This window comes from Clupea harengus, chromosome 21, assembly GCF_900700415.2.
Source record: "Clupea harengus chromosome 21, Ch_v2.0.2, whole genome shotgun sequence".
Classification (NCBI taxonomy): Eukaryota; Metazoa; Chordata; class Actinopteri; order Clupeiformes; family Clupeidae; genus Clupea; species Clupea harengus.
In genome coordinates this window covers 17,279,514-17,405,608 of record NC_045172.1, presented here as the reverse complement: position 1 = coordinate 17,405,608, position 126,095 = coordinate 17,279,514, and the positions used below count along the sequence as shown (strand labels likewise).

General features: G+C 43.2%; 5 protein-coding genes and 1 long non-coding RNA gene across 9 annotated transcripts; 4 read left to right on the top strand and 2 right to left on the bottom strand.

The window, feature by feature from the left end:
• The first annotated feature begins 13,180 nt into the window (after window positions 1–13,180).
• On the top strand, window positions 13,181–22,700 carry npffr1l3 (neuropeptide FF receptor 1 like 3). Its single transcript, XM_012840562.3, has 3 exons — window positions 13,181–13,439; window positions 19,213–19,312; window positions 21,193–22,700. The coding sequence occupies exons 1-3, from the start codon at window positions 13,196–13,198 to the stop codon at window positions 22,136–22,138; spliced, it is 1,290 nt and encodes a 429-aa protein (XP_012696016.2). The 5' UTR covers window positions 13,181–13,195; the 3' UTR covers window positions 22,139–22,700.
• Window positions 22,701–35,262: 12,562 nt separating this feature from the next.
• LOC116218211 lies at window positions 35,263–36,952 on the top strand. The gene is made up of 3 exons (XR_004162737.2): window positions 35,263–35,407; window positions 35,508–36,203; window positions 36,296–36,952. It is a non-coding gene; the product is annotated as an uncharacterized LOC116218211 (long non-coding RNA).
• Window positions 36,953–43,191: 6,239 nt separating this feature from the next.
• On the top strand, window positions 43,192–45,876 carry LOC105911731 (bone morphogenetic protein 10-like). Its single transcript, XM_031559047.2, has 2 exons — window positions 43,192–43,799; window positions 44,381–45,876. The coding sequence occupies exons 1-2, from the start codon at window positions 43,436–43,438 to the stop codon at window positions 45,403–45,405; spliced, it is 1,389 nt and encodes a 462-aa protein (XP_031414907.1). The 5' UTR covers window positions 43,192–43,435; the 3' UTR covers window positions 45,406–45,876.
• Window positions 45,877–47,156: 1,280 nt separating this feature from the next.
• On the top strand, window positions 47,157–56,686 carry smad4a (SMAD family member 4a). The gene is made up of 11 exons (XM_012840821.3): window positions 47,157–47,516; window positions 48,250–48,532; window positions 48,964–49,138; window positions 49,652–49,678; window positions 50,031–50,243; window positions 51,150–51,260; window positions 52,615–52,665; window positions 52,799–52,982; window positions 53,073–53,241; window positions 54,296–54,434; window positions 56,423–56,686. Exons 2-11 carry the CDS (start codon window positions 48,293–48,295, stop codon window positions 56,632–56,634), a joined length of 1,521 nt encoding a protein of 506 aa, XP_012696275.1. The 5' UTR covers window positions 47,157–47,516; window positions 48,250–48,292; the 3' UTR covers window positions 56,635–56,686.
• Window positions 56,687–62,778: 6,092 nt separating this feature from the next.
• rfx3 (regulatory factor X, 3 (influences HLA class II expression)) lies at window positions 62,779–85,260 on the bottom strand. Of its 4 annotated transcripts, none has more exons than XM_031558368.2 (17): window positions 84,871–85,260; window positions 77,418–77,533; window positions 76,932–77,020; window positions 75,391–75,679; window positions 74,092–74,166; window positions 72,660–72,841; window positions 72,020–72,130; window positions 70,712–70,839; window positions 70,455–70,570; window positions 69,820–69,935; window positions 69,419–69,573; window positions 68,829–68,926; window positions 68,277–68,426; window positions 67,355–67,563; window positions 66,765–66,918; window positions 66,025–66,064; window positions 62,779–65,544 (listed from the first exon to the last, which is right to left on the bottom strand). In XM_031558368.2, exons 2-17 carry the CDS (start codon window positions 77,526–77,528, stop codon window positions 65,138–65,140), a joined length of 2,430 nt encoding a protein of 809 aa, XP_031414228.1. In that variant the 5' UTR covers window positions 77,529–77,533; window positions 84,871–85,260; the 3' UTR covers window positions 62,779–65,137. The 4 variants fall into 4 exon arrangements, with proteins under 4 accessions (XP_031414228.1, XP_031414229.1, XP_042558762.1 ...); XM_031558369.2 differs by having other exon boundaries at window positions 75,397–75,679; XM_042702828.1 differs by lacking the exon at window positions 84,871–85,260 and adding an exon at window positions 84,058–84,738.
• A 1,164-nt stretch (window positions 85,261–86,424) lies between these two features.
• glis3 (GLIS family zinc finger 3) lies at window positions 86,425–101,058 on the bottom strand. The gene is made up of 9 exons (XM_031558371.1): window positions 100,783–101,058; window positions 99,118–100,258; window positions 92,911–93,072; window positions 92,575–92,685; window positions 91,106–91,247; window positions 90,707–90,815; window positions 88,264–88,394; window positions 87,680–87,859; window positions 86,425–86,885 (listed from the first exon to the last, which is right to left on the bottom strand). Exons 1-9 carry the CDS (start codon window positions 100,980–100,982, stop codon window positions 86,752–86,754), a joined length of 2,310 nt encoding a protein of 769 aa, XP_031414231.1. The 5' UTR covers window positions 100,983–101,058; the 3' UTR covers window positions 86,425–86,751.
• Between the last annotated feature and the right edge of the window lie 25,037 nt (window positions 101,059–126,095).

Here is a 126,095-nt window from a genome sequence, read left to right as displayed (position 1 = left end):
ACAGTAACTGGACTATTCGGTCAACTTTAACCAAATCTGTTAAGTTTCTGTAGACTAATGAAAAAATGAAACGAAAACAGCCTGAAGAGACAAAAAGAAAAAGGTTGGGTATTCTGCTATTTTAATGACTATGTTTTACGTGTTTTAACGTTCTTTAGATATTAGGCTAGATTACGGATAGAGTTAAAGGCAACATGCCAAATATTTTAATTTGTGAGTCTTTCGTACATTAATGTGCAGTCGACAATCACAGAGAACATCACATTATTAACATATTTTTCAGAGAGCAAGACGACAGTGATGAGTCACAGAGGTCAGAAAGACATGGTGAGCAACCTTGGCACGTTAATTAAACAGTTGGTTTAACAATGGTTATTTAACTTTAATGTAATGTTTTCTTTAAACTAAAAACCAATGAAAAAGTAATAGCTAGATAGTATTGTCCAACTCTCCAACTGTTCATAATGTAGGTGAAGGTCACACTTCAGCAGATAACCCCAGCACTTCTCAACCATCCCAGAGTGCTGAGATCAGAAGGGATAGGCCCCTATCCATGAACCTAGCTCTAGCGGTAAAAGCCTTGTCTAGCCACATGGTACCCAGGTGGAATGGAGAGCTGTGGAAACCTCAGAAAAAATGCCCAAACCCTGCACAACGAAGACCACCTGCTTCTCAACTGAAAAGGGTTTGCACCAAGCCACCATCAAGGATGACTGCTGCTAAAAGGCAACCCACCTTTTTCCAGATCCCCCTCAGACCAGATTTGGCACAAATCAAACATTTGTTAAAACATGATGTGGCTTGGAAGGAAGGTAGACCAGCGAGACCCACAACATCCAGACCAGTGACACCACGGCCAGCACCAGGCCCCTCCTCATCGGCCCGGGAGCCATACAGGACACAAGCAGGGCTCTCAGACACCAACAACACCAGCAAGTCGGTGGCTCACTCTGTGAGATCTCTGCAGCTGTGCAGCTCTAGTTCAGACTCTTCGCCTTCTCCTCCCTCTGGCACTTTACCATATCAACGTTCTACTCCCACGTTCCGCACACGCCGTTATCAGAACCAGCTGGAGTGGTACAAGACCCTACGTAGCGAGATGAGACTGAGGCAGCACAAGAAGATGCTGGACCAACTCTGCCAGAAGGTAAGCTAGGGTCAGGTAAGGTCAAATTGATATATATCTGAATTGGTTTGAATAGGCTAGATCAGATGCTGTCAGGATGAATAGGGGTCACAGGGTCAGATCAGTTCATGAAGGCGAGCTATCACTATAAGCAAGTCGGTTGAAGATGGATGTTTCAGCCCTATGTAATAAAAGCAACACAACATGAGAGACACCTTTTGGACGACTTCAGCTTCATAATTGTTTCATTCATTTCCCCCTCAGAACAGAAAGTCTGCAGGAGGAACACCACCTTCAGGAGCAGCTCAAGCAGATGGTAGGGTTAAAATTATCGTATCTAATTAGCATATTACATTATATTGAATATATATTTTCTACAGCTGATGTAATGCAGTACATTATAAAATGTTATCTTAAAGATATACATTATTTAAAAAAAAAAAATCTCAGGCCCCTCTGGAAGGCAGGACCTGGACCTGACGTCTCGGAGGGCCAAGAGGAAGCGGAGCCTGCGCTCAGAGCAAGCCCTGGCGGAAGTGAGCCGTGTCCCACACAAGATGACCCGCCGCTCCTGGCGTCGCCAGCTGGATAGCAGCAGCTCGGACTCCCCTTCCCCTCCCTCCCTAAGTGCCACTGCCATCCTAGACCACAGACGGCCCGCTGTTCCCCCTGCTGCCCCTGGGCCCTCAGGACTCTCGCACTGTGTTGACTTAGACCTATTTCATGGAGATAATATTTCTCCATTAACAAAGACTACGCCATGCAAGGGCATGCATTGTCAAAGAGAAGGTCAAACTCCGGGCTTCTCCAACTCTGTTAAAGCAAGCACTGATGTTAAAGCTACAAGAACTAATGGAAATGTTGGTTCACCATTAACAAAGACTACACCACGCAAGGGTATTCAGCGTCAAAGAGAAAGTCAAACCCCCGCCATGACCAGGTCTGTGAAATCAGAGGCTAGAGCTATGAGAACTAATGGAGATTTTAGGTCATCAGGTACACCACGTAAGGGCACGCACAATGATGGAGCAAGTCAGACCTTGGGCATTACCAACTTTGTGAAAGCTACAAGATGTGTGGTAAAAGCCACGGGATTTGATGGTTCATACTTAATGAAGACCACTCCACGCAAAGGCTTGCCTAGTGAAAGGAAAAGTCAAACTCCTGGCACCTCCAGCTCTGGCACCAAGGCTGCAAGTAGCACAGAGGTTCGAGCTTCGATAACTGAGGCGAAAACTAAAAACTCTGGTACAAGCAGCTGTTCAAAGCAGTTGAAGCTCAAGACGATAGGAGCATCTTACATCACCAAAAGCTCAGCACCACCAGGGGCAAAACTCAAAACACCCATGACAAAACAAAACCCCCTACCCGACACTCCTAGACCAAAAAGGGGAAAAGATCAAGCCTCTTTTTGTAGGGCGCTGCTTCGTCCAGGGAGATGCTGCACTACCTCAGCCCGTGAGTCACAGTCTACCTCGTCCTCCTCTTCCTCCCTCCGACACCCAGAAACACAACGAAAAACTCCTGTCAAGAAAAAGGACAAGAGCTCTGCGTCATGCAGTCACAAAAAGCCCTCTGCTCTAAGGGCTGATTATGTGAAAAATCACAAATTAAAAAAGCCCAACCCTTCTTCCGGTAATGATGACTCTAAGAGTTTAATTGTGAAAAGCAAGTGTTCGAGTGAAACATCAATTGAGGGTCAAGTCACGCAAGCCAGTGATGAAAAAGGGCCAAAGGTTGAACAAACACAATTAGTAGCTAATGCTGTCAAGGCACAGGCCTCAGACAGACCTTTCACAAGTTCTGCTCAGCAGGAAGAACCCTCCTCGGGAGCTGGAGGTGCTCCTGAACCCAAAAAGGAGCCTTGGAGCAAGAAGAAGTATCTACTTGAGAAGTCTGCCATGGACATGTCAGAGCAAAGCCCTTCGCACAATGCCAGCAGAGGCACAATGCTCCCTGGTGCAGACAGCGCATCCGGATCCTCAGGCGACGCAACTGTGAATCAGACCCAAAGCAGTCCTTTTCTAGCTGCCGACCCTTTGACCCTGAGCGAGAGCACAATTCCTGCCCCTGTCTCCCTCTTAAACCAAGAAGCTACCAACCCTGGGCCGAGCAGTGCCTCCAAGCCTGAATGCTGTTTCCTGAAGCTGAGCCCGCTTGAGCCAAAGAGTTGCAGTTCAAAGCCTCCGGATTGTTTCCTGAAGCCAGACCCACCTGGGCCGAAGAGCTGCATCTCATGCAAGAATCATGCAGGAGTTTTCACTACTACCACCACCACCACCACCAGCAGCAACAGCATCAGTAGTAGCAGCAACAGCAGTGTGGCTGAATTTAGAAGAGACTGTGCAGAGATTCCAGGTTCCCAGGCCTCTGTAGAGACATCAGTCACCCTCCTGGGTGCACCATCAAAGGAAGCTCCCCAGGGATGCGCTTCTGGTCATGATTATGCAGCTCCCCTTAGTTCTGCTTCGAGGAGAGAAGCAGCCGCGTCTCAAGACTCTGCGGTGCAGGGCGCCTCTGATGGCCACCAAGGACAGCCTCCGGAGGGTCTGTCGAACCAGGGTGCTAATGAGAGGGAGAGAGATGGGGAAGGAGATACAGGAGGGAACGCATTGAATTTTCCAGGTGCCAGAATGCATGTTTTTAAGAGAGATGTGTATGCCATTTGGTGTTGGCATATGTGTGTATGAAAGTGAGAGAGTTGGCTGGTATGTATGGGTGATGTGGAGTGGGAGAAATGTGTGAATTGTCTGTCTTTTCTGTGTATCAGAGAGAGAGTATGCCCGCGTGTGTGCGTTTGTGTGTGTGCGTGTGTGCGTGCGTGCATGTGCCTGTGTGTGCGTCTTTGATGAATAGCCACTGATTTGGCATTCTGTCCTGTATTCTCCATCAGGCTTGATTCTCGATCATCAGTCTGGGATGAGCAGCCGTATGGGTGGTCGAACACCCTGCCCCGCACCTTTGCTCGCCTCTGAGCGCCGGTGGGTAATCACCAACCTTGTGAGGGCCATGAGCTCCCTGCTGGGCCTCCAGATGCGCCCAGCTGCCCCCACAGCCACCCGTCAACACCAGCAGCCTATGCTGCTCCACCCACCCAACATCCGTACCAGCCAGAGCCAGCAGCCTATGCTGGTCCACCCACCCAACATCCGTAGCAGCCAGAGCCAGCAGCCTATGCTGGTCCACCCACCCAACATCCGTAGCAGCCAGAGCCAGCCACCTCAAGTGTACTACCACGTCCAGGCACCCCCTCTGCCCAGCAGGCAGAACTCCCTCCTCCCTGGGCTCAGGCCTTCTACTTCCAGGGCTGAGCTAACTTCAGTTCCCACTCCGCGCCGCACAGTATTCCCACAGCCACCGGCTCGCCGCAGTGAGGTAAGAGAAGATGATTAAAAATACACAGCCAAATAGACAACTTGCCTTCGCAGAAATAGTGCCACTGTATGTCTAATACTCACACTATTGGGTTGTATTCTTGTGTTTGCTAGAAATGCATTCACATCTAAAACCTACGATCATCAAATCAATACTGGTAGCAGAGAGAGAGAGATAAGAGAGAGATAATCTTGGCTATTGTTAAGATCACCTCTACTTGTTATAGTCTATTGACTTTTTGAAATGATGATCTATAAAATTGTGAAATGGCACAAATTATTGGTTAGAGTTTTTATAAGTGTTGTATTATGCGTCTGTCTTTATCAAGAAATGTTAGACAACACATTACTCATTTTATACCCCACATTATATTATATGTATATGTAACAAAATAATATGTAATTCTGTTGAAATATGTCCCTGACAGATGCCAGATGGAAGAGAGCATGCTGCAGATTTAACTGATTTTACATTAGATATTCCATAGAGGAAATGTAGTGCCAGCACTACAAAGGATTCAAGATATTACTTCAATATATTACTGTATTTTTGTTAACATTATTCAACCCCCTGTAAAATACACTATTTCAATTGTGTAGCACTATTTTATATGTCCTCATGGTGGCAGTGTTGTGTTAGCTTTAAAGATAAACTCAGTCCTCTAAGACTAAGAGGATCTCTTTAAATTTCTTCAAACTTCCTAAAATTTCATCACAGGTTTTCTGAGAAAATGTAAATACTGTTAAAAGAATAAATAAACATCAGATTTAATCTAAAATGTTGGGAGTTTGTTTTACTTTACTTTATTTCATAGTGAGAGATCAGGGAATATGGCATGCACACAAGCAAGAGGTTTAGTCTTGAGTCAGTGTCTCCTGTTGGATGCAGCAGAGAATATTTATCCATCATAGATAACTCTTACACCATATTGCACAATAATTGGATGTTTGAAACTGTTCAGGAAATACATTTTACCATATCCATTATGATTACAGATAAAAATTACACCCATTCCAGGTGCTTTGATCAATCCCCATTGATCTATTTTGATTTCCTTTTGAGTGCCAGTTCTTTTTTCCGACCTATCTAACAGATCATATAACATCGTGCAAATCATGCACTCCACGTGCCTTTGCACAATCAATGTGTGCACAATCAGATTCGCCACAAAATGACAAATGATTAGGACAGCTGGTGCTGATGTTGGGGTTTGATACTGGAAGCTCTGCAGTGCACTGCAACACCGTCAAAAGTTCACAGCACAGTTTGCGGACATCTTTTCAGCAGATGCCTCTGACAAAGCTGGGTGCTATCATATTAAATTAAATTAAATTAAATTAAATTAAATTAAATTAAATTTTATATAGCGACAAAACAATAAAATTGGCTCAAGGCCCTTTACAGAGTCCATTGCCAAAGGCATGTGATTTCATTGAAAATGAAAAACTTGGAATTGATTGACTGAGACGATTGCAATTTTGAGATTGAGATGAGTGCAATCGCCTCCATTTGTGTTCGATATATGGGGACTCTCACAGATTACACTGCACTGGATACGTCAGAGAAACATCTCTGACTGACTGAGACCATTGATGCCTGGAGGCTCTTACCATGGTATATTAGATAACTCACCTCCATAGCCTGTGATAATGTGTGTGCTGGATGTTTCTCTTTCGTTTTCGGCCCGTGTGCATTTGGTCCTCACAAACCACACAAACCATAATAGAGATAGCTATACTGATACATGAAGACTTTTATTCCTCTTCAAATGCATGTACCTCTTTTTTCCACATGTTCTTGAACATATGCTGATAACATCCATCTTTTTCATGACTTCATCATTCCAGGACATATTTCTTTGTGTGACTGCCATGGATCTGTAGAATTACCATAATTATTTTTCTTTTTTCTTTTTTCTTCTTTTTTGGATCTGCTAGCTGCAATACCAGGCGTTTGTCTGGTTAGCTCCCGCTCACGACGCTTCCTCCATGTGAGAGTTTCCCTGACTTATAGCCTGAATGGTCAGCTTTCTGCCTGTAGTGCGCTGACTCGCTGACTGACTACAGATATAGCGATCACTTTTTAATAAGGTGTTCTAAAGCACACACATGATTCGGGTACATTCCTATTAATTGAACAGGAGCAACATAAGCTAAAACATCGCCTCTTTAATAAGCAAGTAGATGATAGCCTATTGACTGCACTGCAGTGCATTAAATCACTGAGGTACACAAATTCGGACACATGATAGGAGAGCAGGTTGGATTTTCTGTGTCATATACAAATACGATGTGTAGTTCTCCCTGCAAATCTGTAAGTGGGACCATTATCGAGGTTACAATTATTGAGCTCTGATTTCGTCTTTTCTCTGCATAATAGTTTCTTGTTTCCAAAATATTATCGTACTCCTATCTAACGCATAAAATCTTCAGTAGTTTATGGCTTAATTGCGCGCTTGTATCTGTTCACATGCCTGCGTGTATGCGCATTTCAGAATGTGCACATGCGCGTGCCCAGGAGGTGTTTCAGCCGTCTGTGGCGCTCTCCCTACTGCACTGCTGTCCCTCAGCTCGCAAGACAAGACTGGAAGGAAACGAGCTGGAATGAGACATCAAACGGCCTATATAAGTTGAAAAAATAAAGAAGGAAAGAAATTAAGCAAAGAGATAAGAGAACATTTTTTTGATTACAATAATTATAGGAACTTGATTTGTCTTGGTAGCCTATACCACAGGCTAAAGTGAAATATTTATTAGTAGCAAATTAAGTCATTAAGGGAGTGAATAACTCATTTGGACCTCCAAGGTAAGGCATTTTTATCTGTATGTACCCCCGACAAGGAGGTTATGTTTTAGGTGCAGTTTGTTGGTCTGTTAGTCGCAGGATTACGCAAAAACTACTGGCCCGATTTTCATGAAACTTGGTGAAAGGGTGTAGCATCGCCAAGGAAGAACCCGTAAAATTTAGGAGCGGACAGATCCAAATTACGGGGCGGGTCCAGAAAACATTTTTTTCACTTTAGTTAATATTGCGAGCCAGGGCATTTGCCCCTGTCTTAGGTCTGCGCTCTCCCAGGGCCCTTTTAGTTCATATGCGGTTGTCGTTCGTTTTATACATAGACTATAATGCAAAAGTGTAGTCAGAGAAGATGCTAAGAAGTTACAAAAATTACATATTTCATCTTCATCCCACTGACGTTTTTCTGCATGAGATCAGAAGGCGTTCAGTTGTTTAAAAAGTTAGTCAATTCGCTGATGCAATCCTCATATCATTTGCCTGTTCTGCCTCATATTCAGCCTGTTCTAGTCTATTATTGGTTGCCATTATAAGACGAACAGTAATTAAAGAGAAGAGGTGCATAATTAATTTGTCTTGACTAATAACTTGTTTGTAATGTAATGGGATAATTATCAGCGGCAGACTTGTTTTGTCTGATGAGTCATTACTCCAGTTACTGCGCTATGGAAGAAATTATGAACACTTGATCCTTTCTAAAGTCCTGAGTTCACACTCTGAATGTTTGTCTTAAAATGTAGTCATCGTGTTCTGATGAAATGGAATGGTTTGCCACTGAAGTAACTGATGACACATTTTGGCACAGCGGTTTGTGCAAATCTTTAGGCTTAGGGGAGTTTAGAGAACATTTCACTTGTTTTGCAGTTTTTCCTAATATAGCTTCAGAGATTATCTCAGGATTACTAGAGACGGAGACCCTCAAAACAGGTCATTAAGGTACAACACCTTAATTGAGCAGCATTGTATAACTGCAGAGAAAAGGCTGTAGTGTGTTTGTTACCAGGCAATCTTGACTTTGAGTGTGGGCAGTCTGTGAAGAGTTCACATAGAACAGGAGGACTCAGTGGAAAAGACATACATTGTATGGCAAGATAATTATAAAAGCAAAATGAACAAAGAGACCATTCTACAATATATAAAAGTCAACCCATAATTGTTACAAACTGGACTTTAAAAGACCAGTATGTAATAAATGTACTGTTTGAAATCATTAAAGGACCAGTATGTAATACATTTACTACATGCCAAACTAAAATACTGGCTTCTCCGACAACAATGCTACAGCAAGTATATTCTCCTTTTAAAGCCCAATTATGCAAGAATTTGTATTTTTTTGCTACTGTAATCTAATAAAATGTTGTTGGTGACATGATAAAGGCACATATTGTGCATAGTATACATTGAAACGAGTAATTTATTAGAAGCTAACTGAATTAGGTTTTCAAGGTTGCAAACTTCCGAGGCTTATTTGGTGTGAGATTGACGAAGACTGATCACACTTTTTGGCGTGAGTTTCATTTATTTGGATGTTATCCTGAGACGGGACTGAGGTTAATAACTTTGGGCATCAGGAAAAACTACAAATCTCCACGAGACAGGGATGACACTGATAAGGTTACAGCCTACGTTGCATTCTTTCATAATTCAAATTGGCAGGGATGTTTATGATGAAAAATTAGCAAGCCAACAACTTTCCTAACACAGCCAAACATCAAGCAAGCGCAACACAAGACATAGCAAAACACCTAATAAGTTATTACTGACTAGTCCAACAGAAACAAGGCCAGCTCAGTATCTGAATTACATCCTTTTGTCTCATTTAGCTCTTGCCAGCGAGTAAAAGCTGATTTCTTCGTTGCCTCTGCCATGATGTCTATACAGAGAATACTGTGCTAGCTTCATCTTATGGCTGGCAGAAGGGTCTAGTTGTTGTTGTGTGAGGTGGTGCCATAAAGCATTAAATAGTTCATATTACAAGTCTACCATCAAAATTATTTTGAAGCTGTTATTTGAAGGTAAAACTTTTCCATAATATTGCTTCAAAATATCTGTTTCGTAGCAGAATGTCTGTTTGTGTTTTGCCATGTGTGATTCCACCCACTGTCCATTCCTCCAGTACCATTTTGACACCCCGGGTTGCCAGATAAGATCAACAACACAGCATGCCATGGAAGTAAGCAAACAAACTGGACCAACGCAGATGATGTTTGATTCTACCCTCGCAAATATAACAATATGCTGGCCCGTGTTGTCTTGTGTGGGCGGTGGGGATGGCCCTGCGTGAGCTCTGAGTCTGGGGAGGAGGGGGAGGGGGGGAAAAACGCCCGCCAATATTTAGAATTTGGAATGCAGTACCGATTTTAAACACTAGGGCTATATATTGCTCCTTTAATATTTGGCATAAAGGCTCAGCAGCTGTGACTACCTTGGAATATTACATGCATTATTCAAGAGTTCACCGGACATTCTCACTCGAGTTGAAATGGATAATGCAAAGACCATAAAACGTTTCCTTGCATTTAAAATCAAAAATTTAAGCGCAACGATACCCAGTATTATGTGTGATCATGCCCCTTTGTGAAGTGAGAAAGGTTATTGCTAAATGGAGGTTGTAAGCCCTTATGGAAAGTTTACATTTTAAGAAAAACTGTATCTGTGTGATATCCCCATGCTGAAGAGCTTTCCATCCAGTTTCATTCCAACCAGGCCGGCCAGGTATAGAGATAGAAAAGGGAGGCTGAGGTTACATGATTCCATGAAGCATAAAATAAGGTATATACATGAAATATACAGAATCAACAGTGGATACAAATGGAGAGAGACAAAGTATTGGTTGTAGAACAGCTTAGTGGGTATACAGTGTCTTCATAAGGTTACTATTATAAGGATAAGCAGAGAAAACTATGTCAATGATGGTGTTTGTTTATATTCTGAGCAGCTCTAAGCAGAGAGTTTCTGTGGGTATTGTAAGAAAAGAAGGACGTTTCTTTGTTTTTGATGCAGCAATCTTTATTCCAGTAAAGTGCAGTAATGAAGCACGTGGAACATACTCCGGATTCATCGGTGTAGGTCTGAACAACAAGCCTCCCCATTCTCATACTATGATTAATTGCAGTCACTCACACCTCAGTTTGCTTCCTGACCCCAGGTGTCTGAGCAAATCCAGTGTGGGGACCTTTCCTTGATTACCATGATAAGATTACCATTTTGGATAGCAGCTGCTGATCATGAATCTCGTGTTCACTCACAGGATATACTATAATTTCTTACAGCATATTGGGTGGCAGCATCAAGAGACAAAGTGAGTGGGCAGAGCTTAGTTGCTTTATATGTTGTCACCTTCCTAAAATAATTGCCTACGTCATTTTTTCAGGTTTTTCAGAAAACACAAAAAACGTAACCAAATATTGAATATATGATATTTATTGATAATTTTGCTCAAAAAGGTTATGACAAAAGATGACTTTATATAATAACAATGTATGTCAATTATGTAACACAAGAGGAATAAATGACTTAGGGACATTTTTGAACATGCTTTTGGGACTTTTTTTAAACCTTCAACTCTGTCAACAATAAAGCTTGTAAAATTGCCTAAGTCATCTTGAAAAGCTTGTAAAATTGCCTAAGTCATATTGTCTTTTGACAGACAAAATAAAACTGCCTAAGTCACACTCTTGACATAGGCCATTATACTACAGGGGTAGAATCACATGATCTGTTCAACTGAGGATGTAGGTGATTTTCCAAGAGGTGGCCAGCATCATGAAGAGATAATTTTGGCAAAAAAGTATTTTTCGTCAAAAAATGACTTAGGCAATTATTTTTGGAAAGTGACAATGTGCATATGTAACTATAGGTTATGGTGATTAATGTCATCACAGCCATCAGCAGTTTCAGCTAAAGGTCCTACTATATACTACTGCTGCTACTACATGTTCACAGTACTTGCCTCAGCTGCTGCTTCTCACTTGTTGAGGTATACCAAGATCCTGGGGGACTACAGATATGCTGTCCATGGTACTGAAATGAGAACAGACGTGAGCTTGGGTGGTGGTGCGCTCGTGTTTGCTCTCCATGGTGCTGACAGTCTTTGCACTAATCTGATCCTCCTCTGGGGTTACTTCAAATAGAATGTGACAGCATGGAATTAGATGTTCTGAAAGTTTTGTATACACCCTTCAAAAATGCCAGGATTAATTATGCTTATGGAACCGTATGATATATAAATTAGAACTATATGGTGGATTTTGAAGTAAAGCCTTGTGAGTGATAGGTAGCCTAAAGGGAATGTTAAAGTAGCTAGCTTGCTTGTTATCAGTTTAACCAAAATGTGTTCTTTAGAGGAATTTATAATAATCATGTAACTGTAAACTGTATGTGCCTCATTTGACCTGACCACTTGGATCCAACTTTTTACAGTAGCCAATCAAAAACAATGGGCTGTAGTATAAGTAGATTGTCCCATAGCTAAGTAGTTAATTTGTTGTCTAGCCTTTTTACACATGATCAGTACACTACTGCCTACACTACTGACTCAGAAAGGTAACTGAGCTGTTTCTGATCTAAAATGGCCGCCATTTTACCGATTTTTGGTCAAATATGGTCTTAAAAACGCAGGTTGTGCATCAGCAGTGATTGGCACTCTGTCAGACACTCGTCCAGGCTCTAGTTGGTCGTTTGGATTCGGTCGCAGTAGATTCTTGCGGCAAGTGGCAGAATGAGCACTGAGTGCAGTCAGAGGAGTCTGATTTTTTTTCCAGATTATCTGTCTCGTGTAATACTGTCAGGACATATTGACACTTTTAGCAAATATGACTAAAAGTTATTTCTATACGGGTTACTGTCATGTCTGATTTGTAAGGGGTTGTGATAGAGTAGACACTCTTCTTTTCTGATCTGTTGTCAGGGAAGGTAGCCTTCCACCGACTTGAGGAGGGTTCCTGCAATCATCCTGTGGATAGTTATCATCTACACATAGATTATTTACTTTTTAGTCACATATTTTCAACCACATTACCTACTGCAGGCTAAAGAGCACAACAGCCTACTAGTGACCTCATCAGCTTGTATCAACTTGGATGTAAGAAAACATGCCGCACTGACAGTACATTTTTTTTTCTTCTACATAGTCTGAAGGCTTTTGTCAGATGTTAAGTTGAAGGCCATGCTTTCTGCTGCATTCACTGCCATGCACAGCTAAAGCAACGATTTGTGAGCTTGAATAACCGCAAAAAAAGCACAATTCCACAATTTGAAAAACCATTAAGGCTGTCAAAAAGCACTGTTTTCTGTGTGTTTCTCTGGAACGACTGTGATGGCTTTCAGAAAATGTCTGAGTGCCCTACAATGCCCATCCCTAGCACGATTCTAGCAGGTTGTGCTTACTATTTGTGAAAAGCCTTCAGTGGGTTTTGACAAATATATTTTTATACACTCCTCTGGTAACAGTGATTGCTTTCCCAGTAGGACTCAAATGACAGATTACATGCAGACTTCTTATTGGCTGTTAGTTTATGATAAAAAATGCATGCATGCCTCTCCTATTGCTGTTCCTCTGTCAGGCCCTCATTCCAGGGTAGTCGTTCATCAACCAGCATGTCATGCTATGCATGCCAAATTGACAGCTTAAATGGTGTTATCATAAGCACACAAACAGTGTATGTTTGTTTGTCATTGGTTTAACTCTCACTTTTTCACCTTACTTCTCTCTCTCTCTCTTTCTTTCTCTCTTTCTCTCCCTGTTTACCTTTCCAGCCCTAAAGAGCACCTCCAGTGAGGATGAGTCTGCAGGAATACACGACTTTGATGGAAGGAGAGTGGGAGGCGTCAACAAGATATGGAATCTCTTACCTCAATTTTAGCTATGATGGTGGCAATGACAGCTACTCAAACTCGATGGCAAACATCACGCTGTCTCCATACTATCAGCACTCGCTGGCCATTGCGTCCGTGTACACACTGGCTTACCTGTTCATCTTCCTACTGTGCATGATAGGAAATGGACTGGTGTGTGTGATTGTGCTGAGGAACCATCACATGCGTACTGTGACAAATCTCTTCATCCTCAACCTAGCCATCAGTGACCTCCTGGTGGGCATATTTTGTATTCCCACCACACTGGTTGACAATCTCATCACAGGTACTATGATTTTGATGATTATGACTATGAGGGTACTCATTTTTTTTCCTAACATATGCCAGACTGTTGGTATTTACTACATGTGACAGGTGCTGCTGTGAGCTACAGGGAATAAGCTATCACTGAGTCATGGGGTTCTCAGTTACTTTTACATCAGGTGAAATCCACTTGAGGTTCAGCCGAATTTTCTTTCAGTCCAGAGGCCTGTGGCTAGACCTATTGAATCTATTGAATATTGAATCTTCAGACTTCTTTCACAGCTTCACTGAGACCAGATTTATGGGGCATTTCCGGGGCTTTAATGTGTCTTTCACTTCCATTCAAACAGATGCGTGGGCTGCCAATGAGTCACATGAATCATTGCAGAGTAACCTAGTTCACATTAGGTGAAATTTAGACCTGTAAATAGTTTTTGATATATTTTATTTTTAACCTGTAGAGGACTATATATGAAACTCTATAAAACAGAGGCACATATTTTGTCTCTGTCCACGGTGTTGCATGTCCAAGTAACACGTTCACCTCATCAGAGAGCGGATATGAGGAGGCGTTTCGTGGGTCAATCAGGCCGGATGTCACAACTGATCTGTGGCAAGGCATATCCAGACACACACTCATATTTCCAGGTTAATAGCCAGTCAGTCTATATGCATCACAGAATTATTTGGGCTTCTTAGCCATTGTTTTTATAGGATGGTTGAAAAAGTTTCTCCTTTTTGTAAAACAACCATTAACCACACCATGACACAATCTAATGCCTCTAAAGGCCCTAGTGGTCGTTTTGTCTTCAATTGCCCAGTTGCTTGCAACAGCTTTGAACTATTTTGCACATGCCTCTGCAAAGTGGCGCTCTTCTGTCTTCATGCACGTTAGTGTAAACGACTTTAATGTCCATTCGTTGGTGATTAGATGTGCAGTTACACCAAGGTAGTTATCGTTACTCACAGAGGTCCAGTGATCCCCCTGTCAGCGCCACATGTTTCGTAGCAGCCAAGTCATTTTCCTTTTTTTTCTTTTCAGCTTCATACAGCTCGTGGATTTTTGTCATTATTGTGCGTCTTTGCGGTGCTTTGATGCTCGCACAACTTCGGTGAACCCCTCGTCCTCAACAATATGAATCAGCCTACAGCTTTTTGCAATCCATTTGGCAACAGTGCTAGTCAACTTGTCACAGGCGGATTTACTAAGGGGCCTACGTTTTTAAGTGAGGGTTTGGCGCATTCCACTTGAACTCCCCTCGCCGACCAACGCATTTGCTACGGTGAAACGATAACGTCTTCCCGCCGAGTGTATCACTTTGGTTTTATTGAATGTTCCATCTTTGTTTTTTTTGGAACACGAACTTCCCATCCAGAAAGTCCTCGGGTTCACCAGAATTATCCATGTTGTTTGTTTGTTTGGATAGCAGCTGCCGTCTGACTGCATTAGAAACGGCGACTAGTGCAGATTGAGTGGAATTGTGGGTATATTGGAAGCTCATTCTGCGCATGAGTTAAATGCGTTAAAAAAAAATAACGCATTAATCCTGTAATTCAGTGGTTCTCAAAGTGGGGGGCGCGATGTCACAGACGGAGAAAAAAAAAACCGCCAACCTGTCACTGGTTAGTGAAAGCTCCCTCAGTGGCGAAATGCAAGGGGCTGGACTGACCCAAACGAATCAAATACTGTTTTGCTCCTGATCCACCAATCAAAACGGAGTCTTATCATTTCAACTCGAGTTGCATCTCCGCTTCCGAGTATAAAAAAAAACGCAGGCATGGTAACCCGCTCACCCTGAGACGACACTCTGCAGAGTTTGTTCAATTTCTCTTGTTTCCTCTATCATTCAGATATTCATTGCTTTATAAACAGTATTTTAAAGACTCATTCCTTCCTTAGTAATACCTTACTGCACTTGCAGTAGGTCTATTCGTAGCCTATTCTAAGGAGTAATTTGCTCCACAATCTTTTTAAAAAGCTCGTAGCCCCGAGAGCTAGCCTAGCTAGCTACCTTTTCCAACTACAGCTAGCCCTTTTCTCCTTAACACCTAGCCTACCTTTACATTTTTTGATCATCCACCGTGTTGCAACAAATAAAACACCAGCACTTGAATACTATTTTGTGCTGTCCCTGTCTACATTGCGTACAGTTCGTTTTGTTAGGAATCATTGCCTGGCACAGCCTTATCCATTATTCGTGTGCAAATCGTTCACAACCACACATACAAGAACACGACGTTGAAATTAGAACTTTATTAACTTCACACACACTGTATCAGCAAACAAACACAACATGGACAAGTTTCTGATTCGTAAAAGTCAGAAAGAGAAGCCTGTGGACTTCTTTAAACATAAACGTGATGGCCTCCAGCAACAACGAACCACCATGTCCAAGCATAGCACTGTCTCCAAGCAGTGGAGGCATCTTATGTAGTTGCTCATAGAATTGAGCTCGGCAAACCCCATACAATTGCCGAAACACTGATTTAGCCGGCCACGCAAGACGTGTAGAATAATGATAGGAGCTAAACTCAGCACAATACCTATGTCAAATGACACTATCACACCGAATATCAGAAATCAGTTTGGGTCCTATTTCAAAGAGGACTACCGTTCATTCGCCTGAGTTCGGGATCCATTTCTCTGCTCAGCAGATGAGCCGTCACTAGACATAAAAGATCAGCTGAAGAGTGACAGTAGACTTAAGCATCTCCCCTCTCGTCATTCTGGGTAGCAATGATCAGCTTTGCGACATAGCCTTAAAAATGCTCCTCCTTTTCGCGTCGACATATTTGTGCGAGATAGGCTTTTCAAGACTGCGCTTAAAACTAAATACCGCAACCGCGCACAGATCGAGGATGACCTGATATATTTGTCAAACATTGCCCCAAGATTTGAGGACCTTTGCAGTGCAAAGCAGGCTCATGTCTCACATTGACAGACCTGTAGGATTTTTTTTGTAAAGATCACAAGAGGCCCATAATAATAACAGTATCCTAATGATAGCAATAATAACAATTATTATTATGATAATAATAATACAATAATAATAATGGGTCGATAATCATTAATTATAATAATAATAACATAATGATGGTGATAATAATGAATAGCCTAATAATAGGCCTACTATTACTGATAATAATAACAACAATAATAATAATAAAAAAATATAGCTGCAAGCAGCGATGCGGATTCCTCCAAAGATTGCGAAACAAGGGGAAAATGTATATTCACAATTTGTCACCGTATAGAAAAATCCATGCTGCAGACTTACCAATGGGATATTCAATTTGAAATGCAACTAGAAAATGTATTTCCTGAAGGAAATACCAGTGCATGAAATGCAAAAGTTAAGAAAGGAGGAAGAAAAGAAAGAGTGAAAGGAAAGAAGAAAGGACAGAAGAGTAAAAGAAGGAAAGAACACACCAGTCAGGATTCACAGTTCAATTTGTTTATTGGATTTTCCGTTGAGGATACGAGTAGGACTGTATGGATGTGCGTGTGTGGTTTCTAGCAGGGAATGAGAAATGATATACAAATCAGCTCCAAAATATTACATTGTACAAAGGATGCCACAGCAACACAAGTGCGCTCAAGTCATACAAAACTAGATAAATCATACAATGTGCCACATAATAATAAATGTACAACATAGTATCAGCCTACACAAGCTAAGGAGCATTTCCATTAAGGCAACAAATTAAAGTAGCAAACAATTCTATAGGCACATCTTCCGTCTCTAACTAAATCAAGCTCAGTCCATTGAAGTAATCACCAATACACTTACATTGTTCAGATAACGCACACAGGATGAGCACAAGCAACAGCATTCAGGTTCTTTGTGTCTGAGTGAAAGGAAGGGGCTGTGAGCACAAGTGTAGCTTATAAGGTTGGTGGCAGGGTGGCAAGTGATCAGGGCTAATTGGAGCTGAGTGAAACAGAATGAGGAAATGAACAGGCTGGGAAAGGGGCGTGGCCGTGAGTCTGTGAGGGAAGCGAAAATCTTCCGAACATTAGCGATTAATGCAATTTGCTTTATATCAATCATTTTTGAAGATATGAAGTTGCCTTTGCACATGGGAAGGAAATACCAGTGCATGAAATGCAAAAGTTAGGAAAGGAAGAAGAAAAGAAAGAAGAGTGAAGAAAGTGTCTTGCTCAAAGATACTTCGACAGGGAATTGAACTTACAACCTTCTGATTACCGAATGACTTCTCTACCCCTGTGCACACAGCACACAACATTGGCAGCACACAACAGTAATATTTCGCCTCTTGCTACATGAGGAGGGAGCCATCGCTGGGCTATAATTTTCTTAGTTGCTGTTGAGCCAGCTAGCCATATCTTCTTCTGTTTTTCAGTCAAGTTCAACCCAGAATCATCATTTAGTAATAAGACGACAGGGTCAAGAGGGATTGGACATCCTATCATATCAGATATTATTGATGTTGTTTTATGCCAAAAAGCATGTACCTCTTCGCACTCCCACACCATGTGTAGGAAAGTCCCAGTTTGCTCAGTTTGACAGAAGGTACAATAAGGATTAGAAATGGCTTTAGTAATATATCTTCTCAGTGTCCTGCTCTTTTGAAGAAATGTCACTTAATTGGCAAATTGTAAATTATTGTAAATAATTGTGACGGTATAATTTACAGTTGCAGTGGTTGGTCACAGTCCCTGGGTCTAACAGTAATTCCCTAATCACAGTTGTGGCCCAGATGACTGAGGGTTCTGCAGAAGAGAGAGTTTAGTATCAGCGCCAGCACTGATCTATCTTTCAATTTTTTCAAACAAAATGCTATAAAAAAAAAGAAGAAAATTGTTCTCTGTGGTCCCCACTCAACTAGCTCTAACAGGCTACATCCACAGACGCTGAACACAGAGCTCGACTCCCTTCCACTCTATAAATAGTTCTCTCCCCAGTGAGTCACGGCCAAGATCATATAAAGGCTTAGCCCCTGAGACATTACCCAATCATTACCAAAAATCAATCAACTCGTGAAAAGAAATTATTCATAGAAAACTTTGAAATACAACCCCAGAAATCCATTGTCGTCACAGAAAACCCTTAACAACATCATAAACAGACTTAACTCCTATTACCCACAGCACAGCAGCAGCCTACTTGCCTCATTACTTTTTACGCCCTTTTGAGAATTTGGGAATGATGTTCACTACACGTCAAAGAAGTCGTGTGGGTATGCTCCCCTCGAATTATTCTAATTTAGCTGTGATATTCTCTGTGTGGTCTAAACTAAATGTGAAGCTTTCCAAAATCCCCCTCATGGTTCAGGAGAGGGAATATATTGCTCAGACAATACCCAAATGTCCTAAGCTCTTTTGCTCTTAAAAACTGAATTAATAATTTGCCTCATTCTCATCGTAATTTCATCACTGAGCAAATGCTGTTTATGCAAAACAGCTCATTACCAAAGGAGAGCAGACCGTGAAACTTGCACTCAGAATTGTGGTCATAGTCTTGATGTTGTTGTTGCCATTCCACAACCTTCACACAAAGATATAAACTTCAAAACTTCATTAGGTGCAATAAAATCGACAAAATGCTTTCCATTACCACAGAAGGAAACAATAATTGGATATCTTCAAGGGACTGTGACTTTGTTGATTGATTATTTTTTTTTCATTTTTTGTATTGTACCAAAGTAAAACAGTTCTTCTATTCTAGAAAATGTGTCTGTTGTCACACTGGAAAATTGACATTAGAACTAGCATGAAGATTTAACAATGGCAGATCTTAAATCTTTAAACTGATCTTATGTTCAATGAACAGGTTGGCCCTTCAACAACGCTGTGTGTAAAGTGAGCGGTCTTGTGCAGGGGATGTCCGTGTGTGCTTCAGTTTTCACGCTGGTGGCCATTGCTGTGGATCGGTGAGTGCTTGTTGACTACTTTGTACAGATGCACAAAGAAACTGGAAAAGCAAAATTTCCATAATAAAAAACCATCAATAACTACCATTAGATTTGATTGTAACTTGATTTGTAATTTTAACCCCCCCGAGCCTAATTACAATTTTGAAAAACGCAGACAGGCGAGGGGCGGAGGGGAAGGGGGTAGGGGAATTGAGGGGGTGCGGGCGGGGGTCAGGAGGGTCTATAAATATCTTAACGTAGAGATGTAGAAAGTGGTTTCTGCGCCAGCATCGGCCTTGCAAGGTAATTTAAACCGAAGATGGCGTGTTTCAACCCATAAAATGCAGACTTTTATAAAAATGCACATTTTGACAATATGAACCCCATCATTGATGTGTTTCATCACAGTTCAGTGATATAACTTAGTCTCTCGTAGTATGCTGAGGATGTGCATTTGAAAGGCTACGAATTCCTGTCATTGTAAACATTCAACCAACTGCGTGCTTAAAAAATCACCAACAACCATTTGTATATAATTGGTAAATGGGTGGTCCATACAATTTCGTTTGTTATGGATGAGGGGGCCTGTTTATGTGGGGTTTGTTAGAGGAGAATTAACTTTCATGCTCGACCTAACATTACCGCAGAGCTAGATTGGTCTGTCTTTATCGTCTTGTCGCAAGAGACCCAGGAGTGCAGTTTTTCATTCGAGTGATGAGATTAGATTAGATTTAGCTAATTTACATGAACTCTGAATCAGTGAAGTGTTTGCATCCATATAATTGCATCGGTTACAGCATGCAATGGCGGACTGCCGCTTTAAACAGTACCTCAGACATCATAAGCCAGAAGAGGTAAACATGGAGCTGGTTGTGGAGACTGTAGATAAATCCTCTCTAGTGACAGGAAATGGCTGTACTCAAAGATAGCACAGAAGCACTAACTGCATCAGCACAGTACAGACGTGGAAAAACAGGACAATGGCATCAGGTTGTTATCACACAAGACAGGATGCCAGGGTTATTCTCTGAAAAGAATCTAGACTAGAGACAGGCCATCATGCAAACAAGATGCAAGATTCAGGCAGGAAAAGAAAATGCTGGTGTCATGCTAAGACGCTAGCCCAGATCCAAATACAAACAATTACTAGCTAATTAATATGAAAAAGTGGCTTTAAAGAGCTTTAAAGTAGAGCTTTAAAGAAGAATTTGAGAAGGCACGGAAAGTGAAGGCCACATTGACTCCACTAATGACAGTTAGAAGTGGAGCCTCAGTAGATTCCGGGAACAATGTCAATGACCATAAAAGCAACCACCACTACCCGTTTGAAAGGTTTTTTTACGAGTATGAATGATTTTTGAAATATTACTAATTTGCGGTTGATAATGAAATTTGTCACAAGGGGAAGTAAAAATGCAAATGTTTTTGCAAACCACAAAAAAAACCTTAGAAATGGTTAAAAAAAACCCACATATTGTCACTTTAACTCTGATGAGTCTAAATTATTCATGGTCTTGTGAGTACTGATTATGACATGATTATGATTATGATTATAACATAACAACAACCTGCACTCTCTTTTAAAACCTGTGTGACATCATTAAATCAGTCATATTGAGGAAATGACTGGTTGTACTGGTAGTTGTATTTGTTGCTGAGCTGTATGTGATCTCATACCAACAGCCAACAGCTGAGTCACTAGAGTACCATAAAAAATTTAATTATACAGATCTCTCAAGTTGCTTCAAAATTTGCATCATGTTCAATTCCCACCCTCAGCATGTTTTCATAATTGTAATCTGCAGGCAAGGTGCCTGATGATGGAGAATATTAGTCCAAACAATTGTTTCTTCTCTTTCTTCCCCCTCCACCCTCCTCCTCTATCTCCTCCCTCAAAGCTTTCGCTGCATTGTTTATCCCTTCAAGCCGAAGCTAAACCTGTCTGTTGCCAAGGCAACTATCGGTTTGATATGGTTATTAGCGCTGGTCATCATGTTCCCCACGGCAGTAATGCTGACAGTTGAACAAGAGGAAGATCACGTGGTTCTGGATGGCAAGCACAATCACACCTACCCGCTCTACTACTGCTACGAGACCTGGCCTGACCCGGAGATGCGCAAGGTCTACACCACGGTGCTGTTTGCTCACATCTACTTGGTGCCTCTCACCCTCATCGTCCTGCTGTACGGGAGAATCGGGGCCAAGCTTTTCCACACTCACGCGCTGGCTAATGCAGAGCAGCTGGGTGCCAATCCACCAGGCAAATCCCCCAAAACACAGCGGCGCGTGCGGGTCATCAAGATGCTAGCGGTGGTGACCTTGCTCTTCATGTTGTCCTGGCTCCCGCTGTGGACCCTGCTGCTGCTGACCGACTACGCGCGACCGGAGGGGGACAAGCTTGACCTCCTCACCGGATATGTGTTCCCCCTCTCCCATTGGCTGGCGTTTTCCAACTCTAGCGTGAATCCTATTATTTATGGCTACTTCAACGAGAATTTCAAAAAGGGCTTCCGGGCTGCCTGTCAGGCCCAACCCTGCTGCCTCAGTGTGCTGGGGAGCCTGGCGCCTAAGAGGAGAAGCAGGCACAGCCTGGCCCGAGGGCCAAGGGAGGTGGTTCTGTCTACCAATTTGGGGTTGCGAAACCGGGTGCACACAGACAACGACCTGACAGGGTGCGTGCATTTGGAGATGGAGAACAGGACAGAGGGGCTGATCGTGGAACTTGGGAACTCTGAGAAAGAGGGAGGGAGCTGCCGCGGGTTGGTGAGCGCGGACCTTAACATGGATGACACGGAGATTATTTCTCCGAAACGAGCTGTGTGCTACCAGGCCTGGGAGCTGTGAGATGCATTTCTATGGACATGGCTGAACCCAAGTGGATTTGAATAAACTAGCTCAGAAAAGCAATTTGAAATATATTATTTTGTGAGCATCGCATCAAAAACCATTTAGTATCTTGGGCTGTGGAAAAAATTCAGAACAGAAGTAAAACAGGTACACTCTAGTACACTCCAAGCACCTAAACGTATGACAACACGTTTCCATAACTGCTCCTTTTGTACTTTAGTTCCCCCCCCCCCCCTCTTATTTTGCCCAAGAAAGTGTTTCAACAGGACCTCTGCTGGATAAAAACAATATCTGTATCTCAGTAGTCCTAAAAACACACAATGTCCATCAATTTACCCATGCTGAACCCCAGACTTATAGGGGAAGAGGGGAAGCCTCACGATTTCACACACATTTCACAAGTGACACATAATGTGAGTAGTCATTAATACCCTTGAGGAGGAGCATCCTGGGACATTGTTTTTTGCTCCTGTGTGGCTGTGGTAATGTTCACCTTTAACTCTGATATTTTTGGAAGGTCACCGTGACATTCAATGCATTATACATACCACTGTGAAGAAAAAGAGACATATCTGCCATATCTTAAAAAGGGTTAGACTGACAATGGAAATACAAACGACAATGTCCTGTGGTTACATTTCAGCTGAATGAAATTAGAAGAGAAGAGAAGAGAAGAGAAGAGAAACGAAGAGAAGAGAAGAGAAGAGAAGAGAAGAGAAGAGAAAAAGAAAATAAACAATCTGTAACACATACATTTACTGAAAAAATATATAAATGTATTGGACGTGGAGAAAATCCATTTGCTAATTATGTATTAAGGTTTTGTAGCCTTTTTAAAGTTATTTCAGTGTATTCAGCCTTCAGCTATTCAGAGGGGTGAACAGAAGGGCAGACACGTTTTTATTTGTTCTCTGAAGCATGACAACCACAATAACCTTTGTTAGTGCTTGAGTTGCTATACTGTATATTGTTTTAGAAAAGGCAAGAGATCCACATAGTCTGCCATCACTGTAACACAGCACAGTAGAGAAGGGTTGAGAAGAGTTCAAGCCTTAAGTTCAAGAAAATTGGGCCTTAAGTTCTTGAAAGGCCGGTAAGTTTGAATATTTAAGGTGTGTTTTTTTTGGTGTGCCTGCATCAAGGGCAGATAAATATGTCACAAAGAACTTTGATAGGACAATTATAAAGATGCTGGTTCAGTAATGGTTGTAGAATAGCAGATATGTTTTCAATGTGTTGAATCGTCTGTTGTGAAGCAGTTTATTGTGTTTCTGCAATATATTGTCCTTGGAGTTTGTTTGTCGCCATGGCGTTATGTCACTCAGTGTTTGGCATGCTTTTGTAGCAGCTGTGAGGTTCTGTGGTCTGCAGTTGAAAACATGCAATGAAACATCTTCAAACCTTTAGAGGCATATATCAAGAGTGTTCTTTTGTATAAAGGCGTGGGAGTTCATATTCTCCATTTAAATTTTTCTGTGCGTTGAGGGTTTTTCTATGCATCATATGTCATGCAGTTGTGATTCTATTGTGATGTTAAATTTCCTTTTGCTTGATCCATAATTGTTGTCGTTATAATCTAACTCAAGGACTACAGAGCATTGGGTCCCTCGATTCATATGTATGGTTTCAGGGAGAAAAACAACAAATATATATTTCATAATATTAAGAGACTAGAAGGAGGGAGCAGAAGGAGATAGAAGAGTAACACAAAGTTCCCATCTTTGGCAACAGCAAGTGTTGGGGGATAGATGCATTGCTAAGAGATCTTTTTGTTTGTATTTGTGGGTAAAGGTGTTGTTTCGCTACTGTAACATACATCTAGTATGTGGTCTGGCAATAAACAAATCTTTATGAATGAACCTGTCAACGAAAATCATGCATTTGTTGAAAGGCTGTGAATATGCTAATGACATAGACACTAGCTATGTCTACTACCGCGCACTTTACAAAGTGCACTGCAATACAGTGCGTAGTGCACACTAACTGGGCTCTCAAGTGTCACGCATTGAGCGTGACAGTCACTCATTTCGGTCTTTAGTCACGCACTCCCGCCACACATCGTATTTCTCACGCTGAAAAAAACTCTAGGCTATTTAATGTGCCGCAGCGCGCAAACATGACCTGGCCGCGCTGCCCTCACCATGGAGGAATCAAGCACGTATCCCTGGAGTTCTGCCGTGAGGTGCCACTTATCAGCCAATCAAAAAAAAGAAATGGGCTACACGATAGCCAATCAGAAAAAAACGTATCTTTTGTATCTGTTGTATCTGGGTAAGATTTAATCCAGCAACCAATGAAAATAAAGCATCCTGGAATTGCGCGCGAATGATCTTCCGAAAGTTTCGTTCACTTGAGGAAACCACTAGAGCTCCGAGCATCAGTGTTCTACAAAGAGTAAGTCGTCTCCTGTTTTAATGTTACAACAAAATTACAATGGTTTGACACAAGCAATGACAACTTGACTGCAGTTAGAGAATATTTCCCAGATAATTAACATCAGTTTGTAGAGAGTGTTTGTAGCCAACACAGTTTTAGGCTACAGGCTGCATCTATAGCTTTGACTCCGAACTTCGTTAATAGGCTATAATAAATTCGAGTAGGACTATTCAGAATATATATAGCTTATAATTCAAACGACTATGTTTGAGTAATAGAGGCCTCTGGTTCCTTTTTTCGAAGGTGACTGGGAGGCTATCCAAGATTGCATCCTTGATTCTAGTGCTACCCCACTCTAATGCAGATGCAGAGAGGTTTTTTCCATGGTTGGTTTAAACAAAACATCAACCCGAAACAGCTTGGTTCTGGATGGGACATTGTCCTCGATTATGACCCTGAAAATGGCTGGGATGGAGCCAAACTGCTTCAAATGGGAACCAACACCAAAAATGATAAAAGAGTCCAAAAAGGCAAACACCTACAATAAACAACACAAGTCATAATTCTCTCTCTCTCTCTCTCTCTCTCTCTCTCTCTCTCTCTCTCTCTCTATCTCTCTCTCTCTCTCCCAAATTGAATAAATACTTTGTAACTGGTTGAATTGTCAGTGCCATGTGTCAAATCTTTTCTGCAAGTCTGAGCAATTATTATTATTAACAACAAAACACTAATAATAATATGGGGGGAGGGGGAGGCGGGGCTGGTCTGTGGGCATACGGCAGGGGCGGGGCATGCGGTTGGTTAGGGGGGTGGGGGTATGTCACTCTTGCCTGTCTTCAAAACTTGAGAGCCCTGCACTAAGCACTTACATCTGTAGTGCGTTCTGTCGCTGATTAGTGTTGTCTCAAATGGAATACTGACAGACACAAATGTGCGAGCCTTTTACCCATAAATCTGTGCGCCAGCTTCCTCCGGCCAACTGGAAATTTTAAACAAAGATGGCGGACCAAACTCCGCTGACGGCCGTGTTTTGTATGTAAATGTACATCTTTTGGCATTTTCTCGCTTAGATTTTTCAAAAGTTACCGAGAAATAGACACTGTACTATCAGATAACACAGTTATTGTAACCAGCAATAATGGTTGAAGTGAAGGGCTCCTCCTCTTCCGCTACGTAGCCAAGATGGCGAGTAGTGTTCATCGTTTCACACTGCATTTTTTTACCGTTTGCAGTGCGCCATCCGGGTACTTTCAGTGCCCTGAATTCTGCTAGTTCTGTCAGTGTGAACGCCCTAAGCACTGAAAGTCAGTGTTTGAAGTGCACAAGTGCGCGGTAGTAGACATGGCTATACTGTCAAAATCTTATGTTGGCTTTAATTCACAAAAGAACATCAAGTATGGGGGAGCTGTGGCGCAAGCAGCACTATCATGACATCTGCACTTACAGAAAATTGCATGTTGTACTTCAAATTAAGTTTCTCAGTTTTATCAGCCACTAGTGCCTGGGTGAGCAGGGTACTGCCCCTGCCTAAGGTGATTGTTTTAGGCTTATAGTTGTTGCAAGTTGTTGTTTCAGTCCCTGCAACTCGTTAGCCATAGCTAAAGCCACAGCAGAAACAAAACAGGTGTTAGTCCCCAAAGCAGCCCAACGCAGAAGTCTTCTCTGCTGCTAGACAACCTTGTAGTCCCTCCGACATGCCATTGCTGTTTTGCCTACTGTTATCTCAATAAAACCCAACAAAAAAATAAAAGGAAAAACACACGAAAAAGAGGCAGAAAAACTGTAATACTTGTCTCTGTTAACAAAATACGAATCCTGCCGACCATGACACTACAAGGTGATATATAGACCAGACTACGCCACCTAAGAACATGTACAGCAAGATTTGAAAACCAAATTCAAGCTGAGATGCTCCCCAAAGCACAGATAAGATGTGTAAAATACAACAAAGACATACAGTATAAGAAAGAATAAGTCAATAGTAACATACCTTTTATTATAAAAATAGACCATATCAATAAAACACTTTAGCCAGGGACAGGGCAAGGAATAAAAATTGAAACACCAGGGTACTGGCTGTCATAAATAAGAAAGGAGCAAAGCCAGGGCACCAAAACGTATGGGCCAATGAGGAGGCAATATGGGCTAATGAGGGTACTTATCTGGAGGGGTGGAGGCCAGCTCATTACACACACTCCAAGTGTCCCCGTATCTAGGACTGCACATCATCACAAACACACACACACACACACACACACACACACACACGCACACACACACACACACACACACACAAAGCCGAAGTGAAGGTGAGGGTGCTTAGGACTATAACGCCTAGTTCACCTTAATGCATGGAGAAGGGAAGCACCATTCTGTATGTTAAACTCAACCGAAACACTCAAAGGTCTATTCCCTGTCTATTCTCCGCAGATAGAGAGTGGAGTGGAGTGGAGTGAGTGTATTTCTAGTGAGCCAAATCTTCGCAAATTGCTGGAACTGAGGCAGCTGTGTGAAAGGGGCACTTTCGTTTACGGTGAACTACGCTGGCCAAACAAAGACACACATAATTAGCTAATTACACATAAAGATTTCTTTCTCATAGAGAATTGATAATTGATAATTAATAGTTCTCCCATTTGGATTGTCAGTAGCAACAAAACTTTTTTTTTTGCGATCAAATGTTTACATTTTTTATAACAATGAGTTTATACAGGGAGAGTATAAAAGCAAAAACAATACAACCCCATGCAAACACACTGAGGTGGTACATTTTGAAAGGACTCAACTGACCCCCTCTCAGAGTATATTGTTTATTAGTCTCCAGCTAGAATAAACATCTGGGTGAGCATCTCTTTGCCAGAAGACACCCATTTTAACTTGATTGCTCTACTCTTCATTCCTTCAAGAAACATTCATCCATGTTCTTGTGCTGTTTCCATGGTTACCAGTTAAGCTAATACATCTCTTTTGCTGGTTGGCCTGTATGTATTCATTTGTAATAGTTTTCACGAAAGGATGCCTAATGATTGACGGTGTTGCTAGGACACTCAATACACTTCACTTGTTTTCCTTCATTGTTCACCTCTTTTCGCCTAAATATCAATATACCAAACATTCTATTCAACAAACACAATGACGTACAAACTTATTTTGTGTGTATGTGTCCTATTACATTTAATTTTCCTCTCATTTACAATCCTCTCTATCATTTACAGTATCTACTATTGCTATTGATTACACTGTGTTTAATTTTTACTTGCGCTCAATAAGTCAATAAGTAATCCACTCCAATTTAGTTTCCATTACACCAGTGGTTCCCAAACTTTTTACAGTCCCGTACCTCTTCAGACATTCAATCTCCAGCTACGTACCCCCCCCCCCCCCCCCCCCCCCCGTTTAAAAAGAAAAGTTTTCCTTTTCACCTTTTAGGTGAATTCCGTTTTATTCCATTTCGGCTCATTTTGTTCACCCTGAGGTAGATTGATGGCTTAAAATGAGTGAATAATAAGTGCCACAAGTGTTGTTTGCCAGCCATCAACAGAACAGAAGACTAAAAAAACATTATTTGCAGGCGATTGGGAAGATGAGCGAATTAATTTTACAGGCTGTAGCGGAGGTGTGTGTGTCAACCGGGGGCGTGGCCGGAGCGGAGTTCAGCACAGATGTGACATTTTCTCAGTGGTTTTGTTTTTTAATTAATGCTTGTTCATCGTTGCGATTGTTCTTGTGTTTATTGCAAGCTACCCACAGTGCCAAGGCAACCCCTGTTCACACTACAACGCGAACCCGGAGTTTTCAAATGAATCTGCCTAGGGCAGCGTTTTTGAAAAGTATCGTTTTCAGTGTCGGAATACGCCGTTTTAGTGTGAACGGAAGGGCTAAACTAGGGAATATTTATGCGTTTCTATGTTTACCCGGGTAAGTGTGGACGGGGTCTAAGTTTGCTGTAACCTTGTGAACCAAAAGTTCTAATTCTAATTCTAATTCTAATTCTAATTCTAATTCTAACTCATCATCCATGGTGGCAGGAACATGCAGGCCCATTCTCCCCTATTTTAGCGGCGCGCTAATAACACAAGAGGGCGGAGTAAGGCGCTGATTACGCAACAAGGTTTCATATACTACGCAAAATGGGGAAACACATCGTGCGCTGTATGCGGTTTGGCAAAGGCGCTGATTACGCTGCGCTCGCAAATGTATGTAAATGAGGCCCCAAGTCTTCTTTTTACACGTTGCCATGCCTTTGCTACAAACAGTCTCTTAAGGCCACATTCTGCTGATGCCCTAAGATAACATCCTCTCCTCTTGGATTGGTCACAGAGAACTAAAGTGAAACTCTAATCTAGTAGTACAATGGTGGCATGTATTTCAGATTGCAATGAAACCATGCTCAGACTGCTGCCTATCTTGTAAGGATCCATTCAAGACCAAACATGAATATGTTATATTCATATACATTTACCGATAGATTACATCTACAGTTCAACTCTCTGCCCGGGTGGCGGGGGTGCAACCCCACTAATGCGGGAACCATTAGTAAGATGACTCACAGTAGGTGATGAGGCCTATTTAGAAAGCCCTTTGTGTGGTTGCTGTAAACTCTTTTGTTCAGATCAGAGATCAGAGAAGTCCTCTATTAAATCACCATTTGTCCTTCTGGTCAGATTTAGAAAATAAGGGGGTCTATTCTGTAGATTTTATAATTGTCATTGTGAATTTTACATTTACATTTACATTTAGTCATTTGGCAGACGCTTTTGTCCACAGCGACGTACAAGGGACAGAACAGTCAAGCTACGAGCAATAGAGACCTAGTGTAACAATAAATACTATTTTACATAAGAAATAGAAAAAGAAGTGCAGGAATGTAACTGCTGTAAGTGCAAGATAAGTACTAGTAAAAGTGCAAGTTAGGAAGGGAGGCCTTTTGCCTTACATGACGTGACTACTAAAAGCACTGCTGATAACACCCTGCTTCACCTCATTAAAAGCATGGCCACTGGTCAAGAAATCCATTTCTGCCTCATCTGCCTTTGCCTGCCTGCCTCTGCCATTTAGCAAGGGAGTGATAAATGTGGGAAGCTTGCTTTGCCATTTCAGGTGTTGAATGCCAATTAAACTTCTCATAAGTAGGGGTGAGGGAACATCGGAAAAACATCTAAATGCATTTTAATTTTCCAATTTGCATACCTACCTGTCCAAAATATTTTAATGCAACTGCTCAAATGTTTTTTCTGTGTTTAGTGAACAATAAAATGTTGGATATGATGTGATTAATGTGGATGTAATTAAAATGATGTCAATATGTTAATTAAAAGCTAAACCATCAGTAAACCACCAGACAAGGTTCAGGTTGTCAAAGCAGCTAATTGCAAGTCTTCTGTCTTTTTTAATTGTGGTTATCTCTATTCTTCTGCTTCTTTGATCGTGGGCATTAACTGTGCCAGCTGTGTGTCTGATAAAATGAGTGACTAATAAAACTGCTGGAAACTAGTTTTATTTCATTGTTTCACGTGATATCCTACTGTAGTCCAGCAAAGTGCAGGTTGTCAGCCTGTTGTTGGTGTGCACTGTTATCTACATCAAAAAGATGTGTATGGATTTTTATTTCGATCAGTATACCTTCTGTAACTAAAAAACGATGTCATCTCTTGTTGATAATACTGATTGATGTACAGGCTAAAATAATATTTTTTTTACACATTTCCCTTTTTGTGGTATATGATTGTGTTGACATAGGTGAGCTTGCAGAAACAAGAAACGTCATGAGTCATCAAGAAATGGATGCTTCTAGCACTATAAAATACATTTCTGTTTTTAGTCTTGTACTTCTCATTACTTCTGAAAAGTCATTGTTGTCCATGCCACCAATAGGGATCTTAAGTTTCATTCTGCTTAAAGCTGGATATATTGTGGTGCCCCAAGCTGCGTTTGGGTTTCACTTGGTTTAAACTTGGTTGAATTCCCTTACCAGGCCTATACAAGGCAGACTTTATGGCCCTGGGTAGGTGTTCTGGGGACTAGGCAGGTCGGGCTTTCCCTAATTGAAAGCTCACCTGCAGATTGTTTGACTAGTTGCTGATCAGTGCCAATCTATGGAGGACCAAACCTGCCATATTTATGAATGAATAAATAAATGTCCACTTCCATGCATTTAGACAGAAATAAATTAATAAATGTATTAATTAACGCACAATTGTCAATCAATAGTTACTTATAATTTACATTTATGTATGTATTTATTTCTGTATTCATTTATTTATTCATTCATTTATTTATTTATCTATTTATTCATTCATTCATTCATTCGTGCATTTATTTATTCATTCATTCATTCATTCATTCATTGTTCCCAATATGATAATGAGAGGAGGCCAGTAGCCGTGGAAACTGACGTTCAGACATTTTGCAATCAATCCAGAGCCTTAGATTCAATCTAGCTAACTAGTGCAAGCACTTCCGCATTTTTCCGTAAGATCTGCATATAATATTTCAAGCTAGCTAATAACCTATAAAGATTCTTTATTATTGTTATTTATTCAGTCTAGGGCGAGAGACTGTGGAGAGGTATCTATCTAGCTAGCTAGGTTGGTGACAATCTAGAGAACAGTACAGTAACGTAGCAGTGTGGAGCAAGATAGCTGCTAGTGACGTTTTTGTTCAAGGGATGTGTGTGCGTGTTGCTGAAAGTATTTCACAGTCACTATAGCGATAACTTGCTTGTAAAATGATGATCCTGATGTAATGCTATGGCTTTGTATCTGGGGGGTATTCGTCGTAGCTCGCTAAACGGTTTAGCGAGCTAATTTTCAGGCTAAGATAAAAAACGCCCCTCTTTTTGGTTCGTGGAAGCAACTTTTGATAAATCACCATAGTTACATATCGATTAGCACTAACCTGCTCCAGGGCAGGCTAACTTAAGTGTAGCTGGATAAGCTTGCCACACCCCCGGAAAAAGGAGGGATCCCATTGACCAAGGACTGATATTAGAGTTAGATTAGCGGAGGGAGAGAGTTCTTTGCGATCGCCAAGATCCATTATTCTTGTATGAGCGCTACCGATTCAGCCGACAAGGAATCATTAATTTACAAGACCTTCTCGAGTCATTTATTGCAAACACCACAGTCGAACATTGACTGTCTTGCGCAGTGGCGGCGCCAGACATTTTTTTCTGCAGGTGCTATGGGGGAGCTCGGCGTTTTAGTGAGGGTGCTATGAAATGAGGATGATAGCCTATGTGTCACATGGTTCTCTACTACAACAACTTTACATGTTTGCTCTCTGAAGCGTCTTTGGGGTCCATGAAAAGCGCTAAACAAACCGATTGTATTATTATTATCATTATCTAGGCTTCTTCCGACAGACGCGCACATCTGCGACAGTCACTGACAAAAGGCATTCAGCATGTTATAGAGTCCGCAATCCCAAATACCTAACTTACTTTAAAACACTTGTGGTAGTGAGGATTAAAGTTGGGCGACAGGTGACCACTACCATGTCAGATAGAGTGAAATGAATCTTGGAATAGTAGATAGAATTAACTAAAACAGTCAAAGAGTCAGAAATGCGTTAAAAAGGTATATATTATTTCAGTTCACAATCATCAGTAAATCACATAGAACCTTGTGTATACCTAGCACACAGACAGACTGCTTGTCTTAGGCTAAAGAGTCTCTGATTTTTTTTAAGGCGGCTCCAAAAAATATCAAAAAAAGAGGAAAAAGACAAAAAGTTAAAATCTTCGGCAAAAAAGGGCATCTTCGTTGCTTATCAACCGAAACGAGTCTTCAGCGACACAGGGCAATCAATGCATGCAACAAATCAGACAGCTTTCATTAATGTTACACAGCTAACAATACCTTAGTTGCATTGTACTCCAACCACGCAAACTGTCCCAACCAGCTTTTACAAAAACTCCTTTGTTGGACTCCAAACATGCAAGGTGGAAATTTCTGGAGTTTTGGTCTTCTCGGACCATCCTGAGCGTTCATGCTAATGTCACTGATGCTGCTAGCACCATGGTTAGCACCCTCAGTAGTGGTGGTGGGTTGACCTCTTTGACCACAACGTTCCTCTCCTTAAAAATCCACACCAGATACCCCTGGCATTTCTTCTTCTTCTATGTCACTCTTGTTTCTTAATCATTCTTCCAAACATGGACATTTACGGAGCAAAAACCGATGCATTGTTGATATTCACTTGAAACTACCACTTCAACCGTCCGGTAACGTCAACATTCAAGCGTGCGACGTGAAAGTTGGGTCAAAGGTTATGACAGAATGATTGCTCTGTGTCTAAAATAATCTGTTCATTTCAATCTGTTATTATTTTCTTTTGTGATTTAAATATTATTATCACACAATAAATAACGCAGAATGAAATTAAACAACAATTATAAATAAACCATTATTTTCTTGGGGGTGCTATGGGGGTGCTATGGCTAATCCAGGGGGAGCTAGAGCACCCCCTAGCCCCCCCCTGGCGCCGCCCCTGGTCTTGCGCTTTTTTGCGAGTGGTACATTTTTGTAGTGTCGGTGATGCGGAGAACAAAGCACTCATAATTATATGTGTTATTAGTACAGCATAGCATATCATTATTGTAGAAAATGATTACGGTGGACTCATGATAAGAATAGAGAGAAATACAGCCAATTTATTTTCGCTGCTTCAATTTATTGCATTTGTTATTAATACATTTAGTCATTTAACAGACGCTTTTATTCAAAGCGACTTCCAAGGAAATGTAAAACTTCATCGAGGAAGGAGGTGAGGGGATTTGAACTAGCAACCATGCAGATTCAAACCGGTAGACGGAACCTCTGTATCAGCTGACACTTGCCGTCAGGGATTCATACATAAATATCACGATATAAACACCCCAACACACCTTGCTCTCACAGCGGTGGTGGTGTTGAATTTTGCCATGATTATGGTCTTGTATTCTTCATAAGCGTTCATGTTCATCTCCTACTCGCCAGCGGAGAAAAAAAGAGCCCTTTTCTTTGAGTTTAGAACAATTATACCGTTAGAAAATCATGGTTTTGGTGATCGACCTTTCCTGCCTTTTGAAGTAGGAAGTGCACGCGCAAATGCCATGATAACTTTAGCCTGCTTGAAATTAACCACATGATTAGGATGCGGGTCAGCCGTTAACGAACCGATATTTGCTGTTCTCAATCAGCTCGCTAATCTTAACGGGCTAAAAGGCCAATTGATTAACTTAGCTTCAACTCTACGACGAACGTACCCCAGATCGCCAGGTTATTGCTCTCAGGTTGTGCCTTATGCATACCTTGGGATACTCAGGACGTCTTGCTGAGAGCTGGGCTGCGACAATATATGGAAGCAAGTGAAATACCATTCAGCAACAAACAGACATAAATGTGTTTCCTTTCCCTAATGCTGGAGTAGAATACATTGGTTTATAATATAAATAAATATCACTGATAAATAAATATCACAGTATGGGAATGGCACTCATGCACTAAGGAATTCCACACTACCAGCCTAAGGGATAGTATAGTAAAGTGGTTTATAAAGTGGGGTCCTCAACCCATAGCGAAATAGTTAGTTTTACGTTATAAAATTGTGCTCCATCATAAAAATGGCAATAAAACAAGCATATTGTGTCCATTACTCTGTGAAAATGGTCAAGTCGGCCATCCCACGTTTTGGGATGTAGGCTGGTTGGAATGGGTATTGCAGAGGGGAACAACACACAACGCAGGAGATGGTGGCTTTCTTACAAAAATACTAATACTAAATACTAGTATTATTAATACTAAATACTAAATATGTATTTACAGGGGGATGAGACATCCACCCCAAAATAAATATTTACAAAATGAACAAACACAAAGCCAAAAAGACAATCTCAAAAAGTCACGAATCTCACAGTTTGGTCTATGTACCATCTATGTTCAAGCATGTCCAATCTGTCTCTCCTCACTAGACAATGAGGCACACCTTAAAAGACGCAGCCCATGGGGCTACATTGGTCCAATTAGTTTAATTGGACCCTGATGGAGATCATTTCGAAACACTGTTAATTACTTCAGAATATATGAATCAAGTGCCTTGTATTAATCATTTCACTCAGGGTGCAACAAACCATTCCTGCTGCTGCTTGGAAAATGTTGCCCCAAAAAGTTTGAGAACCCACGTAGAGCTATTGACCACATGCTATCCCTTAGTAAAGTAGATGCAAAAAAATACACAGTACATGTGGTATTCAAACAGCTGAAAGTAATTAACACATAAAGGTGAATAAACAAGGCAAAGTAAACCGATCTGTGACTTCTCCATTCACAGTTGCACAGCTGGTTAAAACCCCCTCAGTCATTTAATGCGGTTGATGCATCGGTTTGTAACCAGCCGGTTTATACAGAAAAATCTATCAGGAGATTTCTCTTCGCACAAAATACATCAGCAAGAATCGAGCTGTTTTCCCAAAGCTACCTTGGCAGATTCCAGTTGATTTTTCGGGTTTCTTTATTTGGTTATTTGCTGTGCACTCCTGCGCCAGCTGTATGTAACACTCATCATCAGATTACAGCCACAGCTGTGTCCACAGATCCTGAAGCATCTTCCGAGAACAAGCTGCAGAAATTAAGTGGACAAATATGAATGTTGCAGAGGCAACAGCTATTAAGATCAGAGGCTCCCTGCACCAAAACATTAAAGGAGGCAAGGGACATAAAAACCACCCAGCCTCTCCAGTCGTACAGTCTAACGTTGTTTGCACTGCTTAATTTACTTCTGTTTATCAAATTTCAATCATTCAGTCATATATGAAGGCTTAAATAAATGTCCTCCGTGTTTTCTACAATCTCTTTGTGGAGAAGCATAGGGGTAGCATACATGAGTTTCGGCTCCCTAATCAACTTCATAGTGAGTATCTGATTGCCACAAGGTATGTTGAATAACCGCCTGGAGAAAACATAATTAATCTGGCCCTGTGAACCCGCACCCTGCTACGTTTTTTTTCCAGCCTTAATGAGGTGTACCGACCGCGATGGGCGCTGTAGGATCCTAATCAGTGGACCGAGCCAGGTGTGTCTGAGTGGCGGGGGATATGACGTGCATCAGCACCACGTCGCAAAAAACATTGGGTGGTAACGTACGTGACATTTTCTCTGGTCTTAAAGTCAATCGAACAATTTAGACGTTTGAGTTGCCAGTTCCGGGTAAAACTATAATGCTTCCTGTAGACAGGACGCTGAGAGCCTCCATTGCGTGCTGATGAATCGACAGTGCCTGTTGTACACGTTTATGGAATTTTGCAGCATGAAGAGCACATGGGGACTAGACAATGCACTGGTGAAGTACTGGTGAAGTGAGGGAGTGCCCTTGAAGTATTTTCTTACAAAAAGGACAAACTCAGCCTCTGGTTCTGTCTCATCACCTCCCTCAACGCAGTGGGGGGACTGAGCAGCATGTCTGGACTTTGTCCAAGAGAGGCCTGGCTACGTGACGCAGAACAAACCCCTGTTTCCCCACCTCAGTGTGCTGAAAATGCTCCAGAACAATTGACTTACCTCCTTCTCTCTCTCACACACACACATAGTGCACATACTCACTATTACATGCTTGGACACAATGGACTGGTCTAAAAAATTAATGTTTCAAACAGATTTATTCACACAAGTTCAGTTATGCATATTAACCCACAGGCACACTTTTTTCGGTAAATAGAATCTATCTGGCAACAAGATTGGTGAACTAAACAGCTGAAAACACCCACATGTGAGATATCATGATTGTCATCTTTTCTTGCAGGTTCCCTTGAATTGCAATGTCCTGAAATGCCCGAGTGAGAGAAGGTCGTTGCTCCACCTTCAAGACCAACAAATATGGTTTATTTTTTGTGGCCATTCTTTGTGAAGGGTATCTGAACAAAAACAAACCCTTTAAAGTACTGTCCTTACATCCATGTGAAAGAAATGATTAGATAATAACAGTAACATGATTGCAGAACCCAATTGGGAATGATTACTTGATGACAAAGCTGCCCTTTCCGATAAAGAAGGGTGGTCAGCAAAAGATCTGACAAAATGTTTTGGCCATTTGTCCCCCTGGAGAGTTTTTATTTGTTTTTGTTTCGTCGTCTAGTAGGCTAGAACTAAACATGATACAAACTGTCTGATCATTATTAATAAAAGTCAAAATCTTGATCACAACTAGACTACCATTTAAACAAACACACTGCGCACAAGCAGGTAGATTCTGAATGTACAAGAGCCTCTTACAAGAGGTCTTTGGAATAGCTCACGCTGCGTAATGGCATCAAGAGTCGGCAAAATATTCCCCATTTCAGCAGTCCCCCTTCTCCTCTGCCTGCAGGTTTGTCTATATATGGAACAGTTCGCTGACGAGTTGGACCTCCTGTGGCAGGTTTCTAATCACGAAGTATGGCGTCACTCATCGGCTGTCTCTGAAGGGAACAGCGGGAGTGTGCCGGGAGCACATTCAAGATGTCAATCTTGGCATGAGACGCTCGCGCCCCCTTGACACTCCATTGTATGAAAAAAGCGAGGGACAAGTCTTGCTTCGAGAACTTGCCTGTACTGTGTTGATGTTGTTGTGAAAATATCTTGTGACTTTACCATTTGACGAGTTTCATCAGCTTTTGTAAGCGCAATAAATGTAATCAGTGCAGGGACTGTATGAGAACAATGACGTACTTCAGTTAGCAAACGCCTGAAGCCTGAAGTTCAAGTCCAGGGGCGGTTTTTCCTACAGGCGGTATAGGCGGTCGCCTAGGGCGCCACTCAGAGGGGGGCGCAAAAAACTGCGCCCAGCAAAAAAAAAAAAAAAAGAAAAACAAGAATTGTGGGTTTTTTTTTGCGCCCCCTTCTATATCAACAACCAATATTTTGACATAAAAAAAAATCTAACATTAGGGTAAAATTAGCCAAAAATCGAAAACGGAAGGGGTACGTACGTCCTTGTTGTTGTCAGAACATGCAAGCACAGTGAGGCGTTTGGTTAGAGTGTGTGTGTTCAAGAAACTTTGAAGAACAAAATAATGAAGAGGCAAAAGCCATCCGGGGCGCAATTTAGGAAGAAAAGAAAGGAAGAAGAAAAGAAACGTGCCAAGGAGAAAGGTAAATCCTTAAATCCTGTTCTAGCCTAGAATGAATTCCAGATAAGAAAACGTTCACGAATGCGTGAATTGCCCGCGGCACTTTAGTGGAGTTAAGAAAAGATGTACCTTATCATTGAACGTTTTCCTACTCCCTGTCACATAGTTCTTTAATGATTTTACAGAGGCGGGTATATAAAAAATGATGTCCATTTATTCTACATTATACAAAAAAAGACATGATTAAAATAGGCGCACATATAAAGCCAATGGCCAGTGCAACAACACTACACATACCTTACTCATTGCATAGCACACCCATTAAGGAAGCCAAACACGGCAACTTGTCAATAAGTGAGGAATACTGGTAAAAATCCAAGTGTTGTCAACTTTAGCGAATGGTTTGTATGTAATCTTGCTAGTTAGCTAACGCTAGCTAGCCAGTGACTTGTGACGTTCCTTGTTATTGCCATTCAGTAGAAACATCAGTTCAAGTTCAGCTGTACCACAATTTGCGTCATTTTGCGTCATAAAAATTTGAGTAATCAAATTGGGACAGCTTTAGTTTTGGTGGAGCGAGCTAGCCAGTTTAATTAGACATGATTCAACTAATCAAGAGCTATGCATCTTGGGATAATTTTTTTTTCAGGCTGTCCAAATACACCAAAATGCTTAATAACTACATAATAGCTACATTTAACAAATGATGATAATACATACTTTTGTTATATCATTTTAGATTCACTTTCAGAAGACTAAGAAAACATTATTTGCAGGCGATTGGGAAGATGACGTGGAGGTGTGTGTGTGTCCATAAACAGTTCAACAGGGGGCGTGGCCGGAGCGTAGTCCAGCACAGGCGTGACATTTTCTCAGTGATTTGTTCTTGAATTCATGTTTGTTCATTGTCGCGATCGTTGTTGTGTTTATGTGAAAGAAATGCAGTCTTACAGGGCAAAATAGCGTTTGAAAGTTGCAATTCCGTTTTCGTGGGGAAAACAAAATATTTTTTATTTGGGGGGGGGGGGGGGGGGGGCGCCAGGAGTGAAGCTCGCCTAGAGCGCCAAATGTGCTAGGGCCGCCCCTGTTCAAGTCTATTGTCACATGCACCAAATTGCTTGACTTGGCAGGCAACATCTACGCAGTAGACGGCATACAAGATAAAAAAAAATAACATATAACAAAAATAACATATAACATTATAACATATAACATATAACAAGTAACAACAATTTAAAATAAAAGAAGGGCTGGCAGCAGTTTACAGGGTGTGAGGAATATTAAATTAAATACAAAATATGTGCATATATATGTAGTAAGTATGAGTGGGGTAGCAGAAAGTACATGGTGATGGCGACTGTTGGTCAATGTTGCTGATTCAGAAGCCTTATGGCCTGGGGGAAAAGGCTGTTTGTGAGTCTGGTAGTCCGTGCTCGGATGCTCCGGTAACGTCTACCAGACGGCAGCAGTGTGAGTATTCCATAGCCTGGGTGGCTGTGGTCCTTTACGGTGTTCCGTGCTTTTCTCAGGCATCTTGTGTTGTAGATGCCTTGCACGGAAGGGAGATGGCCGCCGATGATTCGCTCCGCTGTCTTCACCACCCTCTGCAGGGCCTTGCGATCGGCAGCGGAGCAGCTACCATATCAGGCAGTGATGCAGCCTGAGAGGATGCTCTCGATGGTGCATCTATAAAAGTTTTTGAGGGTTTTTGCAGACATGCCAAACTTCTTGAGTCTCCTCAGGAAGTATAGCCGCTTTTGGGCAGTTTTGATCGCCGAGTCCGATTGAATGGACCAGGTAAGGTCATCCTTGATGTACACACCGAGGAATTTGAAGTTGGAGACTCTCTCCACTGCAGCTCCCTCGATGTGTATGGTGTCGTGACCCCCCCTCTGCAGCTTCCTGAAATCCACGATCATCTCCTTGGTTTTGCAGACGTTGAGAGACAGGTTGTTGTCTTGGGAGGGGACTGAGTACGCAACCCTGGGGGCCCCCGGTACTCAGGGTCAGTGAGGAGGAGGTGTTGTTGCCCATTCTCACCACCTGGGGTCTGCTCGTCAGGAAGTCCAGGATCCAGTTGCACAGGGGGGTTTAAGCATAGATATATATATGTCTATGGGTTTAAGACCCAGGCTCCTGAGCTTAGGGACAAGCTTGGCAGGCACAATAGTGTTGAATGCTGCTGAGCTGTAATGGGCTTTACCCTTTGGAGCTCTCGCCTCACGTCAGCCACGGTCAGGGACAGAGTGCAGTCGTCTCGGTCCTCGGCCAGTCTCGCGGAAGGAAGGGTGTTATTGCTATTGCTACTGCTATTTCTCCCTTTATAGCCTGTGATGTGTCGCAGGCCACCCCACATGCGTCGGGGGTCAGAGCTGAGGTAGGTGGCCTCCAGCTTGTCCCTGTAGTCTCTTTTTCCATCTCTGATGGCCCTCCGTAGGTCACATCTGGACTTCCGGGAGTGATCCACTGAGACCAAACGTATCGACTGGATCTTATTAGGACCTCGCGGCACTGGTTGAGGTTCAAGCAACACTATGCAACAATTTGCCCCTTTTTGAGGTATGTTTTTTTATAAGCAACTATGTTTGATATAATCTTTTAAATCGTTTTTGTTGTACGCATATGCAAGATATTAGGGCAAAATGTGATTGCTTGGTGCAGTCCCCAACACCAAATGCAATATTTTATATCTGAGATCCAACAACAACAACTTATAAATTAAATAAAAATGCATTTATTTTAAATTAAAATATCTATGTGATGTAATGTGTCTATGTAAGTATTAAAGCAGCAATACAGAGTTCTGTTCCAAAACTAGTAAGCTAACTACCTAAAAGGCATGCAAGAACCCACCACAGCTAACACTGATATAAGCTTGCCAACACACTAACTGGTGTCTTTTGGGAGTCTAGCTGGCAATGTCATGCGTGTGAAAGCTTTTCTTCAATTCTTGCAAGGGGTTCCAGCCCGTTACACAGAACTACATTGGGGCATATCTTGGACGGCTAGTGGGGAAGACACAGGTGTTTATCTGTCCTTCACATGACCATATGCTATCAAAATGAATTTGAGGATGGTAACAAAGCTAGTTGCCTATAAAACTATACCTCAAAAAGTGCCAAATTGTTGCATAGTGTTACTTTAATGAATATGTAGTTTTAGAAGTGCTCTTCATATTTTGCACCCGTTCTCTCCCTGTTCTTGCTACAGCAGATCCATTGACTGGAGGTGCATTGGCCTGATTCCCCCCTCTCCGTCGTAGGATCCTCTTTCTTCCTTGGCTGCAATTATCATGGCAACTCTCTGCGGCCTGCGTGGCTGCATTCAGGGAAGTGAGGCATAGGGTTGCACCCTCCTTTCGGTTAAACCAGCCAAGCAGCCTCTTCCTCCTCTCCTCCTCCAGCTGGTCTCTCTCTGCTGGGGTTTGATCGTCACATTGCCCAGAGTCCGTTGCGCACCCCTGCGTACTCTTAGTTGATACTTTTGCAAGTCCAGTCTCAGACGAGACACGAACCTCTCTCTGTCTCCGTCACCAAGATGCTGAGACAGGCTCCTCCCGTCCCCCTTGGCCAGCTGAGCGCTCCTGTTCTCCGTACATGACAGAGTTGGGTCTATGAAAAGAGATGAAATGATGATGTCTTACAACATGAAACTGCAGGCAGTGGGGCCACTTTTCAGGCCGGGAATTTCAGGCCCAAGACCGGCCCACTTTTTCCATGGTAGTTCAGCTCTTACTATCCTGTAGTTTTTTTTTAAATTAATACCATGGTTCAACAAATAATGTAAAGGTTAAATAATAATCCACTTAAACTGAGAAGTTAACAAAAAATATTCCACTATTCCACAAGGATAGGTTCATTACAACATGAAACTGCAGATGTCCACTTTAGCCATCTAAAAATGTTCAACTTACTGCAGTCCCCTTTACTGACCTCTTGGAACAACTGTATCAGTGAAGTCGGCAGGTAATCTGCATTGTCAGCTGTTAACGAGTCATTTAAAAAAGCAATCAGTTAGGACAGGACTATACCAGGATCATCCCTAATATATAAGGAGAAAGACAAATCTGAAGGAAGAGAATTAATGGAGATGAGGCAGGTGGATGTTTGATGAAGAGAGAGTGCTGATGAAGTTATACTGTACTTACAAGACAAGTTTGAATGGGCAGACACATCACCCATTATTCCAGAGGTGTCTAACAACAAATTGATACAATTGTCTTGCTTAATGTACTTACTGAATGGGTCGCCTTAATCATTATCAGAAAAATTGCCCCCCCTAAGAATATTTTCAGGAGCCGCCACTGTGTTCATGTGAAGGACAGATAAACATACCTGCCGTTCTCGCTCTGTCCAGGCTGTGCACTCTGTGGTCCGGGTCCGAAAATGTAAAATAATAACAAGAACAAAATTCTTCACGGCAACAATATTGCAAAAAGGCACCAATTAGCGTGGTAGTAGGCTTTAATCAGTGGCAACTGGGCTTGCGTTTGTAAAGTTTTTGTATGTTTTTTAGATAGTTAGTTTGCTAGTTATGGGCCTAGACCAAAATGCATAATGCTGCTTCAACATAGAGTCGAAAAGTGATTGCACTGCCCTCCTGTGGGCAAGGAGCAACACTGCGGAGAATGATTAATTGGCCACAAATTAGATGCTCTCAGCATGGTGTTGAGTTCATATCGAACCCTGCTGTTTTGCCTCACTAACCATTTCCCCTCTAGGCCACCTTACCCATTGGCAAGAACTGGTCTTTACCAACATTATCAATTTATTTTTATGGCTATTTATAGGTATTTTCTTTTCACACCTCATTTTCTATTTTAAATCATTTTACATTGCATATTGCTGTTTTGTAATTCCGGGTGTGCAGATTTTGTATTCTTTGAAGTTCCCTGACTCCTTTTGTACAACCTCCCCATGAACAATGTCATGGAGTGTTCATTTTTAATGACCTAAGGAAGGTTTTCTTTTCCATTTAAGCTCAGGTTTGTAGGAATGCATTGTGTACACACTGAGATTGAGAAAGCCATATGTATAATACCACATTGCCACACATATTCTCAAGTCTCGAATATTATCAGATGCATATTCTTCATTCTTAAAGGAAGAGTCCGCAATTTTGTTGAAAGGTTTTGGATACTTAAGCTTACCAGTCAATCACATTACACCCCTTCCTTCCATTCTCTTGAAGCAAAGCGTTGATTGGCGTTTGAATCGTTTATGGTTCGGTCCGAGCCACTATGTTTCCCATTTACAGAGCCAAGACTGTGTATGAACACCAGAGTTTTTTTGAGCGCACACACTGAACAGACAGCAATTTGCTGAATTTGACAAAAGAGTGTATTCGATGAGAATCATGAGGTGCACCTTTAAGGTTAACTCATACAGAAATTGAAGCCGGCTTATAATTCAAGACAGTGTTAAGCTCCTGCTGGAACTTCAAGTGGAGACAGACGCCCACTGCTCAGGAGCAGCAGACATGGAAAGCAGATACAGGAAGGACATGTGGAGAGGACTCGCTGGTTGTCACCAGCCGTGTCGAGAGGACAGGGCAGAGCGACGCACTGGCCACACATCCAAAGCTGTCAACACCAGGGAGGTGGACAACTCTGTCCTGCCCTCTGTGCCCGATCACAAGATCAACAAGGCGAAGCTGTTTTGCCTCCACCCCCACATCAACCTGTCAGGCCTGAAAGGCAGCGTGATTGAAGGGCAAGTCGGCAGAAGAGCTGGGGCAGGTATCTTTTGCTGAAGATTACATATTTTAAAACCACAACCAGAGGGGAAAAGTCCTTTCCTGATTGAATTTTTCAAACGCAGCTCTCCACCTCAGTTATGGTCGCCAATGTGGTTTCCAGCGTGAGCCGTATCTCCATACTGGGTCTGTGCTCTGTGCTCTTGCCTTGCATGGGTCTGGCGAGCCGTATCCTGCCCCCTGAGGACAACCCTCTGGCTAAAGATGTACTGGACCCCTCTCTGCTGGAGCAGACCGAGGACATGGACATGCAGGAGTTTTTGGGAAACCTCCTCTCTGTGCTGAACCTCACAGATCGGGGGTCCCCATGGGCCCCTGGCCCCCCACGGCCCCCGGCCCCTCGCGTGGAGCCCCCAGAGTACATGCTGGAGCTGTACAACCGCTTTGCAAACGACCACTCGGCCAGGCCCACAGGCAACACAGTGCGCAGTTTCAAGAATGAAGGTATCTTTACATGCACCTTTAAAAATGGCAGTTACCTCAGTGGAGACAAATCATTATCTTGCCAAAATATACATTGTACCAAATACCAATTCATAGAACTATATCTTATAAACCTTAGGAACAGTTGGATTATCTGGTCTTGCATATTTATTGTGGTTGATTTTTTTAATTAATACTGTGTGCAGAACAGGTTTTGAACCGAGTGATCTTAATCTCCCCAGAGCCCGATTTTTTAATTATACCTGAATGATTATTATGATGGTAATAACAAGTGTAAGTACAGAATAGGCATGTTTAGAAATGTACTCAAAGTACCTTAGCTCTCATTCTATTCTATTTCAAGACACTGACCTGGTTGTATAATTTGCAATATAAAGTCCCTCAATGCAGTAACTCTTTATTGTATATTGTTAGAGATCAAGAATACCATATCTCAAACCTCCAGTGCTTCCAGTATTCAGTGTTCCTCTTCTACATCATGCTAAAATTGAACTTATTCATAAAATGAAACATTTCTATTACATATAATTTTTTTTAATCAAAACTGATTTTATCTTACACTATCTGTGTTTGCATTTCAGACTCCTCCCCCGCTGTTGTGACACACAAGGATGTGAGGACACACCCGCTCCTGTTCAACATCTCCATCCCCTTTCATGAACGTGTCATCAACGGCGAGCTTCGCCTCTACGCACTCATGCCACGGGATCGCCAGTGCCTCCCAAACGAGGACCGCAAGGTGACCATATTTGAGGTTCACGAGCGGGAGCGACAGTGGGAGAATGGAGGAGGCGCTGACAAGAGAAGACACAAGAAGTTTCCAGCAAAGAGGGAGGAACTCGTCTCGAGGCACATCAACATCGAAGAGAGTGGGTGGGAGGTGTTTGAGTTGACGGATGTGATTCAGCGCTGGAAGGAATCTGACCGCCCAACTCACTATTTGGAAGTCCACGTTGAAAGTTTTCACTCTCAAGGTCAGGCGAATCACTTCAAGGGCGATGATGAGTCAGAGGTCTCACAACTGGCTGAGCTGGACATTGACAGAGACATGACTGGGAAACACAACGCGGTGTTGATCGTCTTCTCAGATGATCAGAGCAAGGACCACCAAGAGGAACAACAGGAGATTGATGAGATGATTGAGCACGAGTTTGAACTTCTGGGTGGGAATGAGTTGTGGACAGACACAGAGGGTCCTCCAGAGGAGTTACAAGATGAGACTCGGATGCAGATACGCTCCAACATGATCTACGACAGGGCGCCTCGACTGCGCCGCAACGCTGCAGACGAGTTCTGCAAGAAGACCCCGCTTTACGTCGAGTTCAAGGACATCGGCTGGGATAACTGGATTGTAGCTCCAGATGGTTACCAAGCCAACGCCTGCCGTGGCCTCTGCCAAATTCCCCTCACAGGTGATGTCTCGCCCACCAAGCACGCCGAGATCCAGTCAATGGTCAGCTTGAAATTCCCCAAGAGGGTGTCCCCACCCTGCTGTGTTCCCACAAAACTGGACCCCATCTCTCTCCTGTATAAAGACCACAAAGGTGTGGTCACTCTCAAACACAAATATGAGGACATGGTGGTGGCCGAGTGCGGCTGCAGATAGTTAGGAAACGGCGCAGCAGCATGTGGACACAACCAAGTTCAGACTGTTACAACTCTGTAAGCAACATGAGATGACATGAGACCTGAAGTGCCCAGCTGAACTATCATACAAGGACCCACCACAAGAGTCGACACACAGCCTATTTTGATTGTTAACATGGAACATAAAAGCAATTTGATGAATAGACATTAGAGTTTCAGCAATATTGGTAGGTACTTCTGCATAGTTGCCTTATTCACACGTGGCTTCGTGGGCATGATACCACATGCTCTGAGCACAGTTGCTGTGTGCAGATGCTTGGAAGCAACATGGAGCCTGCATGGCAGGAATGGACTTTACTAGCTTCTTATTTGATGTATTTACAATTTGTAAATTAGTTGTATTTTATATTATATGAAATCAAATGCTTTATGATGTAGACTGCAATGCTGTCAATATTTTATCATTTCTTAATAAATGAAAAAAAAGTAATTTGCAGCTGTGATAGGGAGTGCTTGGTAATTGCTTCCAAGAAATCATCGCAATGCATCACAAGTTGTAAATGGAAATCAGGCATATGGAAATATGTGTTCATCATATCCAGAAAAATCTCATAAAAATTACAGCAGAGTAAAATTCACTCATAGTATGGTATAAGTGGACAAACGTATCCAGTTTGCGAGTAACGTCACCAAGCCCCCTTGCCCCTCCCCCGACACCAGTGGGGGCCACATGCCACACGCACCTCTGTCTCCAAGTCCCTTGTGTCACAGTGATAAGGAGGTGTTGGACCTCAGAGGCTTGCGGGCCATCACTCAGGACGAAACCTCCTGTCCAAGTGGGGAGTAGCTGGGAGAGAGTGCTGTCAAATTCCAGGGCTCCAACTGCAATGGTCCACAGCGGTTCAACACCCAGCCTGCCCTCCCCATCTGCCCCCAATTCCAGCCTCTTGTCCAAACAGCTCTGTGTTCCGGTTCTTTTATTTTCCATGGTGTGGAACGCATTAAAAAAGTGATGACAATCTATTGCCAAGCAAATACCTCATGCCTAAGAAATATTTATGGTCACAATGGATCCAACATGAAAAAAAGTTCACTTCCACTGAAAAAAGAAAACAAATAAATGAACTTATTTGACAAGTAAAAGAAGAGAATGAATGTTGGCCTGTACCTCAAGTTGTTCCCTCTCAGTAGGACCTGACAATCCAGCCTGGATAATCTAACTAACTGGCAAACTAAAACATGCTCAAATGTGCACAACCACTTTACAAACCTATTTTCTGAGAGTTGTTGACTGAGTTGTTTTGGAAACTTGGTCTGATATTGTGGCATTGTGTCATTAGGCAACTGCTTGAGTTTGGTCTGCATTTCGTAGAACAGCGCTGTGTGGGAGACACTGGAGAATTAATGTACCGGTATGTATGGGCTATTTTAGCCTACACAGCACACGCCTGAGCAGTAGTCACCCTTGTTTGTAGTATAACGTAATTTAATGTTTTAACCCAGCCCCTTAAAGATTAAATAGTGTAACCTACTTCTGTACAACATAACTCGACGTAGCCTACATTATAAAGCTACGTAAAACTCATCAATACCATTGATCGTGTTTGGATTCTATATCTGTCTACAGCAGATACGTTGTTCGGTAAAAAAGAAAGCTATGATGGACCAGATGTTACATCTCTGGTCACATCCCAATTTTTTTACTGCTCTTCCTCTATCTCTATGGTCTGCATCCAGAAGAAACACTTTGGGTGTCAATGGGTAATGGTTGGCGCATGCGCAAGTCGCCATATTTTTGCAGTAGTTGCTGGACCTGAGATGGTTCATCCCTTCGTACAGGCTGAGCCCCAGTTGTTTATTTTTGTGTAGCTGAGAGTTGCCTACGTGCTCATTATAGTTGCATTTCCTAATCTAATTAGATAACGATATATGTAGACGAGTTTGTCGCCACAACAAGGCGCAGAATGTCTTGCAATCTTTGGAAATCGAAGGCTACTACCAGAGTCGGCTCTGCTACTACTGTGAATGAAAACATGCACGGATGAAAGGAGCGCGCGCTGACAGTAGACCAAGCCTAGCTAGCTATATCATTTGAAGGAAGAAGTTTTTCATAGCGCCACATACTTGAAGGTAGAGTTCATATTTTATGTTACTTGCATGTCATATGTGTGCTTGCGTTTGCGTAATAGTGTTTTGCCTGAAATAAAACAGTTGTGAGGGAATTGAAAAGTAGCGATAGCACCCTTAGCTATACAGGCAAACAACTTTGTTTTCGTCCTATTGCTTGAACTAACGATAGCTAGCAAACTAGCTAACTTACCCAAACACCACAAGGCGTTGCTACCTTGTAGTAGTTGTATAGGGGTATGGTTTGTATTGATGTAACGTTACGTTACGTTAGTGAAAACGTAGTGACATGTTTTGATTACGGCAACCCTAGGTAGATACATAAGTCAATCTGTTTGTTTCTCACTGGAATGAGCGACCAAGCCATCTGTCCCCTTTCCAGTTACTTCCAGCTAGCAAGCTAGGCTAGCCCCCTCAGTCCTGAGCTACAAATAATGATCATTTTATTATTAGTTACAGCACGGTTATGTCAGTTATACCACATAAGTAGATGATCACCTCCTGTTATTAACGTCGTCGTGAACGTGAACTAAGTTTGGGTTGAGTGGTTCTTCCTGTGTTTTGCACAGTCGACATTGGAAGTGGAGTATCGGCTGTTCTCTACCACGCTGGTCATGGTTCACGAGTTAATCATATGTAATGTATGTAGACTGTAGGAGGATATATACAGCACATCAGTAATTGAATGCAAGACGGTCATGCAACTGTATTTTTTCATCTCGTACGATTTCACCAGACACGCCTTAACATTAGTCAGAAACTGAGCTGAGATCGGAAGAATGTCCATCACGAACACCCCGACGAGCAACGATGCCTGCCTTAGCATCGTGCACAGTTTGATGTGTCACAGACAAGGCGCTGAGAGCGAGGCCTTCTCTAAGAGAGCGATCGAGAGCCTTGTGAAGAAGCTGAAGGAGAAGAAAGATGAGTTGGACGCTCTCATCACGGCCATCACCACCAACGGAGCGCATCCCACTAAGTGCGTTACTATACAACGCACCCTAGACGGCCGACTTCAGGTAAGACATGTTGTTTTAAGGTGAAAACATGCCTCTTAGCACCGAGGCACTTTTGCATTGATGTAAATATCCCTGGTGTGTTATTTGTACCAAGAAGGTTCTTAAGACATGTCTAGGCAATTAAGTATCTAGTCAATGACTGAATGATTTGGGCTTTCACTTTGTGTCTGCTCTGAGTTTGAACTTAATTCAATTCAATTCAATTCAATTTTATTTATATAGTGAACAATATAATTGTCTCAAGGCGCTTTACAGAGCCCAGAGCCTGGACCCCCTTAGAGCAAGCACAATGGCAACGGGGGCAAGGAAAAATTCCCAGTTAATCAGGAAGGAACCTAAAGCAGAACCACAGCACATAAGGGGGGACCCATCTGCTTGAGGTTGGTCAGTAATTTAAGCCTTCTGATGCACTTTATTGATTGTACTGGCAGGTGGCTGGTCGGAAAGGCTTCCCCCATGTGATTTACGCCCGCCTCTGGCGCTGGCCAGATCTCCACAAGAACGAGCTGAAGCAAGTGAAGTATTGCCAGTATGCCTTTGACTTGAAGACAGACAATGTGTGCGTGAACCCATATCACTATGAGAGGGTGGTGTCTGCAGGAATCGGTGAGTAATGATGCTCCATCTATGTTTTATGTTATGTGCAGTACTTATTGTGTTTGTATGTTTTATGTTTACTATATGCACCTATACACCAGAAACAATTCCAGGTAGGTGTAAACCTACTTGGCAATAAATCCAATTCTGATTCTGATTCTGATTCTGATCTCAAAGTTGTAGTCAGCAGTGCTAAATTTCGAAAGCTTGTAATATTTCACGAGATTGTATTACATTGCCTATCAATGCAGTATATGCTATAGCATCTATGAAGGGAAAAACTGTGATCCCTGAGACCACTTCACTGAAATTGGGGAGTGAAGCGTTTGGTATACTGCTGCGGACATGGTCTGCGTACGGTGGCGATGACGAAACTTTCATGTCTATGGACTGCGCATGTGCGAAACTGAGCATGCATTAGTTTGTATTTTGTATTTTTCTGATTGTTGAGTGTCAAAACAAAGAAGTAAACATTTTAATTTCTTCAGAACACTAACTTATTTGCTCTACCCATGATTGCAGATATCTCAGTATTGACTCTGAATTCTGGTGAGTGAACAGAATATTAATCTTTTAGGCCCTGAAAAAACAAATGTATTAAAACACATTCAAGCAAAATTGCACAGGAATAGGAGACCATTATCTTTTCACCCTTTATTCATAGTTTCATAATTATTGTAGGTCTATTATAATTTACAATGTTTGCCAAAAATGTAATACTTTCAGAAAAAAAACCACAGTAAAAACTCCACCTTTTAAATGGTTGCACATATGGTGTCTGGCTGACAAAACGATGCTTGTGTCATATTTACTTGCATCAGTGTGAATGTGAATGGCACCAGCTGAGTGGTCTCAGTGACCCCATGTAATCTGACACTATATTCCCCTTCTTACTGCTCAGGTCCCTCTGGGTTCATGGTGAAGGATGAGTATGACTACGAAGGGCCGTCGTCCCTCCCCAGCGCTGAGAGCCACCTCCAAACCATCCAGCACCCCCCGTCACGATCTCTGGCACAGGAAGCCTTCGGCACGCCGGCTCTCCTGCCACCCACCGAGGCCTCCGGCTCAGCCGCCACGTCCAGTGCCTTCTCCAGCATGTCCGCAGGCTCCACAAGTAAGCCAAGCAGGTCGCGTCAGTGGAAGTGTTTCGTCATGGGAGAAAACGTAAACCAAGGCATTTGCAAGGAATGTATTTGAAACTCCTCAAGGCCGAGTAGATGTAACGGCAGAGCGTCTCCTTACTGCTCTACCAGTCTTGTGTAAAAGCCTTCACATTGGATACGACTTACTTGTGGATAAGATGGTGGGAAATGTTGTTGAACTCTTACAACTCTTGTGGAATTGAAGCATAAGGTCTGTGCTTTCATTTTATGTCTACACAGTAACGACTTTGTGAGTAATTCAAACAAGAACAATGAATGTGTGGATGTAGAGATGGAAGCAGTTCATTACGGTAGAATTTTCATGGCATTCCAAAATCGATTATGTCACAGTAGTTTGTTGCACAGACTAGGACGTAGCATTATTGGAAAGAGGACTAGTTCTGCCCTTTATTTGGGCATGTGATTTATAAAGGATGTCTCACAGCTATTAATCTCCTCGTAATTACTCACAGAAACAGACCCCCCCCCCCCCATTCAGATGTTTACAGCTGGTGACACTGAATGAATAAAAAAAATAATTAAAACAGAAAATAAGGCTTTTGGCAGGTAGCTTAATCAGTGCATGCCAGCAGCATCACTCACATCTCATGTCCCAGATCTTATTCATTCATTCTACTGTAATGACTGCAATGGTGCTGCAGTGAAGGCCTTTTAATACCAAGAGATTTTGCAACCCTAATCTGACATCTGGCTCGGATGTGCAGATCTCCAGATGTCTGCCCAGTGGGTTTCACATCTTAATAAGTTGTGCTGTAGTAGAACTGTAAAGAGTATAGGTCTGTCAGCGGGGCAGATTGGTATATGATTGGCAGATTGGTATATGTGGTGTAGCTCTGCTAATGTGACTCTTTTGATAGATGGCACCTCCACCTGGAGCAGGAACAGCAGCTTCAGCGGCCCCACCATGCCACATCCCCAGAACGGCCACGTGCAGCACCACCCTCCCATGCCTCACCCAGGACAATACTGTGAGTGAAGCTTCTCTTTGCATGCAGTATACAGCATACATGAGTACACCCCCTTAGACATAAAGATATATTTCTATTTTTCAAGATACATTTCACAATTAATTGACAAAAAGATGACAATTTAAATATATTAAACACAAGATATGTTAATAACACTTAGAGTATCGGTAGCTTCGCTTAGATTGAGGGTTGCAAAAAAAATAGTACATCCTTGATTAAATGGTGAGCAATATTCTATTACTTTGTATGGCTCTTTGATTTACAAGTACTGTATTGACCCTTTTAAGAAGGCAGGGTAGGCGATTTGTTTCAGAAGCATTTTTTGTTAATTTCTTGAAATCCTCTTTACATCTCGATAGCAATGAATAAATTAAATGGTCTGACAACAAAAACATATTTAATATATGTGCATAATGTGAGCAGTTTCTGCATGTGGAGTTACAGTATGTCAGTTGTATCACTAGCTGAGTTGGTATAGATGATTTAATTTGCGAAGCCATACCTGCTGCACATCTGTTTTCTTTGAAAATACTCCTTCTGGGAGAGAAAATATATAAAAGGTCACTATCAGTTCACTTTAGATTAGCAGACCTGCCAACATGTACGCATTTTTCCCTCCTGGCCGCATTTTGACATCAAAGTACACTGGTACGAGTTGATGCTCTAAAAGTACGCATAACGCTCAATAATGCATTGCCGGTTTTCAACGGGTTCAACCTTCAAAGTCTGTCTCCCGAGTCGCCAAGGCGTATATGGGCAGCTGCAGCAGAGCAAGAAGCAGAAGAGGAGTTTGACCAATCACAGACCCCCTGCCGTTACTATCGTTACTACCTCTGTTTGACCCTCGAAATCAGAGAGTACTAGGTTACACGGCCACAAAATCTTGGACAGGACAACAGAAAAATCATGGGGGTATACTAGATTTACAACAGTTCTCTCCCCCGCCACGCCGCACAAAACCGCGCCCCCCCCAGGGGTGGTACTCAAACACATTTTCCAATGTTGGCAGGTCTGGATTAGGTTGTTTTGGCATTATACCATCTGCAAAGCTGATGAAGTGGACGAGTCCCACGTCACAATCAGCTGTGCCTCCATGCTGCTCACAGTTTTGAAAAAGTTCACATAAACAAAACCCCAATCAACCCTGACCATGGTGCCAAAAGTCAAAAGTTCTTACATCTATCAGTTTGTACACAGACACACAGACACACAGACACACAGACACACAGACACACAGACACACAGACACACAGACACACAGACACACAGACACACAGACACACAGACACACAGACACACACAGTCTAACATTATGGTGTGCTGAAACTGCTTTTTAATTTTTTTTCCACTGTAGGGCCGGTTCCCATTGATGTTGCATTCCACCTCCCAATATCCAACCATCCAGGTGATTGCTTAATCCAGCTAAACATTTTTCTTTCCTTCTTGTTGTTTTCCATTCCTAAACTGTTGCATTTTCTTTATCTAATATGTCTCTGTTGGTCTTTTATGTCTTTCATTCTCAATCCTTTCATCTTCAGCTCCGGACTACTGGTGTTCCATTGCGTACTTTGAGATGGACGTCCAGGTGGGCGAGACGTTTAAGGTGCCCTCTAACTGCCCCGTGGTGACGGTGGACGGGTATGTCGACCCCTCGGGAGGAGACCGCTTCTGCCTGGGCCAGCTGAGCAACGTCCACCGGACAGAGGCCATCGAAAGGGCACGGTAAGGAGCACCTAAGGTTGCAACCCCCCAGACCATAAGGGGGTTTATTTGGGGTCCATTATGGGTTGCTGAGTATTGTATTTTGTCCAGGCTGCACATTGGGAAGGGCGTGCAGCTCGAGTGCAAAGGGGAAGGCGATGTGTGGGTGCGTTGCCTCAGCGACCACGCCGTCTTCGTGCAGAGCTACTACTTGGACAGGGAGGCGGGGCGGGCGCCGGGGGACGCCGTGCACAAGATCTACCCCAGCGCCTACATCAAGGTGAGACTCTCCCCCTTTACTGCATAGGTCTGCTCCTCCCAGTTCTTCTGGCTCTGCTCTGCCCTAAACGTTGAGATTTGGTGCCATCTTTGTGGATGCCCTCCCAGTGTGCTTTGTCTGCTTTCTTTGTACCACTGTCCCTTTTTTCTCTCTCCTCACTAGCTCACTCTTACTCTTTTCTTATCCTATATTTATCTGTCCTTCCTTCCTTTTTTTCCCCTTGAGTGCCTCTTCGTCTGACAGCCTTTCATACATTTGAGCTGAACTCAGGTTATTTTCCGGATGTTGCACAAGTTGATTGTATATGTGAACGGGTTTTGTATGGAGTCAATCTGGATATTAGCCTTGTACAATGTCCTGGGTGGGCAGGAAATCTTCAGCAATTGGCAGCAAATGGACCAATTGTGCAAAGCGAGCCAATGCCATATTTATAATGTGAAGTGGGAGCTGTGTAAAAAAACGAAGAAGAAAGGAAATCCCTCAGACAGGAAGACTGCTGCAAAATGACATGCTAATTGAGGAAGCAAAGAGGTCAGGGAGGGTACAGGCAGAGATAATTAGACAAATTAAAAACATAGCTAGAGACTTTGTTGCTTGTGATTAGATAGCTTACCATCTTCAAATTACTGCCGTAAAAAAAAAAAAATGTCTTCTACACACCTTCTGTATGTCGCTGCACGTTCTACCATGCGCCTTAACAACCCGCGTCCATTTTAGCTGGAGTGAATAGGAACTCATCTGAACAATTTCCTGTCCTATGATAAGGGGGATTATTATCCCCACTATGGTTCCACTTCTCCATCCAGCTGTTGAGAGGTCTGTTTTTCAAGTGCAGCAGCAGGCCTCCTTTTCTCTGTCTCTTTCACTTTCATGTGGCCTCAGTGGGTTCATTTCTCTCACTCACTCACTCACTCACTCACTCACTCACTCATTCACTATTCTCATTCCCTCTTCTCAGTCTGTTCACCCTCTCATGCCGCTCAATCTCTCTCTCTCTCTCTCTCCTCGTGGTGCTGACTGTTTCCCTCTGCTGTGCTGTGCTGTGCTGTGTTAGGTGTTTGACCTGCGGCAGTGCCATAGGCAGATGCAGCAGCAGGCGGCCACTGCACAGGCGGCCACAGCAGCACAGGCGGCGGCCGTGGCAGGGAACATCCCCGGCCCAGGCTCCATGGGGGGCATCGCTCCTGCCATCAGTGAGTACCCGCCCGGTGGCATGCACACGTCTCTCTCTCTGCATGCAAAACAGACAAAACACAAACACATCATTGGCTGTCAAAACAAATGATAAATGTCCTTCAAATGTAAAGTAACTTCGGTTATCCTGATTCAGATTATTGCGTGAAATGGTGAATGGTATAGAAATATATTTTGATGGCCTATTTCCGTGACCTATTGCTGTAGTCAATCTCATGCTTGTCTACGTGTATACTGTACCAGTCAAAAGTTTGGACACACCTTCACATTTTTTGAGAAGATTTTTCTTTGATTTTATTATTTTCTACATGGTAGATACAACTTTTTTTGTTTAGTACATCATTCCATATGTGTTCTTTTGTAGTTTAAATGTCTTCAGTATAAATCTACAATGTAGAAAATAATAAAAGTAAAGAAAACACTTCTCAAAAAAATTAAAGGTGTGTCCAAACTTTTGACTGGTACTGTATAAGCATCATCATGTGTATTCGTTTTTGTTGTCTGGAAATGTATAGCATAGTAAAATGTAATGTAACAAATTATGATAACTCTAATAACAAACAAAACAGTTGTTTTTTGTTTTGGTCATGCCTTTAGCATTTCTCCTTTGTAAACCTACACTGGAACATTTCTACCACCCTCCCCCCGTACCAAAACTGAACAATGCCTATAGAGCCTGTTTCTCCCCTCCTCCTATGTATTGTGTTGCGTCTTCTTTGTACCTCATGCTATCTGCCAGAGTAGAGCAGCTAGAACTACGTTAACATGGCTATTCCATTGCCTCTGTGCTGTGTGACGTACATGGGGTGGCTAGATGTTTTTTTTTTCTCTTTTGTCACAGCTGTGAGAATAGAATTGTCCCCTTTTTGAAAATAAGCATTCTGAAAGCATAATAGGTGAAACAAGTTATTTTGAGGACTTTAAAGGTGTGTCTTTGTGTGTCCTGAAAGGATCAGCTGGAAGAACAAGGGAAAAAAGAGTTGTTGAAAGAGTGGACCACGTCACAGTAAAGTGTGACCCATTGTTAAATCAATGTAGTGTGCAAAACCCATTGTCCGTGTCACTGAGCAAACAGCAAAACATACTTGGAAGCGGATTTTCACTTTTGTCCCATCACACTCCCACCAAAAATACTCCAATCCCGTTCCCGTGTTGTGTTGTGATTTTGGTGAGGCGGTGGGGTGGAGTAGTCTTTCACACCGCAAGCCTTAATTTGGATTTATTTCACAGTTCAGATTTTTTGTTGTTGTTGTTGTTGTTGTTGGGCTTATTTTTCAAATGTGGCCAATCTCAGATTCCAGTGTGAAGTGGTCACAGTCTTGAACTGATCTGCATGCGCAAAATAGCAAAGACAAAATAAGAAATCACTCACGGCACGCTATCATATGGAATTAAACACTGAAGTCAGTGTTTACGGTTTCATTTATAAGTATATAGTCATGGATGGTGGCGGGGTATATAAGCTGTAGATAATGCTTGTATAAAGTATACAGGCTATTTTAACGTGCCTCTTTCTGAGCTTGTGAAGTGTCAGTCAGCTTGAGGTCATGGAAGTGTAAGTCATCAGGTGTTCATGCATTGTGTGTGTGGTGTGTCCAGGCCTGTCTGCTGCAGCGGGCATCGGGTGTTCAGGTGTTCATGCATTGTGTGTGTGGTGTGTTCAGATGTTAATGCATTGTGTGTGTGGTGTGTTTAGGTCTGTCTGCTGCAGCGGGCATCGGGTGTTCAGGTGTTCATGCATTGTGTGTGTGGGGTGTTCAGGTGTTAATGCATTGTGTGTGTGGTGTGTTCAGATGTTAATGCATTGTGTGTGTGGTGTGTCCAGGTCTGTCTGCTGCAGCGGGCATCAGGTGTTCAGATGTTAATGCAGGGTGTGTGTGGTGTGTTCAGATGTTAATGCATTGTGTGTGTGGTGTGTCCAGGTCTGTCTGCTGCAGCGGGCATCGGGTGTTCAGGTGTTAATGCAGGGTGTGTGTGGTGTGTTCAGGTCTGTCTGCTGCGGCGGGCATCGGCGTGGACGACCTGCGGCGCCTGTGCATCCTCCGCATGAGCTTTGTGAAGGGCTGGGGCCCCGACTACCCCCGCCAGAGCATCAAGGAGACGCCCTGCTGGGTCGAGATCCACCTGCACCGCGCGCTGCAGCTGCTGGACGAGGTGCTCCACACCATGCCTGTTGCCGACCCCCAGCCTCTGGACTGACACACCCCCCACCTCCCCCTCCACACCCCCCCCAATCAGGCTCTTGACTAACTCCTCAGCTTCTCCTGAGACTGACCTTTAATACTGTGGGCTAACCTCCAGCCGTGTCGAGTTAGCTGATGAACAACACCTTAAAACATAAAGGGAAGACCAAACCACACTGTGAGTGAACTAGAAGACACGCCCCTCATTCAGATCACTTGGTCTCATTTGGGAGAGGATACCCAGAGTATGCAATCAAAAGTATTTTCTAATTTTTTTTAGTTTTCATTTTTTTTTTTTTTGCTTTTCTCGTTTTCTTTTTTTTATATATATATAAGAAGCCAGCTATGGAGAATCTAATCATGATGAGATCATGTTTGTGTGGGGTGGCTTCTCCTGCTCCCCTTCATGTGGAGGTGTACCTTTACATCTTTCCTCTGAGTGTTAGTTATGATAACCAGGGAGGGAGAATGGAAAGTATCAGGCCTCGCTTTTGTGCCTCTTTAACATAGAAAAGCACCTCTTAGGTTTTACATGGCGAAGACGGCTTTGAAACGCATGGAATTCTTTTTATATCTTGTTTGCAGGAATTGGATGTTTGGATGTAACTTCTGCCTGTGTATCAGCGTTATGACAGAGATCAGAGGTGTGTGTGTGTGTGTGTGTGTGTGTGTGTGTTTGTGTGCATGTGTCTGTGTGTGCGTGTGTCTGTGTATGTGTCTGTGTGTGTGTGCGTGTGTGTGTGTGTGTGTGTGTGTGTGTGTGTGTGCCAAAATAAGGACATGCTCTGGGAGGACTCTTTTCCCACTAAAGATCCCAGGCCAGATGTGTTATTTTTTACACAGTTTATTTTTTTGTAAGGTCATGTGTTTTCAGCCAGCAAATATGCTCAACAGAAATCACCTGTTTAGCATGCTGGATTCTCAGACCGTGTGGTGATTACGTTGATGCAGGGACTGAAGAGGACACTCTGATCAGATCTGAACATTTGACTTTCTATTATTTCTTTTTTTTTAGATGGTTACTTGGTAGCTTTGTAATAGCACTTTACCCTTTGTATTGCATTTCTCTCCAATATCAACTCTGGCTTGTAAATAGTCTTCTAATAAAGACATGCCATGCCTCTCCTAATCTGAAGCCCAAAGGTCATCGCTGCTGGGGAAAGTGTCTTCATGTAAAGCTCGTTCAGGCAGTTTGAGCTTTTGACAATAAGATGTTGAATATAGTATTTACAAAAGAAAAGACAACCCAAAAATAGCTATTGTCATTTTTTAAACCATATCTTCTTAATAATACCCTTCTGGAATTCTTCTGGTTCAAGTGACCAAATATGTGGATGGAATATAAACATCACCTACAGTTAATCCATGGATTAAACTTCCCTTGCTGTTTACATTTTCTAGTCCCAAATTTAATCTCTGCTTTACTGTCTAAGCACTGGAGTTTGATCATCATTATTTAAAATCGGTTAGATTTATTTTATTGCTTTGTTACTGTGGTAACTGTAACTGTTAGAAAATCTTTCTAGGCAGACCATTCAACTTTCAGAATGAAAACTGAGCTTGTGAGATGGAGCTGTCATGGACAGAAAGTTACGGCCTGCCAGAAGTTCTGGATGACGCAACAGAGACGTTCCGATCAGCTGTTTTGCTTTTTCACGTGAATGATATAGAATCTTCATGGCACACCGAACATTACTATGGAATTACGGCGATAAATACGAGAAACATGATCAAATAACTTAATATCACCGATTCTACCACTCCGGTAGAGCCAGGCTAGCTTTATACTAAGAGACATGAATCAGAATGAGGATATGTTGTGCTTTGAAAAAACAATGGTCAGAATGGAGACCGTGGTTTATGTGAAGCGGGGCAACATATCAGCATGTACTTCTCTGACTTTGTATATGCTGTTTTTATTTGCATTCATTTTTGTGTTGTGAATGTGTGAACTGGTTTTGCCCTGCTCAGAGGCATGGTCTTCTAGCACAAACGCAGCATTGCATCCCTAGAATATCACATCTGATACTTCTGCTGGTCTGTGCGGTACCTTTCCTGCGTTGCCAGGGTTATCTGTTATTTTCCACAGATATAGAGAGGGGTAGAGAAGAAATGTTCTCCTCAAACAGCCATCACAATGACGCCTAAAAGCATAAGTGCAGTATGTTGTGCCTCTATTTCGTTTGATGTGTTCTCTTTCTTTCTCCTGCTTTTTCTGAGTTTTTTTTCAAATGGGTATGTAGCTCGACCCACTCAGAATGGGATGAGAGCAAGGCATCCGTTGGCAGCCCAGCAACTTCTCCAGCACTCCTCTACTTCAACTGAACTAAACACGTAAACCCAAACAGTGACCCAAGACCCAAGCACTGGAGTGGGCCAAAAACATGATAAACTTTACAAGACCAAGAAAACATCCCCATCACGAGCAGCTCTTCAAACAAACTCTCAGCTTCTGCTTCTCTCCCAGGACACTGCCCTCATCAGAAAGCATGCACAGCCCTGAGGCCAAATCTGAGCAGAGGGCCCGGGGCACAGACCGATCACAGACGAGACATGGTCAGTGCTTTAGTGAGTACTGGGGCATATCGATGATTTTAAGAAGAGGGATTTAATGATTTAAAGACGATGGTTTTTACCTGATGCTGTTGAAGGAACCATGCTGTTAGAGGAACCATGTTACTAAGAAGATTCCTTCCAGCTCAGGCCAGCATGTCGTGGGAAGATCTACATTTACATTACATTTAGTAGACGCTTTTATCCAGAGCGACGTACAAGGGCCCCCTGAATGCCACCAACATTCAGGTGCGTCCCTACATTTCCTCCGAAGACCCAACTGGAAATATCGGGCAACCTGTTGCAAGTTGTTTAAAGGTACCCTAAGGCACTTCATATTCACTTCAATGCATTTCATAGCAAAGCATTGTGACTACCTCCTTTGAAGAAGGTAGCTCTGATGGAGTGACGAGCCCTAAGTGACCTAGAGTAGAAAGTTTTTCTTCATTTCAAAAAGAAATGGAGAGATGTGCCTCAGAAGTGATCCTAGGGGCCTTGACTCCCCGGCTTATTGTACCCTTCAAGAATAACTGTCTTGATATGCAATACCAAAGCTTTTCCAGGGCAAATTACATTTTCCAAAGTGTCAGAAAATAAATCTGCAGGGAAAATAATTTGAAAGGATGTCAATATAAAGAGGAACATATTCCTGCTTGTTATTTCTCTGACATGGGTGGAGGTGCGGTACTTTTTTTTTGTACAAATACCTAAAGGTTAATAGGAAATCTCGATTAAGCACCATTGCAATGTTCAGTTGTGAACTGTGCACATATTGAGTTTCCTATTGTGTATTAGAACCATGAAGTATTATTGAAGGTTCTGTTGCTCAAGGCCCTATTTAGTCAATTCTTCATACGGAACTGTGGAAACATAAGGGTGGTATAACTAATGACTTAACTGAAAAATAGTTTGTTGCCTTAATTTAAGACAATTTCACCTAATGCGTAAATCATCTGTCTACTACAGCAACATCATGCTTGCCAACCAAAAGAAAACGAGGGTGTGCTGTGGTGTCAAATGTTTCAAGTATAGCAAAACATTTTGATGCGGTGCAAAGACACTTACTGGCCCTGTCAGAGTGACTTCAGGTGGACTGCAAACAGCTGGAGGTGAATGTTTTTGTAGAAATGCATTACTTGCACTTACTCCTGCCTGTTTCAGAGAGTATTCAGGTATGTGGTGTCAAATGTATGTGGAGGTGAGGCATTTCATTTGAAAGGACACCAGTTATCTCCATACCAGACTACTTTCAACAAGAAAAATGTTTATTAATTGAAAGACAAGCCACAGATTTTAAGAAAACAACACTAATAAGCTAGCCTGAGCTCAAGTCTGAAATATTCAGAAAAACAAACTACATGTGTCTTTAATATTTCCTATATTTTCCTCATAACGACACACTAAATGTTAATATATGCCTTTATAAATATAAAAGTTCCCCAGTTTGTTATCCTTTTATGTAAAATACACAATACAAATCACTCTACACATATTGGTTAGCTCTTACCAATTCTCAGAGGATATAATATACTAAGAGGTAACTTGAAACAGCACACACAAAAAAAACATATGTATGCAAAATACCATACATCATCCAAAAACCAGAAGAAAGAAAGAAAGAAAAAAAAAAAATATATCACAATGTACACTTGCCAACATTCAAAAAAAAATTAAACAGTCATTATGACAGTTAAAGAAAGAGACTGTAAATAAATAACCTTTCACTTTTTTTTTATCTTTATATTTACAACTAAGACTGTCCCTGGGAGGGAGAGAGGGATGACCTCACAGTGGCCTCCCAGAGTGTCATAATGCTTGTGCTTGCATTAGAATGCGCTACCGCGGGCAACCACTCACTAAGTAAACCGTCAAATGGCACTTAAAAATATTCCCGGACACAGAAACTTGACAAAGCAAGCATACCACTTCCATTAAATTATAAAGAGAGAAAGAAGAAAAACAAACACAAGAAAGGAGGGGAAAAAAAAGGTATCAAAACTGGTCATGATGGCGATAGTGCAGTGGCCTTATTGGCATATCCCAGTTCAGTTTGCACCATCATCATGAGTGTCCAGAATGTTCCACTTTTTTTCACTGTGGAGGGGGGAATGGCGTTCCCCCACGAATAGTGGTATAAACCACATACATGACTGCCATCCACTACTTACAAGTCTGGAGGAGCTTGAGGTGTTTCGCAGGCAGACCTGAACCTCATGTTTGGGTGGGGGAATGTACCTACACACTGGGGCATGGCTGGCTGTGGTGCCCCTAGATCCAGGCCCTGGTACTGGCACTGTCCCTATTCCCAGCCCCAGGCAGGCTGTAGGTTCCTGGGAGGTGGCTGGGCTGGGCTGGGCTGGGAGGTGGCGGTTGTGGCAGCAGGCAGTTCTCTCTGGTCCTGGAGGTGAGGATGAGAATCAAAGGCACTGGGGTCTCCTCTCGCCTCGAGCTGCCTGCCACTGACGGTAGGAGGGGCAGCGCCTCTCGGTGGGAGGGCCCTGCTCTTGGGTTGCAGTTTGCTAAATGGGTTTTGATATGTTGCTGAGATGTTGAAAAAATTGCATTGCATTGATTTCCACATGTAGTGGGTGTGTGTGTGTGTGATTTTTTTCTTCTTAAAACATAGAGAAAAGAATCGATACATTTCAAATTAAAACATGCCTGCTAAAATTGTAGTTCATTACAAGACAAGTGCCACAACACACACAAAAAAAGAGCAGGCCAATTTTTTTTCCTCAACATCCCATTTCTCTAAATGCTAATTATGAGAGGTCATCTTCACATTGAACTTGGAGCCAGTGTATAGAGAGAGTAGTCAGACTAGGACTCTTGCAGCAGTCAAGCTTTTCTGAGGCTGCCAACTTTATACTTATTCTCCACTGTCTGGCACATGTTTGAAAAAGAAGAGAACAAATAAAAACAACTAATGAAAGGAAAGTCATGATTTCTAGCAGCACAAAAAGAAAGGCATGCAATACCAATAAAAAAAAAGCACTTTCAGGAGTCTAATGCACATAATCAATACATAAATCGGTTCATGTCCAACTAATCAGTTTCTATGAGCCGTTTCCAGATTGGACACCAGAATTTACAGCAGTAATTTGAACATAAGAGAACAGCAGACAGGTTGTCTTTCGCTGCACAGTGGCTGGACAGTTCAGTAGTTTTTCAGGGCTTTTGCTTCCCCTACTGAAAGTGAAACTACTCTCACACACACACACACACACACACACACACACACACACACACACACACACACACTCACAAACTGCACCTCAATTTGACAATAAATACAATAGTCCTACTTTGCAAGGCATTGTGATGATGATGATCCATTTGGTCGTTAATTCAAAGCTGCATTGAGGAGCATCACGTTCCATAAAGATCTTCATAAACATTGGGCTCGCACACAATTACCACCACTTTTCAGACAAAAAAAAATCATGTGTCAAACACAAATGAGTGGCCTCAAAACAAACAAACAAAAAACCTTAAGATTCAGCTTGGGGTATGGGTTATTAATCAAAGGGGGGGGGGGGGGGGTGGTGGTGGTGGCTTTGTCACATCATTACAAAGGAAAATCATCTCAAACCAGTAGTCTTTTTTCCCCTCAATAAACATAAATATACATTTCAAGTGAATACAACATTCCTGTATGGACAACAATCAATCAAAAAGACACAGAACTAAAGGCGTTCGTGCAGACAGCTCTCCTGATTGAGGAAAACAAAAACAAAAACACAACTATTTAGGAAAATGATCAGTAGTAAGGAGTATTTCCAGTTCATCATCTTATGCCATGTAGAAGTGTGTTGTGTTTTTTTCTCTTCTAATTGTGTAACAGCTATCAAAGAACAGGTCAAGTGTACAACAACAACAACAACAGGTCAAGAACAGGTCAAGTATACAACTAGCTTACAGTGTAAATCATAGTCTGCCCGACTGATAGCCACATGATCTTAAGATCACATCTTAAGAGCTCAGTGAGGGAGGTGGGTCATAAACCCAGCTGCCCTTGGCCACCAGTGACCATCACAGCAAAGGCAGACTCTTAAGGTCTGTCAGCAGCTAACTTAAGCTAGGAGGTGTTAGCTTGATGCTAACTCTGAGCCGACAGTCTCCTTCAACTGTGTATGTGTGTGTGTGGGGGGGTGGGGGGTGAAAAACATAAATGCCACCTGCGGCACGTTAACGGTTTAGCCATATTAGAAAAGGTAAAGAAAAAGAAACAAGAAACAGAATATGCATCTGTTGCGTCTTCAGTAGAATTTGTCTGAATATAATATCTATATATATTTATATAGCTATATATATCATAGAAAATCTCAACTTTTGGTCCTTTGTACAGATATTTACTGTTAAGCACGAAAAAAGCGAAGGGCTAGGTTGACAGAAAAGGAAGAGAGATGAAGGGGTGGGGGTCGGGCACCACTGGCATGAGGTAGGGGCACAAGAGGGCACTACGGACCGAGAGAGGGACAAAAAAGACGTACAAGCCCAATATAACAAACACACACAATCAGCCAGGCTCAGGCATCTCGCACAACTCAAAGACGAGGCAAGACGTGGACAGTCATTAGAGTTAAGAAGCAGTAGTATGACCAAAAAAAAAATGCGAATTATAAGACAACTAATTATGAGAAGAAAAAAAACCTAATTCAAATTATATTTTTTTTCCCCTCAATTTGACACAAATAAACCCCCCCAAAAAACGAAATCAATCTCCAAAACCCTCCTCTCCACTGACAAACAGCTGATGCCAGTGTGGAGATGGTCACCCAATCACTGGGCAGACAGAGACGGCGTGCGGTGGCTGGGTTAAGGCACTGGGATGAACCCGAGGTACACGAGGTCCCTGACATTCGGCTTGGTTCTACAGCACGGCACAGGCGCGGGAGGAACAGCAACAACAACAACGACGACAACAAAACCTCTCAGAGAACCTCATCTCCAACAACGCATCACTTCCTCTGTATTTGGTCCAATCCGAAGAAAAAAAAAAGAAAGAAAAAAAGAATACAACAGACCTCTACAGCAGTCACAACACAGCAATATTGAACATACAGAATAAGACACCCGGTAGAAAAAACAATGCCCATAGAAAAACTATGAAGCGACTGAGCCTAGCCAACAGAAGGCATTTGGAACGACGTCCCACGCAATGGACGTGGCGCATGAGAACGGCGTAGGTACGAGTGTGATCTCACACAACCTGCCTGACAACTCTAGCAGCACAGCGGAAATATGGGGAGTAAAGACAGCACTTTTCCAGACACAACGCCAAGCAAAAAGAAAGGAAGGGCTGGGCAGGGGATGAGAGACATATTTGGCAAAAGATTTTGTGTTTTTGCACAAACTGATAAACCATGATCATATCTGAAAAGTGATAACAAAATACTAGTATTAATAACAGGATGGTGAAAAAAAAAATCAAAAATCAAAAACGTCAAATCAAATGACGTTTGTTTCTTTTCAGACTTGGTGACTTGGATTTGAGCGCTAGATCATCAATGAATTTTAGTGTAAATGGAATATCGGAGCGTTTCTCGTGTTAAGGGACAAACCCTTGGGTGGACACACGTTGCCTCTCCTTCCCCTGTGCACCGTGTGGCTGAGGAAGAGTCGGGCCTCTTCATCCTCATCTTCACAGTCATCCCCTCCTCTCCACCTCCTCCTCCTCTCTCTCTGTCCAGAGCACCCAGCTTCATCCACAGCATCTAAGAGAGATCTCCCCCAACCCAACAACAACCTCCTGATAAGGCAAGAGGGGAGACCTCTCAGCATCACAACAGAACAAATGAATCTCATACAAAAACAAAACTACTAAAAAGCCAGAGAAAGCTTTAGACAAATGAGTAAAAGGATGAGAGATTGAGTGGGGTGCTTCAGAAAGAAAAACTGGATGAGGAGAAGGGAAGGTGGAGGTGGTAGAAGGTGGGCTTGACCCTGCGCCCCCCTGCACCCTTTTACACAGGGGTGAAGCTATTCCCTGCACTGTTGCAGTGGCGGATGGTGCTGGTGGCGCCGGGCGGAGGCGGTGGCAGGATGTGCACAGGGTGCTCGACCGGGATGACCGTGGCGGCGGCTGTGGTGATGCAGGGCAGAGGCGGTGGCAGGATGTGCTCGGGGTGATCGACTGGGATGACCGTGGCGGCGGCGGTTGTGGTGGTGATGCAGACGGTGGGCAGCGAGCTGAGCATGCCCACCACGGCGCTACTGCCGTCCTCCATGGTGCCCACCTGCAGCACCTGGATGACGTCGGGCTCCAGCTCCGACTCTGCCTTCTCCCGCTTGGCCAGTGGCTCGCCGCAGTCCTCCAGGTCATCCTCCAGATCGCTGTCCATCTCGCTCACCTCGTCTGGAAACACATGGACTACATCCAATGATTAGAAGGTCCAGGTCAAGGTCAAACCATTGCACAGAAACTTTGCAGACAACACAATGGGGTTGCTGGTCTCTGATCTAATTTAGCCCCAGGACCGTATTTATGGCATATTGGGGTTTAAGCCCCCCCTCATCACATCAAAGTAATATGTAGAATAAATACGTAGAATACATGAAGTGTGATGACCATAACTGCCCAGGGAGAATATCCAGGTTCAGAATGTAGCAATCTGCTAGCTATTCTGTGCCAGACCTCTTGAATTGAACACATCATTGCTATAGTTTATTACAGTAATGGGCCAAATCAGTTGGTTTTGGGTCAAGCGTAGGTGTGTGTCAAGACATAGTAGTACGGTTCAAAACATATTTCAGTTACAGCACCCAAGCCAAAAAAACGCTTTGACTCTCAACCTGAACCTGCCATATGCTGTCACCACAGGTAGACTTCAGAGTTGTTGTGTGTGCTCACCTTTGTCGATGTTGGGAGACATGGAGTTCAGCTGGTCACACTGCAGCAGGCAGAGGAACAAAAGAAAGAAAGAAAGAAAGACAGTAAGAGGGAGATCCGATGTCAGAGTTCACCACATGATTGTAGCTACATCTGCATATGCTAAACCACTAGTGGAGGCTGGTGTCAGGCTGAAGTTGCATTTACACTCTCGTTCTCACCTCCAGAGACATATGGGCGTGTGGATGCATGCGTGTGTGCACAATGACTCAACAGAAGACTCTATTGTTCAGAGAGGAAACAATGAGCCTGTGCTCCCAGCAGGATTTTTTTTCTCTCCTTGAATTGCATATCTGCCACCAGCTGAGCGCTCCGAGTGTGTGTCTGAGTAAGCATATGCATGCGGATACGCACTCAATGCATATGGATGTGTGTGACAGTATGATCCATCTCACAGGAGCACATACACATGCATACATATTAATGTATACATTAATAATGATGTATGTGTGATGACTAAATGCATGCCAGTAATACCGCTGGGCTACGGATATAGTTATGGATGGATTCTGGGATAATGAAGAGGTTGACAACACATACTGAAAGATGTTTTGAGGTTTTGCATGTTTTCAGGGACAATCAAAAAGGAATGTTTGACACTGCACTACCTAGTGTGTGTGTTTATACATGTGTGTATGTATGTATCTGTAAGTGTGTGTGTGTGTGTGTGTGTGTGTGTGTGTTTGTGCATCTATCCTCACCTCTCCCATGACGCCTATAGGGGTCTCCCCCGTAGCCTGGGCCACACGGTGCTCCACCAGGTAGAACATGTACTCGTCGTACAGCAGGCGGATCAGGTGGAAGGAGCCGAAGCTGGCTGCACTGCGCAGGGTCAGGTCCCGGATCACCATCGAGCTTCAGGAGGAGGAAGAGCAGAGAAAACATCAGCCTCTCTGCTGGACTCAAGAGGTCAAAGGTGACTGACAGGTCCTTCCTACTGTTCCAGCCATCAAAGAGGTTGAGGTAAAGCAAAGGCCGTGGATATGGGCGGGCCATGAAGGTTCCCCTGGCAATCAAGACTATGACTATGGACTCGTGGTGGGCTACATCAGTTGACCTTCATCAGTACTAATCTTGTAATTATTAATTAGTAACTAATACTAAAGCCGGGGCCAATTTTGGTAGTAAATACCGATCAAATCTGCTGCTGGCAGGGCAAAACCACAAGCCTGTCTTCTAAACCCGGTCACTTTAAACCATTCGCCTCTCCAAGAACTAAATCTGTGAACAAAACCCTCCACCCCTTTCCCCTTCAAAGGGGTGCACGGCGGTGGGTGCATAGCTCCCGTACCTGTAGAAGGACCACTTGAGCAGGAACTGGCGCGCTGCCTTGGGGAAGCTGGCGCGGTCCTCGTAGGGCTTGAGCACCTGGCTCACCACGTTGTCCAGCCAGGCGGCCCACTGCTCCAGGGAGCTCTGCTGCTGCAGCGTGGCTTTGAAGTCCTGCTCCAGACGCTGCACTACGCCCTCCTCGCACTGGCACACCCACGAGGCCTGCTCCTGTACGCGGCACACACACACACACACACACACACACACACACACACACACAGACAGACAGAGAGAGAGAGAGAGAGAGAGAGAGAGAGAAATGTGTGAGCATAACACATACAGGTGCTTGTGAATGTGCTCACATTTAAAGGAAGTCTCAGTCATACCAATTCAAGAATCTTTTTGAATTTTTAATCTGGATTCCTCACATTTACGTTGATATCAAAACAGTGCATGCTCTAAAGACAACCTCTGGTGCCTCTTTGACAGTGGGGCGATGGGAGAACATAAAAGCAAATGCCATCTGTCCATGATGTGTCCAAGCCAAGAAAATGCCATACAGGTGGATTGACTCTAGGGAGAGCACTGAAGGGAAGGGGTGTGTTTGTTTTGGACATGAGTTTCAAAAGAGCCAGGGCAATTCATGTCAGTATCCCTTTAAAACACAAACAAGCCCCACGTCATATTATCACTGCTCTCCTTACACACACACACACACACACACACACACACACACACACACACACACACACACACACACACACACACACACACACACACACACACACACACACACACACACACACACACACACACACACACACTTAAGGCCACTGGTTCCCTTTCTACACACACAAGGACCTGTTATCAATATAAAGGCTCAACACGAACACATACCACATGACCTACACAGACAACCGTAAGGGGTGTGTGGAACTGACCTGCACGTTGGCGAAGTCCACTCGGTTGAGGTCGGACAGCATCTGGTTGATCTGCGAGGTGTTCTGCAGCACGGCGCGCGCCGCCTGCGCCAGGTGGTTCAGGGAGGTGTACCTGCGCAGCGTCTGCGCAAAGGCACTCACAGCTGACACCTGTAGGCAGACAAATGTCACAACCACACACACACACACACACACACACACACACACACACACATTAGACTTTCTCCTAGTACTGAAGAAACATGAGCCAGACAGATAACTGAACACCCATTCTCTCCTACACGACACGTGTGAGAAGGATATTAAAGACATACCCCACTAACACAGACCATGCAGAGCATGTGTGTAATAAAGACTAATGCACGAATAAAAAAAGAATATATATATTATATATATCAGACACTGTAAACACACTAATCCAACAACTCCGACCTAGAGGACACCCAGGCCTGACATGAGAAATGGCCGCCCCATAAACAGGTCAGACCAGGTCCACAGGTGAAGCAGCAGGGACTGGGTGACCGGTGGGGTTGGGAGGCAGCGGACACTGACCTTGGTCTGGACCATCCTCTGGGGCACGGCGTTCATGGCCGTGTTGAGCCAGCCCTCCAGGCTTTTGGCAAAGTTGCGGATGGCTTGAGTCAAGGCACCTGAGGGGGGGTCAGAGGCCGTGAGTGAGAGAGAGCACCGCAGGGAACAGATCAGAGAAGGGCTGAGCCCCGGGCCAGCATGTGCTGCAGAAAACCTCGGAGAACTCATCATCAGGTCTAAGAGACCTACTTAAGGCTGAGATAGTTATGTTATGAAACCTTTTGGAGTGACTCTTAAAGAGTAGGAGTGAGTCTCAGGAGTAAGCATTAACAATCTTTACATTTTGCCTGGTTTTGGTGTAGGAGTAAATGTAATGCACTTCAAGATGACCTAAAGGTTCAGATGGATTCTTCTCATTCCGAGTTAACAGTGCAGTGGATTGTTTGTGTGATGTGTTTGTGTGACTCAATGTGACAACATAGTAGGCATGATAATATTAGGTATGAACATCTCCAGATCTAATAAAACTTGGTACATGTGGTAGGTAGGTAGGACTGTGTGTGTGTGTGTGTGTGTGTGTGTGTGTGTGTGAGTGTGAGAGAGACACTCACTGGGTATAGGCCTGAGGACATCTGGTATGAGTATCTCCACCAGGACCTGGTACATGAGGTGGTCGCAGGCACTCATCCACTTCAACACGCCCTCGTTCCTGCAGAGCAGCAGCAGCTTGGCCCGCGGCAGACGGCTCTCAATCTCACTCACCGCACTGTATAAACACACACACACACAAACAAATCACATTCAGTACAAGTACACAAGTAGATTAAACATCAAACATTGGTAAATGCACACCTCCTTGTGCTGATATACACCTGTTAATCGAGACCAAGAGCATTACAAGTGTACAAGGATGACAAGACGGCGGTATTTCACTGCTGGACTGCTACACTTCTCCAAAATGATCTGCAGGAGCTAGGGCTGCAAATAACAAATAGGGTTGTAAGGCACTGACCTGTTCTCTGTAATGGTGGCGCCCTCTACAGTACTGGAGTGGGTATAGCGCCAGAAGGTCTGCCACAGCTTCTCTATCAGGCTGAACTGCAGGTTCACCACCACGTCCAGGATAGCCTGTGTACCAACACACACGCATACAGTTTAGACAGCACAGTGTTGAACTAACACCCACGCATACAGTTTAGACAGCACAGTGTTGAACTAACACCCACGCATACAGTTTAGACAGCACAGTGTTGAGCTAACACACACACATACAGTTTAGACAGCATAGTGTTGAGCTAACACACACGCATACAGTTTAGACAGCATAGTGTTGAGCTAACACACACGCATACAGTTTAGACAGCATACTGTTGAGCTAACACACACGCATACAGTTTAGACAGCATAGTGTTGAGCTAACACACACGCATACAGTTTAGACAGCCCAGTGTTGAGCTAACACACAAACCTATTCCATACAATGCTAGTCCAATACGGTGAGTCTTCATACAGTCCCCATATTTGTGTGAGTTCTGTGTTTTGTTTACTCCATGTTCTCTCACAGGGACACCGAAACACCAGTGCTGTGAGCGTCACTGTTAAGATTATTATTATGGTCTGCATGGGAGTGTGCGTGACCCCACTGACCTCACAGTGCTCCCTGTAGAGCGTCTGCAGGGCTCTGACGTCATCAAGGATGATGTGGTCCACGCAGGTCTCTCCCAGGTCCAGCTCCGCAAACTCAGGCAGCGCACGGGAGGCATCTAAGGGACGGAGAACCCAGATAAGTCAGACAAACACAAAGTTATGTTACGCTACGTACGCAACGCTAATGTATATTTAATATCTTCATTTACATGAGAGGGGCTACATTGGCAGAGGTTGGAAAAGGAGATGGTACTGACCCAGGAACTGCTGGTGGTGCTGGCTCTGAGCGATGACGGTCTGCTCGGCTGCGTTGGCCGTGTGCTGCACCGCGGCCCCAGAGTAGTTCTCCCCCGACATGGCATCCACCTTGGCAACCGGCTTGAACCTGACCAGACATAGAGGTTGGTGGTGAGACAAAAAAAAAAAAAAAATGCACACAATAGCATGATGCGAAACTCACGTGTACCTCATAGCTGCAAGATACTTTGAATGCTTTTTATTTAATTACATAGAGAAAATAGGCTTCCATAAATACACCTAATCACAATTTAAAGCTGCTTGTTGCCAACTCAATTTGGTGTTGTTGCATAGTCCTAATGAGCCTTAATGAGCTGGCCTACTTCCTAAACATTTCAGTTTAAAGAGTTAACATTAAGGATGATACATTAGAGCTGTAACTTATGATGATGTAGAGAACTATTTAGCTGCAACTGTACTTTTACTTCAAAAGTACACATTAAAAAAAAAAAGAATACTGAAATATTAATGAATCCAGACATATTAGTACAAACTATTCGTTCTGTAGCCCACATGTTTCATAAATGCAAGCTAGTGTTTTTTATTATACATTTTATGCTTAACGCACTAAAGGTACAGTGTCTAATTTTTAGTCATCTAGTGGGGAGGTTGCTGAATTGCAACAAGCTAAATACCTACGGTCCCTGTCAAATACCATACAAATGCAAAAAGCCCTATCTCGAGCCAGTGTTTTGGTTTGTCCGTTCTGGGCTACTGTAGAAACATGGCGGCGCAACATGGCAGACTCTGTGGAAGAGGACCCGCTCCCTATGTAGATACTCATGAATGGCTCATTCTAGGCTAATGAAAACACAACAATTTGTAGTTACAGGTAATTATGCACTAGTGAAAACCATAATTGTGAATACTATATTCAATTTTTACTAATAGATGCTAAACTACAAAACTACACAATGTACCTTTAAATGCCAATGGTAGCAACCTGTTGCCTCTTTCAAGTATGTGGAACTATGCCATATGGTAACAATAACACCAACCAACAAACAGCACGAGAAAAAAAAATCTTATATACAATCCTGCATGCATGCAAAACAATATAATATCAGGTTTGTACTAAATACATCAGTGTGGGCTTGTTGAAATGAATATGTTGGGAAATGACTGATGTCTATAATGTGAGTGAAAGGGAATTCAGGAGGGAGGTCCGGTGAGAGAGGATGATGTAAGTCTCCGCATGTTTGTAGATGAACTGGGCATGTGCATATACGAGTGTGTGTGTGTGTGTGTGTGTGTGTGTGTGTTGTTACCTCTGCTTGGGCTGCTGTCTGAGTGCCATGTACTGCATGTCCTCCTGCAGCCGGTTGAGGGGCGAGTCAGGCTTGACGCGGATCCCGTAGTAGTGGTACTTAGAGTTCCCCCTGCAGGACAGACAAGACAACGGCAGTCAGTCAATCGGCAATCAATGTTAGAGTAGTTAGAGTGGGAGAGACACAAAGATGATTGTTCAATAAAAAGCTGGTATGAGGACAAAGGGGTAGGAGAGAATGGGGGAAGGAAGGAAAAAGGTAATAAAGAGTGGGTGATAAAAATAAAAAAAACAGAGCAGAAGAATAAAGAGAGGGTGAACTGAGAAGAAGAATAAGAGAGGAAGAGAGACAGGTAATACAATCAGTGAAAAGGAGTTGAGATGAGGAGATGTGAGAGGAGGTAAGGAGGACAGGAGAGGAAGGTGAGAGGACACTAGAAGAAAGAGGACAAAAGCAGCAGTGAGGAGAGATGACAGATGAACAAAGGGGGCGTGGGAGAGAGAGAGTGAGAGAAAGAGAGGGAGAGAGAGAGAGGGCGAGAGCAAGGGAGAGTGAGAGAGATAGAGAGAGAGGGAGAAGGAGAGGGAGAGAAAGAGGGAGGCCCGGAGTGAGCTGAGGAGAGCCAAAGGAGCAGACTCACCGGGTGCCCAGGCGTCTGGTGCGAAGCCCCATGAAGATGGAGCGGATGAGCTTGCCAAAGGAGGCGGCGTTGACCGGGTCCAGCTTCTGGTCCTGGCAGTGGCGCATGTAGTGGTAATAGAGGGTGGAGCGCGGCAGGCTCACGCCCTCCGCCGTCTCGTAGTTGTCCAGGAGCCACTGCAGCTGTGGGACAGAAGAGGGGCCCGCCCCGGGGTCCGTGTAAGAGCAGGTAGTCCTGAAGGGGTTGTTACACTTGGGAAGAAAAAAGTTCTTTTGGAAGCCTCCAAGGTTCTCCATGGCAACCTTCAACTACTAATGAGTTCCCTTTCTATGGTTCCTAGCAATATGAATTCCACACAATACAAAACATCTGGGTCAATTTAAAAAGCAGACCTGTAATGCATATTGTAATGCGAGCTGCAATGTCTTGCAGTGGGAATGCCACACAGACCTATTAGTTACCTACAACCTACTGAGCAGACCAACAGTTATTCACATAATTGACTCTCAGCCATTCTGCCTACTTCATTCACAGTTATGGCTTTTTAAAATAGTACAGTGATCCATGTATCCTTCACATACACAGCCATCGCACTCACACGTCATTCCAGAGGGAGGCTAGTGCCATACAATGGCAAAGAAATGTTTCAAGCTGCATGTTTTTGCATGCAATTTAAAAAAAATAAAATCACCCCCAATTCCCATTTGATTAAGATGTAAAGAATGGGGATCACGGGTGATACTTGAAAGGGAACGTTTGGCTTTACTTACCACCTAGTGAGAAATAATTATAGTCCACGATATTAATGACCAATTTGACTCGCGCTCAATGTATACCTAATGAAGTGCTTTTTCCCCACTGAGGGAACTCAACCATCCAGTTGGAAAACATCACATTTCCAGGTTTCATTTGACTTCCGCTTTATAATATGAAATGTGGGCGTTTAATGTACTCATGTATTGGACATGCATATTGTCTTTCTACGCCATTTACAGTCATGCATGGAGGTATTAACAAAGTTGCCACTGTTTCTTAGGGTGCTGCCACACTAAAGATGAAATAACAGTCATTAAAGTCTACTAAATATCAAATCTTTCAATCAGTTTCAATTAATTCTTTTGACAACCCGGCCCGTCCAGAGAGGTTGATCATGCTAGAGCTTCATTGCTTCAACCCCAATGTAACGCATCAGAGAAAGGAAATGACAGTTGTAATCAGGAAAGGGTTGCAAAACACTGAGTGTGTGTCCTTCCAAACAACAGCACAGTGCGCTGTGCATGTCTAAAGTGTAGCACTCCGAGTCTGTGGAGCTCCCCTCTATATGAAAGGCAGCGAGGCAGCAGAAACACACAGAGCAAGAGAAACCATGCAGTGCTGAAGGACAGAGAAGCAGGAGGCAGAGGCGGGGGGGGTTGATTAAGAGCAAACTTACATGGCTGTTGAGCAGCGAGCTTCTCTGAGAGGACAACCCTTCAGACTTTTGGAGCGTCTCAATCGCCATTTCAATCTGATAGCAAAAGAGCAAAAAAGAAAGAAATATATATAGAAAAAAAAAGCGGAGAGAGAGAGTGAAGAAGAAAAAAAAAAAAGAAAAAAAAAGAAAAAAGAAACAACATAATGACAGGGAGAAGCGTAATAAAACGCTACAGCAGAAGACTGATAAACAATATCAAACACACATTCACAGGAAACAGCAGCTGTGATCAGCAAGAAACGTTAACTGATTCAAGCAGTGGACAGGAAAGCCAACCACCATCGTAAAACAAACAAACAAACGAACAAACAAACAAATAAACACACACCTCAGACACAGTAGCGAAGCACAGCAATTAAACCCTCCTGTACGGCTGTGAGACCTCACCTCAACATACAGTCATTCTGTGGAACTGCCTGGTCCACCCCTCCCCTTGCCAAATGTATTTAAGACAAAACATTTTAGGGGCAACATCTGGCTTGCCATATCAAAGTGGAGGGAAATTGCTCAGGGGGTGGGGGGTTGAGGGGTGGTGGGTTATGAACTGAAATGAGGTCTCATGTCAGCGTCACTACCACATCCCACCAGCAGGGGTCAAAGTAGACTCATCCTTGGCTGCCTTCGCTACGGCGCTTGAATCCCCCCCACCCCACCCCAGCCCCGGCGTCTCTGCGGATTTCATGTGATGAAGTCAGCCCTGGCCTCCCCCACACACCTCATAATGATCTTCACCGCGGCAACAGGAGCACCTCGCCTTTTTAGACATGGCGTTTTCATTTCGGGTGGGAAAATATCAAGCGCTCGCAGAGGGGGTGGGGGTGCTCCGTGTGTAGGCTGAGTGTGTGGCAATGACACTCATAGTGTCAGTAAGGGGTGAGGGGTTAACTAAATAGCCAGTTTGATTAAAAACAGCTGTAGAGAGAGGAACGCACAGATAGAAAGATGTGTGTGGAGTGTGGAGAATGTTTCTGCCTTGTGTGGACTTGTTTACTCACACATGTGACTGCACAGTGAGCACATTACAAACACACACAAGTGCATACATACATGTGCTCACTCTTGCACACACACACACACACTGCTTCACTTGATTAGACACACATCCATACACACATTCAATCAAATTTGGTCGCACAGACTTACATTAACACATGGGGATGCGGACGCACAAACAAGTCCTCCTCCACACACACACAGTCACAAGTTTCCCCCTCCCACACATAAGACAAACGGCACAGGCGCAAAACAGCCACTCACACTAACCGTGGCCGGCGAGGCACGGGGAGTCTGCGCGGTGGGGTGCGCCGTGGCGTTGTCCATGGAGTTGCTCCCACCGATGAGGTAGGCGCCCGAGCTGCTGATCAGCTGACCCCCCGTCAGACCCATGCCCATGCCGGCCGCGCCGCCGCCGCCTCCCCCGCCGTTGTTGGCCATGCCATGCGACGACACCACCGTGGTCACCTGCGACGAGCCCCCCTGCGTGTCAAAGTAGTTCCCCCCGCTGTTCTGGCTGTAGAGCTGAGGCTCCGAGTAGGAGTACGTCCGACTGCAGAGAGGGGGTGAAAGGGCAAGGTCACACACACACAATACACCTCAGGGTGTACAAAACAACATGGACCTCTATGGCATTAGTATTCATTCAGCAACCAGAGTAGCCTTGAGCCACCGCAAAACAGAAAGACAAATAAGGTAATGTAATGTTTTGATAATGAGCCCATTGGCAGTAAATAGAAAGGTGACTTTTCAATATATAATTGCTACGTCAAATGTTCGGCTGTAAAAGACTAAACACACATTAAAAGCAGTCATTTTTTTTGTTTAAAAAAAAAAAAAAAAATGAAACCTGTATCTCAACAGCGTTTCCAAGGCTGGCTATAGTAACACTAGGGGCATAGACCACAGACAGTGATGGCATTCTTACATATGGGCCACCATTAAGGATCCTACAAAGCCGTGGTATAAATAAACAGAAATGTACAAGATTTCTGAATTTATGTCGGAACTGGCAGCTGACCTGTGTATGTGGAGCATTTCTTTTGGCAATAACCTAAGGTTTCACATCCAAATTATGGTCATATTTGGACCGTGTATGTGTGGGCGTTCAGATGGTCTATGGTTGTAGAACGGTTAGGGAATATATAGCGGGGAGGTCTTACAAATGAGGCTTTCTGGAGGAGGCATATGGAACATTGGTTTTAACAAGTAGTGTGTGTGTTTGTGTGTGTGTGTGTGTTTTCTTCTGTGTTCTAGGATTGACAGCATCAGATATTAACCTGCTGGTCAAAAGAGTATATAGTGAAATAGAGAAATCAGACAGTGTTCCTCGAGCCTGGAACAGACAAGAGCCCCAGTGCAGAAGCCTTTCCTTTCAGGAACCTGCCTGTGCAGAGGTCACATCACACATCACCACCTTACAATGGCCATTGCTCTGCACGCACAGAAAGAGGTGCAATTGTGTGTGTGTGTGTGTGTGTGTGTGTGTGTGTGTGTGTGTGTGTGTGTGTGTGTGTTAAAGGCAATGCTCTTGTAAGTGCTACATGCCAACACCAGTGTTTTCACAGTGGGGGCTCCCTCAAAACACACACTCAGACACAGACACACACAGCACTGCGAGGGGTCATTATAGATGTACTTGTGAGCACTTCAGGTCAGTCAGGTGACTTCTCACACACACCGACAACAAAACAAGACTAACGGTTCAAGAAAAACATATTATAGTGACACCACAGTCATAGATAGATAGATAGATAGATAGATAGATAGATAGATAGATAGATAGATAGAAAGAGAGTACTTACATGGTCCCATTGGTGTAGACCCCGTTGTTCTCCTCCACATACTGGACCTGTGCTGGATACACATGCTGCACTTGCTGAACAGTCTGAGCCTGCACAGACCAGAGACACGGCAAACATTAGCCTCAGACACATACGCACTCACACACAGAGAAATGCAAACATACACATAGAAAACACACACACACAGAGAAATGCAAACATACACATAGAAAACACACACACACACACACACAGAGAAATGCAAACATCCACATAGAACACACACACACACAAACTTAAACTGTCTGAGCCAGAAAAGTCAGGACACTGATTAGTGATGGACAAAACCAAAACAGCACACATAAACTCACAAAGCCTAATAGCAGTCACACACACACACACACACCACACACACACACACACACACACACACACACACACACACACACACACACACACACACACACACACACACACACACACACACACACACACACACACACTCACCTGCTGCTGGACGGCCACCTGAGAGACCCCTTGCTGTGCAGAGACGGCCGGCTGCACGCTGGTCTGGAGGGGCACCGTGGACGAGTCAGCGCCGGCCTCGGGCGTTTGCATGGCGCCTGCACACATACACACACATTTTGTCAGATACAACTTGTTTGCCCGAGGGTAGGCCTTCGAGTGAGAGTATCACAACAGCCCGGCTGGTTCATAGGCTACATCCCAACAGAATGCTGCCTTTGGTCCAGCGCTCTGATATGGCAGTACAGAAGTGTGATGCTCAAAATGAATAGACAACCCTGTTCACATGTGCAGCCTCTCCTCTTTAACAACACAGACATCACAGGCAAAGCGGAGGGAGAAGGTAGTGTTGTGGTGTGTCAAAACACAAGGAACCTGAGAGCAGAGGGCTCTGCTGCCTCTGGGTTTACATCTGCCTAGAGGAGGAACACACTCCCAAACACACACACACACACACACACACACACACACGTGTGTGTACCCTCTGTCTGATAAAGGAGGCTGATGATGACGGGGGAAGTCACTGATAGGACTCCTTATCTCCTCCTGTCCATCTGCTCCACCACACCTGCTACAGGTAGACCTCATGAACACACCCACACCTTACACATCAGCAACACTCAGACTAGAAACACCACACCCACCACCACTACTTAGACTACATGTCACACACACACACACACACACACACACACACACACACACACACACACACACACACACACGCGCGCGCAATTACTATACATCTTAAGCACTAATCTGTTGCGCAGTTATCGCTCTTGTCTCCTATCTCACTGCATGTTTAGCACATATTTACACAGAGAGTCATGTCTCTACACCAACCTGCATCTAAATTTAGCTTATTGCCATTTGTGTTGATTGGAACCAGATCTGAAATAGCCTAAGAACTAAGCATTCGTCTCTCACCTGACCTCTAGAGTTTGTCTTACGCTATTTGTGAAAGTAATTAAAATCCTATTTTATCTCGTTGGCTCAGCCTCCGCTTGTGTGCACATTACTTGTGCCTGAGGGAGAGGAAAAAAAAAAAAAAAAAAAACACAAAGTTGAGCCTAATTATCTAGTCACTGAGAAGGCTGTTTGATTTAAATCTGTGGTTTTTAGATCTCAGCCAAATTTTCATAATCCTACACACATATTATTCGTGTAACTTTATCCAGTCTAAAGACTACCACTCTCCTCTTTGAGGGATAAAAAAAGGACCCACACCTAAGATCTACTTAAGTAGTCTGGGTTACTCTTGCCCCGAGTAAAACCTTGAACAAGTGATCTATAACAAGCTTTAAATGTAATCAATACAACAATCAAATCGGCAAGAATCCACACTACATGACCTAACGAGACTAGGGCAGGCACTTGGTGAACTTGCACTCAAAAGCGATTCTATGCTAAAAGCAGCAGGATGGCAACATCAACAGCCTAGGTGTGGCCTACACTGCGTACTCAACAAACATGAAAACCTACGCTAGCATGTGTGTGGGAAGTAACATGGCTATGTTAATGCATGTCCCTGCATCACCACCGTCTTTCAGAACATTACACAAACAGAACAGCTTGGACATTTTGGTGTGTTGCATAAAACGAAACACGGGTCTATGTGTTTCTTGTGGGGTGTGTTATTACGAGGAATTGAAATAAACCTAATGCTAGAACACGAGCCAAGCGCAAAGCAATAAAAGTGTTCATTATTGTGACATTAATGTCATTAGAAATCCTGGCACAGCCATTAAGCCCTCTCTAATTAACTGACATTTCAGCAAAAATATTTGCCATTTACACCCAATACCCGTACATTAGTTAAAAATCGCTCGTCGGAATGAATCTCCAATGAATTAGCCACAGAAATGGCACGAGGTAGCCTATTTATTTAAACATCTTGTAGCCTAAAATACTGATATATTTTTTTTTTGGATGGCACTCATCAAGTCCGTGTGTGCTTAATGGGCCCAGTCCTCTAATTACAGACAATTTATTTCCTTAGGCAAAGGGTGAAGTGTTAATCTGTTTTTATGAAGCACTTCTGGATGTGGCCTTTACCGATCTTGTTTTTCTCGGCGGTGATCCTCGTTCAAAATCCTGCCTGCCCCAATCCCCATCCTCCCACAGGGACTTGTGTAGAACACACTCCCCGGCTCTTAACCTGAGCTGTGCTAGGGCGCTCTGTCTACAAGACCAGCGCACACACACGCAATAAAACCTGTTAATAATTAATCACTCAGAATCCTGCCACCAACTTCATGCAGCTTCATGTCCAAATCGGCCCCAATTAACTCGCCGAGTCTCGAGTTCACTACACGTGTTTGTTTGCCTCGATTCACCTGCAGGCTGTGTTTCCGACCCGTTGCCTAAGAACCTACAGGTCCTCAATCTTCTCTGGACAAGGCACACATGGGTGTTCACAACACAACAATGTTTGTGTAAAATATTCAGCCTTTGAGCAAAATTCAAGGTGCAACTCGAAACCAGTGGAACACTTAGGATATGCAGAGAAAGACGTGGGGGTACTGATGTAAAGCTCCGGTGCGCGTAATGCCTTTAACAAACCTCATTATCGCTACGCCTCGCTGCCACATAGCTCTGAGGAGATTCAAATGACACGGAACTCTCCGGATGATCCCCCCCCCCCCCCCCCCCAATCACTGTTTCTATGGCCAGGTCCCTGCAGGCTAATTAAACCTGGGGCTCTCCTTGGAGACGCCGCCACTATCATCCCTACCATCCCCTCATCTACCTGAGGACTACAGGTGTTGTTGTGTTCAGGTGCATCTTAACAACCCCCCACCCCAATCCTTCCCCAGGTCTGAATGTTTGACTGCACACCATGAGTGCAGCATGCTGTAGGGGAGGTGAAGGCAAACACACATACACACACAACCTTGCCGATCACCATTGATTTCTGTTCTAAGATTCCTAATGTGTGAAGTAGGCTACTTGGCTTCTTTCGACCTTTAGACTTCTGTAACTTCACTTGAAATTGTACAGAGGCCAACCTCATTCAACATTACTTGAAATCACAACATGTAAAGGTCCTGATTCGGACACACAGGCGCATGGCATCAAAGTGTTTTCTACCGCGGTCTCTTCCACAATGTAGCCTAATCTTTATTGTGCTTTTTACTTATGAAACTTATTACAGTCACTATGAAAAAGCGTCTGGGAAAACAAAAGGGACAAGATAAACATAAATAATTGCATTTATTCAGGACATGATGCATGCAAATCCGGCCAATAAATAATAGTAAGGCAAACAAGATTAGTTAAAAGGCCCAAGAGTACATCATCATTGTTTGCTGTGCATAACATCAATAGAAGCTACAGAGGAGAAAGGAGAGAGAAAAAGAGGGGGGGGGGTATGTGTTTTTGGTATGTGTGTGATGGGGGGGGGGGGGGGGGGGGGGGCTGGTTCTTTGTAAACACAAACCTGCCTACCTGCTTCCCTCCCTCCCCTCTGCTCTGGAACCCCCAACTCCCACCCCCACCCCAACCCCTTCATCCTCCACACACACTCCCTACCTGCCTCCCACCCCACCCCCCCACCCTCCACACACACTCCCTGCCTCCCCTCACCTAGGTTCCCTTTATGTGTTCCCCTGTGGCCCACTTAAGCCCTGTGCTCCCTTGCACGCCTGTGGCCTCAAGGAGACACACACACACACACACACACACACACACACACACACACACACACACACACACACACACAGCAAAGCCCCAATCCAACTATCCCAGCAAAGGGAGGCAGTCATTTCTTCATGTTGTTACGGTTGTTATAAAAGACATCTATCGTAACGGTGTTAATTATTGGACGCCGTGTGTTATCGGCAAACGTTCGCGTTGTCATGTGAATCCATTATTAAACTGAAGTTATAGATTGTTAATCCATTTTTAAACTCAGCATTTTGATTGACACTGTCTGATAACTGACATAGGTACCCTATAAGTGCCACAAAGCAGAAAAGCGAGTACCGTTTGCGGTCAAAGCGGCGTGGCGGTGAAAATGACCCCTCAAATGAATAATTGAATCAATTGGCCTCCCTCTAAGTGATTGGAGAGGGAATGAGATCCACGGAACAGGTGGCTTGGCCCCGCATCTGTGGCGCACCTGACTTCAGATGAGTGGGTAATGTGAGCTGATAACTTGTGCTCTGAAAATCCTTGCCATCCTCATACTGTGGGGTGGGGGTGGGGGTGGCGCATAGACAGGACTCCAGCTGGACTCAGCAGGTCTGGGGTGGGAGGAGAAAGAGGGAGGACGAGAGAGGGAAGACACGGACGAGAGTGCGCAACAGATGGCTGGGAGGCATCTGTGGCAGTTTTGTCCTGTTTTCAGCTTTCTCTTCTCTCACTGAAGCTGGTAAGCCTGAGTGACAACCTTCACCACCTCACACACCACTTCCCAAAGGTGTCTGGCAAGTGGATCATAGCGTGTGGCGATCATGCGTCGCTGACAGAAACGCTTCACCAGAAACCTTGATATTTGTGCGCATTACAGGGGAATAACACAGAATTAAACTAGTTTTGGGATAGCTGCAATGTTGATTTGAGTTTGTCTTGGTGAAATGAAGTACATCAGAGTGGGAAAATAAATTATGGGAGGCTATTCATTTGAGGCCATATTGGTCTGTAAATCAACCGGGCATCATCGGATTTCATATTAGGCTGGGTGCTTCCACCTGGTGTCATCACATAATGAATATGTCAAGGTTCTTGACTGGGGAAAAGCCAGGTGTTGTAGGCTGCTGGTAGTTTGAAATAAACAACTGCTAAATTAAATACATTTTACACTTGGTTCTTATCCTAATCATTTTATTGGTTATTAGCGCATTTGGAAAGATTTGTGTGTGTTTTGTGGGTACTGTGTCTGCATTTTATCATTACAGATTTACATGAAATAACATGGATTTTCCCCCTTCAGGTTGGAGACTTGTATGTACACAGGTACTTTATGTTGCCATGGTAACATGAAAGCACATTGCCATTCTTGGTTAGGCTGTATCATTTGCTACTCAGCCACGTGCATTCCACTATTATTCACAACTAAAAATAGTGAACAATAGTTTGAATCTCGTCTCAGTACCAGTTATCCAAGCTGCGTATGGGAAGGAGTTACTGGCGATTACTACAATGCTATCGGTTTGATTCTGTACCAATTAATTAGAACAACGTTAAACACCTGGCTGGCACTTATTTGATTAGCTGACCATATTTACACCCCCCACCCCCCACACACACACACACACACACTCTCTCTCCCTCTCCCCTCCCACCCCCATGTAAGCACCTGGGCCCCTCCATCCCCTGACCATGCCACACACCTGTTCCCATTCCTTAATGAAGACAACAGGGGTTCTGGGACTAAGGAAACACACCTAGTGGAGCTAGGATTTAGGAAGAAAAAAAAAGAGAGGAAAGAATGCTGATGCAACAGTTGGAAAGTTGAAGATGTCATACAGGTCAAAGTGTCCCCTTTGTTATGTTTGTGTATATATTTTACAGGCATTCCACATTATAGACCACACATCTTAACATGCAGAGATTATACAGCAGGTTATATTATTATTCGCCCAGTCACCAAACATGTCTTTCTTTATACAGGTTTGCTCCCAAGATGCCCGTAATAAACTGCTGAGGACAATGATTATTTCAATGGCTGTCTGTTAAAGTGGTATTTTACCACTTTATGATGTACCCTCTGCAACAGGTCCAGAAAAAAAAAGAAACTTGCTACTGCGTTACTTGCGGCAGGTGTTGCTGACGTTTAGCATAGCTTGGCACACTGCGGATAAATGATGAAGAAGCAGCCCTGACAAAGGTTAGGCCTGAGACCTACGAATAAGCGTTCTATTCAGCGAAACGATTAGTGGTGCACCATTGTGTCAACAAGCTTAACTTAGAAGCAGTATTAGACACAGACTACATTTGTGTAACGACTATCATCAGATGACTAGATAAATACATTTACCGACTTGGCAAACGTTAGCTAATGTTAAACTGACAGAATGAATGTATGAAATTGCTACCTAACTTCTGTTGTAATTCTGCTGAATAAACACTGAAATAAAGAGAATAGTAATGAACGTTATCTTATACGTTTCTTACCTTATTAACTACATATGGGTGGTCAGCGAACACAAGGCATCCAATTTACCCTGGAAGCTACTTTTTAAAGACTGAAACAAGGCTAATTAGCATAGGGCTAACTCATTTGCTTATTTCTAACGTTAGCTAACACTTAAATTAAGATGATTCATAACGTTGCCGTGAGGCAATTTAGACCCGCTATAGGTGAAATGGTTTATAATTTAGCGTAACGTTAACATCTGAAGATCGGTAACTTAGTAACGCTTGGGCTTTGCCTGTTCTCCTGTGTTATAGCTAGCGGTAGCCAACTAGCTAGCTGGGTACCTTTCGCGCACGGCCACAAATAACACAAAAGGGGCAGCCAATTTGGCTAGCTAGCCACAGCTAACCTGATCTGCCAGCTAAAACGACCGAACCGCAACGAATTTCTAGCTCGCTAGCTAGCTGGCAGGTGCAGCCAAAAATCACTAACTACTGGTTGTTGCACCAAACAACTATCGATACCTGAACAAACGGACCTCACCTTAATTGGCCGGCGTTGATCTACCAGCACTTCAGAGTTTACAATGATTTATTAATAGCAAACCATGCGCGCAACAGAATGCATCACAGAAGAGATGAATTCCATTTTGAACCCAGATGTATGCGGCTGGCTGCCTTCCTAGGCTATTTGCTTTAGCTAGCTATCCGAGCTAACTGGCTAGTTAACCGTTAGCTTTCAGGCAAACATACACCTGCCTAGAGCTGACTTGCTCGATACCGTTGTTAGTCTGGTCGGAAGGACATAGACTGATCGACAGAAAACTCAACTTCCCCAAACCACAAGCTGGATACCTAGCCAAGTTAGTCATCAACACGCTACTGGTCTACTGGCTAGACCTTGATGCACTGTCTGTTAGCTAGGCTAGTTTTCATTGAGCTAACATCAGGTAATGTTAATGTAACTAGCCATCTAGGCTAATATAAAAGAAAAAAGGGGGAAAAAAACCTCACAAGGGTCCATATTAAAAGTGCTCTTATTCACATGCACAATTTAGTTACCCCGTTTATAGTTTGAACAAATCTCAACGAGATAAGCAGTAACAGAAGAATAAAAAATGGTTACTACATCAGTGTTGGTTGACATGCACAGCTGGCTAGCTCTCGCCAAGCAATGAATTAAATTAATGTTGCTTGCTTGCTAGCTAGCGGGCTAGCTCGCTACCCCCCCCCCCAATAAAACAACCCACAAAAGAACCCAATATCTGAACTTAATCCCAGAATAACGATGTAAAGAGGAGATGTTTGGCATCAAATTGTTGCAATGCGCAAAAATAAGTAGATCTGTCATATTCACCTGTACCGTGGACTAACGTGTTGATGAGGATGGTGGAGGTGGTAATGATGGAGCGAGAGGTTGTTGTTGTTGATGGGTTACAGTCGCCAGGACTACGGTGACTATGGCGCTGAATCACAGGGCAACAGTTGCTATAAAACTCCCCTTAGCACAACCTACCTTGGGCGTCAGGAAGAGGCGGAGACATTTGGGTGGACAACAGACATAGGTTAAGCAATGGGGTGGAGATTGAACATGTAAATTAGGCTACTGATTTCGTTTGTATTGAAAATTAACCACTATTTCCAGCCTCTTATGTATTCGTATTGACACGAAGCCAGTAATCAAAGGTAGCTTTAGTTACATGGCTGTATTTTCTTTTGTAAACTGTGACTACATACCAGATGTTTGGAATGATAGCAGGTGTTTCAGCCAACTAGGGTAACGATAGTAATGGTTCTGCCCACGTCTCTGGTGTTGTGGTATGTTGTGTAAGGACTTTTATCGATATCAATGAAAGGATGACCTTAAAAAACCATAATGACTGGCGCAGTTGTGTTGTAAGCCCGCATAAAGAGGAGTGTTGTCATTAGCTAGGGAAAAAGCAAAAATTTGTCGGAAACGCTGGGCGGGACTTCCTCTTGAACATCGCTCAATGATCAAGGTTGGTGGCGCTGACAGAGAAAGGGAAGCTATCCCTTTCCCTTTCTTTTGCCGTGCTGTGTATTCTGTTGTTGAAGACACCAATTTTGTCTTCCTCTCTGTACATCTGATTAGAGGGAATTCCTGTCTGAGGCTGTCTTATCAGTGGACAATATTATATTTTACTAACAAACAAGGCTACAACGCAAAATAACGTTAACATAATCGCAATCTTTATGGTAAAACCGACTAACTTAGTTGCGAATATTTAAATCCGCAAGTGCCACATTTAGGGAAAATGTTAGCCAAAGCTATGAATGGCAAATGTTAGAAATTAGGCTGTTATTAACATTGTAGTCTTACATTTTACTGCTAGCCCAATAGAACACACCATTAGAGTTATAAAACATTCCGGTCAGTGCATAGGGAAATGTTGAACAGAGTAGCCGTGAGTCCACATGCAACCTATGCTTAACAGCTTAAAAGAGGTATGTCTCACATATTCCACCTACATAAACTGTAAATTAGCTAGCTGCACAGATAATTGTACTCTGTCCCTCCAACGCATGTTACTGTGTATGATACTCTCAGAGAGCATGCTGGTCATGTCTCAATGGATGGATGAGTCTACTGAGAGTTAAGGTAGGGGCCGGACTCAGTGCCACAGCCACACTGACCCCTCACCTGTAAACAACACAGGGTTGGAGTATCTCTCCAGAAATTCAGCCATTCACTTTCGAAGGCTGCTTATGGCATAGGCGTATAGGGCCTGGGAGCGCTTACCTGTGCATCCAGAAGTCAGTCTATTACCCCACCAAGACCAGTAGATCCCCTCATGCTCAGAGATGACAGTCATCACAGACAAAAATGCATACATACATACCTGCATACATGCATACATATGAAATAAAAACAGCACAACTTTTGTTTTACAGATTCAAATAGATTTATATCAAGGCATAATCGTGACATAGGTTGTTTAAAAGGCACTCTGTGGTCGTTAGTACCAGGTTATTAGAGTTAAAAGAAACCATGTGCAACAAGCTAAATAATGTTTCCAATGTAGGCTGGACATTCTGTTATTTCCCAGTAGCTTAAAAAAAATTACATACAAAATGGATTCAGAGCTGTACATCAACATAAAGACCTCAGTCTATCTAAACTGTTAATCAGAAGATATTAAAGGTTCGGTTAAGTTGTGATGCTAATACTCTCTCGTGGCTCATCAGGTCACAGATCCACGGTTTTAGAGTGGAAATGTCATCCCTCAGTGTAGATACAGGACAGTTGGCTGGGACAGCGCTCCATGCCACCGATGTGTAGGTAGCTGCCATCTGATACCTGCAGTCCAGGGTCTATAAGGAAGTCCTGAGACTCACCTTGGATGTCATATACTGGCAACACACACAAGAAGCACAGATAGTATTTGGTTTATCATTTTGTCTAAGCAACCTGATCATCTTCAGCAGTTCCAAAATTCCATGCCGTATCTGTGTTACTGCTCACGGATAGCCTTAGCATGCAACACATCGTTTTGGTCTTGGAGCTTATGTTGAATAGTTGAAACAGCTATTGTCTCATCTATTTCTGACAAAGTAAATAAACATTATTGTGTACCTGAGCTGTGTTTCGTCCTGGATTCCAAAATGAGTTTTTCATAAGACCAATCTTTTTTTTCCCTCTCTCAATGGAAATGTGTGATCGAGCAAAACAAGAGTCTATTACAGTCTGTCATCTGCCTATTCCTCGCTACCTCTCAGACCCATTCCGCCTTTCCATCTGTTCTGTTTTAAATTACCCTAATACCTGTGCTAGCCAAAAGCTGGCACCTCATAAGTGTACCACCAAATACACACAGTGCAATTGCATTTACGTCTGTGATGACATTATGCCTGCTATATTTAGTTTAGCAGATTTTTTTTTATCTTGAGACAGTATTTTTCGATATGAAAAGTGCATGAAAAAAATCTAATGGTCAGGTGACAAGATAACATTTAGGCTTGGACACAAAATAGCATATTAGTTTCCTTCTGTGTCAGTCTAAAAACATATTTGGAGGCAAATGGAGAACATCTATCACTCCTAATTTCACAAATTAGTCAACACACATATCTGATAAATCACAAAGTTCCTGGCGACTGCATTTGTTTCTGATGAGACATCTACCGTAAAGAAGGCATTGGCTTACCTGTGATCCCTGACAGGGCTCTGTGCACCAAGTCCAGATCGGATTGGGAGGTGGTGGGGGCAGGCAGGACATCCTCAAATGCTGGGGTCTGCATGATGGAACAGGCCGTGGCCGGCCCTGTGATCTGAGGTGAGTCATCATATGATGGCGCACACGCCATATGGATATGGCTGGAGAAACCTGGGTATTGGGAAGATAAAAATGCACTCATCATCGGGACGTGTGAATATTTCTGAGGCACTGCATAGATTATTCAGTCTTCTGGGAAAAGAGCTAGACCCTGGTGGGGTGTTCTCTGACTGTCCTTTAATAAACACCTGCTGCTCCGGCGACTGGGAAACGGCATGATTCATTCATCACACAGCAGGGGGCTTTTCTCAGATGGCCTGCCTTAGGGTGGATCATGACTAAGACCTGCAGCATGACTTCAAGTGTTCAAAATTGACGAATCCAAGCATTTGAAAGAATAGTGTTTTTATCAACGAAAGCAAGCTTAGGAGGAGCAGCGGCACGTTTGGCCCCTCCGTATTGTCTTTGCACCCGTTTGTTTCTGTCAATAAAAAAGTGTGGTAAACAGGAGTCACCTTGCAGGTGAGCATGGAGGTGAGTGTCAGGAGGAGCCAGGTGAGACTGAGTTCGACTGGTCCTCTGGAGGGCACCTGTGCCACAGGGTGGATGGGGAGCGGACAGGTGATGAGGTGAAGGGGCCGCAAATCTGTTCAGATGATCAAAGGCCACATAAATGTCTTTAGTTTACATACATTTAGTTTACTTTTATTACTTTTTTATTTCACTCGTTCGCTCCATGTAATACATGTAGCTACTGGTGCAGTAGTGTGATCATCTCATTAAATATGCCTTTTGCATTCTTGATCCACAGCTAATTGCCCATTGAAGATAACAATTTGCATTCAAGTTTGTTTATGTTTTTATATAGGGCAACTAAATAACTAAAAACAACAATGATGGTAGTTCAAATCCTTTAAACTATCTTTTAATAGATCATTTTAGGAAACAACAAATTGTATAATAAGCCACAAGGCCCACTGATTTACAGGTCATTCCTATGCGATCATGCCAGGCTGCACTAATGCAGTTGTTTTGATATTTAAGAGGGAAACCAAGTCACATCTGCTGAAATGGGACCTTAAAGCAAAACCAGATGGTATAAAGACAAGCGATTTAAAACATAATGGTACGTTGAATTAAATGTATTTGCATGATTTTCTGACATTTTCTGAGTCTGTGTTCACAATTATTCTGATAGCGCAACTCAAGATTTGTATTTATACATCTAAAATGAGGATCTTTTTAGGTTAATCCATGTTATTGATATTTTGTATGTATTTTGTATTTACTTATATTCTGTTATTGTAAGTAAAGAAACCACTGTGGTGATTCAACTGCTCTGTAGAATGGTGGGATCTGCATGGGGTGAGAATTGTGGTGGTCCAAAATCCATGGGGTCCTCTTTTAGAGTACAAAAAAAAACCTAGATAAAAATGGCTATGGGGCTTCACAATTGATTTCACATCTACAGAAGTAATTACACCAATCCTCTTTCTTCAGACATGAAAAAACAGATCACCCCCCATGATTCACTTATTGAATTCCTCAGTCACTACGCTTGGTGTCTATAGCATCTGTTAATGCAGACTCCTTAGGCCCAATGAGGCAGCGCAAGGCCTGTTTTCTCCAGCCAATTGTGTCCTTGGGACCCTGTTGTGAATGCTTCGCCTACTGCTGGTACTCAAACAATTACCACCAGCAAGTGGTTCACAGCATCTGGCTCCGTCAGTACAGAAATGGCCCTCTCCCTTTTTCACTGCCTTTGAAGCGCACCGATGAACGAATGTGTTTATACGGGCAGACGCTGAAACGGTGTTGTAGTGTTGCATCCAAAAAACTGTACAAAACCACAGCTCCTTTGCCCCTTCCCTCAATGTTTTTTTTTTTTTTGTCACAGCTGATTCTTAAAGGCTCACAAAAGCCCATTGGGCTCCTTTTCAAAGGCGAGAAAAATGGTGCTTTATTTTAAATCAGATTATTCCAACTATGAGCTTTACTGCCATAAAGCCATGACAACCAATGTTTTTAAGCGCCTAATTGTTTCAGATCAGAGCACAAGGGAAAGGAGAGTAGGAGGTTTGAAATCAGTCATAGCAACACATTGTGCTGCTGTGAACCCCTAGGGAATTTAAAGTAGATGCGCATGAACAGATGTAATTGTGTGCATACGTTTCAATTGTCCTTCAAGATGTGTCAGATACCAATCAACCACCTTGTTTTTTTTTCCCCCTCTGCGACTTGAGTAGTGTGGCTTGTAACGGGTTCTTTTAAAGTTGTGCATCATTTCATTCCCGGATTCCCAGAAAATGGGGACATTTTCGTTTCAAATTGTGGTTACACTTTAGATCACAATGAACTCTCAGGAATCAAACTTTTTTTACATGCAGTTTTTTTATACAGCCCTGCACTCAAGCTACTTTAAATCTCTCTCACTGGCAGAGGTGAACGAGTGCGGCAACAGTGGTGGCTATTAGGGCAATCAGGAAGTGCTGTTATTATCCTGCAGCAGCCAAGACCAGGAAATGAAATAACTAATGGCTGGTGTTCAAATGTCTTATACTTGTTCGACCTCAGGAAAATTCTGTGATTTTACAAGTAGCTGCATATCAGTCATAGCACTCAGAGCACTATACTACTCAGAAGTATGTTTTCTGTTGGGTAATTAATAATCGATTCATCCGATCAACAGCAGAAAAGCCATTTTCTGCACAAGCACTGTTTGTAGTTCACAGAAAAAAATCAAGCAACACTGCTTGTTACTTTGTATGTTGCATGTGGAAGACTGCATCGTCAATATGTGTTGAGTTTAATATGTATATCGTTCATTAATGAATACACGAAAAAGTAATAAGCTACGCTTACAGTTATTAAGCCAGTAAACCAGTATAGCCCAATTAATGCAAACTCAGCAGCCAGTTGCCATGTGCAAACTCTGGTGGTGTGGGCCGGGCACAGTACCTGCAGGAGTCGTGAAGAGGGGACAGGACAGGCAGGCGTGGGCTGTTCTGGGCTGGGCCAGATAGTGGAGCAGATGCGTTGCTGCAGGACTGGTTGGGTGAGAACACACCTATGGCACCGCAGCAGTCAAACGCTTGGTATTAGAGAAAAACACTCAAGCTGTGGTCTCGCCACACCCGTTCAGACTCTGTTCCACTTAGACAATAAACACTCCCTCCTGTTTTTATGGTGAACCTTAGCTACATGACACCTGAAAAATGTTTCATTCATAAATATGTACACTATTTAGAGTAAAGCATAAAATAAGTTCTATTTATAGTCATGGCAATGGATTGTGGGCTGTCATTACACCCTTCTGAATAGCATAGAAAAGCTATGACTGACACAACAGTTGTTTACCAGAGTACAAGTCCTTTGGTGGGTCAGGGGATTGGCACAGCCTGCCGTCAATCATATCCATGGGGGAGAGGCAAGCTTGTAGAGGCTGGATTGTCAAGCATCCTGACAGTGCATCCTGTCCCAAATCTGTGCTTTGTCTTAACTATGTGATAAACAACATAAAAAGAAAGAAAACACAATGAATTGTAAGAATACAGAGTAACAAATACGCTATACAATTATATAAAAACGTATAACAGGGTAAGAGGAACCGTATCCTACTAACCACCAGACATGTACAAGTAAAGTTAGTAAAGTAAGTAAAATGCATCTCTGAATCATTTGGAGGTAAAGTTGATAGACTCAATTTAGGGATTTGTTCATTTCATTTCATTTAGTCATTTAGCAGACGCTTTTATCCAAAGCGACTTACAAGTAATTTTTGCATTTATACATCAGGAGCAGTTAGGGGTTTATTGTCTTGCTCAAGGACACTTACAACTCCTCTACCTCCTGTACCACTGTCGCCCCCTGTCTCAAGATTTGTTGATCTTTAGACAGTGGTTGTACGTCTTTTGAGACAGTAACTGTTCTGGGAGACCTGCTTTATCTCAGAGGTAGCATTTGGCTGTTATAAATGATGGAAGAACAATTTGAATAGTGAAGCATTAATGGTTCCATCCAAATTGTTTCCTTAGGCCACATTAATGAATATCTTATGTACAAATCAAGGTTGTTTGCCAATACATAGCCTTAAGCCTGTTTAAGCCCACCACCACCACGACATTAACAAGAGTCTTGTGCAACAGAAATCACACATCTTGAGCTTGTCAAGTGACTCTCAGTGGCTTGGCAAGAACATTCCAGAATTTTTCGACAGAGCCTGATGCACTTTGTGTCACAGAATGTGTGCATTAGAATCACATTTCTTCTCATTTTTCTTTTCTTCTTTTTTAGAAACAGTTTACCTTTACTTGCTGTAACTATGGTGACGTGACCTTTTTGTGTTCATGTGTTAATGAGCATCGCACCTACACACGACAGTTAACAAGTTCCAGGTTTGCATCTGTGCAAACTCCTGCGCTATGCAGAACGCGTGTCATTTATATCGCGTGTCTGTGTAAACCGGCACACGCCTTCAGAGAAAATTACAGAATATAACATGAACATCATGAAATTAGTTTTTATTTGACAGTTTGACAGTGAATGACAGTTATTCTGGCATATGGTAAATAAAGATGTCTTGTTTAATTATATCCTATATGCTACAAATGCAACAGCCCGAATATAGAAACCTTCTCATGGAATATGTATTTAAACTAAATAGATAGGAGGTGCTCTGTACTGACTCTATGTATAGTTTAATTCCACATTCCATTTACATATCTTAATTTTGTCATAGTCCGGACATAGGGACACAAAGACTGTTTACGCACTGTCAAACAGTCTCTGATGGTGAATGTCATCAATTGTCTGAGTTTGCCACAGACCTTTTTCCTAGCCTGCTGTTCCTTGGTGGAGTGTGACTTCACATGCTTGCGTAGAGAGCTTGGGTCTGTATAGCGCTTCAGGCAACCCTGCACCTGGCATGCATACGGCTTCTGTCACACAAACAACCAGAAGACCAGCATGACAATTACATTTCATCAATTAGCGGATACCTGTTGTTGGCACAGCCATGTTCTGCTAGCAGAGAAACACAAGATGTAAATCATAAGAATGTGAATGAATGTCTGTCTTGCTGATGAAGTGTATAGGCCATGAAGTCCTACCACCTTTCTCTAGGCACGTGTGGGTACAAATGAATGCTGGAGGGGGGCACTCACGGTGTCGAGGTGGGTGCGCTGGTGTTTGGCGCGGTCGCTGGAGTTACTGAAGGCCTTGTAGCAACCGGAGTGTTGGCACACGTAGGGCTTCTCACCTGTGTGGCTGCGCAGATGAATCTTCAGGTTCTCCAGACGGGAGAAGGCCTTCTGACAGCCCTCAAACTGGACCACACACACACACACACACACACACACACACACAAAACAGCAGCTGATGATGACCAGAAAGCATAATTTCAAGCAGTTTTGTAGTACAGATTTGTATATTAATTATACTTTCCCTTACCACTGTTATTCCAATATTCCATTGTAACGTAACAGGCACATCTGTTAGGTTACATACACATATATCCTACTGTCTGCAAAAAGAACAATGTGGTCTAAATGTACTCCAGATGCACACGACACACACACAGGCGAACACTTCTATGGATTCAAACGAGACTGAGAGGTCATTAAATACAGTAACTATATCAACGACAGTAGGACAGTCAATGACACAGGCTGGACCTGCCATAGGTGAGAGAAGCCAGCAGGGGACAGTGTTTACTTTACAAGGCGAACACAAAGGCACACTACACATCAGCACACCTGCATGTCAAGGTGCTAATTCAATCTACACTGGCATGTAAGATTTAAGACGTTTCTATTTTTATAGAGTGGAAAACATAACATAATCAAATCAAATGTATCATATCAGAACATATGTTACACACATAACAGATTCACAGGGTCATGTAAATAATCTAGTAGTTTTCATAAAGGTCATATAAATATTGACCAACCATGGCTGTGAGCATGACTGTGTGAGGTCACAAACAAACATAGTCATTTCCCCGCTGTTGTCTCCAAAGTCTGAACTTTAATTCTAAGTCTGTTGAAGAAAGTGGTTCTATTTTACGTATTAACTTCTTACTTCAATGACATCAGCCCTAAAGTATGTGAGTCATTAAATGGCGTCTGCCCACGCTTAAGCCCTTTGTCCTCTCTACACCATCAGCATTCCACTGAAGAATAACTCCGCTATGGAGACATTCAAGCCTTAGGCAGTGCTCAGAGCAGCGTAAACCCATGACCTCTTTTTTTAAGAGGAAGAAAACTACCACGGAAATGATGATTAGCATATAATTGTTTGATCACAATTATAAAGAATAACGTAATTTGCGGTTATGTGAAAATTGCACAGGGCAGTGAAGAACACATCTAGGTCAGCTGTGGGGTTTTTTCTCCTCTTTGTTTGGTCCTTTTGAACGGAAGCTTTAAACAGGTTTGTGTGTGAGGGTGGCCCATTGAAGACATCTCTGTAGCACCAACCAGGGTCAGTCAGGTCATCTGTACCACAGTGGAAGCTAAATGCTGGGACTGATGCTAACCTACTTATTTTTTCAAGATTTAATGCTGGAGATGAACTATTGTGACAGCCATTGATTCATCCTCATGTACTATTTGCATTTACATTCACACACGGGTGTATTTATTTATTCAGTCAGTTGCTCCATCAAAAATACAACATAGCAACAATTCATGGAGCTCCCTTTCGCACTGGGCCCTTATTCAGTGCCATTGCCATTCATTTGCGCTTTCTATTTATTCTCTTCACCTGCTGCCTACTCAGAGAGCCCAAAGTAAACAGTTGTTTATTAAAAGGGGGTAGCAAAACTTCAGAGGGAAGTCACAAAATCAGTGCTGCCTTTTCAAACTGCTTTCTTTTCAAACTGCTTTCAAGACAGCTGCTCTAAACACCTCTTTGACTTAAAAAGCAATACTTTGAAATTGACCTCAGCCTCTGAATGTGTATTTCATCTTACTAAATCCCTCCAGTAGCAGTGTTCAGAGTCTCTTGGTCCAGTCTGTTTTACGCTACTCAGAGCTCAATTTGTTTCCAATCATCCCTTCCACGTGAGCCCTTAGGCCCCTGACAGCAGCCATTGAGGTCTAAAATTATTACCCCTGGTCTCTTTTGATCACCATTCGATCATTAGTGTTGTAAATCATCCCCCAAACAATCAGAGGTGTCCTCTAAGAGTCAGGAGAACACATGCCTGGAGAAAAGGGAACAGGAGCAATAAGGCTTTTGCCTTGGGGCACAAGAGAAGGAGGCAGGACAACACACACACACACACACACACACACACACACACGGCTTCAGACAGCAACGGTGTGCCAGTGGCACAGAAGAGGCCAGGGGACACGCAGCGATGGCTGTCCAGAGGAAAGCTTTTCAGATGAGACGTTATTAAATAAAGCCTGCACCCCCCCCGCCTCCCCTCCTGCTGGTCGCTGCTCAGACAAGCGTGACTGAATAGGCGGAGACGTGGGTTCCAGCGCGCGGCTCCATGCCATCACGCCACCAGGAACTGACAGGCCAGGCAAACGGCCACATCCCCGACGGGCGGTGGTGAGGGTGGCAGGGCCGTGCCAGCAGTCTCAAGCCTGGCAGCACTTCTCTAAACACACCTCTTCTACCCTCAACTGCACCAGTCCACAAACACTACTCTCAACCCCCCACACACCCCCAAAAATACAAAACTGTCTAACTTTTCCAAATACATCCCTCTCAATCTCCCATGAGCCCCAGCTCTAACAATGTTTATCTCTTAAAAAAACACACCACACACAGTCATCAACAAATGCATGGGCAGTCTTGTAAACCACCCAAACTCTGCCCTCCCCTCCCGTTATTCCATATTATGCTGTTACTCCACTCAAAACCAAGCATTTCTGTCCATCTCCTCTACTTTCTGTTATATGGTTTTATCTCCATGCATGACTTTGACACTTGGCTAGTAAAATGTTATATTTATCTTTGATATGTATGTGAGGCTTATATTACTCACCGTTGCCATGGAATGGTCTCTGTTGTGATGGGAAGAATACAACTGTGATATTAGGCAAATGAATCATGTTTTTTTTCTTTCTTTTTAAAGTTGACTAAATGTATCATCCAATTAAACAAACCAACCAAACTATCTTTATCTGCAGAAAGAGGACCCTTTCATGAAAACAATTGTTTAAAAAGGGAAAAAAAATCCCGCTCAGTTCAATAAAGCCCGCTAAAATCCTGGAAGACAGGATATACACAACCCAGCATTTTAACAGTGCTGGCAAGGATAGAATTTCAAGCTTTTCATAGAGGAGTGAACTAACTGAATTAGTTCAGTCTAAACGATCTCTGTGAGTTTAGTCAGTGAGGCAGATTCACACAACCACACCACCCCTCGTCAAATCAGGCACATCAGAGTTGAGATTAACATTGCCCTCATTATATAGAAGCTGCAGCTAGAGGAGCCTGAGCCAGCTTCCCTGTGGGAGCGCACAGAGTGGGGCCCAGCCAATGAGAGAGACAGGAGACGGATCTCCATCAGGGTTTGGAGAGTAAGAGGATAAGAGCATTTTACACTGACCATGTGACCTAGACAACAACATGCAGTCCAGAACGAACCATTTATGTGGGTTTCATCTTCCACAGAGGAACCCTTGAAGGTTCTAAACAGCAGCATGCAATGAAGGGTTCTTCACGGATGCCTTTTGATGATAATTTCTTAAGGAGCGCCGAACCAGTTTTGACCATGAACAATTTTTTCTGCCAACAGAGGGTGCCCAATGCTGCAAACATTCCTTATAAAACATGGTCTTTTTAAGCATCGAAAAGGCATTTGTGTAAAAGTTTGACAGCGTATCCCTGTAGACTAGGAACCCTTAGAGTTCAACACCCGATGAGCCATAACATCAAAAAAGAAAAAAAAGTGCCACTTGGGTCCCAATCCAATGGGTCATAAAGAGAAGGTTCCCCTATGACAAGCACTTTGGTGGTTCTGTAGAACTGAAAACTTCTATAAATTGATACCCTAAATAGTCCCAAAAAGATTTCACAAAAAAATCTTCTGAAAGTCTTTAATGGTTCTAACCAAGACTAAGGAACTCTTCTTTGATAAAAGGGTATATTTGAGAGTAGAAAGAGCACAATAACCGTATTCAATCCTAAGTGCCTTTTCTACTTTCTGAAACCAGTATTAAACAATGGAAGTAAGTGGTTGGAAGTCTCCACAGTCACTGGGGTAGAGATGTCAGTCCACCATAATTAATGGTACATTCAGCCAGTGTAGAAAAGCCAGCCTCTTTCCTGTCATTTTGTTCGACTCAAGGGGCTATTTATCCAAGACCAAGTGCCAGAAAGCAGACTAGATTTTCTGTTCTATTTCTTTACACGGAATACCCAACAATGTTACTAAAAAAGCATGAAATCACAGCCCATTGAAATTCAACATGATTTGACCACACAAGTTCTGTATTGTAAAACAAACGTATCTCAGTCTACTGCTGTGAGTTACAATATGATCAAGGAGGGAGAAGGAATTAGTAGATCGAGTATATTTTCAGTGGTTTTATGGAACTTGCAGGGTATTACAGACCTGATTAATTTACAATTCTAATTCAAATAACCGGTTCTTTTTAATATTACCTGTCTGGTTGATATCATATGATATTTAACTAGATTGCCTTTGTGCTACATCATGGTGTGTTAAAGTCAACAGGAGACCTAAATGCTTATTTAACCTTGCTTTTTGCAAACAGGAAAGAGAGAGTAGTTTGCCCTGTGAACATGGAATGAGCAAGGTTAGACATGTCATGACATGTTCAGTGCAACTCAAAGACAATGGAGTGTGTAATGGGATCTGTTTAATTATGATTGAACGGCGTGTGTGTATGTTTGCCATTCTTCTCTGTGTGCTGCTGTCAGTCACACCCTATGACTGTAAAAATGACTGTAACAGTCTTGGTCAGAGAACCTTACCTCATTGGACAGAAAACCTTACACTGAGCATTTCCGTTAAGGAAGCCTTTTTTTGGTCTTTTTCTTGAGGATTCTGTGTTTTGTCTTTAGCCTTTTGGTCTAGAGTTACATGTGGCCTGAAAGTATCCTGCGTCTCTGGTTACCATGGACACCAGTTCTGGTTTTGAGTAATAAGTGAGTGTTTGGAGCAAAAGGTCGCCCCGCGGGTATGCGCACCATTAATGATTGACATGGCGGGTGAGACAAGAGGAGGGATGCAAAATCACCCACACCTCATTCATCTGAACCAGGTGTTTTGCCCAGTTGGACCTCGGCTAAGTGGAGGGCAAAAGGGCACACCTGCTGCCCGTCTGGTTCAAATGTCTGGACTGGCTGTGGGTGAAATTACATCACTGCAGTGGCTAATGGCTTTCCAGTGGCTTTAAAAAGTTGTCTTGTTCTTTACGCAGGCTCTAACCTACTCAAGAACACTTAAAGTGAACTCCAGCTGTGGTTTCACTCCATTCCCTCCACCACTGCTTTGGTTTTGTGTTGAGACGTATCGCATCATGTCCAAAGCTCTAACTCTTGGACTAACCAAGGCTTGGCTGCTGAGAGCGCACTCAACAGGGAGAGAGCCTCACAGCAGGAAGTGAGCCGTTCGCCTGCCAGCTCTTCTGTGCAGGCTGTGCTGATTTCATAACTACATAACCGCGTGAAAAAAAGTCCAATGTCAATTACCCCCAGACTGCTGCCTAATTAGGCTAGTCGATGGCCAGAGTTAAGAGGAGCCCAACCCCTCAAGGCTGAATTCATATCCCTTACTTGACCCTGGATAAAAGCAGGCAGAGAGATTAATACGTTTCCTACTTGTGTCCTTAGCATTATCAGTGTCATTCAATTCGCCCCTCTCGGTGGCCTTACAAGCTTGATGGCGCTCAAAGGCAAGGGCTCTTGCAGTTAATAAAACTGAATGCCCCGGTCTAATTCACACAGCTTGACAAACTCTGATCTTTCATTCTGCCTAATGAATCATTAGATGGTAGAAGGACTTGTTCATCCTTTCAACATAGATTATAATACAGACACTGCCACAACTAACTGCCATATCCATATCCGCCATATACTAACTGTCATGCAGTCAAGTATGAACTTCAAGTTCATAGAAGTGAACTTTACTGTTATGATATGATAGATAGATAGATACGGTTGTTATCGTGTACTTACACACTGCTTTTGTACTAGGCAAAACATTGAAGACTGACCAATTGCTATCAGGTATCATGACTCAATATTTAACAGGGGAGATATGCTGGTCATCACTGTAACAGACCTACCACATCACTGGAACTTGACAAGGGGCAAAACCGTGAAAAAGGATGTTTTCTGAAAAATGTAAAAACACTGTCTGACATATTTTTCATGACATATACCGTGCACTTGTTGGGCTTCTCCCCGGAGTGAACCCTCATGTGGATGAGCAGCTTGTAGCGAGCGTTGAAAGGCTTCCGTCTGCGCGGGCATCCTGCCCAGTAGCAGGTGAAATCCTCTCCCTTGCGCTGGTCCACGTGAAGCTTCTCGATGTGTTTCACCATATCCTCCCGCTGGCTATAGATGGCGCTACAGTCCACCCAGCGGCAGCAGTAGCCCCCGCTGAAATCTTCCAGTTCCCCATCTTCATCTTCCAGTATGGGGCATGAAGCCTTGGGAAGGCTGCTGGGGCTAATGCTACCCTCGCCAGGAAGACCCAAGGGGACCTCGGGTTCGTGAGAATGCCCCAGGACGGGTATGTGCTTGTAGGAGTGGTAGGGTGGAGGAGGGCCTCGCGGAGGAGTGGGAGCAGTGATAATAGTAGACAGCTCTAGTTGTAGCTGTAAAGACCGATGCACACAGTCATCTGCGCTGCCCTGCCCATCCACGCCCCTCGCCATGGAGAGACGTGTGATGGGCAGCTGCTGTTGACCCACCGCCATGTTGGCCAGTTGGCCTTCCAGGGAGCCCGTCTGCTCTAGCCTCTGCATCCGTGCACACTCAGGATTAGGGTGGCTGTCTGTGGTTACAGTCACCGCTAGCGCGGGGCCGACTTTGGGACTGGGGATACAGCGGCCCTTCACCCCTAGGAAGTGCCCATACACCTCGGGCTGCTGGGGCGACAGCGCCGGGTGGGAGGCCGGCGAGATCCGCGAGCCGTTGATGTACGCCACCAGAGAGGTGGGCGAAGTGCGGATGATGGAGTTTAGGTCGAGGCCGATGCTGTCCGAGAGCGGCGACATAGACAGCGCCCTCTTCTTGGAGCGGGCAGACAGCCCCGAGCCTGGGCCATCGCCCCCGCCAAACAGATACGCGGGCAAAGAAGCCGAGTTGGAGATGCTGGTCGCCCCGGACATGGCAGTGCCGGGCGGGAGGCTGAGTGCCTCTGTGCCCTCCTCGCCGATCGGATTATAGCACTGCTGGGAACACAGAGGGGGGAGCACTCTGTATCCGTATGGCCAGTCCTGCCGGCTGCTCCGAATGGACTGAGTGTCAGGAATGCTGAGGGTGGTGGAAGCAAGAGATTCCCTTGACAGTAAAGACCTATCAGGGCAGAGATAGTAAACGGTAGAGGTTATGGGGTGACTATGGTATGTTTTAAGCTTCTCCAACCTTTTTCATTATGCTCCCATGCATTATACAATTGGTAGAGCTGTTGTCAACCTCTTCTGTCAAAATCCTAATTTGTATATCTATATACTAATAATGTTATTAAGATTTAACTTTACTGTGATTCAAATCATTCATTTCCTTTTTCAATGTTTTGAACTGTTAATAAAACATTCTATGTTCTCTAGTGCCTGTGTTATTCTGATCAAAGAGAGCTAAAATTCTCAAAAACAATGACAATGTGAACCACTCCATGACATACTTTTGTTTTTACCACACATGCCACACTGACCTTTAATGCAATACAAATGTTCAAGGCTAACAAACACAAAATAAGAAACCACCAATGTTTTTCTTCCATCTCCTACCAAGATAGTTTTACCTTCTACTTCACGATCCTAAACCAAACATTAAACTGTGTTGTAATCTCTTCTGTTCTATCTCTAGGTGACATTTACCTGGTATCCGTGAAGGGCACAACCAGGCCAACAGAATGGGAGAAAACTGAGGGGCCAGTGCAGTTGTCAGGCTGATGTGTAGGGAGCCCCAGGCTCTGAACGACCATAGTATTATTGGTCACCTGCAGGTTTATATTAGTGGGCTGTTTGTTGTTGTTCCCCTGTGGCAAATAACCTAGGACAGAGAGGAGGAAGTACATTTTGTGCAGTACAAGTTGAAGTAGAGCTGAAATACATGAAAAGTGTTTTCCCGGCACTGCAGAGCAGCAATTTACCAGCAGATATTTCTTGCATTGCTACTCAAATGGTTTCTATGTTTCTTACACTGAATACAAAACTTTTTCATGGTCAGGCAACACCAACTATTCACCCCGTCAAAAATAATGCCGAATATATCATAGCTTTCAGTCTGTCTTCATGCATAATGTGTATTCCCTGACCTGACCTGTGCTTTTTATAGTGTGATAACTTCCTTTCTCTGCAAACAGACCAGAGATTGAGGGAGTATTGGTCCAACTTTGAGAACTTCACAGTACTGTGAAATCAAAATAACTGTATCAAAATGGCGGAGTAGTTACTGGGCTTAATGATTAAGGATATAGAACAAGTTAGAAAAATACCCTCCTTGCCATTTTTTCAACACCAGGTTAATGACTAACCTTCCTCCTTCAGTTGCTCCATTTCTCTAAACCATCTTTAAGACTCATTTCTAATTTCTCAGGAAAATACAAACAATTAAGCTCAGATCAGCTGCCTGGCACGGGGTTGGCCATTGCATTGCAAATTAGAAAAGAAGGAAATAATGATTTGTGTGTTTGTGTTTGTGTGTGTGTGTGTGTGTGTGTGTGTGTGTGTGTGTGTGTGTGTGTGTTTGTTTGTGTTTATGTGTGTGAGAGAGAGATAGATAGAGATAGAGAGAGAGAGAGAGAGAGAGAGAGAATATACAAAGCGTGGCTATTAAATAATGAGACACATTCTTTAATTAAATTGTAACGAAGAAAACTCTGTATCCTTGTATAACTCATATATATACTCATAATAACAGTCTTGTTTTCTAATAGCCACACCTCACATTTGTTTGTAGGAGAGATCTGCATGTCTGTATTAGAGATCTGCATGTGTGACTGTGTGAGTATATATATATACTTATAACACATAACATATGTGCATTTTCAGCTGAATGCACTAGCAGATAATGGTATCTGTCTGTAAACATTTCATTAAGATTTATATATACATATATAAACATATGTGTGTATGTTATGTGTGCAGTAGGTCTTAATGCAATGTTTACAGACAGATGCCATTATCTGCTAGTGCATTCAACTGAAAATGCAGTAGAATTAAAGAAGGTTGTGAATATCAAATGTGTTTGTATATGGGTATTTTCCTTTATAAAGCAAGAAATGGCTTAGAGACACTTTCTGTTCTGTTCCTTACTAATGAGTTTTTTCTTTTCACTCTTCTATCTCAATGGCTAATTTAGGTGCCGCCTTTCTGCTTGGTTGACTGTAAAAAAAAAATAAAAAAAAATGAGAGAGTTGAGGGAGAAGACATAGTGTGGGCTGTTAGACATCATTGAGGGGAAGTGAAGTATGAAGCCTTCTATGTAAATCAGCTGCTCTCTGATTTTGGCAGAAGAAGCCATGCAAGGCTCTAAAACCTCCCTGAGTCTCCACTCGTTTACGGCTGCACTTGTGATCTTTAAATTAATCAGCAAATTGGAGCTCATGCAAAACCTACATGGGTCAATTGGCTCTTTTAACAAGGTTGATTTTGTGTACAAATTGATATGGTTGGGAAGGGGTCAGAGAGAGGTCACTTTAGTGAAATGACTCGTGGTGTTGATCTGTGTGGGTCTGTGTATCTCAGAAGTGGCCAAGCAAGATGAGTGGGTAATGATTAACAGGACTTTCAGAACGGTCTTCACTTCACAGACACCATCATGTTTCCTGTTCCGGTCTACTGAGCTGAGAAATATGGTAATGCTGGCAGACAACAGTCTCTTTCCCTATTACCAATGCCTTTGTCTCTGATGGAGTCTCACCTCGAATGTCATAACAATTCCATCAGTCCTTATAGCCAGAGCTTTATTAGTTTGTGCAGCTAAAGGGACCAACAAATTGCTCTTTAAAGCATATTTTGACGACAGACATAGAAAAGCTAATCTGTTGGAAAATGCACAAGCAAAACAAAGTGTGCTTGCGGTTGATGTGTACATGGATTTAGTGGATACTGTTGATGCGCTGCTTGTTGCAATTCCATCATTATATTAAGTACAAGCATATTGACATGGATGACTAAGCATGAAAAGTTTTATGACTGCTTCTCAGAGAAAAATAAAAAATGCCCCAATCTCTCACCTTTACTTCCACTCTCTCCACAATGGGCTCTGGCTCCCTGTTTTGAGCTGGAGGTCGCAGGTGGGAAAGACAGGGATGATGCCTGTTGCCACGACGATTGCGGAAGGCTGAAGATGTCATGACTTTTCCCGTGAGTGAGCACCTGCCTGCGAAGACTGAGACTGGGGAACAGGACCGGACCTCCCAGTGTTTGAGACTGGACTCCCCCGACTGTGCAAGAGGGGAGGCGGAGAGCGCTTGAACATGAGTGGCGACTCTGCACCCGGCTGGGGGTCACCTGTTGACCAGTGAGTGCACCCAAGGAGTGGGGAACATTGTTGGGGGACACCATAAGGTTGCATGCTTTCCCGTTCATGTCTTTCACAACTGGGCTGCTTAGAGTGACGTCCCTTTCTGGAGCTGACCAGACAGATGAGAAGAATGAATGTCTTTCAAAAGTGGTCAAAAGTGTAACAGTGCAGCAGTTGAGAAAGTGATGCATACGAAATGCATCCATTCAGCTATTTATTTACCCATGGGCTTCAACTGTCTGATATCAACAAAGATAACAGGCTTATGTACCACAATCTTCAAATCATATAACGAGATTATAGTTAAGTATATAAATTGCAAAAAAAAACAGACAGTGATTATCAGATGAGACGCTGGATACATATATGAAGTAGACCAAACTATTCGTAGATATCCACACAATTTATTATCGAAAAAAATGTGATGTAGCACAGGAAATATTACAAAATCGTAATTTGTAAAACGTTTTCTAGTCAAATCCGTGAGTAAGCCCGTTGTAGGCTACTGTAAGATTTCCAGGCAACATACCTGAAGTCTTTTCAGAACTCTGTCGTGACCCATCACATTCGCACTCTTGCTGTCTTCAAAGTTTACAATCCAAACTCGTAGTGAACCCCAACAATATTGATCCCAATCATTGCCTTGTCAACGGCGCTTCATACAGTCCTTTAGCAGTGTTGGTATTCAACTTTGTTCGTAGCTATTCAATTTATGAAGAGCACCACGCATCTAGTTGAGCGTAGTGGTAATCGTCTCCAGGGGCGTACATTGGTTACCCTTTAGCTTGCTGCACTTAATTGTGATGATGTAATTCTGGGTCAGTCTAAGTTCACGTTTTTGGAATTTTCATGAAGAATATTTGGCATTTGCAGTAGAAACAAGACCGTAAATAAGGAATGATTAACTTTGTAAGGTCCTGAAGTTCAATCTACTGTCAACTCTGTGCGCGCACGCGTGTAGTACTACTTGAAGCGCAACAAATAATCACTGTCATTGAAGATAATTTTTACGACCAGTGAAATACTTCCCCAAAAGCAGTGAGCATACATTTATCTGAGAGTGGTAGTAAGCTACTCATGAATTATACACATACCCATCGTTTGAAGTGACTTTTTGAAAACCTAAAGGTCAATTTTCGTTTTTTTTCATGGCAACTACGTCAACAACTGTTAAAAAAACCCAGCTGTACTATTTGAAGGTGGTTATGATGGTTGACCAACTAAAAGGTATGTGGTCGCATGATTTTTGATGGTTTAGCTGGTCATACCGTCTTAGATCAGCTGAAACCAGCTAAAGTAATATATCAACCAGCTGGTTTCCACAGGGCAGTGTTTGACGCTGCTCGAATATCAGGTTACCTTTGATGCAAGGATAGTGAACCCTAATGACTATGACTATGAGATGTATGATAGAAGACGTAGTTATGCTTATTAGCCTACCTTTATCATCGCACCCCCTGTAAAGATCCAGCTAAAAACTCGTACCAGGTTTTTTTTTCACATGATTATTTACACATCATGGTACGTCAGTCATATATTTTGTTCCTGTGCAAATGTTTATTGTGTACCTGCGATGTCTTTTGCCATCCGTCATCTTTCTCCTTACTATTAGCTGAGCCTCAGACTGCTTTTAGGCTTTCTACCAGCAATTCGAGTGTTTGTACAGCAAGTGCTGCACACCGTTGGCATGGCAACTTTAGTGTGTGTTCTAGGGTGACTTTGAGAAGGTAAGAGTTTGAAGGTGGAAGAACACCAGAGAATTTCTACATAGTCCACAGTCATTAAATTCCCTGCCAAGCATCTTGATCACATGGCAACATGTTACCTCAATATAATCTGGTTACAATTAATTAAATAATTGAATGGCATTTTTGTGTTACATAATTTAAAACGCTCTTCTTGATGAAAATCTAAATAACCGCCTATACTTCTGGGGGCCTTCCAATTAGCCTACTGATTTAGTGACAAACCTGGGTAAATTAACTCAGAGTAAGTGGTAAACCACCTAAAAGAAGAGCCATATGGCTTAGTTTTGCTAGGGACATTAAGCCATAAGCATCTTCTAGAATGTTTACCACTTAGACTACTCTGAGTTACCTTACCCAGGCTATTAAACCACATAGACCCACTTACCATACCCCTCAGGAGAGAAAAAGATTCTTCTTTGAACACTAAGATAGCCTACTCTATTTTAGGAGTAAGGTTCTAACTACACTTTTAACAGGGTGCATTCGACATGTAGACCCATAAGGAGTATGACCATAGAACTAATGCATTTTATAATTGTTGTGTATTGTTATTCAATCGTGTTTGTTCCCTCGGGGCATCCGTAATGCTCCACTGTTAACCCGCATAGAATGCTGGGTATAGTTGTCTGATGAAATATACAGTAAAAGAATGCCCGTTATTTCAATCACAGTCTCATGTCCTATCATTACTAGTTATATAAGTATAGAGTGTGCTATATAACAAAACTGGCGACGAGGAAGAAACGTTGTCACGTTTGTGTTATTATTTTCGGTGAAAAGTCAAAGTTTAATACTTTTTTTTTCGTGTGAAAAAAAGACGCGAAGAAAACAAGGAGGTAGCTGAGTGAAGCTAGCTAGCTTCCAGCGGCACGTCAGCGACTGAGGGAAAGTTCGCCGCGGGAGATAAAGAAATCTTCGCGAGTGTTGAGAGAAAAAGGGCAGTGAGTAAAAGTGAGACAATGGCTGCACTGATTGGAAATATAGGACCATTTGATGAATCTGTGGAGCAATGGAGTTCTTACACAGAACGTTTTGAGTACTTTGTGTTAGCTAATGGCATCAAAGCAGATGTGATTGTGCCAACCTTTTTGACTGTCATGGGAGGAAAAACGTTCAATCTACTGCGCAGCCTAGTAACACCTGAAAAGCCTGGTGACAGATGTTATGATGAAATAGTGGCTACTTTAAAAGCACATTATTCTGCCAAACCCCTGATCATTGCTGAGAGATTCAGATTCCACAAGATAAATCAGGAGGAGGGGGAGTCAATCTCACAGTTTGTGGCTGTGCTGAAACAGTTATCAGAACACTGTGAATTTGGACGTTCTCTAAATGACACTATACGTTATAGGTTAGTGTGTGGCATGCGCAGTGGGGCAATTCAGAAACGCCTTTTGACAGAGAGTAACTTAACATTGCAGAAAGCAATGGAAGTGAGTACTTCAATGGAAATGGCAAACAAAGATGCACAGCAGCTAAGTACATCAACCCAAGTGCATAAGGTGTCTACAGATTTCAGATACAAAACTGTAGGTGGCAAGCCATGCTATCGCTGTGGGAAACCAGGGCACCAAGCAGAGGAGTGTTGGTGCAAAGACTTAGACTGCAGAAGTTGTGGCAAAAAGGGTCACATTGAGCGTGTATGTAAAAGCAAAAAGGGACAGTCAACCAAAAACACTGAACAAAGGAAAAGTGACTTCAGGCAGTACAAAAAGAAAGTGCACAAACTGGAATACACAGAGGAAGACCAAAGTGACACCCCATCTGAAGGGGAAGAGTCTGTGCATGTTTTGTCTTTTTCAGATGATTGGATGGATACTGGGTTACACCGCTACTGGACGGAAAAGCAGTACGGATGCAAGTGGACACAGGAGCAGCTGTGGACACAGGAGCAGCTGCCATCAGGTGAAGAAAGGGCAATTGCTTTCGCATCACGGACTTTGAGCAAAGCAGAGAATAATTATGCACAGATAGAGCGTGAAACACTCTCTATAATCTTCGGGGCGGCAGTGGTACAGGGGGTAGAGAAGTCGTTTAGTAATCAGAAGGTTGCTAGTTCGATTCGCTGTCGAAGCGTCCTTGAGCAAGACACTGAACCCCTAATTGCTCCTGATGTGCAGTGTGCCATCAGTGTAAATGTAAAATGTGTATACATCCTTGTAAGTCGCTTTGGATAAAAGCGTCTGCTAAATGACTAAATGTAAATGGAGTAAAGAAATTCCATCAGTTTCTGTTCGGAAAACGATTCACGGTGCTAACAGACCATAGACCACTCACCTCCATCTTTGGACCCCACACTGGAATTCCATCGCTCGCAGCCAGCCGCATGCAGCGATGGGCATTACTGTTGTCTGCTTACCAGTATGACATCAAGTACAGAAGAGCTGAGCAGCACTGTAATGCAGACGGCCTCTCAAGGCTTCCCTTACCTGTCACACACACAAAGCACTCTGAGGCTAAAATCTTCTACTTCAACGCCCCAGTTACCTCAGCCCATGTGAAGAAGTTCACCCGCACTGACCCATGGACATTGTCACTCATGGGAGAGAAGGAGAGCTGTCAGACAGCCTAAAGCCTTACCTGGTGAGGAGGAACGAGCTCACAGTTCAGGCTGGATGCTTGTTATGGGGTTTTCGAGTCATCATTCCGCCGCCACTGAGAAAGCAGGTGCTTGAGGAACTCCATTCAGGGCACTGTGGCATGGTGCGAATGAAAGAGATTGCGCGCAGCTACTTTTGGTGGCCAGGCTTAGACGCAGCTATCGAAGACAAGGCCAAGTCATGTTCTGCATGTCAAAAGGTGAGAAACATGCCTCAGCTAGCGCCACTACACCCATAGGACTTCCCAGAGGAGCCTTGGCAGAGAGTCCACATAGACTTTGCAGGTCCACTGGAGGATCGTATGTTCTTAGTTGTAGTTGATGCACACAGCAAATGGCCAGAGGTCGCCATAATGAAGAGCACTTCATCAGAGAGAACCATCGAAGAGCTACGGTCCATCTTCAGTCGCTTTGGATTGCCCATGCAACTCGTTAGCGATAGCGGCCCGCAACTGGTGTCTGAAGAGTTCCAGTCATTCATGGAAGCAAACGGAATCCAGCACATCAAGTCAGCTCCCTATCATCCCGCCACGAACGGCCTAGCGGAAAGATTTGTGCAGACGTTGAAGCAAGCTCTAAAATCATCACAAGGAAACGGATCGCTCAACAAGCGCCTAAGCACCTTCCTGTTGACCTACAGAAACACCCCCCATGCTACAACCAAAGTGGCCCCAGCGTCAGCCATGATGAAAAGACAGCTGCGCACACGACTCGATCTTCTGAGACCACTGAAGACTAAGCAGGTCGTACAGACACAACAAAGAGCACAGGTGGAGAGACGGAGCAAGGCAAAAGAAAGAAGCTTCAGAGCTGGAGAGAGAGTTCTTGCCTCGGAACTACTGTAAAGGTCCGAAGTGGATACAAGCAACAGTTGTCGCACAAACAGGCCCTGTGTCCTACACAGTTCTAACACCAGAGAACATCATCTGGAGGAGACACGTGGATCAACTGTTGCCAGGAACCAACCTCAGTGATGACTCAGGTCAAATGGCAAACCCAGAACAGCTACTGGAGCCATTCCATGGTTTTGAGCCATCATCACTGCAGCAACCTGAAAACATGGAAGGGGTTCCCTACTCACCTGAACCAGTGGGTGTGCCTATTCAGGGTACTGATGCACCCCAGTCTGGGCATACACCATCACCAGGCGGGTTCAGAGACAGTGGGACTGTAGATTTGCCCGTAGGTCGTCATTACCCCACCAGACAACGACGACCCCCTGACAGGTTGAACCTGTAGTCTAGAGACTAACCTCCAGCAGTGGGGCAGAATACACCCACAGGGTTAAGTCTGGGAATTGAGGCAGTCTACCCTCTTTCCCTAGTTTAGAAAATGTATTTTGTTAAATTGTTAAAGGTTATTTCGTAACATTGTTTAAGTAAAATTGATTGTTATATTCAAAAGAAAACAAAGTTTCTTCAAGGTTTAATACTGTTACAAAGAATAATCAATACTGTGATTATTACTTCTACTTATGGGGATTTAAAAGTAAAGGGGGAGGAATGTTGTGTATTGTTATTCAATTGTGTTTGTTCCCTCGGGGCATCCGTAATGCCCCCCTGTTAACCCGCATAGAATGCTGGGTATAGTTGTCTGATGAAATATACAGTAAAAGAATGCCCGTTATTTCAATCACAGTCTCATGTCCTATCATTACTAGTTATATAAGTATAGAGTGTGCTATATAACAATAATAGACCTACAGCCCTATCCACTTTAGCAGTATCAAAAGAAAAACAGTGGCCGCTAGTGGTGAAGAAATGGGAAGTATCTTTGACGCATTGGTCATTTGGATGTTTTCAGTGACCACCCGCAACACAGGAATTGAATGTTGGGGTTGCATAGCCCATAAAGGGAATTGGGTTTGGAGTGGTGAAACATGCTAGCAAGCTGGATAAATGCCGCATTGGTAAATATGTGTTGATACAACTCTAGATTTTGTTTAGATTAAATCGTGGCAGTTGCTGTTGTTGTTGTTAAAAGTTTCAGATAATAGCCAGCAGAGGGCACTGCTTCCATAGAAATGAGGAACTCTAATAAAATCTCAATATTCATTTCCTCATCGGTCATATTCATCATCGTTCCCTTTAAACTCCTTTCCATCAGTAATGCAGTAATATATTAGAATATTTTATTACATGTCTGTATTAGATGTTTTCAACTATATGTGAGTTCACTTGCATGTGCTCAGACATACAGAGAGAGAGAGAGAGAGAGAGAGAGATTAAGTATCAGATTAGCATTAAGGTGGAGAGGCCATGCAGTTGCAGTAGATGAATGCACTACTGAGCTCTCTGACTCTCACACAATCCATTTCCATACTTAATGGTGGTTGCAGTGCCTCCGAAAGTAGCAAATCATTCTGGTCGTCCATTTTGACGTCAGTGTTAAAGACTGTTGCAATTCTTTTTGAAAGTTCTATTGCAATATTCACTTAAAGCAACTCTGAGTGCTCGCTTGCCATTATTAATCCTCTTCTCCACGCTAATGACACTCATCGTCAAACTCAGCCTTTCGCTGCCACCCATTTAGCTCCACCAGAGTGTTGTGAATAATTGGACTGATCCATTTCTTACACCATTCATCTTCTCCTCTTTGTCTAGAGCTTTTAAATTCCTTCCCTAAATCGTGGACTAGCATGTGATAATGTGATTAGGTAATTCATACTGGTCGTCAATACAGTAACCTAGAATGCTCCATGCACTTACAAGCTGATGGAGTTCAGAATTCAGCCGCGCACAGAAAACAGCGAAGCACCAAACTGATCAATGCTACACGCTGTAATACAGTCTTAGCTGGTCAATGCAGTGGTGCATTATTACTAAGTGCCTTTTGCAGTCATCTGTCTGAGCCACATAGATTTCAAAGCCACCCCTCAAGGAATAAAAGGTTATTGTGATGCCATTTTCAATCCGCTCACTTACAGTAAGGGGAAGTAACCAACACATGGAAAGTGGAGCCAGCATTCCCTTCCTGTTTTTTTAAAGGAAACTGTGTTTCTTCTATAAACACAAAATATTTTCATTGGAGTTAGCTAGTGTGTTCACTTTCAGGGGACATTGTTAAAAGCGTTTGTAAAAGGTTCTCTAAGTTAGTCATTGACTGTGACAATGCAGCATGCAGAGAATTGTATGTCTCAGGCAGTGGTCCATTGGGCAGTGGGCGGATATAGAGTGCTCAGATTGCTGTTTGTTGACAGTCTAGGTCAGTGAGGTCAGTCTAGGTCAGTGAGGTCAGTCTAGGACAGTGAACTCTGTATTCTATAAAGTTGTTGTGAACATTTCAGGGAGTGGAAATCTTCTCCAGAGTGCTCTGTTTACCAAACTTCATTAGCACAGATGTGGAGATAATGGATAGCGCCAATAAGTGACAAGACCTTTTTCATCACAAGGCATAAGCGCATGTCGATGTTTTATTATCATTTATTTAGCAGATACTGATTCTCAAAATACCTATAGGAGAAAGCAGGCAGACATTACAGCAGTATGTGTACTGGATGAAAATGGAATCCTCCGTTCAATTGCTGTGAGGAATATGGATGGCTGCACACATATAGAGCATATGGCTTTCTAAAGTGTGTGTCCTTGAAGGCAACCGTGTCCCTATGAAGTATGGTCAGCCAAACACTTTGATGGGCATAATAATGGCCATATGCATTGGCTGTGACATGCTCACTTTTGATATAAGGAAACGTTTCCTGCAGGCTATGTTCTGAAAATGAATGAGCTGAATAAAGAAGAAATATGCCTTCCAAGTGCAAGAGAGAGAAACACCATGCTTTGTGCGGCACTGTCCCCCAAACCGATCACACAAAGAGTTCTCCTGAAAACGGATTTGAAAGTTGATTTAAATCACGACACTGTTTGACAGGTATAAAGCACAGTTACGAGAGCTCACTAAATATATATGTATATCTTTATTTTTACGGAACGTGACATTCATCCTTCCCTAGGCCCTTATGCATGGTGTAACTGAATTAAAGACCAAAGTATATAAAACATTAACTCTGCTAGGAATTACAAAGGAGAACACTTAAATGCAGCTGGCAGCACAGCAAGGTGTTAGAGAAGTGTTCGCTGGTGGTGTGTGACATGCTGTGTGTAAAATGTCACACATTAAGTAGCCTTGATCCCACCTCAGCATTGCTTATTATTATCACGAGTTCATGAGGAAGTCTTTTAAAGAGCTTATCTCTCTTTACCAGGTAATGTTATCTAGCTCATGAAGGTCACAACATGGAGGCAAGCTGTTCGTGGATGATCTACACCCCCCCCATCACTTCCCTACAGGTAAAACCCAGGATCCACTTCACGTGCTTCCACTACTTGTGACAGTGAATTCAAATGTTTTAATGTATTTAGTACCACACTCTAACCAATATATATATACACATTATGTGAAGAAGAAAGAGACAAAGATAAACTTCACAGCAACAAACTTAATGGCTTTTATTTCTGGGTTGAGTGACTTGGAACATATAGCTGACACAACATCCCCTGTGTGGAAAATACCTGTGGGGTAAAAGACTTTCGTTTCATTTTAGTAACTCTTAAGGGGTTGGCCTGAGGCACAGTATGCCTCCAGTACTTCCTATTCCGTTATATTTTCTCTGAACCGCATATTACTTTTTTTCCTTATCTCATCTAGGTCTATTTTACACCTTAAAATGACAGCAGCATCAGCCAAACTGATTAAATTCAGATCAGCCATCATTAGATCTAAATCTAAACACATCGCTGTGACCTCTAGATCTGAGGGAAATTCTCACCCTCATTTGCACGCTCTCGCTCTCTGTACTATCTCTTTGAGAGTGAAACATTAACTGTACTTTGCATAAAGTGATGGTAGTTTTATATCACAGATTAATGGAGAGTAATTAAACATCAGGAACAAGGTTTTATTTACAATAATAAGCATCACTGGAGAGAAGAAGATTAAGTATCCTAAGCAGGAAAAAGGGTGTAACTCGCCACACTATATGGATATGCAACCTGACACAGAGACGTCACCATGTTTCGCTAATCAATGCTGTCCTTATTAGTTGGAACAGATGTCCAGTGACGCAGAGAAGACAAAGAATAACAGACGAAAATTGAAGAAAAAAATAATAATAAAAAACCACATAAATATCATGCACATACCAATATACTGTATGTAATGTACATAAAAGTAATGATCTGATTTTGACTTTGAAAATAATTGTTACTATATATTAATTTAGTGTCCTCACTATAGCTTTAGTGTCATGTTCACTATATCATATTCGCATGAGCTGAGGCTACAACTGTTGTGTTTCCTAATTTCAACAGTGCGGACAGCTGCTACCTGCCAGTCTCAACCTAGCACCGCTAGAATAGCTGATTTAACGACACACACTTTTAATGGTGTCTATTGTAACTGTTGTTTTTCATATGACCATAATGAGTGAAATCCTACCCCTGTGATCTCTGTATGTACATTTCCTATTCGTTTCGGGAATACTCGCAATTCTAGGCTCAAAAACTGGCAGCTCTGGCATATCTCTACAGATAATGAATGCTTATGTAAGACTTCTGAAGATACTTTTTGGGGGGGTTATGTGTTACTCATGTACACGCAGGCCTTCCAAAAGGAGTCTTACAGAATTTCCAACTTGGAAAAGGAAAGACTTAGGTCATCTCACTGCACCTGGCGCCCCTGCACTGAGAATGAACCGTAGAGCTGGGGTGCAGTAATTAGAATATAATGAGGGGGAGCCACTGTGCATGCACTTCGCGGAGCTTCAGGGGATCACCACTTGAAAGGCCAGAATCATCTCCCTGTGAAGAGCAGGGGGAGCTGGAAAAGCAGCAGTTGCACATTCAAAGACTCTTTTCTCCAGACAGTAATGATTTACGTTCCACATTCAGTGCACTCTCTGTTACCCACAGTTCCTTGCAAATTAGATGAATAACCGCGTGAAGTAAACATCAGAGAATTCTTTCTCTCTGCACTGCAAACCTTCACTGCCGTCTAGGTGGAATTTACATCTTTTTGGAAATGTACCAAAAAAAGAGTTGGCCTCAACCCCATCAAACTAAATATTATATATGGTGCATAATGTTTCCTCGTTTTGCTGATAATTGAGTATCATTGTGTTTCCAGAGAGAGTGCCAGGTCATCCATTAATGCATGCTGAAGATAGAGCCTTCACAAAGACCCAATTTACAGCTTAAAGAAATTATTCACCAAATGCTTTCAACACAGCTCTAAAACTGTGCTTGAAAATGGGGAGATGAGACAGCAAAATACACTGCTGCTCTGTCTATTGACAACCTGATGGCACCATCAGCAACAGGGTAAACCAAAGTCAATCTGACCGGCCTCCTCTGAAATGAGTTCATCTCTGTACGTAAACAGAGATGAACTCCTCTGACAGTTCCGGCAGACGGCTGCTTGCGCAGGCCTAAGGGAAGGGGAGAGAGAGGATAATTGCAGGCCACTTCCAAAGTCGCGAGAGTTGTCGCTGGTAGGTGTGCAGTTCGCGGAAGCCCATCAGTCACACTGGGGGTGTCAAGGCTCGCTGCTGAAGGTGCGTCGTTAGCCCCCCACTGGCAGCCTCCTGGTTGGGCCCTCCCCACATTCGTCTTCATTAAAGAGCCCCCATGCCTGGCACTAGGGGAGCAGATGGCCATTAATGGGCCCACCCTGTCCTCTGGGAGTCTACCTGGAGGACACTGCGCCTTCACCTCGCACTCCCCCCCCACAGCACTTTTTGAAAGAGGGGTATGGGACAGATGAGGCCAACTGCCACCCAAATCTCAATCCCAGGAAGCATCCGTATGATGTATGTGTTTCTAACAAGTGCATTCTGGGACACTGTGAAATGCACTTGTGCTACATCAAAGATTTTAGTAGACCCTATAGCCTATGCAGCAACCGACTTTGCAACTGCAGAAGCACAGATACCTGATTGGTCAGAATGCAGGGCCCTGCCACTGGGATTAGGCATGTTGCACTAAATCTCAGTGGAGAATTAGTTTCCCTGCAAAACTTGTGGCAGTGCCATCTCGTACTATCCAGTGTTGGAATCAGAGCCAGCAGTAGCACTGTCTGTTCCCAAGAGCAATAAAGGTGCAGAGAGCATATGGCTCTTGAAACAAAAACAACGGACTAAAAAGCATTTCAAAATCAATACCTGCACAGCAAGAAGAGCCTGAGGCGACTGGAGTCTGCCTGTGGCTCAAACTACCAGAGACTGCTGCTGTGAGAATGATGACTTGATGATGTCCTCCAAACTTTCACTCTGCTCTCCGCTTGGTGCCGGATGGCTAACAGTGGACTGGCTTATAGCGGAGAAATCTATCTATTTGGAACAGCCCACGCGGTTGTTCCTTCTCAGTGACAACTGACAGATCTGGCCCGTATCTGGAACAGCTGTGGTGGCTATGCATGAGATGAACGTCAGATACGTTCAAGAGTCAGATGCTATTGGGTTGCTAAGCAATAACATGGATTTGTCAGTCACTGGTGTATATCAGATATCGGATCCTAATTCAGGTGATTCAAGTGTCACAAGGTGGGTAGGCTACCTCTCCACAAAACATCACTGACAAGGACTGATTTGATGACATCTGAGATGAGTGATGCCTGCAGAAGGAAGTGAAACTCTTGTGGTGAGTTTGTGCTTGGTTTCACACAGGTGGAAAAGGGGATTGAGATTCTTGCATGAAGTTGGACTTCAGTGTGTGTTGCAGAAGAAAAACAACCTCATGCACTTAGTGAGAAAGACAACCTGAAGCCAGGGCTCTGATCAGCAGGGGAACTCAGACACCTGCGTATGACGGCAGCTCGCGCCACTTCATTTTCTTGACCCGAGCAGAGAGGAGTTGAAAGACGGGGCCAGATTTTGGGTGCCTTTGAAGTTGAAAGTGAAAGCTAAACCCTCAGAGGCATTCCACATAGGCTTCTTGCAATGTCTACCATCCCTCTCATTATGGTGGGAATACAGGGGACTTTATAAATGTCACTGAAAATGACAAGGTTGCAATCAGATCGCACACATCATTTGTGTAGATACACTTTCCTTTTAAAATATTCTAAATGAGTAACTGTTGAAATTCACTTATATTCAAGAGCTGTAAAGACATTGTCCTTCCTTCTAAATAGACTAGTCCACTTACATATGTATTGTATTCCTTTCATTTGGCACATTCGCACCGTATCCATTTCACAGTAAAGGTTTCATTATCACATTGCCACAAAGCCATGGACCATAAATAGTGGGTGTTTACATTAACTATTAAGAGGCACTTTGTAGAGGCGCTCTCAACCCCCTTTCTGCTCATGCACCTATTCTAATATGCTCTGGGTGACTCCGTAACCTGGAGCTAAAAGCTGACTGTTCTGATGAAAACTTTAAATGCAATCACATTTTCTGACTGAGTAAGCAGCGAGATGGTAGCTGGAGGTCGTCCGCGCTCCTCGCTCTTGCTTGGGGAGGCTTTTCGGAAAAAAACCCTCGGGCTTACCTATGCAATTAACTATTTTTTCCCCCCGAAGAATTTTTATGCGGTGATGTGTTCCCCATGCACAATCCAAATGCTCTTTTCCCCTCGGACGTAAAACATGCTGTAATAACTTAAACTCCTTCCTCGCTCTCTCTCCCCTGAGCTTCCCCGTTCTTTGCTTATGTGGAAAATGAGTTCCCCTCTTGATCAGACTGATTAGCTGAGGAAAGAAAATGATTAGAATATGCAGTTTGTGACAAGGTTCTGGTGTTTTATCTGAGGTACATAGAGGTGTGTGCGTCTGTGAAAATAAGCATAGCAGAGAATGTATGGCAGTGAGCAAACCCTTTTAACATGCATTAAATCGCAAACTGTTGGGTTCATCTCTAGGAACCCTTTAATAGCAAGAAAAAAACCCCAGAATATCAAGTCTGAAATTGCCTGTGGTATGATGTGTTTCAAAGGATTCAAGGAGAAAATCTGACATTGGAACTGTGTAAACAAAGAGGCTCTGAGTGTATTCACATCTCCAATTTAATCTAGCATGCAGCATAAATCATACATGGTTGTCGGTGTTGCTCTCTCTCTCTCTCTCTCTCTCTCTCTCTCTCTCAGGCACAAACATGTTATAATCAGTGTTAAGTAGGGAAGCTGCCCTGTATTACCTCTACTGTCACAATGTAGGTTGTTAGTTTAATGAAGCTCTGGTTTGGAATCCTTCAGTGGGAGTGCAGGCTCATAATTAGAAAAGTATTAGTTTAGAGAGAAGCACCTCTCCATCTTCCTCTCCTTGTTCTCTGTGCAATCAAGGAATCCGTTGAAGCAGGGATGTGGCAAGGACTGGGCTGTCGAGTTGTTGGGTGTTTTTTCTATAGCCTCAAACCTGTCCTGTACCTGACCCGAGGGTAGGTTATCTTCCCTTTGTTGCTTGGTGCAGCCATAGTGCAGTGGTTAGCATTGCTGTCCCATACTACCAACGCGCTTGACCATTTGGGCAAGAGCAAGGTAAAAGGGAATGAGATTAAGCAAGAATTATATGAAGGCATGAAGCACGTATGAGAACTGTTCAGACTCAACTTTAATATCGCCCAGTTTAAAATGGATCTCCAGACAGCACTATTTATATAGGCATCTACACCTCGATTTACCAAACAAAGGCTGGGGTTGTGTTTTCTGATACTCAAACAGTATGATATTCACATGAAATGACATTTCTGTCAATAGAAATCTCGTAGATGTTCTGCCCGTTATCAATAGGGTAACCTATGGTGAGGTCCATGTCCTTTGTCTGTGTGGCCTAGCATAAAAGTGTTTTCAACAAGCAGTATGGTATAATGGATGGGGTAATGTTCATGTGAATCAGACAGTCATCTGTTTGTACAGTCAGTGTTTTAGCTTTCTCTTTTGCCGGCCTGTGACGTAGCAGTGCCTGTAGTCGATTGGCCTACCGTGCGGTGGTGGAGTGGGAACTCAAAGGAGAGCGCCTCTATTTGATAATCAACTGCAGGCATTGAGTGGGGTGCTACCTCAGAGACTGAAAGATCGAGGAGGGGTAATTACACTTTTCTGAGATCTCTGTAGGGATCCTTTCCATGTTGGCAGACCCTAAAAATAACATTTATGTGCCTGTCAGTGGCGAAAACAAGCGGTTTACTTTGACATGCTGGCTTGCCTCATAGGATTCCATTGTATTAATATTTTGCGGTTGCCGGATTTACTGGACCAATTTTGATCGTTAATTGTCTTTAGTAAAGTTTGGACTCAAAAAGATCTAAAAAAAGGGCCCCAGTTTGAAAAATCTCAAAGTTTCCCTTGAATGTAAGGCAATCCTGTTCCAGCCCCTCATAGAACAGTGGTGATGTGTCTTGTGTGGTCAGACGATGCTTCAGAATGTGACACATGCAGGGAAACACACTTTGGGAAGCCTCTCAAAAGAGACCCGATATGATTACACAGAAACGAAATTTAAGACGTGGAAACTATAAACACAGCCGAGAGGCTGCACGGCTCAAGCAGCTCCTCCGTCTGATCTCTCCGTCTTCTGTGTTTTGACGGCCCGCGATGAGAGGGTGTCTGGGTGTGTTTAGTAACTGGTTTAGTGGGTTCTGAGGTCCCGAACAGAGTCTGGCTGTGAGGCAGACATTACTCAGCCTGTCCCTCCACATGTGCAGACGGAAACCTCTATCGCAGCGCAACTTTGCGGTACTCTGCTCAACGACAGACGGTGATTAATATCTCTGGCCTCTCTTTCTCTGGCTTTTCTCTCTCTCTCTCTGTTATTCTCACTCTTTCTCTCTTTCATTTGGGTCTCTCTCTTTCTCTCTCTCTCATTCCCTCACACGCTCTCTTGCAGTGCAGAGAGGGTGAAATCAAGGAAACATTACCCACTTCCTTTGCGCTTTCCATGGGGAGGCCGTCGCAGCCATTTAAGTTTTATGAGGTGTTGACAAGCACTCTCCAGCACAGACCCGGTTGATCACTCAGCGTCCCCTCTGGTGCCCCGGGGACACCAGGGCCCCGTGAACTGGCTGATTGGGGCTGCCTTGCCTTGGGGTCTGGACCAGGCAGACAAGGGTGGTGGGGTGTGGGGGGGTGGGGATTGCCTCTGTGCCCAACCTGATGACAGACATCAATAACAATCATAACAACCCTGACCTCCAATTGATTATTATTAACCCAGCACTTTTTCTCTTTATAAAGTGCAGTGGTTGAGAAATAGCCACGATAGGAATTGTATTGAGGATAAACACAAAGGCAAGGAGGCTCACCCAGATGTCTGGTGTAGTAATTTCACAAAAGATGTGACTGGTGTAATCATTTCATAAAAGAGGGTGCGACAAATTAATTTGGGTGACAGCAGTAGCGCTTCTGTAATCCACTCTGGTCAGCTCGCGACGCACAGACCTTTCTCACCGCGGTAAATCACCCCGGCAACGGGCGAGAGCGTTGACACCGCCGCCGTGTGAGGAAGCGGCTGAGCTGCCGACACAAAGGTGATCAGCGATGTGCTGATGACAAGAAAGGATCTGTTTATCTTTAATCAATGTCATTCAGAGGTTCAATGAGCCTCATCCGCCTAGCGCAGTGCATCCTGCCATTGTTTCCGGGACCCTTTTAATCTAATTGGACATTAAGCTCCTGTCATTATTTAGTTCGCAGAGAGTTATTTATAACCTCCACGGATGGCTTGTCTTTACCTTTTCATTACACTGGGCAATTTTACATCTCCAATCTAATTAAACGAAATGAATCAACGAGGATGCCGATGTATGAGAGAAAAGCGCCGTTTAATAAATCTCCGTTATGACGCCTTGCACACGCCGCACCTCGTCTTTGTTGTTTACTGGCTTTAATCAAAGGAAGCGAGGACACAAGCGTGCTGTGTCTTCATAGTTATAACGACAGGACATATTTAGGATCGAGCGGTGCAAGCAAGTGTCAGGTGACTTTATTGATGCCATCAAACTGTCTTTCCTTTTCCTTTTCTTTATTTCCCCCTGATTAGAAGATACATCTTAAAAGCTGTGGCCACTTTACTTTACTCGTTGAATTGGTAACTGGTTCATCTTGCAGCCTCATTGAAGGGCTGTTTAGATACCTTGCTGACCAAGGTTGAGTCCTTCGTAGGCTAGCTTATTTTGAGTCTTGTCATGCCCATCTTTTTTTGTCCAGTTGTGTGGGTCAAGCGTTTATAGAATCCTCAACGGCACCAGACAATGGTCAACAACAAGGTGAAAAGAACCTCAGGCCATTTTCACACCAGCCCTATGACTTCTATTCTGCTGTTGGCACACACTGTCTAAAAAGGTTGCAGGGCAGAGAGACGGGGGGAAAGGTGATGCTCCTCGGGCTCCGGGGCCTTAAGAGGCGCCTCTAATCATTGCTTCATGCATAGACAGGCGACTGTGTGCCCACTAGGGATGTAACCAAATTCAAATCCGTTATTCAGAAAAGCAGAAGCACATATTTCTTCTACCCAAAGTTGCTCGTTATCATTCTGAAATAGTCAACGATTGACATGTCTGTGCGTCAGCCATTATGTTTCTTCAAATCGATTAATATCATTGTGGGTGGCCCACAAGATAAAAAGGCCCATTCTGTTTGCAACTTAGGACTGCATCAGACAGTAAAACATAAAAACATAAAAATGAAAGAGAGAGAGATGAAAAGTGCAATATGTGATTAGATTCCAATAATACGATATCGATTTGATGCTTTGAAAGCACAACAATTGCACTGACAATGAATAATAAGTTAGAAAATACAACATTTGCCTGATTTAACGTGACTTTTGATATAAACCACACCCACTTCCAGTCTTATATCTAAATACAGATACAGACACGGATAGTTTTGTTGGCTGAACAGATACAGATAGAGATAATGATGTCTCTGTACACCTGTAGTGCCTACTTCATGTGTGTTTTAACAAGCACTTTAAATGGAAATACACTTGACATTTTAAGAGAAGATGTGATGATCAGGCATTAGAGTGCAGCTGACTGCCTCCTGAATGCACAAACCTCACGCCTCTCTGTCTGCCAGACTCTCTCTCTCTTCCGCTCTTTTAACTATATCTCTCTATTTCTCTTATCCTGCTTTGTGTCTCTTTCCTATTATCTTGTGTTTTGCCATTCTCCCACTGATGTCTCTCAACCCTCAACACAGAAACACTGGCTCACCCCCCCCAAACTCCCCCATGCAGCTGGCTGATGCCTTTTGTACCACTAGTGAATGAGGTGTTTTGTAAAACTGAATCATACACTCTGTCGTCAGTCGAATGTGTGACTAGCCGTGCTTTGGCGACACCCATGGCGCCCTTCCCTCCTGAAGAATCTGCATCTGAATAAATCAAAGATTTTCATCTACATGACTGACAGGCGTTAAGTGCTATCTCTCTCTTTCTCTCTCTCTTTCACTCGCTCTCCATCTCTCTCTCTTTCACTCTCTTTCCCTTACACACACAGACACACATTCTTCTCTTCTTGTTTTCTGCCCTGTTGCCTTTACCTCTTTTCCAGACCCCCTCTCGGGCAAAGGCCCCTATTACCGCAATTACAATCTGTGCACATTTCATTAGACCAATTTGTACGCACGCATGTGTCTGTACGCACATGTGTGTGTCTGTGTGGCCAATCAGCATGTTTGTATGTGTGTGTGTGTGTGTGTGTGTGTGTGGCCATTGAGCATGTGTGTGTCCATCACCCAGCTGGATCCCTTCAGCCTGCAGCTTAACCACACTGACACACTATGGCTGCCATCAGCACTAAATAACAGGTGGTAAGGGCGGTGGGGAGAGAGAGAGAGAGAGAGAGAAAGAAAGAGAGCGAGAGAGAGATGAACAGACAAACATGGAGAGAAGAAAATAGAACTAGAAAGGACTAGATGGATAGGGCAAGAATCAGAGTGGGACACTAACAGAGATAGATGGAGACAGACAAACGCACAGAGAGGCAACTGGGAGAGACAGAACAAGACAAATGAGAGAAGTGGGCACCTGCAGACGGGTGGAATGCAGATCGTCCCGCTGCTTTGCATCCTAACTGGATTCCGTTAAGAATATGACATTTTTTCTCCTTTGACTGGCAGAGGAATCGCACCCGGCCCGAAACCTCAGCAGGGACGGTGAACAGCAGCCTTTCTTGTGGGATGTGAGGGAGCACGAAAACCTTAGCAGGGAACGGTGAACAGCCGCCTTTCTTGTGGGATGTGAGGGAGCACTTGCTCATTTACGCCCCTATCCACAGCATGTCTGTTGGGAGGGTGAATCTGCTGTGAATTAAGCACTGCAAAAGGTCAAGTGAATTTAATTATTAGCTCCAACAGCTGGGAGCTTTTCTTTTTGCCTTCCTTGATCTCTTCTTTCTCCCTTTTTGCCTTGCCTTCATTTTCCTTCCTGTCTGAAAACTACATTATACAATTTATACAAAACATTTATACAAAATACCTGTTCTCTACCTCTGGCAGTGTGAAACCTGAAAAAATCCCTCAGAATGTTCACTCTGAAATTGGCATCATTTTATAGCTATGCTTTGGATTTAATAAATTACAGTGCAGCAGTAATGGGTTTCAAAGTGATGTTTTTTAAGGTAACAATGGGCCGAGTCCAGGCTCACGTTCAAATCTGTGTAGTGTTTACCGTATAACAGCCAACCCACCCATCTGAAAGTTGCAGTGATCATTAGCATAATTAATGGAATTAACTTCAAGATAGAAACTTAATTGTCTTTTCCTGGAAATGCAGCTTTATTTTAAACTGATTACGAACTCATTCAATGCTCCTGTTCTAATCTATTCTATAGGAATTGGACCTGTCTGTAGTCAATATTGTAGAGTGAAGGTTCACTCCCAGCTGGAAGCCTAACTTTACCCACTGCATCATTTTGAAAAATGCTAAAAAAGTGGGCAAGGGGCTAAGGGGGGACAGGGGGATGGGGGGACGGGGGGACGGAGGGGTGGTTGGGGCATAGACTCTTGTGAATGATGAGTCTCAATCAGCAAATGAAAAAGAGTGTCACACTCGCAGACAGGGGCTGGGAGAGGTGGGCCGCCCATTTCATGACGTGGATATCTACCAAATGCTTGTGGAAACGTCAGCATCGGTTCAGGATGATTTTACAGTAAATGCCGTGTTGAGCCATTTTCAACCCATAAAATGCAGATATTTGATAAATATGGGATTTGATGTGATCAGAATGTATGTGTTTCATCACAGTGTAGTCATATCATTTAGTTTACAGCTGAAAAAACATGTTTTAGTTTGCACCTACACTTTAAACTAGTAGGAATAAACACATTATGGTCCATGAGAACATTTATATTTTGCACTACAGTAATGTTTTGTTCTGTCTAAGAGTGCTTTTACACATTTATTAAAGAACAAAAGTCTTCATAAATATTCCCAAAGTTGAACAGAGAAGAGTGAGAGCAAAGCATTCAATCATCTCCATAAGTTTGAAAAACTGCTAATCATTCATTCTGTCGTCCACCCCCCACAGTATCTGAAAATGTGGCACTTGCTGCCATTGTCTCATCTTTCCATGGGAAATTGGGTCTATTATTAAACATGTTTCACTTCAAAAATTTCAATTACAGCTTTTGATATGAGGGGAGGAGGGAAAATCATGCATGTCTTGGCTTAAGCATGAATATTGCATTAGACTAAGACAGTAATCACTGCTGATGAAGTGTCAAGCTCTCGTAGGCCTGAATGTCTCTGGCCAGATGGTCAAATTTATGGCCTTCTTTATGCAACTGAATTATGCAATTAAATTATGCAACACATTAGGTGTGGCACTGTAAATGATGTTGAGATTTCAGGGTCTGTTAGATTTCAAATGAGATTACCTGAAGCATGTACTGCATTTAATGGAAGTGGAAAAAGGCAGTCAAAAAATCATTTAAAAGGGATTTAGCCTTTGACTTAAAATCACATAATTTGGTTAAAAGTGTCTTCCAGTAGATTTAGTAAATCTAGACCACAACAGTAGAAAAGGCGCATGGAAAACAGAACTTCTATGTAATATTCATATATGCCTGTAAACAATGACTATACAAAAGTAAAAACTATTACCTCCTGCACTAGACTACCGCATAGTGGGGTGTAATATGACTGCCGCAGAAAGAAAATGGCAGAGTAAAGTGTGTCATCTTGAATGGCAACAATAGACTAAAAAGTTTGTTGTATATCTTAATCTGAGAACAAATTTAAGGAACTATAGTTTGTGGATGTGGCGGCTGTACAGTGATAGGGTGTGAAGCAGTACCTGTGAGTTACGCTCTGCGGTTTTGAGACCTGTGAATATGAGGGTGTGTGTGACTTTATAACAGATATATATACTTGTGCTAAATTTGAGCATTTTGCAAAATGTACTTGATATATGCCATTATCAACAAGCCTACAAAATTTCATTAACACTGGCCATTCACACAAGCATGTATCGGTAGCTGAACTTTGATTGGCCATTGGCAGCTATTTTGTTGAGCTAGCCAAATGGAACTGTAGGAGATGTGAGCAAATGTAACCAAGTATAAGCATACCAAATTTAAAATGTGTAGCTTAAGCAGTTCTTGTGATGTTGAAGTGTGTCACTTGCAGCACCCCCTAATAACTGAATGCCACGAAATTTGCTGTGCATCCAAAAAATGTGGTAGTGATGCAGAGTGTCAAATTTCATGAAGTTTTAACCTTTGGGATATTGCCCAATGAAGTGCTAGATTTTTGCTTTGAACATTATTGACTAGGTGGCGCCACTCCAAAAGGTTTTCGATCAATTGGCCAAAAAGTGCTTTGAACCTACCCCACTTCTGGGGACACAAACCCTATATTCCGTATTAGACATGTGAGGCTACAAGCATGTTAAGATTCATGTGGATCAGTGTAAGTATAATGTAAGTATTTGATATCGCCAACCAAAATATATGTATGACATATGACAAGCACCATATGTAAAAATAAGCCTTCTGTGTGGTACTGAATGACTCAATCAGCAAGTTTTTCCTATACCACTTTTTCTGAGTGTGCCTGAATGTACCTTTAAGTGTCGGATAAAAGTACTTTGGCATGGCTGAGGGCACAGCTAGAGCCCAGCGCTCACAAGGTGTGGAAATTCACATGTCCTGCAGAGAGCCAGGATGCCGTGGTGTTGGAGGTTGTCATGGAAACTGACGAGGGCCTCGCATTTGGTTCTTCGTTTAGTCAGGATGAAGTTGCACGTCTGAACGAGTGAACAGAAAGGAAGATAAAAAAGGAAAAGAAAACATTGCTATTGTAACCTAGGTAATCTTTATCTTGCTGTTTCACTCTGCGTTGTGTAGTTTAAGGATGACACAGCCACCGACCTGGTATTCGCACGTTTATTGCTGATACCTGATACATGCAAATGAAGAAAATAAAATCAGTCGGACAGAAGCTAGCAAGTTGCTCAGCTCCTCTGTCTCATACATCCCAGGAAAGAGACAGAGGAAAGGAAGAACACAGAGATAACTTCTTTATCACACCCACTTCAAAACATTGTATCCAAATAAACTCGAGAACCAATAATCTGCACCTTGACCGTGCCGGAGAATTAACCCATGAAGGGGGGGAAATTCAGGGAAGCATATTAAACCCTGTTACACTAAATACTGCCTGCTGTCTTATTTATAATTGTTTCGCTACATGATGGAGTGTGTTTGTGTGTGAAATGAGTGCATGTCTGTTTATTTATGCATTATGTACAGTATTTTATGCATTTTATGTGTGTGGTTGTGTGTGTATTCATGTATACTGTATGTATGTATGCATGCAGTTCGTATGTACAGTATGTATGTATGCATGCCTGTAAATATTTGTAAGTTGTTAATGCCTGTGTATATATTTATGCACAGACGACAAGTATATGGTTGCATGTGTGTGTGTGTGTGTGTTTGTGTACATATCTACCTGTGTGTGTTGAGAAAGTCAATTAGATATTCACAAGCACGTGGGCCCACTTCTCATCACCTGTGTAATCACCTGCATAATCAGTAATCCCTGCACTGCACAGTATCTGTTTGCTCTGGGCTCAAACCTCATCTAAGCAAAGCTGAAACTGTGGATAAACTCCAACTAATTGAAACGCGCCATAGATTCTGCACAGGTGTTAGTCGGGACGGATGCTGTAGCACTGTTTTAATTACAGCGGATTATGATACTTGAAGGATTATTTATTAGCCTCCAAGGCAAGCTGTTGAAAAGCTCGTCCTCAGCATGCGTACTGTCTGGCTCCGGTCCAGTTCTTTGTGCTTTCCTTGGCTGCTGGACTGCTGCTGTAGTTTGAATCTGTGGCATTTCACAATTGAACAGGATGCTCGCATCAGGACTC

Excerpts from the sequence above, each read along its gene's own strand:
- npffr1l3 (XM_012840562.3), top strand. The coding sequence starts at position 13,196 with ATGGCAAACATCACGCTGTCTCCATACTATCAGCACTCGCTGGCCATT. Across the intron at positions 13,440-19,212 it reads GGTTGACAATCTCATCACAG|GTTGGCCCTTCAACAACGCT; the intron begins GTACTATGATTT and ends TTCAATGAACAG. Across the intron at positions 19,313-21,192 it reads GTGGCCATTGCTGTGGATCG|CTTTCGCTGCATTGTTTATC; the intron begins GTGAGTGCTTGT and ends CCTCCCTCAAAG.
- LOC105911731 (XM_031559047.2), top strand. The coding sequence starts at position 43,436 with ATGGTCGCCAATGTGGTTTCCAGCGTGAGCCGTATCTCCATACTGGGT. Across the intron at positions 43,800-44,380 it reads GCGCAGTTTCAAGAATGAAG|ACTCCTCCCCCGCTGTTGTG; the intron begins GTATCTTTACAT and ends TTTGCATTTCAG.
- smad4a (XM_012840821.3), top strand. The coding sequence starts at position 48,293 with ATGTCCATCACGAACACCCCGACGAGCAACGATGCCTGCCTTAGCATC. Across the intron at positions 49,139-49,651 it reads GGTGGTGTCTGCAGGAATCG|ATATCTCAGTATTGACTCTG; the intron begins GTGAGTAATGAT and ends CCATGATTGCAG. Across the intron at positions 52,983-53,072 it reads GAGGCCATCGAAAGGGCACG|GCTGCACATTGGGAAGGGCG; the intron begins GTAAGGAGCACC and ends TATTTTGTCCAG.
- rfx3 (XM_031558368.2), bottom strand. The coding sequence starts at position 77,528 with ATGCAAACGCCCGAGGCCGGCGCTGACTCGTCCACGGTGCCCCTCCAG. Across the intron at positions 72,131-72,659 it reads ACCAGACGCCTGGGCACCCG|GGGGAACTCTAAGTACCACT; the intron begins GTGAGTCTGCTC and ends TCTGTCCTGCAG. Across the intron at positions 68,427-68,828 it reads AGAGGATGGTCCAGACCAAG|GTGTCAGCTGTGAGTGCCTT; the intron begins GTCAGTGTCCGC and ends GTCTGCCTACAG.
- glis3 (XM_031558371.1), bottom strand. The coding sequence starts at position 100,982 with ATGTACTTCCTCCTCTCTGTCCTAGGTTATTTGCCACAGGGGAACAAC. Across the intron at positions 100,259-100,782 it reads GTGCCCTTCACGGATACCAG|GTCTTTACTGTCAAGGGAAT; the intron begins GTAAATGTCACC and ends CTGCCCTGATAG. Across the intron at positions 88,395-90,706 it reads CCTCTTCACGACTCCTGCAG|ATTTGCGGCCCCTTCACCTC; the intron begins GTACTGTGCCCG and ends TCATCTGAACAG.